Source organism: Planococcus citri, chromosome 4 (genome assembly GCF_950023065.1).
Source record: "Planococcus citri chromosome 4, ihPlaCitr1.1, whole genome shotgun sequence".
NCBI classification, from domain to species: domain Eukaryota; kingdom Metazoa; phylum Arthropoda; class Insecta; order Hemiptera; family Pseudococcidae; genus Planococcus; species Planococcus citri.
Genome location: NC_088680.1, coordinates 11,820,306 through 11,964,484, shown reverse-complemented (window position 1 = coordinate 11,964,484; position 144,179 = coordinate 11,820,306). Strand labels below are relative to the sequence as shown.

Genomic DNA, 144,179 nt, shown 5'->3' with positions numbered 1-144,179 from the left:
CACCTGAAATGATAGGTAATTACTGTTTAATTACCTGAAATGACCAGTAATTACTGGTAAATTACCTGACATTACCGGTAATTACTAGGTAATTGCCTGGAATGACAAGCAAATGCTGGTAAATCATCTGGAATGATCTGCAATTTTCGGGGAAAAAACCTGTAATGACCGGTAATTACTGGTTAATCAGCTGAAATGGCCAGTAATTACTGGTAAATTGCTTGGAACGCAAAGGTAATTACCAGTAACTTGAATGGAATGACTGATAATTTTTGGTAAATCACCTGAACTGATCAGTAATTACTGGTTAATTACCTGTAATTACCAGTAATTACCTGAAATTACCAGTAATTACCTGAAATTACCTGAAATTACCAGTAATTACCTGAAATTACCAGTAATCACTGGTAAATTACCTGGAATGAGAGGTAATTTCTGATAAATTACCATAAATGACCAGGAATTATACTGGTAAACTAACAAAAATTGCTGGTAATTACTGAAAAATTACCTACAATGGCCGGTAAATAATGGTAAATTACTAGGAAAGACAGGTAATTACGGGTAAATTACTGAAAATTACCTGTAATCGCTGGTAAATTATTCAAAATGATGGATAACTACCAGAAAATTAGTTAAAACGCATCGGTAATTACCGGTAAATGTGACCGGTAATTACAAGAAAATCACTCAAATTTAAAAAAAACTTGATTACAATTTTCAAGTAATTTGCTCAAATCAACTGTTAATTAAGCGGAACATTAATTAAAATCAATAATTATGGTGGGGAGGGGGGTATCCAAAAGACCACTTTCTCCTCATCATTTCTAAACTATACATATATATGAGGCTTTTTGAGTGGGTGAGGGGAAGGGGGTTCGACTGAAAATTTGCGGACTGATATAAAGAAAAAATATATACCAATTTTTCGATGACTTATAAAAATATTCATTTTTCTGTTTCGGATTTTTGAAGGTCCAGCAAGGGCGGACGTTCTTGAAAATTTGATTTCGAGAGGCATAAAAACGATGTTTTTCCTTGAGAACTTGGCTTCTAAAAAAAAAAAAAGAAGACAGGTCGAGAGAAGCGAGGACGAAAAATTTTGAAAATTTGTATAGTAAGTACCTATGTATTTTTTGCCTTCTGAAATTTTAGAATTTGAAAGATTTTTCAAATTTTGAAAAAGAAAAGACAATAGGCCCAAGTGAGGGTGTAAGCACTTGAAAATTTGTACTTTGAGAGGCATAAAATCGATACGTTTTAAGCAAGAAAATATTTATTTTTTCACTTTAAACCTTTGAAAGTTGAATGATATTTTTTTTCAGAAATTTCAATTTTGAAAAAGGAAGCAAAACAAGTTCGAGGGAAGCGAGGGTAAAATCTTTTGAAAATTTGAGTTTAGGGGGGGGGTGGGTAAAAAACAGGACTTTCTTTGATCACGGGCTCTTCTTTTGAGCGAACTGTCTTCTATGCCCCTCCCCTTCCTGACAGCCTATCTCATGATTTTAAAACCGAATTGAATTTCAACAGTCGGAGATAGAGAATTAAAAATTCTTCAAATCAAAATTGCCTATTGCCAATACTGATTATGAATTATGCAGAAATCAACATTTCACTCTGGACGTCAATTCAAAAATTGTCTAAAGGAGGGGGGGCTCTCAATCAACCCATCATACCAGTACATCTTCGATACATTCGAGCTTCATGTCGTTCAAGTCGCATATCAACTAATACCCGAATAGGAATCGGAATCAAATCATGTACCTACTCGATTATAGGCAACTTTTCGCACACAAATGTCAATAAAGCTGGCTACCTGCTGCCTGCGATTTCGATTCGAACCCAAACAACGAATCCGAAATAGGCAACGTATCCAACATATTGTTTACAAACAATAGGTACCTTGGCAGTACTTTGACTGCGCAATTATCTCTTCATTCTCTGGCCACACTCCTTAGTTGCGGTAATTTTGAAAACTCTCGGCCTTTAACATCGTATACCTACCTACACATCGTCGTAATATAACCGAACACGAATACTATATCCATACCCTTTCCCTGCTTCTTTCCCCCTTTTCCTCGTTCCACTTCGATAAAATTACACCAAAACACCAGTACACCTATAGCACATGTCCCATCATATACCTACCACGTGAAAAAGCGAACTGGCTGGAAAATAAGCAACGTCGCGTTTTCACCTTACAAGGAAGTCGATGTCGAAGTGTGTAGCGTGCATATCAAGTCTGACCACTGACGTTCCTAAGTTTCTCATACCTACAATGCTACAATGCTATAGTGATGCCACGCCACACTGACTATATACGTAGGTAGGTATAACGCGGCAATTACCTTATTTAAGGGTGGCTTCCAGCCTTCCACATTATAAAAGGGTGCTTTATGGGAACCCGATGATAGGGGGTGCGTTGCTTGGTTTTTGTTTCGATACCGCCACCTACTCCCCCTACGATCACGCACCTAGACTTCGCTCTTCATTAAGGCTTGTTTTTTAGGTCGAGCCAAGACATACGAGCTTCTAACCCCCTATAGCACATACTGTATTGTCTGTACGTATCTTTGGGGGAAAGTGTGTGTGAGGGGGACAGGTGCGAATGGCCGGGGGGAGGGGGTGTACAGTACACGACAACGAAGGCGTAGGTAATAGGTATATGCGGCCTAAGTACGAGTATATTGCCTACTACTACATGTTTCATATTATCGTAATAGGTAATATCGTATGTACCCATGTGTACACCTTGTCTACCTCTATGTACATCTACGAGTGCTTTACCTTCTACGACGATGACTATGACGACCACTATCGCCATAACGCATAGTCTAGCTATACCTATCCCTACATATAATATTCTGTATTGTACGATATACATACACACACACGTTGCTACCAATATTGGTGTTTTATTTGCGGCGGCCGCGGTCTCTATAATCAACCGACGAAGTCGACAACGACGACGACTCCCAAACCGAATATTATATTTATACTTTTTTTATTGTTTTGCCAGTACGAACGTTGTTCGGGTATATCTACTTCTCCATCACTTTGATCCAGCACACACGTCGAATTTTTGTACTCTTACCTACTCTTATATCAATGTACTGCCATAATCATACTGTTCGTTCAATTTTTCGCTATTGTTTTTTTTGCCATTTAATTTACTCGTACTGTACGAGACTTAGTGGTCGTTACGTTGTTGTTGTTGCTGCTGCTGCCACCGCTGCTATTTAATTTGCAAAGAAAATCTATTTCGATCACGCCGATTCAAGCCGACAGGTGGTATGTATTGAGTTTTTTTTTCAATTAGATGGGTATTATTAGTGTTCTTTTTTTCACCTTTTGTGATAGGTTTACGTTTGATATTGTACGTACCGGTGGTTTTTTTTGAGTGATTCGAGGGTGTTGTATGATAGTGTGAGATTATCAAAGGAGTGATTATTTTTTACGATTATATTCAGATTGAAAAGTTCATTTGAATGGGTAGAATTTTGGCTACGAATGAGTCAATGTATGTGGTTTGAAAGATGGTTTTCGTAGTCATCCATCACTGGAAACATTCTCATAATATTTCCAGAAGCTTGTAAAATGGCACCTTTGATCACGTAACATTGACCAAATTTGATGGAAGTATTATTTTATTGTCTGAAATGTATATGAAAGCATCTCACAAGGGGATTCATCAATTACTTTATCTTGAATTTGATCTAAAAAATCATCACACATGGAAAAAGATTGCTTATCAGAAATGCTCATCAGCCAAAGTTTCAGAAATTAAAATTCATATTTTCATTTTTTGTACGAAATTAGGCATTTGAAAATTCATACAATAATAATTTTTACAAGGGAACCTTCGATTTAAAATGGAACCTCGATTCGTGGAAAGATTATGTTCGGAAACTCCCATAACCCAAATTTCAGCAGCTGAAATTTATTTCTCGATACCTGAAAATTTTTTGAAAATTCAAAATAGCCCATTATTTTAGTGATTTATGCTCTTTCAAAACATATTACGATGCATTACCAGCAGTGGTATAGCCAAGGAGGAGGGCGAAGGGAGCCATCGACCACCCTCTCCCCCTCACCCTTCAAAGTGAAAATTTAAAACATGCAAAAATTACCTTTTTTTTTTGTTTTTTGGAACCATTTCTCGAAAAATTCTCGACATTACGAAAGGTTTACAGAAAATTACCTCTAAATTTCGATTTTTTGTGCTTAAAAATCAGATTTTGCCCCCTCATTAAAACATTACAGTAATCCTGAAAATCCGAATTCCACCTTTTTTCAGACATTCTGGCGCCTCCAGCAGCGTGATTTTGGACTTCTCCAGCTGATTTTAAAATTTCCCCAGAAATCAATTTAGGCAGCTAAAAATTTTTTGACATGTTTGAGGAGTTGTCCAAATTTGAGTCGATTTTCCGACAGATGCCTTGATTGTGTTTTTTGAACAGAATTTTGCAGGGCAGAGGGGGGGGGGGGAGTCAAAAAATCTAAAGTTTTCTGTTCACAGAGAAAATTTTTGAAATTTAAGCAAGAATAACCGTATGTTGCCTGAAATGAAGTCCTCGAATTTGAATGTCACCATTTCGAGCCATTCTAAAACCTCCAGCGTGATTTTTGATTTTTCCAGAATTTTAAAATATTTCCAGACAGCGTGAAAATTAATTTTGGAGACTGGAAAGTCGAGTTGTGATTTCGTTTCGACGAATTTAACAAAATTATATATATATTTGCATTTGGCTCAATTTCCAGACAGATACCTCGAATGTGTTATTCCAGGAGTGGGCAGAATCGCGTAAAAATTGATTTGAACTAGGAATCACGACGTTTTGAATCACGAATCGTCATTTTTTCATTTTTAAATCACTGGTATTGTCCTCTTGGTTCTGTTTTGTATTATTGTTTTGAAGATAGACAAAATTCATTGTAAATTTTCTCGATCAAAGATGAAATCAAACGACTCTATTCTTATCGGGTAGAAAAAGTTCGAAAACTGAATTGAAAGTGGAAAAACTGAATCGAATTACGAACACCAATCGTTGAAATGTTCGAATTGTGAATCACGAAATCATCACTTTCTTTTGGCGATTCGAATCAGTTCGAATCATTAAATCCTGGCTAAGAGTCTCTGATTCGAATTATGAATCGTTCACTTCTGATTTTAACCAACTATTTTTGCCTAATGACAACTGGAAAATGCTGATCAAAAAAACACCCTTGAGGTGTTCGCCTGGAAATGAGAATAAATGTGGATATATTCACTAAAAATAGGTTGAAATTAAGCCATAAGTAAATTTTCAGCTGCTTATTTCTACAGAAATTCAAAGTTCCTGGGGAAATTAAAAATATCGTGCTGGGTGCTCCAGAGTGACCAGAAATAGTGAGATTCGGTTTTGGGAAAATTAATGTTAGTTTTGAGAACTAATTTCAGTTATTTTTTTTCAACATAAATTGCCAAAAATCACCAGAAATCGAAAAATCGATTTGGGCAGCTTAAATTCTGGTCATGGGGATTTCAAACTATTTTCTTTCCAAAAATCACGGACTCGTTATTCAAACCGAAAGAGGACTTTTCGCTAATTTTTTTTATTTTTATTTTTTTAGAATCCCACTGTTTTAAAAATTTAAGGGATAGGAAAATGTATCTTCATATCGATTTCTTCCCGATCTCCCTCGTTCTGAGAATAAATTTTTCACCCTTTCAAGCAGTTCCGAAATAACTGCAGCTTATTTCAACTTTCAAGTAATTCACGCAAAATTAATCACAAACGTCAATACCGGTAATTTCAGATATTTTACCCCTAGATTTACCGGTAATCTCAAGTCATTTGCTCATAATTACCAGCCATGAAAAATAATTTTCCCATAATCACACGTTTTTTCAAGTAAGTACCTAATCTACCCTACTCTAATTTTTTGGTTAAGAGGGGGGGGGGGAGCAATTTCAAAAATATTGAAAAATTGCCATAAAAATGATAGAATTTGAAAAAAAAAAATTAAAAAACCAACGTTCGAGAATCCGCGTGACCTTTTAAAAGAAGTGATAAATAAAACAATTTCTCGTAATTACTAGTAATTTCAAGCCATTTACATACCTTTTTTACCTGTAATGACCACTAATTTTACATAATCAACTCGTAATTCCATCAATTTCAATAATTTACCTATAATTACTGATAATTTTGAGTAATTTACCTCAAATACCGGTAATTACCAAGCAATAGTGATCCTTACTGGTAATACCGCGTAAATCATGGTGAGCACAGGTAATTTACAAGTAATTACATATTTTTCAAGGTGTCTGTCCAACAAAATTTCAAAATGAAGAAGCAGGACTTTGGCAAAGATTTTCGACAGGACATTTTTCAAACACTTCACGCCATTTTTGGAGGGGGAGGGGGGCGTGGGGTGGGAAGGACCGAAATTTCACATGCGAATTTTTTAATGATGTAGAACTGAAATCACTTCAGTTCCAGATCTAGCCCCAGTTTCATTATTCCACTTCCAGTTTTATTCTATTTTCAATTTCAGTTCTACATATTATTTTTTTCAAGTTCCAGACTCCGTTTTCAGTGGCACACAATTTTTGGGCAATTTTTGGGTCAATTTTCAAATTTTTAGAAGACTATTTCCATCAGAAATGGGGAACAAATCGCGATTTATCCGTTCAACTATTCCTGCATCGAATAAGATCATCAAAAGAGTATGTTGAAAGCCATCAGAATCAAACTCAACAATAAATCAATTTAGAGATTTTCAAAACCAAAAAAATTCATCCTGGCAAAACCCGAAATGGTTTTAGTTCTAGTTTCAGTTTCATTCATTTTTTGTTTTGGTTCAAACTCCAACTTTCCTCTTTTAGTTCCACCCTCCAGTTTTGAGCCAATTCCAGTTCCAGTTCCAGGTTCAGTTTCTACACCGTTGGAATTTTTTGCCTTTACAAGTCTTCCGGACATTTCACGAGGCAATTTTCAAACAATTCTTGGCTCTTTTATGCGGGGGAGGGGAAGGGGAAGCGCCATAAGAATTTCACTCGTCAAATTTTCAACTTGAACCCGATAACCCGAAAATACAACATTCCTCTTTTAGTTTCAGGCTCCAGTTTTCAGCCAATTCCAGTTCTAGTTCCAGTTTGAGTTTCTACATCCCTGGAATTTTTTGCCAGTGCAAGTGAGGGGTTCCATGGAAAAGGGGCCTTGGTCAATTTTCTTGTTTTTTTGATTATACAATTCTGAATATATTTATTTTTTATTTTTTTTATTAATCCCACCATATTCGGTAATATTGACGTGTTCTTTCATGAAAAAAAAAACGAAGTCCCTCCAGTCTTTGGTCATTTTCATGAGGCATTTTGCAAACACTTCGCGGTCTTTTCAGGGGGTGGGAGGGTGGATTACATCAGAATTTAATTCGTCAATTTTTCGATTGAACCCTAAAATACATCTTTTGTACCTCACTCCGATCAAATGAGGATTTCTGAAAAGACACAAAAATCAGTGAAACTACACTTGTGAAAACCCATTAGTAAGTAAAACAAAGAAACTACCCAAACACGTTTTTTCATAAAAATAAACATCCCCTTTCTCACGAATACAAAGGCTTCGAAAAGAACAAACTAGGCCACTAGACCATCGCATCGCATCAATCGCCAAAACACACAAACACGGTTCTGCAATGCGAGTAATGTTCGTTTCATTGCAGAATACCTCGGCTTAATCAAACATCCCATTAAATCCAGCCTTTCCGCAAGTCCATTCAGACGAATTAGCAACGAAAATAAAACAACGATGAAAAAAAAACTCTATTAGCATCACGCAAGTTTTGAAAAAAAATAATAATAAGCAGCGACTAACTATAACCCCCTTTTATTTTCAATTCGCATCAGACACCGCGTACCTGTATTCGTACATATATAAATATTTGCTCTACTTAATTCACCCAATTCCATCGTCGATGGCGATGGTGGTGTGGCCATCGAAGTACCTACATCACAGACACCTTCGTACTCGTAAATTTCCAGGTCATCGCATACGTAATGAAAAAGAAAAAAATGGCTCAACGAAGAAAAATTTCGCACCATCGTGGCAGGGCAGGCCAGGCTAGCCAAGGTAAAAAGGACCAGATTACGAGGATTGCGAGGCGCAGTACGAGCTATTAAATTGTCACATTACTCACTCGTACATTTCCTTAGCGTGATTCGGTATTTAAATTAAAATTACGCCATATACTCGCACCAACGGTTCTTATACCCCATCCCTGAGCCCTGCCCCCTTCACGCCTCATACAGGTTGAAGCGCCGAATGAGGTCATCTCGTCGAACTGACCACTGACCCTGCAAAATGACGTTAATATCGTATCGCCTTGTAATATCGAGCACGCAAACCTAGCACCGCGTCGACGACGACTCGACGGTAATAAAATTCAAGAGGGCTGATTTCCCAGTCCTCTGCACCCCCTCCCTTGTATGGGTTACCTTCGAATCTGAAAAACCAACCTCGCCGTTCCTTCGCACCCAGGCTGGATCCAGCACTGGCGGTTCTCTTATCAGTCGACTACATCTAAAGTACCTTAACTCTACCCGTCTCCTCAGTATCCCCTTTTTGACTCTGCAACGACGTCTCAGGAAATGATACCTTCGTTCGAGCGCCGCAGCAGTCTTTAAAGACCCTTGGCTAAAAAAAGCAAAGCAAAGCGAAGAAAAAACCCAACACGAGTGACCACCGCGAGTACTCGTATTCGATTCGCTCGCGTTTAATTGGCCGGTCAAGTCGGTCGCTGGTGGTGCGTTCTAAGTACGAGTAGATATTACAAAATATATTTAAAAGAGGAGGTTTATCTCGTTAGCGTTATCCGCGTCGCAGCTCGTTCGTTCGCGTTGTCGTCGTCTTGTTAAATGTGCACCACTTACGGATTGTGTTTGTTGTGTTATTATAGTGATGAATGAGCTAGTGGGATGCGTTTTCTCTTACTCACAATGTGGGCATTGTTCTCTGTCGCCGACGCCAATTACCCCGTATTTGAGGCAGCGGGTCAGCTGAAACAGTTGCTGGTGCCGGCCGAGGTGCATATCGGTTCCGTTATCTACAGACTAAGGGCTTCCGATTCCGATCACGATTATCCGCTGCAGTTCGATGCGACAGGTAAGGATTTGCAAGAGAAATTGCATGGCTGGTTTTATGCATTTTGCTGCACTGATGGTACCGAATAAACGATTATTAATCTATGTTGTTTCATTATCACCAAGCACAATGTTCCATTGATGGCTTTGAAACCACGCTCTGCTACCATGCTGTGGAATTCATGCAACAATGCACCTTGCACAATCACCGTACATAATTTTGGAGCCACGCTCTGCTACCATGTTGAGGAATTCATGCAATAATGCACATTGCACAATCTTCGTTCATAATTTTGGAGCCACGCTCTGCTACCATGTTGAGAAATTTTGAATCAGAGCAACTTAGTGGAATCCTAATTCACAATTTCGAAACCACGCTCTGCTACCATATTCGGAATTTGTTGAACAGCAACCATGTTTAAGCTCATTGAGCTGCTATCAACTTTGTACACACATAAAGTGGCGTTTAAGATTTCATCATAAAAGTTAGGGTAGGTATGAGGTGGCAGAAGCTGTATTCATTCGAAAGAATTGAGCAGATGACTTGAATTTTCCATTGTTTTGAGCTCAAAAATACTCACTACTCGACTTTCAAAACATAGATCAAAAAAACTTCAGAGCAAATCAATTAATAATCAGCAGGTAAAAACAACCAGAAAACCAGAAAAATTCACTTCAACATCACTTTTATGGATTCTCATTTTTTTGAGAGGGGGGGGGGTTGCAATGTGAACGCGCCAAAAGGATACGAATCTTTGAAAATGGATTAACGGACACTTGGATAGACTATTTTTGAAAACATTCATTTTCTAAAATTTCATTTGTAACGTTAACGTGCCAAAAAGTGAAAAATCATGAAAAATTTAAACCTTGAATGGATCATTTTTGGAAACCGAATTGTTTAGAATTTTGTTATGCAACGTTTAATAAAAATGGCCTACTATTCTTGAAAATGAAAATATTCAATAATTTTATTTGTAACGTCAACGAGCCAAAACGAGAAAAATTGTGGAAATTTGATCATTGGTAATGCACTTTTTATGAAAACAAAAATTTTCTACCTGTTTTTTTGCAATGTTGACGTGCCAAAAAAATACTCACCGTTTCTAATTTGAAAAAAAAATTATTTTTGTAACGTTAATGAACTGAGAAAAGAAAACCCACAAAAATCTGGCCATTGATACCCTTTTCGAGAATAGAAACTTTAAATTATTATTTTTTTCTGTAACGTTAACGTGCCAATGAAATACATACTAATCATTTAAAAAAACGGGAATTTGACTGGACCATTTTTGAAAATTGAAATTTTCTATAATTTTATTTGTAACGTTAACGAGCCAATGAACAGAGAAAATCACAGAAATTTGATTATTAAAATATGCACTTTTTTTGAAAACAAAGATTTTACCATTTTTTTTTGTAATGTCAACATGCCAAAAAGACGCAAATAATTGAAAATTGATAATTTTTGTAAATAAAAGTTTTCTCAAATGTCATGGCCCTCATGGTTTGTTAAATTGACATTTTTAACGAGCCAAACAGAAAATCATTTTTTGTAATGTCAGCATACAAATTATGAATAAATCATTGAGAATGAGCACTTGAATTAACCATTTTTGAAAATTACCAATTTCTCCAATTTTATTTGTAACGTTAACGTGCCAAAAAGGGAAAAAATTCATGAAAAATTTGGCACTTGGATCAGTTGGATGAACTATTCTTGAAAACGAAAATCTTCATCGTTTTGTTTGCAACGTTGACGTGCCTAAAAGATACTATACCAAACTTTGAAGAAAACGATCCTTTGAAGGGACCGTTTCAAAAACACCTCAAATTTCATTTGTAACGTTAATGAGCCGAGAAGAGATAAACCACAAAAATTTGACCATGGAATAGACCATTTTTGAGAATAGAAACTTTTCATTATTTTTTCCATAACGTTAACGTGCCAAAGCGATACTAATCATTGAAGAAAGCGGGAATTTGAATGGACCATTTTTGAAAATTGAAATTTTTTACAATTTTATTTGTAACGTCAACGAGCTGTGATGAGAAAAATCATGGAAATTTAATCCTTGGATAATAATGCACTTTTTGTTTTTATGAAACCAAAAAATTTTTACTTCTTTTTGCAACGTTAACGTGCCAAAAATACCAAACTTTGAAGAAAATCATAATTTGAAGTTTGAATGGACCGTTTCTAATGAAAAAAAATCATTTCAAATTTTATTTGTAACGTTAATGAGCTGAGAAGAGAAAAACCACAAAAATTTGGCCATTGAATAGACCACTTTTGAGAATGGAGACTTTTCGTTATTTTTTTTCTGTAACGTTAACGTGCCAAAGAGATACCTACTAATCATCAAAGAAAAAAAGAATTTGAATGGACCATTTTTGAAAACTGAAATTTTCAACAATTTCATTTGTAACGTCAACGAGTCCAGAACAAAGAAAATTGTGAGATCTTAACCACTGAATGAGCCATTTTTGGGAACGAAAAATTTCCGTTATTTTCTTTTGTAACTTTAACGTGCCAAAAGTATACAAATTTTAATAGTAGTCACTTCAATAGACAATTCTCAAAAATGAAAATTTTTTGCCATTGTATTCGTAACGTTAACGAGTCATAAAAAGAATGAAAATCATGGAAAATTTACAATTATTGAATGGACCATTTTTGAAAACAGAAATGTTTACAATTTGTTTGTAACGTTAAAGCGTCAAAACAAGTAAAAGTATTAAAAATAAGCACTTACACTGCCCAATTTTCGAAATTCAAATTATCCCACTTTTTTTCGTAACATCAATGTGCCAAAATGACCCAACTCGTACAAACAAAAGGAACTTTTTCGATCCAAACAGAGAAATTATTCTTATTTTCAGGCTGTGTAACTATTTTGATTCAACTACAATTTTTTTAGCCACCAATCAGATTAAAAAAAATGTTTTCAAGAAAATATCTGCCATTTTGATTGCCACGTGAAATAATTTAAAAAAATAATTATAAATTCACACGTTGATTGTTTAAATCAATATTTTGCTAAAATGTCAAATTCACCCCTCTGAAATTATCAAACAAACAAATTGCGTTCATTCAAATGGACCAATTTTTTGAAATTGCAATTTAAAACGGAGAGCTGGAGAAAGAGGATAAGGGAGTGCAAGAATCCCCAACTTTAGACTTCAAAATCAAAACTCTCAAGAGTTAGAAACAAACATACGAACAAACAAATGGAGTCGTGATTTTGGCAACAATTTTTTTTTCGTAAGTCAATTATTGAAATTTGATTAAGTTTTGTACAATTTGGTAGAATTTAATTCCTTCAGGAATCAAGCAAATAGAGACAGAACTGAGAAATTTTGTTATAAACGTCGACTGAGTTTTGAAAAATCTTATCCGTGGCAGGTTTTTTTTTTTTGGGGGGGGGGGGGGGGTGAATAAAATGCCTACGAACAAGAAAACGATTCAAACGAGAAGTAAAATTTCATTAAAAAACGTAAGTATACAAAATTAAACTCAGGGACGCCAACCCAGTCCAAATTAATTTCACTCAATGCAATTTCTCCCAGACATAATTTTCGCTACTTCCTCGTTCAGTCGTTCGATGTCTTTAAATTTTCAGACAGTTGTATCCACTCCCTACTGCACCATCCCTATAATAACAATACTGAAAAAAATTCAGACTACGAGCGCATTAATAAATGAAAATTTCTCACTTCTTCATCCACGACGAATGTATAATTTTATTGCACACTCGCACACTTCCTATTTCCGCCTCACCCCTCATTATACCTGCCCATACAACTCGTGAAATATTAAAGAGCTCGGCTTGTCAAATACGTATGTACTTAAGTACCTACGTATTTCATACTCATAGTGTTGTTCGTATATAAGAATAATAAAAAATGAAATAAAAATGAAAAAAAAAACAGCAGCAATAACAACAACAACATTCAGCCTTATTATCTTAATCGATATTCTCTCAACTCGATGAAAAATTTACCGCCAATTTCTAGCCTTGCTTGACTGCTTTCTGATTCACAACCCCTTTGGCAGGCTAATTATTACACGACCACGTGCTCAGCGAGCGTCGCTCTCTACGTTTCGCGTGTGTCTCGTCATCCATAAACGTACATAACGTTTTTCTTTCCTTTTTCCTGCCTATCTCCCCCCCTCCCATCCCTTTTAAGATGCTCTTGTTCGCGAAATATGTATCGCCAATTTGCTCATTAACCTCTTATTACCGGTCACCAACCAAATAATAAGGAATGGAAAATATAAACGAGCAATTAACTCAACAGAGAAATTACACAAGGGACGACCTTGATTTTTCAAAAAAAAATTTTCAACCTCACAATAATTTACATCATACTCGACGCTAATAACCTTTTAGCAGCTTTTCTTTCCATATATGCATGAACCACACACACACATCCTACGTAAAACGAGCATTCACCTTTCAAACAAACTGAATATTTAATATTTTAAAAAGCGAAATTCATCGTCGTACTGGTCATTGTAACGTACATCGACCATTGCGGCGTTTACGTCTTAACGGACGAAAATTTTCATTTCTCACGCTGCTTTTATTATTTATGAAGAAACTTCGGGGTTTTCTTCTATGTCTTATCGGTTCAGATCGTCGGTCGTGGAAAATCCATTCCATTTTATATACTTCCATGATTAAACGACCAGTGTACCTTGACCCCTAAGAAAATACCTTTAAATGTCGCAATTAATTTAGAAAATATTACAGCTCGTTTAAAAAAGCACACATAGGTAGAGGTACACGATACCAAGGAGTGATCCTTTGAACACGCGAATACCGTAATTAACCTATCAACCTTTTTTCGCAAGAATAAAAAATACGTAAAAATAAAATCTACCGCGATACTTAAAAAGCAGCAAAATACTTGGAAAATACGTTCGAGTGACTTATTGTAGGTAATTGCACGTATAGATAACTTGTTTAGCATTCAAGTACGATGGTTTGCATAAGTCGGAAATTGTAGGCTACACGTGACCCTAGTTCTCGAAAAAAATGAGTCAGCAGCTTATTTCACACTCCTGTAGGACGATTTGCCTGCTTTATTCACGATGAAGGGGTAAGTCGACGCACAGTGGGACTTGAATAAAATTTAGAAGGAAGAATGTCCATTTCAATGCAGTAACTTTGTAATAAATGTCTTACGTCAAGTATTTTTTAGTGCTGAATCCGATCTTAGAGAGGGGGGTGAGGTAAAATCATAAAATGGGTTTAAAACCCGAAATGGGTATCCTCATGTGGATTTTTTGAGGCGTTGAATCCGAATCCGACATTAGTTTTCGATTGTAGTCATCAGGGACTGGTGAGAGGGGAGGGGAGGGGGAGGGGTAAAATCGTAAAAAGGGTTCAAAAAACAATGCAACGTATTCTCATACATTTTTCAAGGGTTTGAATCTGAATTAGACTCTGATAACAGTTTTTGGCTATGGTCTTTGTTGGCGGAAAGAGGGAGGAGAGAGGGGATAAAATCATAAAATGGATTCAAAAACCAGTACCTACCTATGGGTATTCTCATATACTTTTTTTGAGATGCTGAATTCGAATCCGACTTTACATACTTTTTGACTATGGTCATCAGGGATGGAGAAAGCTCCTCCCCATCCTCCCAAAGTGCCCCTGCTCCAAAACAAATATCAAATATAGACTTAGGATCTTTCAGAATGTATACACGAATGTCCAAATAGACTTCTTTGAAAATTCCTGAATTATTTCTGATCCTCTCTCCCCCTTCCTTCCCACTCTCAAGGAGACTATGCCAACGCTGAAAGGGTTGAGAGGCTCAGGTCAAAAAACTAAGTCGATATTCGGACTCAGCACCCCTAAAAACCTAACAAACGATATGTCACAAGGTATTATAATTTTTTCCAATTTTCACACCAAACAGAGGGGGGAGGGCTTTTAACTACCATAGGGGAGGAATGGTTCAGACAGGATATGAAATTTGCACTCAGCACAAAAAAATATTCAGCCCCTCAAAAGCTCAATTACAATAGAAAAATTTTCATATCCCCTCCATTTGATTTTGATTCCACTATGGCGGGGGGAAGTGGCAGACTTATCTCATTTGTTGCTACAAATTTTGAAAAATTATAAAATTCTGCTTCTTTCTGCATCAAAATCATCACGTCCCAACTAGAATCCCCCCCCCCCCAAAAAAAATTTGAAATCATAAAATTCAGGTACTCAAAATACTTATCATTATCAAGTTCGAAGTTATTTTTTTTAGATAAAAATGTCTTTTGGGCACTCATTATGGGAAAAATCAAGTATACAAGAATTGTTTTGGAAAAAAGAAAAAATTCAGGGTCTTCAGAGCTTAAAACTATTTCCTCAAAAACATTTTTAGATAGAACAAAAAAATGCCAAAAATAACAATTTTTTTTGTTGAAATATTTCAACATTTTCATGAGATAAAACCCAAAATTGCGAACCAACTGAAGCTCAGGTGCAAAAACTTTTCATTTATTTCAAAAGCTTACATCTATACTTGGTGCCATATTTTCGTTTATTAAAATTTTTTCAAACTTGCACCTCAATTTTCGAGAGGTAACTTCATCATTTTTTTTGGAAATTTCAAAATTACAATTTTTTACTCAACTTTTCACTTTTTCCCCTACTTTTTGGGATTTCTGTAGTTACTACTAAGATAAATTTAACACAATAAGTCGATCAGAATTTCCAAATGTTTAGAACTATTTAAAAATGTCAACTAACAACCTGAGAGAAATTTTTGAAAAATTTTTGAAAAATTGAAAAATTGTCAACAAGAACAACAAAAAACAGCAAGTTCTATCATTTTTACAACTTGGGTAAAATTTTTCAAAAAAAATTGAAAAATTGAAAATTTTTATAATTTTAACGCCTTACTTAGGTACGAAAAATTATTCATAAAAAAATTGAAAAATTGACTAAAAGTTGTCAAAATTTATGATGTTGAGGCGTTCAAAAATGCACCAACCATCAAAATTTTACATGTCGAGGTTCATTTTTCGATGTTTGACGAATTTTTGAAAATTCAAATAATAAGTAGGTAGACTACCTATTTTTTGTGAAAATTATCAAAATTTAATGATATTGAGGTTTTGATGTCTTAAGTATTGTTGATCTCTTGAATCAATTTTTGGAGCCTCTTTCAGCACATTTTTAGATAGTCCAGTTTTGTGAAATTTGCGAAAAAAAAAACGAAATAAAATTTAGCATATTTTTTTTATCATAGGAAAATACAAAAATTATCTGGAGGCTCTAAAAGGGTTCAAATCCACCTTCAGGCTTCAATAATTGATTCAAAAAGTAAAATAAGATTTGAATAACACCTTTCATCTAAATTTGACCAAATTTCAAGTTTTCAAAGAAAAACCAGACAATTTTGAATTTTTCCAAATTCATCCAAAATTAAGAAATGGAATTCAGTAAGTAATGGAAATTTGTCCGGGTGATCAGGTACTTTTGTGTGCTTTTTCGACTCTGTTTTGTTTGATCCGAAAATTATCGGCTGTTTGTGGCTCTTTTGTGGGGGGGAGGGGATTCTTTAAATCCATTGAGCAAAAAAAAAACACCTCTAAAATTTTAGTGGCTGAAGTTGGAAATTTTGGTAACAAAAACCGACGGTTTTAGCGATTTTTCCCCCTCCCCTTTCTGAAAAACTATTTACATATATGAAATGTGAAAAAAAATACATCAGACATAACGTGTAAAATCGACAAAAATAAGATTCGTTCCGAATATCATGGATTTCTCAAGATCGACCCCCCCTACCCTTAGCCCATTTCTTTCAATTCAATTTTTCAAAAAAAAAAAAAAAAAAACAACTTGGAACATGAGAACAAAAAGGTTTAATTGTAATAAATCAACGTTCTTCAGAACACTTCACTCCAAAATTTTGAATAAAACATAATCAAATCAGTTCGATATTAATGCTCCCTCCACCTCCCAACTATTCTGATTCTGACTTCCGAAGAAGACATCCACACAGCCCCAAATTTTCTAAATCCAATTGCATGATGCTGATTATTCATCACCATGTCAAAGTTTTAAGTGCTAAAGTGCCTTTTTCGATTTTTGGTGAATTTTCAAAAATCAAATTTTGGTTAAAAATGTGAGAAAAAATCAATATTTTACCAAATTGACCTAGACAGCTGAAATTTGGGCTTTACCCTATTTTCGACCTGCCAAATCGATTGGAAACTGTTTCAAACCGATTTGAGCAGTTCTGGTGGCTCCAGCAGATTTTTGAAACTCGAAATTCTGACAAAATTTCATCAATGGTGTTGGAAAGCCAAAATCAATTCTGCAAACTAATTTCAATACGCTATGAAGTCGACTGCAGGTAAATTTCAAGTCGTTTTGGAGCCTCCAGCAATTTTTTGAAAATTACTGGAGCCTCCAGTAGATTTTTGAAACTCGAAATTCCCACAAAATTTCATCAAATGGCGTTGGAAAGCCGAAATTAGGTAATTCTGCAAACTAATTTCTACATTTTAGCCAAAATTTGATTTTTGAAGATTCACCAAAAATCGAAAAAGTCACTTTAGCACTTGAAATTTTGACATGGTAATGAATTTTTGCCTGCTCTTTCGATCTATCTTCGAACGGTTTAAAAAATTGTATGCTAGTCCTATGTTGGAACGCAAAATCTGCGATTTCGGCTGACCTTTCAATCAAAATGGCGGCCATTTTTTAAGTAGGGCCACTTTTTTTTTAGGACAAGGGCTAGAAATGTTCCTTAGGACTCCCCCTTTAAGAAAAAAGTTGTCCCGGAAGATCGGCAAGGGGTGCAATACTAAAAAATATAGGCTAAACTCCTTAGATAAAAAACATAATCCACGTTTTTGCCTTCGTTTCGCTCGAGCCTATTCGTTTGTCTTTTCTAAAATTAAAAATATTTTATATCTTGTCTTCGATTTGCCTCCCCCTTCTTCCTGAGAAACCACTTCGGTTAGTCCCTGTACTTCGAAGTTTTTAAAAATTAATCAGTGGTTTTGACCCCCCCCCCCTAATCCTAAATTTTGCTCAGTTGGTCTCACTGTGCATCGTAAAGGCTTCAATTCTTCAGTATCTCGTTCAATTTCTCTTCAATTAGACAGATAATCTTACGTATTTCTGACCCGAAAATTTGCCTATTCTTTGTACATAGATTTATGATTCCATAATCGAGCATTTCTGCAAGCTCGTATCTTCATTACTTATTCAGAACTTGCCAATCCCATCACAGGTATACTAAATTATGCAAAAATTTCAATTCATTCCAAACACCAGTCACTTCCCTTTGCAATCTTAATGCTCTAACCTGTCAAACACTTCATCTGTAGCTTATTTTCTCACTTCATCCAAGACAAGCACCACAGTACGAGTACCTACACATCTCACCTAGAACTTCACCTTATGTCTAGTCTGACATTGCCAAGTCAAGTCTGAAGTCGCTAATTAACGCCACATCTTTTACAGATTATGGCAGTTACGTCGTAAAGGTGGAAAATTTACCATGCAACGTGAACTCGACCTACTGCGAGGCGAACGTTTACCTGGAAAGAGTACTGATGGTAGGACAAGTATTCAAATTTAGATTTACCGTACGTGATACCAAAGGTGACACTACTACCGCTTCTGTATCCATCGAGGCGACCGACGCACCTGTTGATATCACCAACATATTTCCACATTTACCAGGAATTATTATATTACCCGAGGTAAAATAAATCACACCTTAACACCTCGTTGTCATCTACCTGTAAAATACCTGCACAGCTTCATCTCGACTATCGAACGAATTCGTTCTTTTTTTCTCGTCTTCATCGTCCTGTTTCTATCTGTCACGGTTTTTTAAGAAAATATATATTTTAATATTTATTTATGTACCTAATGTCATTATCTATATCGCAGAATACTAAACCTGGAACCGAACTCGAATACGTTATCGTTCGAAGAAACCCAGAGTACAAGAAACCGGCTATTCTGGAGATTCGAGTAAGTCGATTCGTTCTTTATGTGTACTGTGTAGTAAATCTACTAATCCTATTCGCATAAATATTAATAATAATCTTTTTCCAACCACTCCTTGATTTTTTTTCTCCATCTTATAGGGATCCAATGTATTGGATTTTGGTCGAATGAGATCATCTCAGGAAACGACAACCGGAGTAATAACGTTGAGAAGAGGTTTAGATTTTGAAACGCAAAATATGTACAAGCTGCAAATATTCGCTTTGGTAAATATTTCTCGTATTCCTCGTCCATGTCACTCATTCTTATCTATGAAATTCTCATTTTAAAATGGAAATGTCGATTCATGCAGGATATGTACACGGATAAATTAGTCGATTCCAGGAATATAGCCGGATTTGAGATCATCCTGATCGTAGAAGATGTCCAAGACACTCCTCCGATCTTCATCAACACAGAACCAACCACTAAACTAAGGAGTAACTTGACTCAGGGAGATTTCATCACCAAAGTAACCGCCATCGATGGAGATCGAGGCAATCCCAGACCTATCAACTACGGAATCGTCTCAGAAAACAATCCTTTCACCATTTTTTTCAACATCGATCGATTAACAGGTAGGAGGCCGAGAGAAGCCACTATTTGGCCTTAAATTAATGAACAAATAATTCACAGTGCTGAATTCTGATTTTTTTTAATGTCCAGGACAAATAACTTTGGCGAAACCTCTGAAGCAGCTTACTGCCATAGCCAGATCTCATCAACCAATTCTGCTGACCATTTTGGCCGAAGAGCAACGATCCAATATAAAAGAACCGCCGGCTATGTCCACCACTGCGACTATAGCTTTACTGTTGGCTGAAGCTGGGAATACTCCACCGTACTTTGATAACGATCAGTAAGTGTTGTATTCAAATTTTCGTCTTCTATGATTTTGAAAACCCTTAAAACATCCCAGATTCATTCAAATCCCTCATAAGAATCTAAACTTGTAAATTCCATATGTTATTTTTCCATCGCTCAAAATTTCTGAGAATTTGACCACTCAGGGAAAAAAACTGGGCCACATCAAATTTGGATAGATCTAATCCAATCAAAATTCTGAGGTGATTACATCTGTTCAGATCAGGGATGTCAAATCAAAAGATAAAGTTCAGCCTTTGCATCAATTAAAAACAAAAAAAAAACAACAACAAAAAAACAAAAAAACAAGAACCAATTAGAGCTTTAGCTTTCGGCTTAGGGTCATTCCACGTCAACTGGACCAAGAAGTGGTAGGGGGGTTCGAGGATTTTCTTGAAATTTTTCCTGTGGAAAGACCTTCCGAAGTAATAACCAATGGTGCAAATTGCAGCCCTCTAGCCCATTTTTAAAGGCAGCCAGGGGGTGTCAAAGTTTTCAGTGAACCTAAAATAATATCCATTTCAGCAGTGGATTACTCGATAACCGCGATTCCTATAAAAATGGATCATTTCCCCATAGTTAGAGAGGTATTGGAAGGCTTTTTGATGATATCATAAAAATCAGTGTTGCCACTTTTTTCGAACAAAAAATTAGCTCAAAAAGTTTCGAAACGTAGTTTTCATATCGTTTCAACATTCAAAAATTCTGAAAAAAATATATTATGGACAACTCTTCATGCTGAACAACATATTAAAAAATTGGGATGGTGCCATGTTGCAAAATTGATTTTAAAAAAATTAAAGTTTGCAAGAAAATTCGATTTTTTGATTTGAAACATGAAAAAAAGTTTTGATAGGTGAAGTTGACCCATTTGACCCCTATTTTTACGTATCTGTTGAAAAAGTTGAAAAAACCCTTTCACTCGATGAAATGAACTCCTCACAAAAAAATCAAAATTCGAAAAGATTCAAAAAATGAACGAATTTTTATTTTTTTGTTGTGAGTGTAATTTTTATCAACTTATTCATGAAATACGTCAGAAAGAGGTCAAAATAAGACGACTGAATACATTTAAACTTTTATTGACGTTTAAATTTGAAAATTGAATTTTTTCCAATTTAGATTTTTTTGTGAGGAGTTCATTTCATTGAGTGAAAGGGTTTTTTCAACTTTTTCAACGGATACGTAAAAATAGGGGTCAAATGGGTCAACTTCACCTATCAAAACTTTTTTTCATGTTTTAAATAGAAAAATCACACTTTTTTGTAAACTTTCAATTTTTTAAAATCGACTTTGCAACATGTTACCATCCCAATTTTTTAATATGTTGTTCAGCATAAAAAGTTGTCCATAATGTATTTTTTTCAGTATTTTTGAGAGTCGGAACGATATGAAAACTACGTTTCGAAACTTTTTGAGCTAATTTTTTGTACGAAAAAAAGTGGCAACACTGATTTTTATGATATCACCAAAAAGCTTTTCAAAATCCCTAACTATGGCGAAAAGTTCTATTTTGGTAGGTATCGCGGTTATCGAGTAATCCACTGCTGAAATGGATATTATTTTAGGTTCACTGAAAACTTTGACACCCCCTGGCTGCCTTTAAAAATGGGCTAGAGGGCTGCAATTTGCACCATTGGTTATTACTTCGGAAGGTCTTTCCACAGGAAAAATTTCAAGAAAATCCTCGAACCCCCCTACCACTTCTTGGTCCAGTTGACGTGGAATGACCCCTTTATTATATTTTACAAGGTTAAAAATTGTACCCCCTCCCTTCTAAAGTGGTTACCCCTCAGCTAAAAAATTGAATCCAATTGATCTCTAAAAATATACCATTTTTGCGCCGTAATAACTTTTCTGAATAATCCCCATTTCAAGAATAATCCTCCAAGCTGTGTTGCCTTTCTAAATAAAGCCCCTCAAAGTTGCAAAAAATTGAAAAAGCAAATTCCAGGTCAAAATCTTTATTAAAATTTCTCACTTCTGAGTCAGGAGTCTAAGCCCCTTTTCAAGGAAATTCCTTCTTTCTTTCTTAAAAAAATATTAGCTTTCTTGTATAAAGCCTTTCGCCCCCCCCCCACCAGTTGGAAGAAAATCATAAAATGTGACAAATTTCAAGGGAGCAAAAAGCTAAAAACATTTCAATTTCTGATCTCAACTAAGTATTCTGAATACCAAACCCATTTGTTAAGAAAAGACATCCCTGAGCTTCCCAAACAGTTTGGCTTCGTACAGGGCTTGTGCTAATTCCCATCTCCCCCCCCCCCTAGCCAAAAAAAAGTAACTTTAGTGACCAAAAACAGTCGAAAAAAGTAGCCGGAAAGTAGCTAAAAAGTAACCAAATCGGATTCAATTAAACTAAAATGAACAAAAAAAGTGGAACAACAAACGTTTGAATAAAAATCTAATAGGTATGTAATGAAAATATTTGATTAAGATTTTTGACAATTTCAGTAAAAAAAGCAGGAATTATTCATCAGAAAAATGATTCTATTTGGCAACTTTTTTTTGGTAATAATAAAGCAAGACTTTTTGATAATTTTCAAAATGAAAGTGAGAATTTATGGTGATTTCAGGCAAAGAAACAAGATATTGACAACTTTTATAAGAGGAGGAACTTTTTTGACAATCTGTGTCAAAAAAGCGAGACTTTTGAGCAATTTAAAAAAAAAATTGATTTTCTGAAATCTTTGTCAAAAAAGCAACAATTTTCAGCAATTTTTAACGATTTTTTAGCAAAAATGGGCAATTTTGGAATTTTTTGCAATTATAGCAAGAAACAACACTTTGTGGCAATTTTGACTGAATCTGGAGATTTTTTGAGAAATATTGGCACAAAGTTGGAATTTGACAATTTTAGCCAAATGCAGGGTTTTGTAACCATGAAACGGGATAAGCTTTTGATGGCACTGGATGACTCTGGAGATGACCTTTTTTTAAAAATCACACCAGCTTAAAAGTGACAGAATTTTTCGCGCTCATCGTCGAGAAAGAAATACGAAAAAATTCCATCACGTCAGGATTTTTCATAAATTTAGGAGTGAATCAGTCTATTATCACTGAAATCCATCTACATGTACTTCTGGTAGATTCCAAGAGATTTTTGTGATAATTTCACTGCTGCTTATGATACTTTAGATGATTTTTTCACGATCTCATTTTTACTTTTCTACAAAAGTGTATGATCATTTTTTCTTCGAATATTTTTTATCTTTTTCATAGTCTGAAATTTTGGGACATTTTGTTCAATTTTTACAGCGTTTCATCAATTTTCAGTAAATTTAAACTATTTTGATGACATTTCAACATTTTTTTTTATCAATTCAAACAATTCAATTCGATGAAAATATTAAAAAAGAAATAAAGAACTAGACACATCCATAGCTCAAAATTTTCAGTATTTTCAAAAGTAGGGGCTCGTAATTCAGTTTTTTCCCAAAAAAAAAAAAAAAAAAAAAAAACTTTACCAACCTTAGACACCAAAAAAAGTTTGAAAAAGTAGCCAAAAAAAATACAAGATGGGTACAAAATATTTTCATGCAAGTAAGTATAGAAAAAAATAATTAAAAAAGCCAAAATTTTTAAATTATAAAAACGTAAAAAAAAATCGAAACAATCATTGCTCCAATTAAAATGTCATAATGACGAAACTTTATTAGGACTTTGACAATTTCAGCAAAAATGCAGGATTTTTTTGAAATTGTTATGAAAAAATTATATTTTTTCCAAATTTTTGTCAGTGAAGTGAAACCATTTTGCAAAAGATAATAAGACAAAACTTTTCAATAGTTTCTGACAGAGATAGAAGTGAACATTTTTGGCATGAATTCTGACCAAAAAAAAAGATTTTGACGATTTTTACAAATGACAGGGCTTTTCTTGGAAATATTCACCAATAACGAGACTTTTAAGCAATTATTTTTTGAAAAAAGAAAATCTCATTTGTAGCTTAATTTTTAGCAAAAAAATGAGACTATTTTTCAGCAATTTTTGGCACCTTTTAGGTAAAAATAATTTTTTTTCAGCAGTTTGAGTAAAAAGCAAAAATTGTTGTCAATTTTTGAGAAAAAGTGAGAATTTGGAATTTTTTTTGTGAACACTCGACAATTTTTAGCAATTTTTGGCAAGACATTTTCAAAAGTAATGCCAAGATGGCAAGATTTGAAAAAATTAAATTTTTGATTTTATTTTCCAAATACCTACCTAAGAAACTTTAGTAACAAAGATTTTGAAAAAAACATCGAATAACTTGGTTAAGTACTTGAAAAGTAACCGAGTACGAGCACTTTCAAAGAGGGGGAGGGCGGAATGGAAACAATGGGTTCAATTTTTGGCCAAAAAAATTACATTTTGAGGTTTTCAGATCTGATCAGATCAGATTAGAACCAGGAACTGCTCCGATCAGATCCTGTAAAAACTTTGATCTGTTGAAATTTAATTCTCGTTATGTCCAAATCCACTCTCATATAATCCGGTCCAATCATTTTCTTGGGAGTATCTTTTGGGTCATCGGTAAATCGTGCCCAAGAGCTTGAAAATACTATTTCCACCTGATCCATATAATTATTCTGTACATTTTGTCTACAGCTACGTCTGTCATTTGGATGAAAACAGTCCCCAAGGAGCTGCCTTAGTATTCAGTGACGCTTACAGTACTCAAGTTCACGACGATGACATGGTAAATATCGCCCAAAATCTCACACTCATACCTGGGAACCTTTTCCTTCTTTATCTCTACTCTCTTTCATCTTTTTTTTTTCGCAGGGCAAACAAGGCGTATTCTCCCTAATCCTAGAAAACAACAACGGCACATTCGAAATCTCGCCCAATATCGTCGAACGCAAAGCCTCGTTCACCATCCGAGTCCGAAGCAACCTGTTACTCGACTACGATATCAGAAAAAGCGTCGAATTTGTGGTAAGCCACCCATATCCCCTTCAACCATCCCTCTTTCCTCTCCCAACCCAAAAACCATCACACGAGTACCTATCAAAATCAAACGTTAATTTTTCTTGTAAGATAGTGGCTCGAGAACTCGATCCAGGATCGTTGTCCAGTTCAGTGACCGTGCTGGTGTATTTAAACGACGTCAACGACAATCCACCCCAATTCGAACGTACCATTTATATGGCTCAGATCCCCGAAAATGCCACAGCCAACGCTTACGTCACCGAAGTCAAAGCGAACGATACAGATACGGGGCTTTTTGGCCGGGTACATTATACTCGTGTGCTCGGATTCAGGAATAGCTCTTTGCTACTGAACTCTGTGACCGGTGTTATTACTTTGGCTTCCGATAATCACGGTTTCGATCGGGAAGAAGCTTCGGGTGAGTTACCACCATCGTCGAACTGTGGGTGGATGTTTTTTATTTATTTTTTTTAACCAGTCTACAGGTACCTAATAATTTGTTCCCTTTTTTCATCTTGATATGATCATGTGTAGAGTACCACTTGACGGTAGAAGCTCGAGATATGGAAGGGGTTGGATTACTAGCCACTGTACCGATCATCATACGAGTGCTGGATGTGAACGACGAGACACCCACTTTCGAAGATGCTCCTTTTCATTTCACTCTGACTGCCGATCTGAAGAATTTCTCGACCAGAGCTTTCATCAAAGTAAGTTCGAGCCTTCGAGCTGTCAGATTTGTACCATTTTATTGACCAATTCTCGTATGACTAATTTGTATGTTCAACCAGGCCATAGACAAAGACGCCGAACCACCCAATAATATCGTCCGATACGAAATAATCAGCGGAAATTATAATAATAAATTCATCCTGAATTCGGAAACTGGTACGTGTGTCGTTGTATTGCTATTGCTGGCTTCTTATATGCGAGCTCGACCGAGCTGAGAATTAATCGCATTTTATCATTCTCGAAACGTTCGGAGTCGACATTCTGTTTTTTTTTTACTGTATAATTCATTATACGGCGCGATGTCGATAATTATTGCCGAACATCTTTATGACATCTTCGTGATTGAAATTACATACTTAATTGATTAATTCTGCGCGCAGGCGAACTAACCGTGAGATATTCCTCGGACTCGCTGGCACAATTAAGAAAACGCAGACAGGCAGTCAGCAGCTCATCCGGTCCGTCGAACGTGTATACGCTGACAGTACGAGCTTACGATTTAGGTAGGTAGCAGCACCAACAATAATTAATAATCTGGCATAGAACAATAGTAATAATTACTCCCCCCCGGATCCTCTCAGACAACTTTCACCTTAAAGGGGACACCCTAAGGAACATTTCAAAGCCAACTTACTGAAAAAAAAGTTGGCCCTGCTAACAAAATGGCGGCCATTTTGATTGACAGGTCACCAAAATCGCAGATTTTGCCTTCCAACATAAGACTCGCCCAACATTTTTCAAACTAGACAAATCTAGATCGAAATAGCGTGAAAAAATTCATCACTAGCTAAAATTTCAAGAGCTAAAGTGCATTTTTCGATTTTTGGTGAATTTTTGAAGATCAGATTTGGGCCAAAAATGTGGGAAAAAATCAAAATTTCATCAAATTGACCTAGAAAGCTTAAATTTGAGATATACCCTATTTTCGACCTGCCAAATCGATTGGAAATGGTTTCATCTCGTTTTGAGCAGTTCTGGAGCCTCCAGAAGATTTTTGAAACTTGAAATTCCCACAAAATCTCATCAAATGACGTTCGTCGTCGTCTTCATCATCGTCGTTTCCTTGTGAACAGTAGGCTTGTTGGCCTGTCTGCTACGGTGTGGAACCTTTTAGGATGAGCCTGAGGTATCAGTGAGTTTCCTCCTAGGTCTTCCTCTGCTTCTCTTTCCCGTTGGTGTTTATTGGAGGACCTGTTGACCTGTTTTGGTGATCTTGTTTCCTCCATCCTCTTGACATGATTTCTCCAATCTTTCCTACTCTTTTGTTAAAATTTGTGTCAATTCTCCTTATGATCTTATACACCTTTGGCCATAACTTGTATGTCGTTACCTTAATGCAAAATCCGAGTATGTCCATCCAAAAAAACATCGTCATTTTGCGTCACTGATAAGACTCTGGGAAGCCCTGAATTTAAACATTTGCATCTGAGTACAGTTAAAATGCACCACCGAAGATGCAGGAAGCTGACCGATGTTCAATCAGAACTCAACGAACCCTTCCGAGCATTTCCGAACCTTATCAGTGATGTGTAAAATTGTACTTTTTTTGTATGGACATACTCGGATTTGGCATTAAGGTAACAATGTGTCATGCTCCAGGAATGTGATGAAATGTTCCCAGCTCTCTCTCTCTGTAATTTCCTAGACTTTCTCTTAACTTTTGTCAACTGTTTTCGATATTCTTCACCATCAACCTCACTTTTTGTGCTCATGAATTTTCTAAATGCCTGTCTTTTATTTTGTATGAGTTCTTGGATTTTATTGTCCCAATTCTTTATGGGGAAATATTGTTTGCACGACGAAAAAGGGCGTCATCACGACAAGCATTTTTTTGTTCATAAAAGATGAATGAACGACGAAAAATTATGAAGTTCCGCGCCAGATGACGCCTGACAATAAAGTATTTATGAACAACTACGATTTAATAACGAGATAAGCAGTATTCATGACCAAAATAATTTCATACACAACAGAACATTATCAGTTCAATTACGTTTATATTTTGTACAAATTTTAACAAATAATCAACTGAGGGTTTCTTTCAAAAACATTTGAGTGAAATTGTGACTCAGTAGAAGAGAACCAAATTGACCTAAGCGAAGCGAGGGCAAAATCTTAGGGGAAAAACGAGAATTTTGAGGATAGATCGGCGATTTTGTCGGCAAATAAACGATAATTAAATTCATGATTGTAAAAAATTTGAATTTTTGAAAACTGAAACTAAAATATTGTTGGAATTTTTGTATTTTCCTAACTTTTTTGAATTTCTCACAATTTCTCAAGTTTTTCCTACTTTCGCGGAACCAGAGGGGGGCAAACTAGCCCCCTTTCACTTCGTACCTGAGGTCAAAAAACGAAGGGGGGGGGTCACCCATCAAAGTCCACAAAACATTACTTCTATAAAGAGCAATTTTTTACATACCTACTTAGTTTTTTTGGTATCATTTTAATATTTTGAAACGTTTATTTCTGTTGGTGAAATGCCTGTTTTTGATAGAAAAATTTTGTCGTGCATTGCCTTATATAGCAGTGGAAAGTAATTAAATGTTGTGAATTTTTTAATTTGTTGTTTGATACATTATTTTGTCGTTGGAGTACCTTTTATGTCGGGGTAAGCTCTTTATTGTCGGGAATTTCCAATTTAGTCGTGGAAATGATTTTTCTGGCGTGAAAGTGCCTATGCTTGTCGTGCTGACGCCCTTTTTTGTCGTGGTATTAAATCACACCCATTCTTTATTCACTTTGTCCCGATTCTGCAAGGAACCATTATGCCTAAGCTTTCTTTTGCTGCTTTTATCACAATGGATTTGATATTTGTCCATTCTTCTTTCATCTCCTGGCTTTTTGGCATCTCTTCACTTATGATGTTTAATTGTTTATCCATCTTTGGTACAGCCATTGGTTGGTTGGGTCATCCAGGGCTCTTGTGTTGATTTTCTTTTCATTTTTTCTGGCTGGTATTCTTGTTGTTCCCATTCTCATTACTCCCTGAACAAAATGATGGTCAGTGCCTATTTCTAGACCTCTGTATGTTCTTACATCCAAGAATTTCTTTGCGGCATTTTCATTGGCTATAAAATGGTTGGTCATTGGGCTTTGTCCTCTTGTATTGCTCCATGTCATCTTGTGATCTTTTTTGTGTTGGTAGAATGTATTCATGATTCTTAGTCCATTGAAAGTGCAAAAATCTATCAGTCTCTTCCCATTTGTATTCATTCCTTCTGTCCCATACATACCAGTTACCAGGGCCGGACCCATTGAACACGTGGTCTACTGAGATATCCCATTTTAGCCTCCTGATTTTGGGCTCCTCCATTAATCAGCCAAATTTTTTTCTCCCCTTTTTTAAAGTGCAGGACACTGAGCATAAAAATTCATTCAGGAATTTTTTAAGCATCCCAGTTTTTACCTAATTGGCCCAAATACGTCGCGGCCCACCAAGATTTTCTCGGTAACTTGGTGAGTGGGTCTGGGCCTGCCAGTTACTGTCTTTACACTCTTATCTCCTACCTGAGCATTCAAGTCTCCTGCTATTATCAATTTATCTTCTGGATTTACTGCTTGTACTGCCCTCTGTAGTTGCTCGTAGAACTCTTTGCATTGTTCCTCTCTTCCCTCTTCTGGTGCATATACTCCGATTATTATAAGAAAGTCTTTTTTCAATCTCATCCTTGCTGATACAATTCTTTCATGCCATATGTTGTATGAGTCGATGTTTTCACGGTGTTTATTATGTAAGTATGTGTAACATCATTCCACCTGCAGCTCTAGTTTTCTTGTCAACTCCGCTGTAGATAACGATGTCGTTGGAAACCCGAAATTCACGCTGCACTCTAACTTAAGCATGTTAGTAAGTCGACTGCAGGTGACTTCAAGTCATTTTGGAGCCTCCAGCGACTTCTTGAAAATTCCTAGACCCTCCACTAGAATTTTAAAACTTGAAATTTCCACAAAATGGGGAGGGGGAGAGAGTGAGTGACCTGGATGAAAATTAATTAACCACGTATTCGTGCTTTTTTCAGGAGTACCTCATCGATGGTCTACAGCCCAAGTGAGAATATTTCCACCCGAAACAGGCACCAGACTTCTGACATTCGTTATGCCAGCCAAAGGCTTAGACTACGAGCAAATGGAAGAGTTACTCATGGGAATGACCGGAGGCCACGTTACCATAGTTGAAATCAAACCTTATCACACTCATAGATATGCGAGAGCAGTGGCTGAACCTAAAAAAGCCAGCAATAAGGAGAAAAGCGTAGTGGTGGCTCGAGTCACTTATGGAGATAATTCGATGGTCGATATGGAGCATGTGTACTACATGTTGCAGTCTATGTATCGGAACAGCGAGAAGGAATCTGATCAGGTTGGTAGAAATTTCTGTGGTGGAATAAATCATATTATTTTTTATGGTTTTATGCCTTAATTCAAGAGCCCCAAATGGGTACATTATATCGATAAATCGTACCTAGTATTAAAGTGGATGAAAATAAACTTACATTTCTGTAGCAACTTTGCTCAATTCTGGAAACAACTGATAGGATGATTTTGAAACAGTCTGGGTCCAAACCAGTACGAAATCTCCAAGTTTCTCGGGTTATCGAAGCACTGAATATGAAAAATGATGCGATAATTATTAAAAATTTAGTAAACGTATTCTTAAATAGGTAAATAATAATATTGAAAAAAAAAGGGGTACTCGGCTGAACTCGTGAAAGTCAATAATACCACACACAAATAACTTATTTCTACCTAAACTAAATCGAGTTTTGAGTCAATTTTCGAATTTTAAATCAATTTTGGAAAGAGGTTATCAGATTGTTATTCGATTTTCAAATTAATGTTTAAAAAGTTTGAAATACATAGGTACAGGTAGGTAATAAATTGATAATCTTTTTTGAGAATTGAGTTTTAGAAACTTTGGAATAATAATTATATGATTCTTAAACTAGTAATTTCAAACCTTTTAAAGGATTTTTTGGTAATTTTTTGCGATCAGTCGACACATTATTGGGATGAGATTATTTGATTTTTCAGACAATTTTTGGTTATTTGATCAATTTCTCAAAACTTTGGGATCAATATTTTGTTTTAAAATTGATTTACAAGAACTTCTGAAGAGATATTTTGATACTCAATGATCATTTGGTCATTCCCCCCTCCCCCTCATCAACCGACAAATTTTTGAATGAACTTGAAATTTTCAATTTTTGATGAATTTCTAAAACCGTTGGGATTAATAAAATTCAAAACTGATTAGAAACTAGGTCGAAATGGTCTGTTGATCGAAAAAAAAAGGATCATACAATATACCTATGTACAAAAATTGACATTTGCATTCAAATTTTCTCTTTAAAAAAATCTTTGAAGTTGAAAACCCATCTTAAGAGTTACCGGAAATGAATTTTTTGTAAAATTGTATAATGCATTCATAGTCAACAAGAAATGAGTTTAAATGTTTAAAAATTCACTGAAAAATCGATTAAATTTATTGCCAAATCATTTTGTTGGTCACATAAATGACCAAAAAATCTGTTTAAGATAAAAAAAACATCCCAAAAACTAAAAATTGATTAAAAATTTAAAAGTTGAGCAAGAAGTTGATCAAGTATTCCAATTATCTACATATTTTTCAAAAAAAAAAAAAAAAAAAAAAAAAAACAGATTGAGAAATCATATGTCAAGAAATTGACTAAAAAGGAACGTGACTAAATTCATTCCAAAATCGTTTGTTGATCCAAAAAATGGTGAAACCCTCATTTGTGATTAAAACCCCATCCTAAAAGTTGTTAAAAATCAATAAAAATTCGAAAAATTGAGTGAAAACTCGATAAAGTTCATCTCAAAGTATTGTCTGTTGCTCAACAAAATGGACAAAAAATAGTTTAAGATCAAAAAACTATCTTAAAATTATTTAAATCAATTAAAAATTGAAATAAAGGGTCCAAATTCTTTGAAAAATTAATGCAAAATCCAAAAATCTACTGACACATCTGGAGCTTATCCCACAATTATCCATTTCTCGAAAAAATTACCAAAAAAAAATTTATGATCAAGAAAACATCCCGAAAATTGCCCAGAAATCAATTTGAATATGAGATGCGAGTCTCAAAGCTTCTAAAAATCACTTAAATGTTTAAAAAATTGATTGAAAACTCGATTTAATTTATCCCAAAATCGTATGTTTATAGAAAAAATGACGGAAAATTTATTAATGATCGAAAAACTATCGAGGAAATTTCTGGAAATAATAGATTTGAAAATCCAAAAATTGCTTGCTAATTTTAAAATTGCCTAATCTTAGCGAAAAATGACGAAAAAATACATTGATGCTCGAAAAGGCGTCCTAAAAGTTTCTGAAAATCAATTTGAATATGAAACAAGACAACTAATGTTTTTAAAATTTCTAAAAATCAACTATAAAAATTCAAAAATTGTCTGAATAAAACTCGATTTAGTCATCTCAAATTTATCTGTGGATCGAAAAAAAAATGACTAGAAAGTCGTCCAAAATGAAATGACAATCATAAAATTTTTGAAAATTTATTCAAAAATTAAATAGCTACCTAGTTATTTGTCAAATTTGATTAAAAATCCAACAATTGACTGAAGAATCAATCAAGTTTATTTCAAAATCATTTATTGTTCGAAAAAATGACCTAAAAATCATTAAAGATCAAAATTTCACCCCAAAAGTTTCTGAAAATTATTTTAAAATGTAAGTACCTAATGATCAAATTTTTTTTAAAAATTAAAATTTCTAAAATTGACTGAAAACTTAATTACCTATGTAAAATTCCAAAATCACCTGCTGTTTTAAAAAAAAGATCACAAGTTTCATGATTGAAAATCCATCCTAATAGTTTCTGGAAATCAACGTTTCAAAATAAAATAAGTAATAATGCAAAAGTATCTGGAACTCAATTTTTACAAAAATTAAATGAAAACTCGATTTTTATCCTAAATTTGCCTAGTGTTTGAAAAAATGATCAAAAGTCCATTCAAGATTAAAATTAAAAAACCACCCTTGAAAGCTCCTAAAAATCTGTTTAAAAATAAGTAATTCAAGATATTGGTTCCAAAGTTTCTGGAACTGAATTAAACTCAGAAAATTGATTGAAGAAAAAAAGACTCAGAATCCATTTAAGATTGAAAATCGATCCTACAACTTTTTAGAAATCACTTCAAAAATTAACAATTCTGGAATTCAATTTAGTGTCTCAAAAATTGACTAAAAACTCGATTTTAATTCAACGTCTTGAAATCGTAAATTGATCATAAAATGCATCAAAAATCCACTCAATATTGAAAAACCATCGTATAAATGTTTAAAAAATTAAGATGATGATTCAAAAGTTTATGAGATGTAAAAAATTCAAAAATTGTTCAAAACTGGACTAAAGTTTATCCCAAAATTGTCAACTGGTTGAAAAATGCCCAAAAAATCATTCAAGAACGAAAAATCATTCTGAAACTTTTTGAAAATCAATTCGAAAATGAGAAACTAGACCAAAGTTTATCCCAGAATTTCCACTGGTCGAAAAATGACCAGAAAATCATTCAAAATCGAAAAATCATCCTGAAATTTTCTGAAAATCAATTCAAAAATAATAGTGCCACAATAATCATTCTAAAGTTTCTAAAAATCGATTAAAAAGATCGAAAATATGTAGTCTAAAAACTAGATCAAGTTCATCCCAAAATTGTCTCTAGCTTGGTCATTTACGATTTTAGGATCTATTTGAACAATTTTCCAATTCCAAATTAATTCCTAATTACGTTTTTTTTTTGGCATATTTTTTTCAGTGAATTTGAACAGATTTAATTCGCTTTTGGCAGTTTTTTTGAAACTTTTTTCATTACGAAACTTTTTTTTTGATAATTTTGCAAGGACTCTATAACTTTGATTTGAATTAAGTACCTACAAATAATTTTAGGCCGATTCTCCAAAATTCAAATCAGACCACTATTGATTAATAAATAAATTTAAAAGATATTTCAGCAGCTTCGGGGTATTGAAAAAATTTCTCTGTCAATTAAAAAGGGAGTTTTCAGGCGTTTCAATTGTTTCATTTCACATATTTTTCAAACCAGACAAAAATTCAATCCAAACTAAAAACAAACTCACCTTAGCTAATTGCAAAAACAGAAGGCAGACCATCGAACCGATTCCACTCTTAATTACCGGACACAATTAACAATTAATCCTACATATTTCTTCATCTCATCTATGTTTCAGCTCCAATACCAACCCGCTGAATCGGGCATGAGCGTATATTGGATCTTGCTGCTCTTGATGCTGCTTATACTCGCCTTATTTATCGCGCTGTTGTTGTGCTACCTATCAAAATGCCATCCGTGTTACACTTTGTTCGGGTAATTAAAATATATTCTATCATTAGATAAGTTAAGCTTAATGAATGAAAAATAAAATAAAATACTTCCTAAACCGATTTCCTTTTGCAAGTTCGCTTATTAAGTAAACGTTCCTCTCGAGTAAACTTATTTAATAGGCGAACTTGGTACTTGGAATAAAATTATTTATTTACTGCTCGAGTAGGTAGCTATATTCATTAAAATAATAGTAAATTAAATCGATTTTTCCAGCGAGAAAAAAAAGAATCAGGTATCCGATGCGGCTCAAACCATTAACCTGAGCAGTAAAGGGGTTCAAGGTAAATATTTTTATACGTCTTACTCGTACTTATTTTGCGTACTTGAGTATATTTTTTAAACACACCATTATTTTTTCCACAGCCAATAACCATCACAGTCGCAGACTGGAGACTCGCAGCAGTAGCGATTCGGGGTACCGAAATCGATGGAAATTCTATCGTCGTCGAGAGCACGATTCTCAACCTGTGTTCTTAATACCAAAATCGATGTCACCAGCTCACTACAGAAAGTCGACAATGAACGATGAAATGCCAGCTTTTATATACCGAACCGATGTTTCCAGTATGGAGAGGCATGCTCCGGGTGATTTACTCGTTCAAGATATCGCTGACAGCGAATACCATATTTTGGATCCGGCCAAATTGAATTTTCAAAGGGTCAATGAACCGGTAAGTTTTAGCCTACTTTGGATACAATATAATCTTTCTCAACTTGCCTCACAAGGGTACCTCTTGAGGTGTCACAATCCGATTTGAATGGGACAACGATTTTTGGAAAGAGCATAGTCTAAAACTCCCAAAACCAAATTTTCAGCAGCCCAAGTTCGTTTTTCGATTTTTGGCGAATTTTTGAAAATTCAAAATTGACTGTTTTTGGCGATTTATGCTTTTTTTTCAAAAAGTACGTACTCGATCAATAAAAATGGTCAAAATAAGTCCCAAAACTAATATTAATTATCCAAATCCAAATTTCACTGTTTCCAGCCGTTCTGGAGCCTCCAGCGCGATTTTTTAATTTCTCCAGAATTTTGAATTTGCTCCAGAAGGCGTGAATATGCAGTTAAGGAAGCTAGAAATCGAGTTGTATATTACACTCGACCTGTTCAACGAATTTATCCACATTTGAGCCGATTTTGAGAGTGACACCTCAAAAGTGGTTTTTTGACCAGCTTTTTTCAAAATTAAAAAATCCAAAAAATCAAAAGTTTCCCGTTTGTGTGGAAATTTTTGAAATTCATGCAAATCGCTGTATCTTGTCCAAAACTAACCCCCCAAATCCAAATCTCACAATTTCCAGCTATTCTGGAGCCTCCAGCGCGATTTTTCAATTTCTCCAGAATTTTGAATTTTCTCCAGAAGGCGTGAATATGCAGTTGGGCAGCTCAAAATCGAGTTGTGTATTATACTTGACCTGTTCAACGAGTTTATTTACATTTGAGCCGACTTTGCGAGTGACACATCAAGAGTGGTTTTTTGACCAGCTTTTTTCAAAATTAAAAAATCCAAAAAATCAAAAGTTTCCCGTTTGTGTGGAAATTTTCGAAATTCACGGGAATCGCTGTATTTTGTCCGTAACTAACCCCCCAAATCACAATTTCACTATTTCCAGCCATTCTGGAGCCCCCAGCGCGATTTTTCAATTTCTCCAGAATTTTGAATTTGCTCCAGAAGGCGTCAATATGCAGTTGGGCAGCTCAAAATCGAGTTGTGTATTATTCTCGACCTGTTTAACGAGTTTAGTCACATTTGAGCCGATTTTGAGAATGACACCTCAAAAGTGGGTTTTTGACCAGATTTTTTCAAAATTAAAAAATCCAAAAATCAAAAGTTTCTCGTTTGTGTGGAAATTTTCAAAATTCACGCGAATCGCTGTATTTTGTCCAAAACTAACACCCCAAATCCAAACTTTACAATTTCCAGCCATTTTGGAGCCTCCAGCGCGATTTTTCAATTTATCCAGAATTTTGAATTTGCTCCAAAAGTTTCCCGTTTGTGTGGAAATTTTCGAAATTCACGCAAATCGCTGTATTTTGTCCAAAACTAACCCCCCAAATCCAAATCTCACAATTTCCAGCTATTCTGGAGCCTCCAGCGCGATTTTTCAATTTTTCCAGAATTTTGAATTTGCTCCAGAAGGCGTGAATATGCAGTTGGGCAGCTCAAAATCGAGTTGTGTATTATTCTCGACCTGTTTAACGAGTTTAGTCACATTTGAGCCGATTTTGAGAATGACACCTCAAAAGTGGGTTTTTGACCAGATTTTTTCAAAATTAAAAAATCCAAAAAATCAAAAGTTTCCCGTTTGTGTGGAAATTTTTGAAATTCACGCGAATCGCTGTATTTTGTCCGTAACTAACCCCCCAAATCACAATTTCACTATTTCCAGCCATTCTGGAGCCCCCAGTGCGATTTTTCAATTTCTCCAGAATTTTGAATTTGCTCCAGAAGTTTCCCGTTTGTGTGTAAATTTTCGAAATTGACGCGAATCGCTGTATTTTGTCCAAAACTAACCCCCCAATTCCAAACTTCACAATTTCCACCCATTTTGGAGCCTCCGGCGCGATTTTTCAATTTCCAGAATTTTGAATTTGCTCCAGAAGGCGTGAATATGCAGTTGGGCAGCTCAAAATCGAGTTGTGTATTATACTCGACCTGTTTAACGAGTTCATCTACATTTGAGACGATTTTGGGAATGATGACACCTCAAGAGTGGTTTTTTGAGGTGTCACTCTCGCTCCGAAACGGCTGGAAACGGTAGAATTTGCGCTCCGAGGGTCAGTTTTTGAAGAAATTCAGCGATTCGCGCAAATTTAAAAAATTTCCTCGCGAACGGTTATCTTTTGATTTTTTGGATTTTTTAATTTTGAAAAAAGCTGGTCAAAAAGCCACTTTTGAGGCGTCACTCTCAAAATCGGCTCAAATGTGGATAAACTCGTTGAACAGGTCGAGTGTAATATACAACTCGATTTTTAGCTGTCCAACTTCATATTCACGCCTTCTGGAGCAAATTCAAAATTCTGGAGAAATTAAAAAATCGCGCTGGAGGCTCCAGAACGGCTGGAAACAGTGAAATTTGGATTTGGATAATTAATATTAGTTTTGGGACTTATTTTGACCATTTTTATCGATCTAGTACGTACTTTTTGAAAAAAAAGCATAAATCGCCAAAAACAGTCAATTTTGAATTTTCAAAAATTTGCCAAAAATCGAGAAATGAACTTGGGCAGCTGAAAATTTGGTTTTGAGGGTTTTAGACTATGCTCTTTCCAAAAATTGCGGTCCCATTCAAATCATAGTGTGACACCTCAAGAGGTTCCCTTATTGTCAGCCTCTAATCCAGTCCTCGATTTTTTTCCCAACAGGAAACTGCTCCCAGAACCAAGAAATACATCGCTAAGAACTCTCACGATCGTCACCGTCGTCAAACATCTCCAGGTCCTCGAGAAGAAACCTTTGTTCGGGAAGGTCAAGCTGAAATTTTACGTTTGCAAACCAATGACGAATCCATCGTTGCTGAAGAAACACTCCTGCATCAGCCTGATAAAACATACTATAATCATTACGACACGAATAACACCTCGAAAACCAGTTCATCTCATACCGAACACCCTGCCAAGCAGTACGATACTCAGAACGGGGCCATAACACAAATCGAATACATCGTTCCTCCGAAGCAATCCTCAATTGAAGACGAAAGTCGAACAGAGAAACCCAAGCTGAACAGATCCAAGCATATCGAAGTCGAAATCGAAGAACCCTCAGTGTCAGCAGAACCAGCTCCAGTATCACAGGAAATCCAAATGATCCGTATCGAGCCCTCTCAGAATGCCCCCTCATCCTTCGAACCTTCTCCAGGACCTTCTGAAATTATAGATACGTCGATAGTTCGAGATGCAGACCTCGTTACCAAATCAGTTTCCGAGAAGATCTCCAACGGAATGACCAAAATAGGTATCGCCAACTATATCCAGCATTCTAAGACCTTAGCAAGCACTCAAGACACCCCCCAACCTCCGGCCAGCGAACCTGATACGTTTCGTAATACAATCCTAGACGTAGCTCATCTCGAAGAAGAACGCAACAGGTTGACTTCTTTCCAACGAGACATCCTGCTGACTCGGTTCTTGGTCGAAGAGCAGCGTCGTTTCTTGACTCAAACAGTGGATACTCAAAGTCTTCCAGGTAGCTTATCCATGGGTACCCAAACCGATCGCCATCGATCAACACAAACCGACGTCCTATGTCTGATGCGACCCGAACCTCGAAAGGTTAAAAGCGAAAATGACGACTCGAGCGACAGCGATGCAGACGTACTTCATAAGAAAGGCTACAGAAGATGTTACAGCGTCATAGGGAAAGATAAAGCTCGATACAAGATCCGTACACCGATCATGGAAGAGGCCGAGAACGTCGAAGGAGTCAAGTCACGCAACAGTTCATCTCAGCATCGTCAAAACAAAAGCAGCATCTTGAGAATGGCCAATAACCGGACCAAAATCCATTCCAGGGAGGCTACAGCCGAAGCTAACTCGAAACTCGACCTGAAACACGCCAAAGGCAAGTATAAAAGCTCCAACGATTTGCGAAACCATCACGTTTCGTTGTGCGATGTCAAGAAATCAGTCTCTTATACCGATATCAACGATACTCGAACAGTGCTCTCTGATAAGGAAATGTACACGCCGAGATCTCTGAAATCTAGACTCATAGCCAGACGTCTGAGCGCCTCCGAACCTCCCAAGGTGGGAGCTCATAGTCGTCGACAAGAGTTCAAGCAGAACAGATCCAATACTTACGAGAAAGAGTCACACTTCGAGCCATGCAAGAAATGCGAAGAACGTCGAAAAGAAGGCACCTATAAGCCTAAATGTAAACATACCTCTGCCAATAATAAAACCACAACAGCGAATGTGGAGAAAACCAACGTCAGTTCGGGATCGAATACGAGCGGTGAGATTAAATCAAATGGGGGTGGAGGTGAAAATAACGACCCTAATCAGACTACTCCTCCGATCAGTGCTACTTCCACTTTGAAGCTCAAAAGCAAGAACCAGCAGCTGATGGAGAAAAAGAGCGTCTTCACTATCGCTTACGATGACGCAGCTACCGAACATTTGGGCAACAGTAGCAACGGATCTGTACAGGAGCAAGAGCAATAATGAAAGAGCTTATCAACTCTTGAACATTTTTTAACGCACTTTTTTTTATTTTATTAAAATTTTTATTTTGCTACAATTATAACATAATGAAAATGCTTCCAGTATGTTCCTCAAAATGAAAATCAAAAGAGTTTGTTTTTTAATTATTTTTTTTAAAAATCATTATAAATTGCTTATACTAAATAGGTAATTACCTATAGTTATTTTTATTTTTTTTTCGAGTAGAAAAATTTTGCCACCGATTATTTAAATACCTAATCTAATATGCTTCACTTTGGAAGAAAAATTATTTTGCAACGTAAAAATTTCAATAATTATTTTTATATGTTTATGTAATTTAATACTCTTGTACTCGTATGTTCCAATATTACTAGTCATGTATGTAGTTACCTCTCATGTAATGTGTAAATAGGCTATAATAGTTATCGCAGATTGTATTTTTCAAATATACATTTTTTTCAAAAATTTATATATTTTGTTGACCTTCTCAGACAGAAAAACTCGTAAATCAAAACAGAATTTTAAAATGAAATGAAAAACTGAAAATGGGATCAAAAACTGAATATAAATCAAAAACTTGGAAAATAGATAAGAACCGAAACTTAAGATGAAATAAAAAATTAGAAAATATGAAGTCAAAAACTCAGAAAATAGAACCAAAAACTGAAAATGAATTCAAAAGCTGATGATTGAAAATTGAAAACTGAAAACGAAATTGAAAGTTCTGAACATTTAAGTAGTATCTAAGAACACAACGTAAGAACTAAAACTAAAAAAAAAACTGAAAAAAATTGAAAACTGCAGAAAATAAAGTTGAAAATTTTTAAAAATAAAATTAATTAAAAACTGAGAACGGAATAAGGAACTTTGAAAGACAAAAAAAAAAAAAAAATGAAATGAAAATCTCTGAAATCAAAATCAAAAATTTAGAAAGGCAGATTAAAAACTGAAAATGAAATTTGAAAAAATGAAAATGAACCCAAAAAAACTAAAAGTGAAATATTATAAATCCAAGAAATAAAGCTGACAACTAAAAATGTAATTAAAAACTGACAGTGAAATAGAAAACATGAAAAGTAAAGAATAAAACTCAGAAAGTGTCTCAAGAACGCAGAAAATGAAACTCAAAATTTAAAAATTAGTAATTAGGTAAAATAAATTTTAAAATGAAAATAAAACCCAAATCTTGCAAAATGGTAAAAAACAAAAACTGAAAATGAAAAAATATGGATTTAAAAATTTGGAAAATAAAACAGCTGAAAACTAAAAATAAATTTAAAAAAAAGATGATTAAAAAATGAAGACTGAAAATTCTGAACTTTAAAACAATAACACAACATAAGAACGAAAACTCTGGAAAAAACTGAATACCATCTGATTACAAAATTGAAAATTTCAAAAAATAAAATAAAAGGCCCAGAATGAAATGGAAAAGTTGGAAAATGAAAATGAAACCAAGAACTGAATAAAGGTCACTGACCGTTCGATCAGGCATCTCAAGGTCGTCTGTCTGCCTGCCTGATTAGCATCTTAAGGTCATTGACCCGTCTGCCTGGCTTCTTAACAATGTCTGTCTGCATGTCTGGCCTCTTGAGGTCATTGACCCGTCGGTATGGCTTCTCAAGGCCATCTGTCTGTCTGCCTGTCTGATCTCTTGAGGTCATTCACCCATCTGTCTGGCTCTTCAAGGCCATCTGTCTGCCTACCTGTCTAGTCTCTTGAGGTCATTGACCCATCTGTCTGGCTTTTTAAGACCGTCTACCGGCATGGCTAGCCTCGTGAGGTCGTTGCCCGATCTGTCTGGCTCTTCAAGACCATCTGTCTGTCTACCTGTCTAGTCTCTTGAGGTCATTGACCCATCTGTCTGGCTTTCCAAGACTGTCTGTTTGCATGTTTGGTTTCTTGAGGTCATTGTCCTGTCTGTATGGCTTCTCAAAGTCGCCTGTCTGCACATCTGGCATCATCAGGTCATTGACCCATCTGTCTGGCTTTCCATGCCCGTCTGTTTGCCTGTTTGGTTTCTTGAGGTCATTGACCTGTCTGTATGGCTTCTCAAGGTCACCTGTCTGTACATCTGGCATCATCAGGTCATTGACCCATCTGTCTGGCTTTTCAAGACCGTCCACTGGCATGGTTAGTCTCGTGAGGTCGTTTGCATCTGTCTGGCTCTTCAAGGCCATCTGTATGTTCACCTGTCTACTCTCTTGAGGTCATTGACCCGTTTGTCTGACTTTCCATGACCGTCTGTTTGCCTGTTCGGTTTCTTGAGATCATTGACCCGTCTGTATAGCTTCTCAAGGTCACGTGTCTGCACATCTGACATCATCAGGCCATTGACCCATCTGTCTGGCTTTTCAAGACCGTCTACTGGCATGGTTAGCCTCGTGAGGTCGTTGACCCATCTGTCTGGCTCTTCAAGGCCATCTGTCTGCCATCTGTCTAGTCTCTTGGGGTCATTGACCCATCTGTCTGGCTTTTCAAGACCGTATATCGACATGGCTAGCCTCCTGAGGTCATTGACCCATCGGTCAGGCTTTCCAAGACCGTCTGTTTGCCTGTTTGGTCTCTCAAGGTCATTAGCCCGTCTGTCTGGCTTTTAAAGACTGTCTGCCTGCCAGTTTGATCTCTTGAGGTCATTGATCCGTCTGTCTGGCTTCTCAAGGCCATCTGTTTTCTGTCTGGCTTCTTGAGGTCATTGACTTGTCTGTCTGGCTTTTCAAAACCGTCTGTGTGCCTTCTTGAGGTCGTTGGCCCGTCAATGTAGCTATCTAAGGTCGTCAGTGTACCTTACTTCAATTAGAGTAAAAATTTCATACATAAATTCTCCCAAGTTTTTCAAGTCTAGCACAATTGCTTGGAATTTATTGAGACTTTTTTCCAAGTTCCTACAAGTCTGAACAAATGTTGTAAAATCTGATGACTGCTCTAAAAATAATTGTGAATATTGATCAATTTTCAAGTTATCTTTTTGAAATTCCAACGTATAATAATATCGATTTTTTCCAGGTTCTTCAAAAATCAGACATGATAATAATCAAGAATCGAACAATTTTATCTGCGTGACGCGGGACAGCTTGATGAATGTTTTGGACAGACCCCCGCCCAAAAAACATATCCATGTCAAAAATCAAAAGAAATCAAAAACTGAAAATTATATTATCAGAAACATTGAAATGTTATGATGAAAAATAAAACCGAGCACACTGAAAATGAAATCGGAAACTAAAAATAAATCTAGGAATTATTGAAACAAAAATTTGAAAATGAAAAACTTGTTGATAATTTTTTTTTGAGTTTCTTCCTTCGAGATCAGTAAGGTATTATTTCATAATTTTTTGCTCAGTATTTTCCATTTTACCTCAATAGGTATTCAAAAGAAAAATGATGACATTTTTCAAGACTTTTCAGCGAAACATCAAAATCTTTCCAAAATGAAACCTATTCTTAATTTTTTTGTTTTTTCCACTTTCAGGCTTCTTTACTCTTTTAAAAATATTTCATTTGTTTGAAAATGTTTAAGTATACCTAGTTTACTTAATTATTTTGAAAATACCTAAATTATAATTCAAAAATGTTTGATTTATAAATATTAAGTTGGTAAATACTCTGATTTGGGACAGGTGATAGTTATGGGGAGGTAGATGAGGGGGGGGGGGGTTAAGAGGAAGGAATTTTACTCCCCAGATATTTTTAGACGATTTTTTTCGATCGACGAATAATCGTTTCAAAAATGTTGACTAAAATATTGAAAAGTTCTCATTCTGGCATTTGAAAAAAAATCCATCTCATCTTGAATCTTCACCATTCTTTCATTTATTCGCTACCGCACATCAGCACATCTCCGACAATCTCCACTGCTCCAAGGGACAAATGAGCCAAATCACTTCTTGGAAAATTACACAATTTCTACATGGCCCGGAGTTCACAACACACCTCCAATACCGTTACCCACATCATCGTCATCGTCAAATTTCAATTAACTTTCAAATTCAATACTTATCCATCTAACAAGTACTCGTATTTTCATATCTACCTATGCATCATCATCTATTGAAAATGAGCAGGTAGGTACTGTGGAACAATACCTACGATCTTATAGACGTTGAAACATTGTCGATAGTAAGCCGGAAGCTAAATACGACACCAAGTCAAATAATACAGCTGGGTTTTTTGTTTCCAAGCGTTGCCCTTTATTGTAAGTACACTTCATCTTATTCTTCTTGATTTTTTTTTTTTTTTTTTGAACATCGTACACTATTGTGAATACTTATCCAGCTATATATACAGCTGGTACATCGAATACATACACACTTTTTAGCATGGTTTGCTCAAGATATAATATTATCTCTGGTATCATGGACCATGGTAATTAGAAAATGGTCCATTGCTTGGTGTTGCTTTCAAAGTCGAATCCAATATTAATCACTGTGTATTCCACGAAGACTTATTAGCCAAATAAGTAGATACCAGAATCAGGTACCTTCATCAGCTTATACGTACTTTGTACCTAAGTACATAATGCACTTATTCACAACAAGTACCTACGAGCACCTATACACCTATCCATATGTACAGGTAGGTATGTGTAACTCAACTATTTTATTTTCCAAGAATAAGTATTTAAACTACTTCATAATGCACCGGCGCGTGCAACAATCCACATAGTGTAAATTGCTTTCTTCGCACAAAGCTTTACACAAGCTGTATAGGTCTAGGTACCATCCATCCATCCATCCATCGTAATTTACCTTTAGGTCTAAGTACTTACGCACGTCCATCGCCATAATGAAGTTGTAAAAATGCTATTCACGTCCAATCCGCGTACAATAAGTACGTACACTACACAAAGTGTGTACTATGCGAATGTCTCTTTCTCTCCAAGAATTCTCTCATCTCTGAAGAGTTGCCGCCGCGCTGCCTGCTGGCAATTTTGCACTTTGCGAGCCAATTTCTGGACGAAAATTTTATGTATGTATTACTATTCTATTCTTTTTTTTTTTCATTTCTTCTCGTCTCGGAGTCTTAATGTATTCAACGAACGTATCGGAAATTAAGAATTTCGCAAGGATTCCAGTCCATTACATTCGCGCAGTCTGGCATTATTGGTATTAACTATACGTAGTACGGATGTAATAGTACCCTCAGAGACCTATACGTTTACGTATGTACCTATTATTACGTCAATGCAAGTACCAAGAATCCTTGTTGCGTTACAAGTCGCATGACCCCTCCCAAAAAAACGTGGACAAAAATTGGCAAAGAAGAACTTATAATAGATACCTACTTATGCGTGTATGGTTACTACTTACCGAGAACTGAGCAGCCATTGCGATGACTCAATAGGTGATCCATGAGAAAAAAGGTGTAACATTATCCTGGAACAAACAAAAATACAGAAATTAATTTTTTGAAAAAAAAAATTGAGAACAAATGGTGAATTTTTACTCAAAGTTGAGGGAGCAGATGTCTGAAAACATGGGATCAAAACTTGAGTTTATTTTTTGGACCAATTAATCTCCCCTTTTCCCCTCTTCTAACCTTATAGATCTCTTGAAGAATCGAGAAAAATCAAATTTCGTCAAAAACATTCAAAATAATACAAAAGAACTCATAATTAAAAGTTTGAAAAGCTCAACTTTTGAGAAAATCGCCTTCAAAGTTAGTTTTCTGAAAAAAGCTGAAATTTCATGTAATCCCAAAACCTTCATACCTAAAATTGAAGATTATTGTTTCTGATGTCAAATATTACTACCCACCTGCAATAGCGATTTTTTTTACTCAATCGTTTCATGTTTATGAGAATTTTAAACCTGAAAAACAATGATTAATAAATTGAAATTTTGCATAAAAATTCATTAGGTATCTACTCTGTTCAAAAGCAAAAAAAAAATTATTAAATTACATTTTCTGTCAAAAAATTTAACTTCCGCTAGCGCTGCAGCTACAGGTAATTTGATTAGATTTGAAGGACTGTTTTCCAAAAAGGAATAGGTAAGTCAATTTTTTTGAAAATTGAGTTTTCCACGCCATTGTGTTCTATAGGTTGTATCTCACCTATTTAATTTCTAACCTACCCAAAATAGCTATTTATTTACGCACAATCCAGCTCTTCTGTAAGTTGCGGATTGCAATCGTTTTTCCAAAACGGAACAAGTGTCATGATTACTTTGTTTTCGTTGATTTTATAGCCAAAGTAGAGCTGTGAGCATTGTGTTTTTAATAGATAGTACCGTACTGTAATAGTACTTAATTTTCGTTTTTATTTTATTGCCAAAATGCAGATAAAATTTTTTAAAATCATGCTGTATATAAAAAAATATTTGATTTTTGTCAATTTTATTGTAAAAATGGAGGTAAAAAAATTTTTTCCACCAAATTTTTGTTGTAATTTTGTAGCCAAAACAGTGATAAGTTTAATTTTTTTAAATCAAAAATCTTTTTTTTTCAATTATTGATAGTATTGTAATACTTGATTTTTGTTAAGAATACAGGTAAAGTTTTTTGCGCTGTCAATGTGTTTAATGGATGCTGTCATTACAGTTTGTTGGAACGATTGGCGAAGATTAGACATGGGCCTGCTCTCATTCACAGTGATTGTCTACCTGCTATTGCTATCACCAAAACAACTGGAGCTCCTAAGCTCAGACATATTGCTAAACTTAATTATCATATAGTTCAAGATTTTGTTAAAAATAATAAAGTCGTTCTTAGATTTGTTAGGTTGGAAGATCACCCAGCTGACGCCCTCATGAAAGCTCTTGCCTCAGGTCAATTTCAAGAACATTGCAGTAGTCTGCTTAATATGTGAACTTGGCAGCGGTCTGCCAGATTTGAGAACTTGGCAGTGGTCTGCCAAATTTGAGAACTGGGCAGAAGTCTACTTGATTTGAACTTGGCAGCAGTCTGCTTAATACAGTATTTGTGATTCGATTTATTCCAGGTCATTATTAATTTGAAGAATATTGTACCTTGCGTTATGAACGTGTTATTTCATCACTTTCAAAGTTATGATCTACGCTAAGATTAAAGGGGTGTGTTGGCTGAACTGCGAGTAATCTTCGCTTCAATCAGTTGTTGCCTCTATGTAGATGCTAGATGTTCCTACCAGGTAGCAAACAGTCACCTTGGTGCTCTCTTTAGTGTATTTATACCTCGTTGTTATTCTTACGTACTTCGGATGTACATGTTGAACTGTTGATGTGTCTTTTATACTTTTATACTGAAATATAACTTCTTTGATATAAATATCGTTTGTTATCTGCATGTTTAAAGTACACTTAGTCTTTCACAAGTCTTATGCGCCAAGTTTTTGCTTGTGAACAGGGCTATGAAATCAACACATATGTGTTGAGGTAGATCCAATACCACATGCAGGATAGGTGGCATACGGCATACTCCAAATGCATCACACCTTAGAATGGGCACTAAAAACGTCATTTATCTTGAAATCATAATTTTTGACTTATTGCTTTTTGGAAAACCGCCCTTCATTTGAATTAAAATTAAGAAATAAAATTAGATTTTTAGTTTCAAAGACTGAATAGAATTTAATTTTATTGCTAGGATTTAAAAATTACATTTCAAAATTTAATATTTCAAGTTTGAGTAAGTATTGGAATTTAAATTGCTATTTAGGCAAAGGAATGTAAATATTGTAAATCTAAATTAAAATACTTAAATGAGCTCCATAGAGACTTACCAATAATAACTACAGGAATTGGAAATGAACTGGAAATTCCTTGTGAGCGCGAAGCCATTCAATTAAAATTGCAAAAATCAAATTTATTGCCAAATCAACGAAATAATTAAGTAACAAAAATAAGAATTGAAATTGGGATTTAAAACCAAAGTGGCTGACATCTGTTGGCTGAACGCGGAATTAATGGAAAAGTGATGATGGTTACGCTGTATACATACTCTCTAAATTTGAAACAGTCCATTTCACTGCTTAGCAGTCACAACATTTTGCCTTTTTAAAGCAGTAGTTTTTTTTTACTGCAAAACAGTGAAAAATTACTGAATTGGTCAGTAAAAAATCATTTTGACTGACCAATTCAGTAATTTTTCACTGTTTTGCAGTAAAAAAAACTACTGCTTTAAAAAGGCAAAATGTCGTGACTGCTAAGCAGTGAAATTTGACTGCTTTAAATTTAGAGAGTAATTATGTTCTTATGAGAAATTTCACAACTTCAAACAATGATTATAAATTCACCAAATCATCTGGTAAGTAATGTTTTTTTTTTTTTTTTGTTGTTTTAAATTAAAAAGTGTTTCTTCTACTTTAGGAATGAACTTTTACTTCTTGGATTAAGTAGGTAACTCATTTTTAACAGGGATGCTGCTGATATTATTGATTGCTAATCGATTAATTTTCCCCAATTGTCACGATTATCTTGATGCATGACACCAGCAAGTTCGCAATACCAACAACATCGCTAGTGTGCAACAAGAAATTTACTCTAAAAACTGGAGGAAGGTTGTTGACTTTTGGAAGTAAGCTCCGCCCACAGTTTTAATATGCGCAGTGTCCAATTTTTTGCGTTCACTTTAGCGATTCTTGCAGAAAAGATGGCAAGTTGTTAGTATCATGATATCGCAATAATTGCGATAGCTCATTTATTCAATCAATAAAATTGATTATTGTGATATTTAATATGTATCATTGGCATCCCTGATTTTTCAACACCTAAAAATTGTATCATTCAAGTCCCTTTCTTCAATGTAAATACATCCCATAAGCAGGAAGCAGAATAATATCATTTGAATAAAGTACATTTTGCACATGGTTCAAATCACTTGAGCTGAAAATAAGAAAGTATTGGCAGAGTAGAAGGTTTCTTCTTTCATTTAAAACAAAAATCACCTTGCTAGCTTGGTTACAGAATTAATTAGAAGAGAAGGTACAATTATGGACCCCTCTTTGCTTAGAGAAAACTACTAGCACTATGTTCATGCTGGGTACTAAAAATTATACTAGTATTGTAATATCAATGATCCAAGTACTTATTTCGGATCCATGCAAACTTTGGTGTCTCTCATCAGCAATTGTTTTTTTTGTGCATTATTTTCTTACCATCGGAAAATTTTACAAGGTTTTCATTCGGTAATTCATCAACTTCAAATAACGTTTGGAACAAAAAAAATTATCAGCGAAGTAAGTAGCTTATAATGTGTACTTTCAGAATATACTTTCATACTTGTCTTTTAAATCGTAGTCGTTCAAAAATACTTTATTGTCGGGCGTCATTTGGCGTGGAACTTCATCATTTTTCGTCGTTCATTCGTCTTTTATGAACGAAAAAATGCTTGTCGTGATGACGCCCTTTTTTGTCGTGCAAAAAATATTAAAATTTTCCCCTAAACAAAAATATAAAGCATCGGCGCTTCATTCCACAAATCGTTCACGAACGAATGAATCATTTTTCAAAAAGTCGTTCGCGAACGATTCACTTGTTGAGAGAACGATTCGAAACCCAAACGAATAAATCATGACCATTTTTTGCACTATTTATTTCATCATAATTATCATCTGATCTGATTTTTTCGGTGATTCGTTCGCGAATGATTCACTTGTTGAGTAAATAACCCATGAATGAATGAATCACAAATGTGATCATTTCATCAGTATCAAAATTGACAATTTTTCAGCAAATCGTTCACGAATGAATGAATAATTTTTCAGAATGTCGTTCGCGAATGATTCACTTGTTGAGAGAACGATTCACAACACAAATGAAGGGATCATGACCATTTTTTTTCACTGTTCATTTCATCATATTCATCATCCGATTCACATAATTATCATTTCATCAGGGGTACTTACCAAAATTGATCATTTTCAGCAAATCGTTCGCGAACGAATGAATCATTTTTCAGCAAGTCGTTTTCAAACGATCCGCCAGCTGGTTAAGTGATTCACGAATAAATGAATCACTTGAATCACTTTCTGAGCACTAAACTTATAAACAAATGAATCCGAAACAATTTTTTTCACCATGTTCATGCTGGTACTCATTCCATCAATACTGGAAATTGGAATGAACCATTTTACAACTAATCGTTCGCGAACGAATGAATCACAAATGATTTAGTTCATGCGTCATTTCATCAGAACGTGAACTAATCATTTTTCAGCAAACTGTTTGTGAACGAATCAATCTCAAATGAGTGAAATAAGACGGTTCACCTCACCAAGATGCGAACGAATCTTATTTGAAGAAATCATTTGCTAATGAATGACTTTCTTCTATATGAATCACTCACGATACATATCACGTTTTACAAACGAATCATTTCTCTCGTGAGCCTAGCATGTGACTATTCTCATTTCTCAGCCAGAAAATATTTCACACATCAGACGTTCGCGAACGATTCATTTTCTGAGAAAAACGTTCGCGAATGATCACTTCGGTGAAAAAACGAGTATTTTAGTAAACGAGTCGATCAATGAGCATTCAGCATTTTCACTTCAAAATAAAAAATTCGGTTTTAAGAAAATTCTGCAAGGACAAATTCGTTTCTTATTCCATTTCCAAAAAATAACTCGATGTTTCGTAGTTACCTAGCTCGAAACTTTGTCCAATAGTTCAATTATTTTTCACAATCCAACTGACGGTGAAATCGTTCGCAAGTGATCTTCATATAAAAACGATCCTTTTACATAGCCTAAGACCTTATTATTGCTCGAGAACAGATTCGTCATTTCAAGGGCAAATTCGTTCACAATCTATTTTCCGGCATTTCAGCTCTTTCATTCCCTTTGAAAATCACCTTTCTCGGTGCAAATTCACCCTAGAGCTCATTTTCGACCATCTTCGAGCCATAAACTCGATTCTTTTTCAATTTTTCCATTCGTCACATGACCAAATACTTCACCTTCGCCCAAACCCCAAGAATCTCATAACCTTAGCTCAATTTCGAACCGACCTCTTGCACCCTGCATCACTCCACCAGCAAATCCCAATTCGCCGATCACGATTTTTGACTCTTCTCATTCCATCCTATCCATTCAGCGCACGGAAAATACTCGCGAGACCCCCATATACCATCATCATCATCATCACCATCGGTAAATCGGTAATTCGAACGTGACCATGCGCTTAAAACGGTAGTCTGTGTTTAGATAAGATTCATCATCCGCCCAAATATACCTTAAAAGCCAACAGCAACATCTCCAAAAAAAAATCCTCCTCCTCGTCTCGTGCACTACCAACGCTCTCTCTCTCTCTTCTGCCTTCCTCTCACACAAACATCCTCTCTCTTTACCATATTCACTGTTCAGTTCAACAAATACTATACGCATTGAGAGAGAAAGATACATACGAGTAAGTAGAAGAAAAAAAAAGACCAAACCAAAACAAAACAAAAAAAAATACACTCGTGGGTAGTTAAACTGGTCACTGTACGTTGAGCATTGCACAGCAGTTGTACTTACTAAGGTGCAGCTCTCTCGCATACCTTTTAGGCCGCCAAGGTATTGCTGGTCGCTTGTGGTATTTTCGAATATGCTCGCGCCTATGCGTGCGTCCAGCTTACATATACCTCTTTCTTTATACCTATCTATACCTACAACATTCATTCTTCCAGCTCCAGCTCCAGCGACTCTAAGTCCAAGTTCCTTCCACAAACAGAAACACACAGCAGTGCACACAGCAACTGACTTGTGAGCTGCAATAACAACAACAACAACAACAACATAGAAGATACATAGATACCGGTATCCAATATGTATACGAATACGTAGCCCAAGCCTTGCGATCGGCGAGCTCTTCCATGTACTCCGGAGTCTCGAGAACGAGAAGAGGAGGCGATGAATCCGCGGCGGCGGCGAACGGGTTAAGACATTCTGAGTCAGTCGGTAGACCGGTCGGTAAACGTTTTAATGCTGGTTAGGTAGCCTCGAACAGGAGTGGTGGTACTGGTCACAGGTGGGGCCGAGGCAGGGTCAGGTAAGGTAGCATCGAGCGTGATAAGAGACCGCGCGTTTAGCCTCGACTATGTGTGTAGCATATACCTCTACCTGGCTGTACCTGGCCAAGGCATCCTCCTCAGTATTGGTGAAAGATACACGTCTTTACACGAGTTCCATCGCTTATGTGGTCGTATACATACTTCTTGTGTAGAGGTTCTACCTCCACCACCTTCGCCACCTTACCTACTCTGCGCTCTCTGTTTGCCCTCCATCACGCACGTAGAACCGGAGCCACCGCCAGGTAGCACTCATGTCGAACTAATCGATCTTTTCGCTCGATCACACAGAGTCCAAGTCCCTCTCTATAAGCAACGCGGATATACGTATAGTTCGACCTATGTTTTCAAAGTCGCGTTTTCCATATTTTTTTATCGTACAAAAATTTGGTATTTTTTGACTAAATTTCGAGTGATTTTCGTCCCCCTTTTTTTCATTTTTAATTCAATTTTTACGTAATTTTTTTCGCTCCGTTTTTTGGTGATTGTGACTAGTGATTTTGTTCGTGTTTTTGTTCATGTTGTTGATGTTATTATTGTGCGTGTTTCTATTTTCGTGAATCGTATATTTGCGCGAGATTTTTTTTTTTTTTTTTGGTGTACTGATTCGTCTGTTTTGTTGGAAATTATTGTGATTTTTACGCGTTTTTTGATTCGATTCGAGACGATTCGAATGTGTCGCGATTGTTTTATGATCGTTGTTTGTTTTAGTGCAGTGTGACGACTACTTTGATCGTGCGAATGATCGCGATGTGTTTGGTGTGTGTTGACGACAATTGTGATCGTCAAACTTGAGCTGGAGGTTCATGCCAAAAATCACCCACAAGAGGTTGTTTATTTAGCCAGGGAGTAAAAAGGTGAGTGTCACAGAACGATCTACACATTTTGAGGGAAATTGATAGAAAAATGATCGGTAAACCTTACATATTGCTCCCCCCTTCCATTTGAGACATTTAGTGAGTTGGAATGAACTTCACACTGGATCATTGAATTATCCCATAAATATCTGCAGAACTTACCCCTTTCCCCTCTGGTAGGCCAAGTTTGGAGAATTCTTCATTGGACAAGTTCAAGTGAACTTTCAAACCAGATCATTTGATTAGAATGCTCTCAAGTTGCCTATCCTGTGAAATTTTTTATTTAATTCAATCCTCCAAGAAATTGAACATTTAGATTTAGACGTATTCTTTAAAAAAACGATTCTCACTTCTTTTTGACAAACGAAGATGGTTTCTTGAACAGTGAGGAAACTATAAGTAAACACTTTGAAAAATTGAAACAGCATTCTGAAATACCTATACTGCTCTGGAAAAATTTTCAAATTTCCGAATTTTGGAACATTGCCTACCACATGAAATTCTTCGAAATCCAGTACCCTAAAAAACTGGCCAAAGAAAGTGCCCAGCACTTTCAAAAAATGCCTGATGTGTTCTGACTTAAATCAATTTCGAGTAAATGTAAACAAAAATTAAAAGAGTATCGATCTAAAAATCAACGCTTTTCGGAATTTCAAAATTTCCGAATTTTGGAACCATTTTCGAAACGAAATTCAAATTTAGTCCTAGAGTATCAAATTAGGTGGAATCAAGATACCTATATAGGTATCTAATTGAAATTTCTTCCATTCTTTTTTCTCATCAAAGTTGCTTCAAAATAATGAAAATTTTACAAAAGTTGATTCAAAATAATGCACAAGTTTGAATTTTCTGAAAGTAATCCTCGTTTTCTTCAAAAGTTTACTCGAGTAAGTACAATTCGACCAAAATTGAATGAAAATTACCCCCCCTCCTTCCACTTACTTTTTTAGGAAACAATACCTGCTCTTTTTCCTCATCTCCTCCTTCTCTCCCACCCCTTCCCTCACTTCCTCACTTCCTCACAGATTGTCCTCAAATGCAATTCAGACTAAAATTGGTGGCAAAAAGCCAAAGTTTGAAAATTTCGTAAATAATCCTGGATTCTCCTCTTCTTTATGTATTTCTTCAAAGTTGCCTCAAATATAACTTGCATAAATAAAAATTAATTTCGAAAAAAATATCCAAAATTTGAACTTTTTGATAAACGTTTCGAGTATTTTTCCTTTTTCTACGTTTTTTCAAACTTGATACAATTTTTTTCTAAATTCAAATAATTACTCGATCGAAGTAGGTATTTGTGTTGTGGAACAATATCTACTCTTTTCTCCTCCCTCCCTCCCTAAGGTATCCTTTCAAATTTTATAAAATGCAATTTTTAGTAACCAAAAGTTGATGAGAGATGTCCAAAATTTCAATATGAGAAAAATTTCAATTTTTTGCTTTTTCAATTTCTCCAAAGTTGCCTCAAAATTTGAGATTACAAAAAAAAAAAATGGTTTCAAAAAATTGTCTGATTTTGAATGTTTTGACATGAATTTTCTCTTTAGTAACTTTTCTCTTCCTCCTACTTTTCCTCAGCTGCTGCTTCTTTAAAATCATCATAAATATAAGTACTTAAGAATAATTTCTACAAAAATTGATTTCAAAAAATGTCAAAGATTTTAAGTATGTGACAACTTTTTTGCCATTTTCTTTCCTGCTCCTTTCCCTCCTTTCCCTCATTCTCCTCCTCCTTCTTCGTAAAAATACCTCAAATATACAATCAATTTTTACTAAAATTAATTTAAAAAGTTTTGCTTTTTTTAGATCATTTTCTTGTTTGATTCTTTTTTTCTTTCCTTCTTCCTCCTTCCCTTCTTTCTCCTCCTTCTCCAAGACTGCCTCAAATACGAACAATTTCGGGAGAAATTAATTTCAAAAAAAGCCTGAAATCTGAATTTTTTGAGATCACTTTCCTTTTTGATTCATTTTTCCTTCTACTCCTCCTTCTACTCCTCCTACTCCAAAATTGTCTCCAATTCATCAAAAAATTTCTTGAATTTGATTTTTTTGAGAAACTTTACAAGTTTTTTTCTTTTTTTCCTGCTCCACAATGTTGCCTCAAACACATTCACTACAAAAACTGATTTTAAAATGGCCAAAATTTGAAATTTTCGAGAAAAATTCCCCTTTATATTCTTTTCTCTTCGCCTCCAAAGCTTTTTCAAAAATCTACAATTTAGATTAAAATTGAGCCAACATTTTTTTTGAAAATTTAAATTTTCTTTGAAATTTTCTGACTTTTTGCATTCTTTTTCCTTTTTTTCAAAACTTGTCTAAAATACGAGTAATCTTACAATTTGTATAAAATTTTATCAAGAAATCCAAAAACAATTTTTCAAAGTTTGATCCAAAATATTGTCAAATTTAGACTTCTCTGAGGAAGATTTTCGATCTTTTCCCCATTTTTTGAAATCTGTAACCAAGTTTCAATTTTTGATGAACGATATTTGTTCTTCTCCCCCCCCCCATTTCTTCTCCCAAAAATCAGATTCAGAAATCATTAAAATGTAACAGAACTTTCGAGAGCATTTCTGGTCGAAGGTACCTCGTTTTACCTCCTTCTCTCCACCATGGTATAGCTTTTTATTCTTCATATATTTATCAAGACCTTTAAAAACAGGGCGACCAAAAAGTTTTTCACGTCGTGATAGGTACATTTTTATAAATCAAATTTCAGCGATAAGATTGAGGAGACAAAAAAAAATGAAAAATGAAAATAAAATTATCTGCCAATGTACAATGCCATTTTTTCAAAAAAAAAAAAAAAAAAACTTTTTTACATCTCAAGATCTAAGATTAATTACAATTTTTCTATAGGTACCAAATTTTTATTATTTGGAGAATTGATTTTGCCAATACGAAAAAAATTATCTATTCCCTCTACTTGAACAGCCTTTTTCTATATTTTTGTATTACTGAAATTTAAATAGGGCACTTGGAAATCAAATTTAAATTTTAGTACATTATCATTTTTTAAAAATTGCTCTCTAATACCTATTTGAAGATTAAGAATTTAAAAGGGAATACAGTGATTTAGATTTGATCAAGCCAAAGCAGTCCGTTGAATTCTGATTGCAATTTCATCATTTTTCCAACTTTCCTTCATGTGAGATTTTTTTTTAAATTTTTTAAAAATTGAATACCTACCTACTTTGCCAGCATAAAAAAAATCAAGTTGGCTTCCCTCTTCATTTTCTTCCTCTCTCCAAGTTCAGATCACTCTGAACAGTGAAACGAGCTAATCAAAATTAAATAGAACAGTTGATTTCTGAAATTAATCTTTTCAACCAAAATTTCTTCTATACTTCTCTTAAGCAATATTCAAGGTTTTAATCTCGTTGAATTTTTCAAATTCTGGGATTCGAAAAAAAATTCTCCGAATGGTAATTTTTACCTACCACTAACCCAACTCAATCCTTTCTCCCTCCCCCCTCCCCTTTTCATGAGTTCAATTCACAAACACTTAATTCTACTCAAACTTGAATAAACTTTTCAGAAAGACACGATAAAGAAGCCAAGTTTTCATCGTATTTACTCTAAAGATCTACTCGTACTAATATAATCCGAATCGAAAAATTTGACCTAAAAACCGACCCAAAGAGCAAAGACCTAGCATTCGAACTGCGAACTGCGAACCTTGGTAATCCACACACAAAAGGGCTCGTACTGAATATACATACGTGCTTAAGTCGTTGAAAATATACTTATGCGTTTCAGATAAGAAAATATACCAATGACTTACCTACCGACAGGGTTTGAGTTAGCTTGCTTCTTATCTTTTGCCCTATAAAACATATTATGTGTAGTGCACTTATACGATATCCGCAAGTGTAGGTAAAATACTCGTATAGCATCGTATAGAATTCCTGGAACAGAAAAACCATAATACACAGAATTAATACCTCTATATAGCGAAGTTGCCGTTGGCAAATAAAAATAAGAGGCATGAGAAACTAGAATCTTTTAGGATCAAAATACCCGCAAGTATCGTAGTTCGTCAACTCCCAATCTATGTTTGGTTGGTTAGCGCATATTTTGGGAAGATGCGAAAGGAAATCTTTTTTTTTGAAGTTCTTACATTTTTAAGCTTAGCCACAAAATCAGGTATTTTCAGTTTTGACAATTTTTAACTCATCAAAACTCTCAACAAATGATGCCTCGATTTCATAATATTTTCATCGTGCACTGTTATAAATTTTTTCTGCACAAAGACAGAGATTGGGAGGACTGAGGGGGGAGGTCCATGGCCAAACTTTCGAAAAACACCCACGTATCAGACACAGATATTCAATTAACCACTGCATGAAGAATCTTTCACCTCGATAAAATAGTCCAGATACTCTCGTAAGTAAAGGTACCTATACCTACATATGTATCTAGAGCTGCATACGCATAGAAAAGTATGCAGCTGGGTGAAAAGAGGGCGGGACACGTAGAAACGAATTCTTCGGTTAATTAGAATACCGCTCAGCTTCGCTCGACTATGTTATAATTTCTTTTCGAAACGACCGTCAGTCTCTCGCTCTCTTCTTCTTGTTCGGTTTTAAAAGTCGTTGCCTTCGTCATCACCATCATCAGCATCGTCGTCCTCATGTATTTGTATGTAGAAAACACAACACAATTGATTCTCACGCTCCTTCACAGCTGTGGTACGTAATTTGTAGGTATGTAGTAGCAGATTCTTGGAATATAGGAAATGATATTAGCCAGATAAAATCCCATCATTTATGGTATAAAGGTGAAAAAGATATCCTCTTTCGTTTACGAAGAAATTAGATTGACATTAATTTCTCTCGTTACGTAAGATATGGAGAAGCTCATCAGGAGGAGATGGGGAGGGGGGAGGGAGAGTAGAAATTTTCATATGCATATAGTAGAAATTTAATTGGAATTATATACCTACTTATCTAATATACTTGTAGGTGCCCATATCAAAATCTGTGCACAGCATTCCTGAAATTTGGGAAATGAAATTTTAATTTACATGTCAAGAATTCCAAACTCGTCAATACTGGCCACGCCAGTATAACACTTCTCTTTTCGTTTTTTGAAGTCGTAAAATTCCATCCCATTATCGTTCGAGCTCACCCCTCCCCCTCTCCAACCAAGATCTTCAAAATACCAAAAATCCACCTTCTCATCATAGTACAAGTATGTAGAAAAATTAGGCAATTTTTTAAAATAAAATGTAATTTTTTGTGAAAAAATGTGACAACTTTCTGAAAAAAAATGTAACAATTTTCTCTGAAAAAATGTGGCAATTTTTGTTCGAAAAAAAGGCAAATTTTAGTGAAAAAATGATACAATGCTTGTTTGAAAAAAATGTGACAATTTTCAGTGAAAAAATGTGACAGTTTTAAGTGAAAAAATGTAACAGTTTTCAGTGAAAAAAATGTGACAATTTCAAGTGAAAAAATGTGGCAGTTTTCAGTGAAAAAGTGTGATAGTTTTCAGTGAAAAAAATGTGACAATTCTGCGTTGAAAATATATAACAATTTTCAATTCACAAAATGTGACAAGTTTTTGTGAAAAAATGCCACAATTTTCAGTGAAAAACAATGTGACAATTTTCAGAGAAAGATGAAATGTGAAAATTTTCAGTGAAAAAATGTGACAATTTTTAATTTAAAAAAGGTGACAATTTTTAATTCAAAAAAGTGTCATTTTCGTTAAAAAAAAATGACAATTTTCAATTTAAAGATGAGATGAGATGATGATTTATTACTTGGATCAGTCCTTTTAGACTAAGTATGTGACAATTTTGGGTGAAAAAATGTGATAATTTTTGGTGAAAAAAATGTGACAATTTTTGGGGGAAAAAATGTGACAATTTTTGGTGGAAAAAAATGTGACAATCTTCGTTGCAAAAAATGACAAATTTTGAAGAAAAAATGTTACCATTTTTGTTGAAATAAACATGACAATTTTCAGTAAAAAGAATATAGATATTTTCGTTGAAAAAATATGACAGTTTCTAATTTAAAAGTGTGTGACAAGTTTTAGAGAAAAAAATGCGACAACTTCAAGTAAAAAAATGTGAAAATTTTCATTGAAAAAAAACTGGCAAATTTTGGTAAAAAAATGTTACAAATCTTGTGGTAAAAAATATGACAATTTTTGATTTAAAAAATGAGGTAATTTTCGTTGAAAATAGCGACACATATTTGTGAAAAAATGTGACAATTTCGGTTGAAAAAAATGTGATAATTTTCAATTTGAAAAATGTGACAAGTTTTAGTGAAAATATGCAGCAATTTTTGTGAAAATAATAAGACGATTCTCAGTTCAAAAATGTAGCAATTTTTAGTAAAAAAAATTGTTAATTCTCAGTGAAAAAATGTAACAATTTTTACTGTAAAAAAGGTGGAAATTCTCGTTGAAAAAAAGTAAAAAATAGGCTATTAGTGACCGAATTCTGTTTGAAAAAAAAATGTGACAAATTTTCAGTGAAAAAGAGGCAGTTTTTGTTAAAAAGTACATATAAGTAGGTATGACAATTTTCAACTTGAAAATGTGAAAAGTTCTTGTAAAAAAATGAGACAATTTTCAAAGAAAAAAATGCTACAGTTCTTGTTGAAAAACATGTGACATTTTTCAGCAAAAAAATGTGGACATTTTAAATGAAAAAAAATTGGCAGCTTCCTTTGAAATAAATATGACAATTTTCAATTTGAAAAATGTTACAAGATTTAGTGAAAATATGCTGCAATTTTTATTAAAAACAAAGTGACAATTTTCAGTGAAAATATGTGGCAATTTTGCGTTGAATAAAATGTGACAATTATTAATTTACAAAATAAGACAAGTTTTTGTGAAAAAATGCAAAAATTTTTAGTGAAAAATAATGTGACAATTTTCAGTGAAAAAAAAATGTGCCAATTTTCAGTGAAAATGAGTGGTAATTATCAGTGAAAATATGTGCCAATATTCAGTGAAAATGAGTGCCAATTTTCAGTGAAAATGAGTGCCAATTTTCAGTGAAAATGAGTGCCAATTATCAGTGAAAATATGTGGCAATTTTGCGTTGAATAAAATATGACAATTTTCAATTTATAAAATGAGACAAGTTTTTGTGAAAAAAATGCGAAAATTTTTAGTGAAAAATAATGTGACAATTTTCAGTGAAAATAATACAGTGACAATTTTCAGTGAAAATAATGTGACAATTCTCAGTGAAAATAATGTGACAATTTTCAGTGAAAATATGTGCCAATTTTCAGTGAAAATATGTGACAATTCTGCGTTGAAAAAATATGACAATTTTCAATTTACAAAATGTGACAAGTTTTTGTGAAAAAATTCCACAATTTTCAGAGAAAGATGAAATGTGAAAATTTTCAGTGAAAAAAATGTTTCAATTTTGGTTTAAAAAAAATAATGTAAATGTGATGTGACAGTTTTCAGTGAAAAAAATGATGCAATTTTCAATGAAAGAAAACAAAATCTACCTTCACATCATCTTCATTCATCTGTACCAAAAATTTCCACTAAAAATTCTAAATCCGTTTGTTTTTTGTACTCACCAACACTACATACACCCAAGTTATCTCTAGCACCGTTATTTTTATCCGCACTCCCCCGCTTCCTCATCTACGCCGTTCTTTTAGCCAAATTAACCGCACATATCACAGCATCAAAGAACACACACTCTACCTCAGTACCTAATACCTACATATAGGTAGTTCGTAAAAAAAAAAAAAACGCACACACAGCCATAAACGTGCGACCAAACATCGACCTTGCTTCTCTCCACGGTCCACCATCTAAAACCTCATCCGCGAATAGGCGAATTAGCCCCACAGCATTCATAAAACCGCCCGTATATGTTTTTATAGTATCTCCCTCTCTCTTTCTCTCAAGACTTGATCGTCTTCTTCATGGTCCGGGTCGTTTATACGATGAGTATGAGTACCTATTCGTACAACTGGCAACACATCTTTATACTTAGTGATCGGATGGCGCAAATTAGATCTCAATATCGCCCATACAATCTGACTGAATCTTTGACCACTCGGATGATACCCGAAGAGTGAGAGAGATGTGAGGCTGTGAGCTGGTCGTCTAAAGTATAATCGTTTTAATTTTATCGCGTAAATGTGTTTTTACAGTGTAGCTAGGTATAGGTATCGTGAGAGCGAGAGAGAAAGAGATGACAAATCGTGTATTTAGAAACCAGTTTCATTTTATGCCGAGAAATAGATAATACCTTATGTATTAGATAGAAAGAGAGGTAACATACACAGGCAGCATACCACAAGATCCGACCAGACCTGGAGAATGTATTTAGATACCAGGTTATAAGCCTTATATACTTATTTATTAATAATAAAAAAATTTAAATTTCAAATTGTTCCTGTGTACTTGGCCTATACGTATGCTATAGAAGTACGAGTAGGTACATCCCTTCAGGGTAAAACTAATACTCGAGATGTAATAACCAGTTGCATAATTACATATCCACCGTCGTCAGGGGTAGATAACTAAATGATTTATTCGATCAAATGCCTCACAGATCGAACTTCTCTTCATCCTCCTCTCTAAAACTTCCAGATAATAATTCGCAAAAGGATCATTCATTACACATCAAATCGTCGAGCTCTTTGAACTTGGAGCCAAAAATTTTTTTAAAGCATTTCTTTCATGGTAGATCTCGATGAGAGATGAAAAATGATGCGAACTGCAGCTCTCAAAGTGAATTTGCAGGAGAAATAGGGGAGCTCAAAATTTCCATTATGGGGAAAGTATGGATATTTTGAAGTTGGATTGAAAGCAATCAATCATTTTCTGTCACCAATAATTTGACTTTGGGGTACCAAACATGGATTTTTTCAAAATGTGACAAGGTTCAGTGAAAAAATGCGACAATTTTCAGTGAAAAAGTGTGAAATATTTTTAGTGAAAAAAGGTGACAATTTCCAGTGAAAAAGTGTGAATATTTTTAGAAAAAAAAATGTGAAAATTTTCACTAAACTGTAAGTAAAGATTTTCGATTAGAAAATTCGGCAATGCTTGTTGAAAAAAGTGGTAATTTTCACTGTAAAAAATGTGTTGAAATCCGGTGAAAAAATGCGACAATTTTTAGTAAAAAAATGTGACAATTTCCAGTGAAAAAGTGCGAATATTTTTAATGAAAAAAATGTGATAATTTTCAATAAAAAAATGTAACAATTTTTTACCAAAAAATTTGGCAATTCTTGTTGAAAAAAGTGGAAATTTTCAATGTAAAAAACGTGTCAAGTTTTAGTGACAAACGCGACCGTTTTTAGAAAAAAAATATGATTATTTTTGATGAAAAAATGTGATGATATTCATTTAAAAAAATAATATGACGATGTTTGGTAAAAAAAATGAGACAAATTTTGCTGAAAAAATTGTGATTATCCTTGATGAAAAAATGTAACGAGTTTCAGTGAAAAAATGCAACCGTTTTTAGTGAAAAAAATATGATTTCTTTTGATGAAAAAATGCGACAATTTTTTAGTGACAAAATGTGACAATTTTTAGTATCTAAAAAAATGCAACATAAAAAAATGTGAATATTTCTTGTGAAAAAATGAATTTTCACTGAAAAAATTCAAAGATTTTTTGATTAGAACATTTTTCTATTCAAAAATGTGCCGAGTTTCAGCGAAAATTGTGACAATTTTCAGTGAAAAATGTGGCAATTTTCAGTGAAAAATGTGGCAATTTTCAGTGAAAAAATGTGAATATTTTTTGATCAGAAAATTGGGCAATTCTTGTTTAAAAAAAGTGTCCATTTTCAATGTAAAAAATGCATTGAGTTTCACCAAAAAGTGCAAAAATTTTCAGTGAAAAAATGTGATAAATTTCAGTGCAAAAGGTTCACAATTTTCAGTGAAAAAAATGTCACAATTTTCAGTGAAAAAATGTTACAATTCTCAATGAGAAATGTAACAATTTTCAGTGAAAAAGTGTAACAATTTTCAGTGAAAAAGTGTCACAATTTTCAGTGAAAAAGTGTCACAATTTTCAGTGAAAAAGTGTCACAATTTTCAGTGAAAAAAGTCACAATTTTTCAGTGAAAAAATGTCACAATTCTCAAAGAAAAATGTCACAATTTTCAGTGGAAAAAATGTCACAATTTTCAGTGGAAAAAATGTCAATTTTCAGTGAAAAAAATGTCAATTTTCAGTGAAAAAATGTCAATTTTCAGTGAAATAATGTGAATATTTTTAGTGAAAAAAATGATTTTTCACTGAAAATATGTAAAGATTTCTGTTCAGAAAACTTGGCAATTCTTATTGAAAAAAAAGTGTTGATTTTCAATGTAAAAAATGTGTTGAGTTTCACCAAATAGTGCGACAATTTTCAGTGAAAAAATGTGATAACTTTCAGTGAAAAGATGTGCTAATTTTCAGTGAAAAAATGTCACAATTTTCAGTGAAAAAAATGTGACAATTTTCACTTAAAAAATGCAACGATTTTTAATGAGAAAATTTGTCAATTTTTGTTCAAAATAAGTGGAAATTTTCGATTCAAAGAATTTGACGAGTCTTAGTGAAAAAAATGTGACTGTTTTCATTGAAAAAATGCAAAAAATTTTCATGATAAAATGTGACAATTTCAAGTGAAAAGAAAAATGTGACAGTTTCACTATTTCAATGTGAGAAATGACAATTTTTTGTGAACACAGTGACTATTTATTATTATGTACTACAAACTTCTACATATAATGAAAATAATGTAGTCATTTTTAGTTGAAATACCAAAAATAAAAATTGATTTATTTACTTGAATTAGGTTTCATTCTTTTTTCGGGAGAGGGTGGATCTTTTGTCTCTTAATTTATTTGACATAATTATGCATGAATGACTTTTTCATGACTTGCATGACCACTCTTGACCAAATGCAAACCTTTTGCTTGCATTTGTAAAACTTTCATGATCTGCTGCCCTGTTAAATGAAGAATACAATGACGTTTTTTTCTTTTAAAAAATCATCAAATCGAGGTGATACATTCTCAAACCCAATAATTCTGAAAAAGCTCCACACCATACACAAAATCAAGCAAATACAGAAACATATTCTCAAAAAACAGGTAGCTCTAGCTTCGAAGGAAGTAAAAAAGAATCACTATTTTGGCTCACATTTCACCCGTTCGTTACTCGTCCCAGTTCAAGATTCAATCGAACGATTACTTCTCATTTATACAGCATCAACTTCAACTTATCAATCTCTAGAAGTCCTTGCTCGTGTCCTATTCCATCATCACATCTTCGAGTATCAATATTCGATATCCGCGTTCTGTGTGTGGTTGCATCTGCGATGACATTTCTACGGCGCCAAAACTATTAAACCGGACTATCTGTTAGGTCGTTTTTATGAGATTCGTGTCGCGTCATCGACGACGACGACGACGACGATGGCTCACACGTCAACCGAGAGGAGGAAAAAAACACCTCTTTCGAGTCTCGAAATCTAATCAGATTTAAATAGCACTCTGCGAGAGATGTCTTATTAAAAAAAATAAAATAAAAAAAATAAACGCGAAAATAACCTAACGATTTCCGTTACTTATATGCACGAATCAAACACACGCGTGTGCTGGTGCTTGCGCCTTCATCGCCCTAAAGAAGTAATCGAATCGCCCAAAACCAATGCATATGTTGTATAGGAATAAAAACCTGTCACCTACGAGAAGCCAGGTCGCGCTTTGCGCCTTGGCCTCGCGGTCAACAAAGTAATCGAAATCTTCTACTCGTATACTACTCTCCTCTCGAGCACATCTCGTTAACGTATAGTTAATCTCATTTCTGTGTAAAACAAAATCCCGAGCAAAGCCAAGGGGGCTTCGAGAGTCGAGAGGCCGAATCGATCATGACATCGAGTTCGACCGACCATACTGTTGAGCGGAATCCGGTAACGCACGGTACGCGCGTGGTGTGCACTGGTATTCGTCAAAAATCGTGATCTACGCCACCTTCTTCTCATTCCATTCGGTCTCGAGTTCAATTAACCGAGCTAATCGTTTTCTCCATTTATTACATATAAATAAGCCAAAGCTTATATATACGAACTTATTAAGTATGCATATCGCACATACCTACGCATAAAAAATTAATCTTTCTTTGAAATTTGCTCAGGTTCTGCTCGAGATGCCTACCACACCAGCATCAAGCACGCCAAGCAGCGTCGCAGACGATTCACCGATGGGCTCCAGTTCCTACCTGATGATGCATCGAACCGAATCCACATCGGCTTTCGTACCGGTCGTACCATCCCGAGCAATGCATCTGTACCGTCCATCCAACGACAATCTGGTCTCGATGATGGCCGATAAACGTAAAGAGCTCGCGTTACGCGAAGAAGCAGCCAACGTAGCGGCGGCTGCGGCTGCTGCGATGCTGATGCATAGGCCATCAGGACCACCTCCACCTCCTTCGATTCTGGACGCGACCGCATACAGTTCCTCGAATATGTTTCCTACCGGAGCTAATCCGGCCTTGTTTCCGTTTCCTGGTACCAGTTCTGCGATTTTCCCACCGGCCGGGGCTACTCACGCTAGACTGCTCAGGGCACCCGGACGAGCGTCTAGGCCTAAGAAACAGTTCATTTGTAAATTCTGTAATCGCCAGTTCAGCAAGTCGTACAATTTGCTCATACACGAACGTACGCATACCGATGAACGACCTTACTCCTGTGATATTTGTCAGAAGGCTTTTCGAAGGCAGGATCATCTGAGAGATCATAGGTGAGTCCGGTCGACAGATCGTGTTTTTGAGTATTTTTTAAATTGGTGATTGGGTTATATTGGCACTGCGACGCAAAGTGGCTGACATCTAGCGGGGAACGCTCGAAATGCTGAAAACGGGTCCAGTTGTACAGAGAGCATAGGGAGAAATCGCGTTTTTTAATTTTTACGCAAAAACAGTAGGGTTTTTTACCAATTGTATAGGGCATTATTTAAAGGGAATTCAATTTCCGATTTTTTGGTATAAAAAAAAATGAACTTCGACGATTTACAACGCGACAAATTCAGATTTCGTGTAACAATTTTCACCCGTTTTCAGAATTTCACAAAAAAATATATCGGTAAATCCCAATTTTTTTAATGTTCTCAGTAATCAGCATTTTCTCCTCTCTACATTAATATAATCACCAGATTTTTAGCTTCAATACTCGCGGAGAAATTCAATTAAAAAGTTGTGAAATGCTGAAAGCGGGTGAAAGAAATTATCGAAATTCAATTTTTTTTACACCAAAAAATCGGAAATTAAATTCTCTGAAAATAATGTTTTATACATAATAGCAAAAAACCCTACCGTTTTTGCGTAAAAATTAAAAAACGTGATTTTTCTCTATGCTCTCTGTACAACTGGACCCGTTTTCAACTTTACGTTTCGGCGCGTAGCAGCGCGCTCTATGTATCCGTCGCACAGCCAATAGGTTTAGATTTGGTACGTATGAGAAAATTGGTGTATAAATCTTCGGATCACCCTATGGGCCCTTCATAACTTCGAAGAAAAGACAATGGTGTCTCAAACTAATTCATTTGGGTTATCAGCTAATTAATCTACATAATGAGAATTACTCTAAAAAAAATTGAATTGTTGGAAATGATTAGATCTGCTCAGACTGGGTGAGGTTCAATAAGGGAAACTTGATCAGATCAGATCAGACTTGATCGGATCCGGACATCCCTGAGATACCATTTGATCCGAGCAGATCTCTAATCAAACCGATCTTTTCGTTCTGACCTGATATCAATCAGATCAGATCAGACCAGATCAGATCAAATCAAATCAAATGAGATCATATTAGATCAGATCAGATCAAATCAAATCAAATGAGATCATATTAGATCAGATCAGATCAAATCATATTAGATCAGATCAGATCAGATCATATTAGATCAGATCAGGTCAGATCAGATCAGATCCGGACATTCCTTGATTAGATCTGAACAGGGCTTTTCATTCAGATCAGATCTGATCAGACTTGTTCAGATGCAGAAATTCCTGGAATCCAATTTAATCAGACCAGATCTAATGAAATAATCAAGACGGATCAGACCAGATCAAATCAAATCAAATGAGATCATATTAGATCAGATCAGATCAGATCAGATCAGATCAGATCCGGACATTTCTTGATCAGATCTGAACAGGGCTTTTCATTCAGATCAGATCTGATCAGACTTGATCAGATGCAGAAATTCCTGGAATCCGATTTAATCAGACCAGATCTAATGAAATAATCAAGACCGATCAGATCAGATCAAATCAGATCATATCAGATCCGGAACGTTCCTTGATTAGATCTGATCAGATTTTAACAGATCTGAACAGGGCTTTTCATTCAGATCAGATCTGATCAGACTGGATCAGATGCAGGAATTCCTGGAATCCAATTTTATCAGACTAGATCTAATGAAATAATCAGGACGGATCAGATCAGATCAAATCAGATCAGATCCGATCCGGACATTCCTTGATTAGGTAGATCTGATGAGATTTTAACAGATCTGAACAGGGCTTTTCATTCAGAGCAGATCTGATCAGACTTGATGAGATGCAGAAATTCCTGGAATCCAATTTAATCAGACCAGATCTAATGAAATGATCAGCAGATCATTCTGAATTATCACTCTGTTCATATTTTGAGACATGTGCGGGTAATTGATAGAGTTTGAATGCAAATCTTCCAAAAGTTACAAGTATTTCTGTTTCAAATAGGCTACTTAGTTCTTCTATTAACACATCATAAGCACATGAATGATTAGGAGATTCCATAGGCCCTCAGGCTCTCAAAAAGAAAACTCTTGATGATTTCAGCCATCTCTTGAGATATCTCAGGATACCAAGCTTGAATTACATTATTCCAATGAAACTTCTTCGAATGACTTTGAATATTTTTGTTCAAACTTTTAAATGTAAAAATATTCAGGAGATTCCAAAAACCTTCAGACTCTTTGATAGACAACTTCTGATGATTTCATGACCTCCCTCAGCCAATTTACCATAAAATAAATTCATTCAACTATTAAGTAGTGACACTTCCTCTAAAATGTACGTATTTTTTCACTTCTCAACACATCACACTCTGGTTCAATCCAATTGTACACAAAACCAGTATGCTATAGCAGGAGATATTTCATTCTGAGAATATTCCTCATGAAATTCTCCACAAATTCCTTTTTTAATATTTTGCCCTCCAGGAGTAATAGTTACCTCAGAAAATGGGTTCAAAGTTCTGGATGCAAAATTCCAATAATTCTGAGAATATCTCAAAATTATTCTTCCTGCCAATTTCGAATCAAATTAACTCATCAGGCTGTTCATCAAATTGGTTCCAGATCTGTGATCTGGTCATTCTTGAGATCCAAATCTACGAGTCATTAGATTTTGTTTTTAAAAACTCAATCCAGCTGATAGATTTTTCCTACAAATGGTCACGCATCAACAGATGGGTTGACCATCAAATTCCTTCCCATGGACCATACTAAACAAAATATTCAACAAAATGCATGTCTTTTCTGTCCTGTTGGTCGTTATTCGTGTTCTTAAGTTCATTAATCTCAACGTCATCGTGAACGTCGACATCTTGGCTTTTAATGTTTGTAAGTTGCCCTTTGCTTCTGCTCACCACACGCAGGCCAGCTCCTCGAGGCTCGAGCTATAACCCGAGTCGTGATATATGCAACTAAGCAACTTCTTCCGGGTACTCGTGAGTATTTTTTCCTTCCGTTAATATGATATTCGCGTTGTGGCGTCGCTCTTGTGACTTGTGAGTGAGGTGCCAATCACGATATTTTTCAAAGGCCATTACAAAGAGGCTCTGTTTCGGTCATCGTAGCTCGCGGTGTACGACATGAGCGCATCGTCACGATTTTTTTGATGACACGTAGTGCACATGCCATAAAGTAAGGCTATCATTGTTCATTTCTTTGGCTTATACTTACTCAGTGTATGAGTGTTATATATAGGTATTTTGCATTATAAATAATTATGCCACGCCACGAGTCGTTTTCGTGTAAAAAATAATATCATCGTTTTAATTTTAATTTTTATTGTTATCATTATCGTTATTATTAAACTCGGTGTACAATGTAGTAGTAGGCTGGTGTTACTCACGTTTATATCGTAACCCTCTGTCCCCTCTGCTCAACCCTCCTATTCCCAAATCGCTGAAAAATACGACGTTTAGATCGTAAAAACTGGTACAACACAATTTTTTTTTATCTTTTGAGGAGAAAAAAAAACGAAACATTGTCGTTGGTTTATTTAATACCATAATTAACGCGTCTTATTTTCCTGCTTCCGCTAATAAAAAGTGTCCTTAGCTTGATGGTTTATTATTCATATACTTTATACATTGTTACTGTATTTAAAAATGACAGAGAGAAAAGAGGTGAAAAAAAACGTTTAATTAACCTGGCTATATTAAGTATGTAGTACGGTTGCGAGCAGGTACCTGTGTTTTTTCGTTTTATTTTTATTTTTTTCGATTTTTATGGCCAACCGATCAATAAAAACGTTCGGATGTGTTGAGTGTGGTAAGAGTAGGTATACTTTTAATAGGCGTACCTAAGGGTATCATACTCGTATTTTCTCAAGAGACGACTTTATGGTAGGTAGGGAGGTACTTGTAGTTAGACACCTTGAGTCTTTAGGTAATTTTGTGTTTAATTTATATTTATTTGCGACGTAATAGGGGTCGATCTTTTTTAAAGGAGTGGGTTTTAATGGTCCAGTTGTAGGTACATACGTACTAGAAGATGAATGGAGGGAGTCGAAGATGGTGAATAGTTTGAACTATAGACTGGTGAATTTCTATAGTGTCAAGACGAATAGAGGAGGGAAGCGAGGAGAGTTGGTTTTAAAAAAAAATTATTTTTTTTAAAAATATTGGCCAGGGAATTTGAAAAAAAGTTTTGAAGAATGTTATTTTGCTTCAGGTAGCCATTTTTATTTGATCAAAAATTGAGATCAATTCGAGTTGATCGAATATTGTGACGAATTCGAGTTGATCAACTCGAGACCAGTGTGAATTAATCAGCACGATTGGCCAATTTGAATTGATTTGAATTTTGTGATGAACCCGAAATTTGTTATGAGAAATTTGTGTCCATCAGCATTTGTGTCAAATTTGTGTTCATCAGAATTTAACTCAAATTTGTGTTCATCAGAATTTAACTCAAATTTGTGTTCATCAGAATTTAACTCAAATTTGTGTTCATCAGAATTTAGGTCAAATTTGTGCCACCCGAATTTGTGTCAAATTTGGGTCCATTAGAATTATCAAAATTTGTTATGACAAATTTGTGCCCATCAAAATTTGTTATGAGAAATTTGTGTCCATCAGAATTTGTGTCAAATTTGTGTCCATCAGCATTTGTGTCAAATTTGTGTTCATCAGAATTTAAGTCAAATTTGTGTCCACCAGAATTTGTGTCAAATTTGTGCCATCAGAATTTGTGTCACATTTGTGTCCATCAGAATTCGTGTCAGAATTTGTGTCAAATTTGCATTCACAAAAATTTGTGCAAATTTGCGTTCACCAAAATTTGTGCAAATTTGCGTTCACCAAAATTTGTGCAAATTTGCGTTCACCAAAATTTGTGCAAATTTGCGTTCACCAAAATTTGTGCAAATTTGCGTTCACCAAAATTTGTGCAAATTTGCGTTTATCAAAATTTGTGCAAATTTGCGTTTATCAAAATTTGTGCAAATTTGCGTTTATCAAAATTTGTGCAAATTTGTTTTTGCTATGACAAATTTGTGCCCATCAAAATTTGTGCAAAGTTGTGTTCATCAAAATTTGTGCAAAGTTGTGTTTATCAAAATTTGTGCAAATTTGTGTCTGTAAAAATTTGTGACAAATTTGTATCCGTCAAAATTTGTGACAAATTTGTATCCGTCAAAATTTGTGACTAATTTGTGTCCGTCAAAATTTGTGACAAATTTGTGTCTGTCAAAATTTGTCGTAAATCTGTGCCTGTTATCATTAGTGACAAATTTGTTTTCATCATAATACGTGGCTGTGACAAGTTTAATCCAAGGATAATTCCACCTCAATTCAACCAACATTTTTGAATCATGTCCTTTGATTTTGCTCAATTTTTTTTTACAATCTCTACCCACCCAATAAGTAAGAAACCAGCAATCAGTTTGGTACCAGCACCTTCAGGAGACCTCCAAAGCTATGATACTTTGATTAAAACTGATTTCACAGTTCAAAAAGGGCATTGTATTTTGGTTTTTTCAGGTAGGTATTTTGAGATTTCCAAAAGTTGAAAGTTGAACTTCCGAATTGAAAGTTCAAATTTCAAAATGGCATTGTAAGTGGGAGCTACCATTAAAAATTCTGAAAAAATTTCCATAGATGTACCTTTTGATACTTTTTTGAAATATTTAATTTTCGAGATGGGATCTTTTAATGGAGGGTAGCACCTTCTCCACCAAATTTGGGCAAAACATTCAAAAAAAAAATCTGGGGCATGTGATATATCGAATTGTATGTTTTTGATGACGCTGAGCACGAATATGATGTCAGATTTTTGATTGAACCCCATCGACGGCCCCCAGCTCCTCTCCAAATGGGGTTAAAAGTTCAAAAAAGTATTTCGACGAATCTATGTTGATCGAAATGTGTGAAAAATTTGAGCTCTAACCAAGTAGACGAGCATTCAAGATGAAATCACGATCGATGAGTTCAGTTTTCAGTTGAAACTGTATCGCGATCTATCAGACCAAAGGTCAATATCCCCACACAAACAGATCACATTTCGAATATACTACAAAACAAATCTCTCCTATCAGTATAAATTAACCTGGTCGTAGGCATGCCTACTATCAAGAATACCACAACTACACATAGGTATCTTCTTCGTATAGCACATATTTCAAAAGACACCTCACAATGTAACTAATTCCCACAGTGGCATATACCCTGCGCTGCTCTCTCTCATCTCTCATTCCAGCGTGTATAATTCGATCGTAATAATGTAAACAAGGTCGATTCGGATCTTTTGAAGGGTATACCGACGTGGACGGTCGTTATCCATCACTGTCTAATTTCGTATTTAAAATTAAATCGTCGTCGGCTGCTGATTTGAATTCTAAACAGACGATGCAGAGGCCAGCGGAGGCAGGACAGAATAAGTTACTCGTATAGGTACAGTTGGACTGAACCACCACGTAAGAATCAAATAAATGATCCGTAATTTCTCACTGCCAATTAAAATAGAGAGATGAAAAAAGGCGTACAATTTATATATCTACATAAGTACGAGTATACGAGCCTAGTATACGAGTATTACCAAGTCCACGACGACCACCACCACATACCGAGTTGATTAACTTCCATCGCATATTAATCACACCGTTCGAAAGAAAAAAAAAACCGGCATCGACGCAGATGTTTTCCTAAATCCGAGTCTCTCATAGCTCAGAGTCGCTATAACGACGATCGAAGCGAAAAAATTTTGATTGAAACCTGTCCAAATATCAAATCAGAAACCAGTTTGGTATTTTGGTAGAATGATGGTTGAGAGATGTTGCGAAGATGATAGCTAAGTAATCGAACTGAACTGAACGTTTCGAATTCCGATTTTCATTTTGGTATCGCGTCAAGTTGCAGATACACACTGGATCTAGGCTATATAGAGAAGTTCTGAGATCCTACACAATCTAGCTAGAGTATTTTTTTCTCACCAAGTTTTCGAGCTATTGCATAACATTATTCTACCTGTGTCAAATGTCATCCTAATTCCTTCAGCAGCTTTCTAACACACGTACTGCAACCAGATTGAAATTTATGCTCGTACACGTCGCATTGTCTGGTCAACAAGCCAGTCATAGAGCGAAAAAAAAGGACAAAGTACAGACGATGAACATGGAAGAACAGTACGTCGTCGCCATCACATTATGCAAATTTCGAGCAATTTTTTCCGCTAATCGCCACCGTGTAAAAATTACTTTTAATATCCAATTAGTACCAACAAATACTCGCTAATGAGCTCCGATCTTCCTCCTTTCCACACATTACTCGCATACTCGTACATAATGATCGTTTTTCTACGTGCTCAACAATCTCTAGCACACTCGCCAACGTTTATTCGCAACAATAAGTGGCGATTAATTAAACCCTCGTTGCTCATCGGTGAATTTTTACGCTATTTACACCCCGTAATTGGAGGCCATTTCTTTGGCTAATTACTCTTCTTATGCGCTCGAACGAGAACGCGATGCGAAATATCGTAAGGTTAGGTGATTTTTTGCAACAATTTTTAATGCATACGAGTGATTTTTTTCTATACTTTAGGATTTTTTTTTAAATAGCTAATTGAACTGACGTCGTCGTGTGGTCAGTTTTTTTTTTCATTTTTACGGTAATTGTGCATTTTGTTAAACGCTTACGACGTCCGGTTATTTTAATAAAGTTGCTGGGATGTGTTCAAGGTTTATGGAAAAGGATGTGTGTGGTTGGTTTTATGGTAATTAACATTGGGGCTTAGTATAGGGATGAGAGAAGGTAGGGGTCTGGAGGAATTTATTACAAACTTCGAGTCACCAAGTATTTTCAAGAGAATCTTATTGGTAATCTATAATCTTTAGAATCCTCTCCCCAAGATTTTGAGTAGCTCCAATATTATATAGATTCCATCGACCCAAAAAAAATTCTGACTTTGTCAAGGAGATAGCTTTTTGAGATTATCAAGATGTTATTGGATATTTTGCTTGTTACAAGGCTCACAAGTCTTGACAAATGTACAACGAATCAAAAAAGAAGGATCCATTTTGGAATTTGCTGATTCAAGTCCATCCGTCTATCTGAGGATATGTTGAATGATATGAAGGCATCAAAAGTCACCAGCAGGAGACTGAGTCTGAAGACCTATGGAATCTCCTAATTATTCCTATCCCTTCACATCCACAGAAGAAGATTAACAGTCAGTTGGAGAGTATTTATTTGCAGATGGTCTTCCAAAGAATCTGAAGACTTGTGGAATCTCCCAAGTATTTCTGTCATTGAAGATCCCAACAAAAAGACCATTAATGGTACATACAAAATTGAAAAAGTGAAAAGGGACGAGTCGTAAAGACTTACAAATTTGGATCTTAAGAATGATCAGATCACTGATCTAGAACTAATTTTGGCTAATTTGCTCGACTGCCCCATGAATTAATTTTATGCGAAATTGGCAAGAGGAATTTTGTAATGTTCTCAGAATTTCAATTTCACGTCCTGAACAGTCTTTGAATCCACTTTCTGAGGTATTTATAGGTCCTAGAGGGTAAAATATTAAAAAGAGAATTTGTAGAGAATTTCAGGAGGAATATTCTCAGAATGAAATATTTCCCGCTATAACATACTGGTTTTGTGCAAAATTGATAATAGCAAAGATTCCTGGTTCTCAAAATTTCAATTTCACAACCCAAACTTTGAATCCATTTTCTGAGGTATTTATGGGTCCTGGAGGGTAAAATATTAAAAAGGGAATTTGTGGAGAATTTCACGAGGAATATTCTCAGAATGAAATATTTCCTGCTACAACGTACTGGTTCTGTGCAAAATTGATAATAGCAAAGATTTCTGGTAACTTTACAAGGGAAACTGTGTATTTCTCAACTATACATAATATAGAGACTGTCACACTCAGAATGAAATATCTTCTGCTATAGTCCACTGGTTTTGAATAAAACTCAATTGAAACAGTATCCAATGCATCGAGAAGTGAAAAAATCACACATTTGGGAAAGTATAAATAAATCCGTCAATGTGACCATCAACAATGATGCTCCACTTTACAGCCTCCGCAGTTCTCTGGCCAGCATCGACATCGGCATACCCAGCCACACACAAATTTATGATAATGTTTGATTCGCCGCTTCTTAACCGTTGTTATTGGAGATTTGATGGATCATTAAAAATTTCTTTCTTTCATCTCACATACGATATGCTCCTTTTGGCCAAAGTCTGACCCTAATGCGTTCTTGTTTAACGGACTTGTCCGCATACTCTGGTGTCTCTGTGTCGCCTTTTTCTTCTCTATATACCGACACGCAGGCATCTCTTTTTCAAAAGCTATTAAATAAGGTAGTAAAAATTGTTTCCTAATTGAATCTCCACACACATTATGTATTATTATGACGAGTGTATTGAATTCATACCATTATTATGATGATGACGATTAATGGTGGCGGCGGCGGCGGGTTCCAAAGTATAAGTTTACGAGCACGCGTTCGCTCAACTCATGTGAAACGGATTGGCCATCGCATTTTATACGTACCTACCTATATATGTATATGAGGTGTAGGTAGGTAGGTTTAACGAGAATATCCGACCAAGACCAGACGAGATGTAAGAGCCTGCAGATCGATTGTAAGACGACGATTAAATGGAGCGGAAAATTGGTATCGGGTTGCTACTGTTTTGGGTGTGGTTGGTCTAAGTATTTTGTGGTTTGAGCATTCTTGTGGTGACTGGTGAATTTATTGCGAAGTCAAAGACGATGGCTTGGATGAACTTGAACTATTCGAATGCACAAAATTAGAAATTTCGAATCCAGCAGGAAATACGAGTACTTCCTTTGTTCAAGTGATGATATTCAGAGAATTAAACCAATTTCTTCTCATGATGGGAGTAGGTGGTGGGGGAGGGGAGATTCTAGTAACTGGTTAATTAGAATCTAGTTAATTTGAAGAGAGGTCTTACCTTTTGCAGCATGTCCAAGTTGAATTTGAGAAAAATATCTTAAAAATTGATGCTTATAGGTCCAAAACTGAAAGCTGAAACAGAAAATAAATCATTTATGGTTAGATATGATAATTTGATTTTTTTTTTAAATCCGGAAAAGGGATAGATAGAACACCTCTATCTTAAAAAATTCCTTGTCACTGCATCTTCAATTTTGGGAGAGCTTTTGAAATTGTTCTTTGGTTTTCAATACTCCTCTAGTTCTTTTCATTGAAGGCTTCTATTTTAATAATAAACAATCAATTGCAGAATCCAGAGGCACTTCATTTTTTCATCATTGCAAATTCTGTCAAGTCGATGAATGATTACCTCTACTCCAACAAGGGAGGCATTTTTTGGTAAAACGAATGGAAACCAAAAGAGCATCCGAAAACACACCACTAGACCAAATTTCAGGAGTTGAATTTCAATTTTTGGATTTTCTACGAGTTTTTAAGATTTCAATGCCTCATTTTTCACGAAAAAAAAAAAAATGAAATTGAGGTAGACAGCTTAGATTTGGTTTGTGGGATGTTTTCAATCTCTCCAGACGATTGGTTGAGATTTCAAGTCATTCAGAAGCCTCCAGAGAATTTTTAGATTTTGCAATTTAAAAAGAAAAAAAAATAGTATAATAACGAAATGAAAAAAATTACAAGTAAATTAATGGAAACGTATTTGTATTGAATAAAATAGAAAACATAATAATTTTTCCTTCGTATTGTTTATCTATTGCATTGAAAACATGATTTTGAATTCGTATACTTAATCTATTGCATTGAAAGCGTGATTTTTAATTCGTATTGTGAATATATCGCATAGCTGGCCTTTCAGAAAAATCCATATAGTATATCAGTAAATTAACCCTGCTCATTCATATCATCCACGGTAGAAGCTTCTTGTTTAACATCATCGGCCAGTCCTTGAATTTCAGTACTTCCTCCGGCAGCGACAAAGGATCCCATAGCAATGATGAAAACAATCGCAAAGAACACCCGCTTCAATACGTTCAAAAGCAACATTTTTTTCACCTCCTGATATCTTCAGCTTTCAAAAAAAATCGTTTATCACAAATTTGACGAAACAGTGACGAACAAAATATAGATAGGTGGGTAACAATGTACCAAATGCACCTCTCAAGAATCTCGATTCACTTCTGATTTTCTGCTATTCGAATTTTCATCTTTTATAAAACGAAAATTCGCTCGAATATCTGCGTGATTTGAAACTTCGAAACACTATTTACCGAATATGAGTGCAATAAATCCTGAAATTTTGACGTTGCGCCACCAGCAACACGAAGCTGAGAAGCTCGAATTATTCGCATAAGAAACGTGTATGTAATGTACCTTTAAACTTCTGGTTCGTCTTATTGTCGTAAAAAAACATCGTGCACTTGAATTCTTCGACGTTGAATTGCGTCGAAAAAAAATTCCCTTGTCATCGAAAAAATGTTCAAGTTGGGATAAAATCAGAAATTTTGCCAAATTCATCACCTCTTCTTTCCAATGGCTTCATTGGTTGGTACGAAAAAATTATTCGATAATGAAGGGAGAAAAATTACAAGTAAATTAATAGAAACGTAGGTCTAGGTATATATTGAACAAAATGGAAGACATAATAATTTTTCATTCGTATTGTTAATCTATTGCATTCAAAACATGATTTTTAATTCGTATCGTTAATCTATTGCATTGAAAACATAATTTTGAACTCGTATCGTTGATAAGGTACATTTATTGCATAGCTGGCCTTTCAGAAAAAGCCCCAGTATATCGGTACATTAACCCTGCTCATCCATATCACCCCCAGAAGCTCCTTGTTTAACAGTATGGCTCAGTCCTTGAACTTCATCAACTCCTTCGACAGCGACAAATGATCCCATAGCAATGACGAAAACCATCACGAAGAATACCTGCTTCAATACGTTCAAAAACAACATTTTTGCACCACCTGATATTACCCTCAGCTTTCGAAAAATCGTTTATCACAAATCTGACGAAACTGCGGTGAACAAAATAGGAAACAAATGTAAAAATTGCAACTTGGAAGAATCTCGATTCACTTCTGAGTTTCTACGGTTCGAATTTCCATGTTTTATAAAACGTAAATTCGCTCGAATACCTGCGTGAATTTTTTGTATTGTAGGTACTCGTACTGTACGGTTTAGACAGTGTTACACGTAGTACTGAAATTTTGGAACATTATTTAATATGAGTGCAATAAATCCAGAAAATGTGACGTTGGGCCATCACACGAAGCTGAGAACTTTTGAAAAAACAATTCAATGAATCACTCGCACAAAAAACGTGTATAAACCTAACTTCAAACTTCTGATTCATCTTGTTGATGTAAAACATCGTACGCTTGAATTTTTTGACGTTGAATTGCGTCAAAAAATTCCCAGTTGAAATATTTTGACATTTAAAAAATTTTCAAGTTGGAATAAAATCAGAAATTTAGCAAAATCCGTCATTTTAAGTGAAAAATCCTGTTCTGAGGTTGGCTTATAATTACACAAAAATATTTCAGCTGTTTCACTACTAGCCATTTCTATTTTTTCAAAATCCATCCTTTTTTTGGAACACAAGGTGACCACAAAGTATTACTCTGGGTAACTTTTTTTGACTTCTTTTTTTGTGTTTGGGTTGAAAATGGGCTTAATCGGTAGTTTAGACCCTAAAAAAAAAGAGAGTGAGTTTTTGAAATTTGAGTTGTTTTTGTAATCAGGAGAGACTGCCGAAGTTGCGAAAATGACCGACCAGGCGACCAAACTTCAGGTGTTGAATTTCAATTGTTGGATTTCCGATGCGTTTTCAAGACTTTGATGGCTCATTTTTCACGAAAAAAATGACCAAATTGAGGTGGGTCATTCCATATCAACTCAACCAACGTTTTTGAGTCATGTCTTTCGATTTCGCTCAAAATTTTTTTTACAATATATACCCATCAAGTAATTAAGAACCCCGCAATTAGTTTGGTCCCAGCCCCCTCGGGGGGGGGGGCGGGTGGGGGGCTTCCATTATTATCAGATTGTCTCGAGGTACTCAACTTCAGCAGCCCATTCCTCCAAAACTATGATACTTCGATCAAAACTGATTTCACAGTTCGAAAGGGCATTGCATTTAGAACTTTTTAAGGATTTTGAAATTTTCAAAAGTTGAGAGTTGAACTTTCAAATTGCAAGTTCAAATTTCAAAATGGCGCTGTAAGTGGGATCCACCATTTAAAATTTTGAAAAAATTTCCATAGATGTACCTTTTGATGCTTTTTTGAAATATTTAAGTTTCGAGATGAGATCCTTTAATGGAGGGGGAGCACCCCCACCCCCAATTTTGAGTCAAACTTTTGAAAAAAAATCTGGGACGTGTGATATATCGAATTGTGTGTATTTGGTGACGCTGAACACGAATATGACGTCGGATTTTTGATAGGACCCCATCCACAGCCCCCAGCACCTCCCCAAAGGGGGTAATAAAAGTTCAAAAAAGTGTTTTGTTCGTGTGACGCATGGAATAGTATGTTTTTGGTGACGCTGAACACGAATATGACGTCAGATTTTTGATAGGACCCCACCCACAGCCCCCAGCATCTCCCCAAAGGGGTGACCCCCCAAAAAAATGGTTACAATCGTGTGACACATGAAATAGTATGTTTTCGATATCGCTGAACACGAATATTGCCTTAGTTTTTCGAATCGACTTCACCCATGGCCCCCACAACCTCCCCCAATAGGTAAAAGTCCAAAAAAATTGTTGGGGGCCGTGGATGGGGTCCAATCAAAAATCTGACGTCATATTCGTGTTCAGCGTCACTAAAAACATACTATTCTATGTGTCACACGAACAAAACACTTTTTTGAACTTTTACCCCCTTTGGGAAGGTGCTGGGGGCCGTGGATGGGGTCCTCTCAAAAATCTGATGTCATATTCGTATTCAGCGTCATCTAAAACATAGAATTCGATATATCACATGCCCCAGATTTTCTTTCGAAAGTTTCACCCAAAATTGGGGGTGGGGATGATCCCCCTCCATTGAAAGACCCCATCTCGAAACTTAAATATTTCAAAAAAGCATCAAAAGGTACATCTATGGAAATTTTTTCAAAATTTTAAATGGTAGCTCCCACTTACGGCGCCATTTTGAAATTTGAACTCAATTTGAAAGTTCAACTTTCAATTTTTGAAAATTTCAAAACACTTGAAAAGTTCTAAATGCAATGCTCTTTTGAACTGTGAAATCAGTTTTGATCAATGTATCATACTTTTGGAGGAATGGGCTGCTGAAGTTGAGTAGCTCGAGACAATGTGAAAACAATGGAAGCCCCCCCACAGTCCCCTGAGGGGGCTGGGACCGAACTAATTGCGGGGTTCTTACTTACTGAGTGGGTATATACTGTAAAAAAAATTGAGCGAAATCGAAAGACATGACTTTCAAAATCGCCTTTTTTTGGTTGAGTTGACATGGAATGACCCAGTTGCGAAAATGACCGACCAGGCCACCAAACTTCAGGCGCTGAATTTCAATTGTTGGATTTTCGATGAGTTTTCAAGACTTCAGTGACTCATTTTTCACGGAAAAAATGACCAAATTAGTGAAGAAGACTTAGATTTGGTTTCTGGTATGTTTTTAATCTCTCCAGTCAATTGGGGTGGTAGTTCCAAGTCGTTTAGAAGCATCCAGAGAATTTTCAGATTTTGCAATAATTTTAAAAAAAGTACCATAATACCTGAGAGCTAAACTGTCATTCTCTGTAGGTTCCTATGAACCCAAATAATACCGTGTTTAAAATCCTTTCAATTGATTTGGGCACTAATTTATAGATTTTGAATTAATAAGAATCCATCAGGTTCTGAATTTCATCTTATCCATTAATATCACAATTGTTTCGAAACTGAAAAATTAAAAAACTTACTTGAAAAATAAGGTGTAAATCAAATGCCAGCTCTCTACCTCAATTTGATCAAATTTTTAATTTTTTTGTAAAAAATGGGCCAAAGAATTTTCAAAAAAAAAAAAAAAATTAAAAAATCAGCAAAAGTCAAAAAATAAAATTCAGCCTGAAATTAATTCTTCAAACAAGGCATATCGATGGTTTTTCATTTTTTTTTTTCAACTTTTAGTAACAGTTTCTCCGTCTTTGCCTCCTTTCAACCTAATTCGACTCAGATTTTCCTCGTTTTGGATCTTCTGAAGAATTGATGACACCGATCGGACGAAATAAGGAATAAACCTAGAAACGTTTGGGATAAATTTCTACTCACTGGAACAATACAATACTTTTATAAATCGTTATTACAGCTTGAATTTTCAGTCTTCGTAGCGAAAAGTACCTCTATACCTATCATTGCCAATAACTGCAGGCTCCATTAGTAGGCACAAAAAAATTACTTGATAACGATCGAGGAAAATAAATTACACTAAATTAATGGAAACGTATAATATTGAACAAAATATAAAACATAATTTCGCATTCGTATTGTTAATCTATTGCAAAGGAAAACATGATTTTAAATTCGTATCTTATTGTTAATCTATTGCATTGAAAACATGATTTTGAAATTTGAATTCGTACCTATGGTTAATCCATTGCACAGTTGGTATTACACAAAAAGCCCTGGTATACTAATCAGTAAATTATGTCTGCTCCATATGATCATCTGCAGGCGAAATTTCTGGTTTACCATCAGGGCCCAATCCTAGAACTTCAGTACTTCCTCCGGCAGCGACAAAGGATACCATAGCGAAGATGAAAACAATCACAACGAATATTTGCTTCAATACGTCCAAAAACGACATTTTTGCACCACCTGATATCTTGAACTTTCCAAAAAATTGCTTATCACAAATCTGACGAAAGAACGTTGAACAAAAAATACATACGTATAGAAAACCAATGTAAAAAGCGATGTAACTTGCAAGAATCTCGATTCACTTCTGATTTTCTTCTATTCGAATTTCCACGTTTTATAAAACGAAAATTCGCTCGAATATCCGCGTGATTTTTCGTATTGTGCTCGTACTACGATTTGGGCATGTGTTACACGTATTGGAATTTCTAAACATTATTTGATATGAGTGCAATAAATCCTGAAAATTTGACGTTGCACCACCACACGAAGCTGCGAAGTTTTGAAAAACTTTACAATATGAATCACTCGCATAAGAACGTGTACGTAAAACTTTAAACTTCTGATTCATCTTATTGACGTAAAAAACATCGTACGCTTGAATTTTTCGACGTTGAATTGCGTCGAAAAAAATCCCCAGGTGGAAAATTACGTCTACATGCCTTGATTTTGACATTGAAAAAATTTTCGAGTCGGAGAAAATTCAGAGATGTTGCAAAATTCTTCAGTTGGGAGTAAGAAATCCCAATCACAAAAAAATATTCACAACTCACAATTTCTATTTTTTTTTTATTCCGTCATTTTTTGGAAAACAGGGTGACCACAAAGTATTATCGATGCAATTGAAAGTGTACAGGACTTTTTGACAACTTTTGGCACCAGAACTTTCTTCAAAATGGTATCAAAAAGGGCTTTTTAAATAGCAATTTCGACCAAAAACAAAGGATTGTTTTTTTATAATTTCGTAAAAATTAAGAGCACTTTTTCATTCGAATTTCATTTTTTTTTTTTAAATGGAATGAAAGGAAAAAAGAAAACAGAATCAATTTCGATAAAGCATTTTTTTCAACTCAAAGTTTACATATTGAATAGATACAGAATAATGGAAAAAATGGAAAATATAGTTACTTAAATTAACTACACTTATACATTTTAATTCACGATTGAATCTCTTTGGCCACAATAGAAAAATATTGGAATTTTTGAAAATTAAATTATCGGAGAAAAATTAAATTTATCATCACACCAGATGAAAATCACGTTACCGGATCAAAATTAACCCTGTTCTGTTTGCGATGTACTCGTCGACGAAGTTCCTTGTTTCGTTTCCGGTCCTAAACCGAGAATCTCAGTACCTCCATTGGCGTCGACAGCAACAAACGATATTGCAGCAAAAATCAATACAATTGCGAAAAGAAACTGCTTTAAATTCCTCAAAAACGACATTTTTCCAACTGCCTTATTTGAAAATTTAAACCGATTGTAGGTATTGAAAATTGAATATCAGTCAATGGACGATGAAATAGAAAACTATATACAATCCGGACAACTTTCGACTAAGTTATGATTTTCTGCAGTTTACATTCGTTTTTTTTATATGCTAAAAAATTGTTGGGAGACGACACTGGTAATGGCGATATATTTTCTTAATGTGACATTTTGTCAGTACCTACATAATGTTGAAGGTATTTTGAGACGCTGATTCACTTTTATTGTGCGTTTTATTGACGTGAAATACCATAAGATTTGATTTTTCCAACAAATAACAGTGTAAAGCAGTATTTTACATTGGAAATATGAAAAATACATATTACGTGCCCATGCCCACGAAGTTTGCAGTTTGAAATTGTTTAAAATTGTGTGCCTCAAAAATTACAAAATTAATAAACAGAATTTCCATCAAATGAGAAATGCATCTAAAGGTCAAGAACAAATTCCCAAAGGAAAAGGTTTTCCCAAGAATCAAATGAGACTAGCAAAAACTTCACCAAAACTTTTTTTTGGAACTTGAACTTGCGAAACAGAAGAAGTTCATTGAATAAGATACACTTTTGTGATAATTCCTGATTGTGATCCGATCCTTACCCAATTTCAGTGGTTCTCATTGAATCGAGCAAACTATTCGGCAAAAACACAAAACCAAGTGGAAAAAAATGCCCCTCCCCCCCAAATAAAAAAACAAAGAAAAAATGAAAAATTGAAAAAAATATCATCTAAAAAAATGCAAAAATTGAAGCATACTTTTTTTCAAACATTGAGAAAAAGTTTAAAAATTGATAGAGTGAGATAGGTAATTACTGGGATAGAGGGAAATTATTCTAATTCCTATTTATGGTGGTTAAGCCAATAATTATTCCTTAGAGAAGGAATAATTACCTCATCCAGGATAGCTCAGATCGATGGAGAGGTTCAATAAATACCATCTACTCTACTCATAAAGTTATTCGAAAGTACCAAATAAATACACACATTCGACGGATAATAGGTATTGCAGTATGCTCTCGATAACTCAAAACTCTTCAACTTGAAAACCTCTATTAGCCGAACCAACCTCCATTCCCCTTGAAATCTCTGTAACACTCAATGTTAACTTTACTTGGATAAGTCAAAATTTGACTACACCCAGTTGGGTGAAAATCTGCTCTTCTGCCAATAAATACGCGGTAAAGAGCAGTTTAATTGGCGTTTTATACTTCAACGCGAATTTAAACTGCTGCCATGCAGCAGATTTTACAGTTTTCAAAATCGCGCTTCAATTCACAGGCGTAATTTGAAGCGACTTTTTAGGTTGTTACATTTTCTGCACAGCAGAATAAAATTTCTGCTGATAAACACGCCACAAGAATATTTCGTAGCGTATTTTTATCGCGTAAAGCCGCTACGCTTCTAAATTATGTGGCGTATTTTTGCACGTTGAAAAAACCAGCCACAAAATACGCTACGCAAATATTTTGTAGCGTATTTAATCGCGTATTTGCTGAAAAACGCGCGTAAATGTGGTATTTTGCGTGTGTGTTATAGGTTAGTATATAAATATTTGTTCTCCTCTACCAAGTTCCCTGGTGGAGTAGGTAGTAAGGAGTCCGCTGTCAGATCCGGGGACCCGGGTTCGATCCCCATTAGTGCCGAAAATTTTTTCAAGAATATTGATCAATGGCAGATTTTTACGCGTAATTAAAATACGCACCGATTTATGGGCAGAAAAGGCATTGGCGTAAAGTGTTAAATCTCCTGCCCAAGTTTTAATGTCGCATAAGAGCAGATTTTCACCCAACTGGGCACAAACCAGTTGTAACTTGAAGCTAAACTTTGCTGAAAATAGCGAGAAAGCCTCTATAGGTAAGTCGTATGTTGTCGGGTGTTTACCTCTATAACTCAAATATTTCAACTCATACTTCTATCTTTTATACACTTACATAATATCTCTCAATTCATTCAATTCGTAAGACCTCTACATACCTATACCAAAATCTAACCTGCATAACTCGAAACTGATAACCTCAAAAACCTCTATAAGCCGAATGAGTGACCATTCCCCTCGAATTTGGAGTTATGTAATTATGTGATTTATTAGTATTAAAGAACACTAGAAAAAAATACACTTTTAAGGTTAGTCAACATAAAATAGTTGTGAGATTATTTTATAATGGATACAAGCTCTGGCTTACATCTTACGACTCGCGTTACTGACTAGAGAAATCTTAATAATAATGATAAGTATAAGCTTATTAATTATTAATTAGCGATGAAGTAATGTTACATTAATAGAAATCAAAAGTCATTACTTACTAAAGCCACTGTCCGCATTTTCTGCCTCTTTTGGGGTTGTCTCTGATAATAGACACATCGACACAAATGTCTTATACAAAGTTCCTTTTTGACGAGAGATATTCCCAATGGCTAGCAGGATCAGAGAAATATCCAATGTATTGTAATTAATAGACATAATTTAAATAAGAATCACGTTGTAAACACAAATTATCCACTTAGGAAAGTGGGCTAAGACAGGAAAGAGAGGTGGAGGGGAAAAGCTCTGCTGCCTATGCGGCTATAAGTTGACGAAGAACCAGCTATCGCGAGTAGCCGAAATCAAGTGAAGTTGGTGGTTAGAGATCCGATGCACGAGCCTTCGAGCTCCATACTTTCAGTACAAAGGGATATATTGATTTAATAACCTGTAATGTAAGGTGATTAAGGCACATTTCCTCATATCAAAATGATTGAAAAAAAAGTTCGGTTTTTGGTGAATTTTTCAAAAATCATTTGGGTCAAAAATTTGAAAAAAATCAAAATTTAACCAAATTGACCTAGGAATTTGAAATTTGACATCTTGCTTATTTTTGACCATTAAAATTAATTGGAAACGGTTTCGAACTGTTTTGAGCAGTTCGGAGCCTCCAGCAGATTTTTGGAAGTTGAAATTTCCACAAAATTTTACTAAATGAAGTTAAAAGGCTACAATTTACTCTGATGCACTCTTATTTCCACACTATGAATAAACTGGACTGGAGACAGTTTTTAAGCCGTTCTTGAGCCTCCGGTGACACTTTGGAAATTCCAGTTTTCCAAAAAAAAAACGCCAAAAATTACCAAAATATGACTGAAGGCTAGCTCCAGATAGGCTTAAAACTATCTCTAGTCGACTTAGCATGTTGAAATATAGAGTACAGAATGAATTTTAGCTTACCAACTTTATTTCTCAAAAGATTTTCCGCCTCTTTTTATCGCGATTTAAATTACTCCACAATGAAGGGGAAAAAATCATAAGTTAGTTAGTAGAAACGTATATTGAAAAAACATCTTGCGCAGTTCGCAAGATCAACCGACTTTGCTCTAAATAACCCCCAGCAATTTACCAACATTTACCTCAGTAATTTACCAGACATTACCTCAAAATTTACCAATTTACCGAAATTTACCAATTTACCAAAATTTACAGAACTACCAAAATTTACCAATTTACCCAAATACCAAAATTTACCAATTTGCCCAAATTTACCAAAATTTACCAATTTACCCAAATTTACCAAAATTTACCAATTTACCAAAAATAACCCTCAGCAATTTACCAACATTTACCTCAGTAATTTACCATACATTACCTCAAAATTTACCAATTTACCGAAATTTACCAATTCACCAAAATTTACGGAACTACCGAAATTTACCTATTTACCAAAATTTACCAATTTACCAAAATTTACCAAAATTTACCAATTTACCAAAATTTATCAATTTACCCAAATTTACCAAAATTTATTAATTTACCAAAAATAACCCCAGCAATTTACCAACATTTACCTCAGTAATTTACCAGACATTACCCATTAATTTACCAATTTTTCAATTTTCCAAAAATTACCCCAGCAATTTACCAACATTTACCTCATTAATTTACGAGACATTACCCCACTAATTTACCAATTTTTTATTACCCAAGTAATTTACTTCCAAAGGTTGACACAAATTCAACAAAATAAATTACCCCACTAATTTAACAATACTAAAAATTACCACTGCAATTTACTAAAATTTACCAATTTACCAAAAATTACCCCAGTAATTTACCAAAATTTTCAACCAGCTTTATTGAAAAACTGAAAATTACCCCAGCAATTTACGAAAATTTACCAATTGGAATACAAACTTATCAAAAATTACGCCATTAATTTACCAAAACAAAAATTACCCAAGCAATTTACCAAAATTTTCGACCAACTTTAATTACGAGTAATTCACCAAAAATAACTAATCATTTTATTTACTAAAAATTAATAGGTATTAATTCACCAAAAAAAAAATTATCAAAAGTTACTGGCTATTTACCAAAAACTTAATGTTTTTTGTTGAAACAAAAATTACACTAGAAATTTTTGAAAAATTTTGATTTTTTGTGGCAAAAAAATTTTGGGCAAATAAAATTAACAAAAAAAACGACAAAAAAATTTCATCTCTTGACTCGCGCGGGATTCGAACTCCCGACCTCCGGCGCACCAATCCACAACCTACACACCCTAACCACCCCGTCTGTTTGTTGGGGGTGAGCCGTTTTCGAGATATAAGGGTTTACACAAATTTCAGCTTATCCATAACGTTGAAACACACTTAAACGTTCATATCTCGTAAACGGCTGAATCGATTTTGACCAAATTAAAAATTTCTCTAGTTCAGTATCAAAGCAATATTTTGCCATCATCAGTTTCGACTTAAAGTTCGGAGCTTTTGAGTTCAGCGTGACACAAATTTATACATAAATTGATATACCTATAAATAAATAAATAAATAAATAAATATATCTATATATATATAAACTTATCTCGTTTGGCGCCATAGGTCTTATCGTGATCAGCACACTTCAATTCGTCAAGAAAACCCACCCCCATCCAAATCCTCAACCATCATGACAAATACAATACCTCACTTTTCCGTTTCACGGCAAAGTCGGTAAAAAATAGAAAACATGATTTTGAATTCGTATGGTTAATCTATTGCATTGAAACACGATTTTAAATTCATATTGTTATTATATTGCATTGAAAACATAATTTTGAATCCGCATTTTTAATCTATTGCGTAGCTGACCTTTCAGAAAAAGCCCTAGTATACGAGCAAGTATCAGTAAATTAACCCTGCTCATTTATATCATCCGCAGGCACTCCTTGTTTAGTTTCAGGGCCCACTCCTTGAATTTCACGACTTCCTTCGGCAGCGACAAAGTATCCCATAGCAAAGATGAAAGCAATCACAAAGAATGCCTGCTTCAATACGTTCAAAAACAACATTTTTGCACCACTTGATATCCTCAGCTTTTAAAAAATCGTTTATCACGAAACTGACAAAAAAACGGTGAACAAAATAGGAAACCAATGTAAAAAATGCAACTTGCACAAATCTCAATTCACTTCTGATTTTCTGCTATTCGAATTTCCACGTTTTATAAAACGTAAATTCGCTCGAATACCTGCGTGATTTTGTGTATTGTACTCGTACTCGTACTATGGTTTGGACAGCGTCGCACGTATTGAATCTTCGATACACTATTTAATATGAGTGCAATAAATCCTGAAAATTTGATGTTGGGCTATCACACGGAGCTGAGAAGCTTTGAAAAATAATTCAATGAATCACTCGCCCATAAGAAACGTGTATAAACCTAACTTCAAACTTCTGATTCATTTTGTTGATGTAAAACATCGTACGCTTGAATTTTCCGACGTCGGACTTCGTCGAAAAAACATATCTAGCGATTTTGAAAAAATGGTGTCTGATTGGTCGATGCTTTTTCGTACTCCCAAAATGAAGTATCGTACCGCGTCAGTGTGGTCAAATTTATCCATACTTGAACCCCCCCCCCTTCCCCACAAAAAATCAAGTCTTCAAAGTGTCCCCAGATTTTTAAAAATATTCCAATACGAGTTTTTTTTTAAATTATTTTTTTTCCATGAAGATAAATAAGATTTCAATATTCACTCCCTTCTCCCCACCACTCCTCTCCGCCAATTTCGCCATTTCATTCAAAAGAACGAAAGAATTTTTCAAAAAAATTCACCAGACCTCTAAACAAGGTTCGTACAATTTATTGAAATCCAGAATCAAGACATTCGTATGATTTTTGGACTAATTTTTTGAATTGAAAAGAAATCAGATACAATGACCCGCAAATTTTTCATTTCTTTCCTTTTATTTCATTGATTTTGAACAATCATTTTTCAACAAATTTGAAACAGGTGATCAAATTTTGAATTTTTTTATAAAAAATGGGCCACAAAATTTTCCAAAAAAAAAATCAGCACATATCAAAAAATGAAATTCAATCTAAACTTTACTCTTCGAATTTAAAATTGACTTTTAGTGACAATGTTTCTCTGCCGTTGCCTCATCTCACACGAATTCAACTAGGATTTCCCTAGTTTTGGATCTTCTGAAGAATTGAGGGGACCAATCGGACGAAATAAAGAATAAACCCAGTAAAAAGTAGGTACCTGTGTCCTCGCCAATAACTGGCTTTATTAGTTGGTAAAAAAAAACTCGATAATGAAGGGGAAAAATTACAAGTAAATTAATGGAAACGTATATTGAACAAAAAAGAAAACATAATTTTGAATTCGTAGGTACCTACTGTTGATCTATTGCATTGAAAACTTATTTTGAATTTCGTATTGATAATCTATTGCATAGCTGGTCTTACAGAAAAAAATCCTAGTAGTATATCAGTAAATTAACCCTGCTCCGTCACACTATCTGCTAACGTTGAAGTTCCTTGTTTAACGTCAGGGCCCAATCCTTGAATTTCAGTACCTCCTCCGGCGGCGACAAAAGATATCATAGCGAAGATGAAAACAATTACAAAGAATACCTGCTTCAATATGTTCAAAAACCACATATTTGCACCACCTGATAATGTACCTTCAGCTTTCGAGAAATTGTTTATCACAAATCTGACGACGAAAGAACGTTGAACAAAATTGAAAACCAATGTAAAAAATAAGCAACTGGCAAGAATCTAGATTCACTTCTGATTTTCTGCTATTCGAATTTCCATCTTTTATAAAAGAAAAATTCGCTCGAATGTGTGCGTGACTTTTTGTGTTGTACTCGTACTAGGATTTAGACAGTGTTACACGTAGATATTGAAACTTCGAATCAATATTTAATATCATTGCAATAAATCCTGAAAATTTGACGTTGCGCCACCGCACGAAGCTGAAAAGCTTCGAAAAACAAATTCTAAGTATGAATCACTCGCATAAGAAACGCTTACAGGTATCTATATACCATATTCTTTACACTTCTGATTCATTTTATTGACGTAAAACATCGTACGATTGAATTTTCCGACGTTGAACTGCGTCGGAAAATCATACTTCACCATTTGTTCAGAATAAATTTTAGCTTTCAAACTTCATTTTACAAAAAATGTTGTAGAAATTTCAACTTTCAAAAAACCTGCTGGAGGCTCCAGAACAGCTCAAAATGATTAGAAACCGTTTTCAATTGGTTTGGCGAATCGAAAACACGGTATTATGTACACTTTTTAGCTATCTGGGTCAATTTTGTAAAATTTTGATTTTTTTTCACATTTTTGATCCAAATTTGATATTTTTCAAGAAATTACCAAAAATCGAAAAATGCACTCTAGCGTCTGAAGTTTTGGCTAATCAATCTTTCAATTTACCAATGTTGGATTCACAAATTTTTACACCAGTTGTGATACCTCCCTTTGCGGGTAGTTCCGCATATGACATTAAGAAAAATTGACACCCCCCTCCCCGTTTCACTAGGAAAACTTTTTTCTTCAAGGGGTAACCACAAGGAACATTATAAAGCAAACTCGCCAAAGAAAAAGTTAGCCTTACTAACAAAATGGTGGCCATTTTGATTGACAGGTCAGTCGAAATCGCATATTCTGGTTTACAAAATAAGACCCGTACGAAATTTTTTCAACTGGACAAAGCTAGATCGAAAGATCATGCAAAAATTCATCACCAGCCAAAATTTCACTTGCTAAAGAGCATTTTTCGATTTTTGGTGAATTTTTGAAAATCAGATTTAGATTAAAAATGAGGGGAAAAAATCGAAATTTCACCAAATTGACCAAGAAAGCCGAAATTTGAGATATATCCTATTTTCGACCTGCCAAATCGATTGGAAACTGTTTCAAACCGTCTTGAGAAGTGCTGGAGCCTCCAGCAGATTTTTGAAACTGGAAATTTCCATCAAAATGTCATCAAATGAAGTTGGAAATCCGTAATGAACGCTGCACTCCAACTAAACACAATATTAAGTCAACTGCTGGAGAGTTGAAGTCATTTTGGAGCCTCGAGCGACATTTTGAAAATTCTTGGAGCCTCCAGCAGATTTTTGAAACTTAAATTTCATTAAATCAAGTTGGATAACCGATCGATATTCCATGAAGTCAACTTTAGGTAGATTTCAAGTTGTTTTGGAGCATCCAGCGACTTTTTAAAAATTCTTGGAGCCTCCAGCAGATTTTTAAAACATGAAATTCCCACAAAGTTTTCTTAAATGCAGTTGGATAGTCTACATAGATTAAAATTCTATGAAGTCAACTTTAGGTAGATTTCAAGTCGTTTTGGAGCTTCCAGCGTCTTTTTGAAAAAAAACTGGAGCCTCCAGCAGATTTTTCAATGCTCGAAATTTCCATAAAATTTTACCAAACAGAGTGTTATATTCCTCAACTTTAATTTAATAAAATACGACAATTCAAGTTTTCAAAATTTAATTTGATAAATTCAAGATAGAAATTTACAAAATTTTGGATAAGAATAATAAAAAAATCTAAAACATCAAAATTCTCAAATGGTCTAACTGGAGACTTTTCAAAACGAAATTCTACATATAATCACAAAAAGTCCTTGGTTCCTACGGAATTCACAAATTCGTCGTGAACTTGAAATAGACACGATCCAAGAATATGTTACACAAGCTACATTCAAATGCCTTCGAAGAATGTTTAAACAAGATTCCTTGAAAGAACTCACCGAACAAACCATAAATCGGCATCTCCATCCAAAACTAGCACAAGACTTTCTAAATTTTCCATAATTTTACTGATCGTGTGAAATAGCGTTACCGCTGAACCGCGTATTACTAGCAAATAAGAATGACGAGAGAAAAATTTCTAGAGTACAGAAAATGTCGAGAGAAAAAAACAAAAACATTGACCGCCGAATATTATTGGAATTTTATCATAAAATGATCGCCAGAAATGAACAAAAAATTAAACAAATTCTTAACCACGGATTAATGGATTTTTAGCCACAAATTTGACCGTTACACCTTGAACTTGACAATGGCAAAATTCAGTAACGAACTTTTAAAAAAATAAACAAAGGAGGATGTTGAGAAACGAACTGTAAAACAGATCTCAGAAGTATCTATTTTGGTAGTCCGAAAACAACTGAGGATTTGTAAACTCACCCTAATTGTACTTATAATAAAATTTGGTTCATTTTTGAGAGGGAGGGCTTCAAATTGGGCAAATTGGTAAGACAGTTTGATTTAAATTTATTTGGGAAAGGATCAAAAAGGATGCGCGATTTCAAAATGCGGGGAAAAAACAATACTTGAAAATTAGTGAACAAAATTAATAAAACTGTGAACTCAACAATGACAAAATTCAGTAACAAACTTAAAAAAAATAAACAAACTTAGGTAGTTGAGAAACGAACCATAAAACAGAATCCGAGGTATCCATTTTGGTAGTCTGAAAACAACTGAGGATTTGTAAACTCACCCTAATTGTATTTATAATAAAATTTGGTTCATTTTTGTGAGGGAGGGCTTCAAATTGGGCAAATTGGTAAGACAGTTTGATTTAAATTTATTTTGGGAAAGGATCAAAAAGGATGCGCGATTTCAAAATGAGGGTGACATTTTTATAACATCGTAAAATTGCAATTTGGAGGGTGCATGCGCGCAACAAATGAAAAAGGGTTACAATTCTGAATAATTAGTCAGTGATAAAAAAGTCGTAATAATGTCATGTCGTTTTGAATGTACTTGTGGTTAATTTTAAAGGGGTTTAAAAAGTACTTAGAGCTCATTAACTCTTGTACAGATTGTTATAAGTGTCAACTTTTGGTATGAGAAAAATATTAATGTAATGACGTAATGTATTCAAATTTTTGGTTTTATCATATTGAAAATGATTGCGAGTGTGAGGGCGAAAATGTGAGCCTGGAGCCATAAAAGTTTCAAAATTTGACATTTATGAGAATCAAATTATTGTGTGAATCGGGGGTGGCTGTGGGAATCAAAGAGCCCACAGCTATAAAATTTTACTGTTTATTAATTGACTCGAAAACCATGGATAAGTGTTTGATTTTAAATTTACAACGCTTAATGAATTTTGAAAGCGTGAGTAAGTATTTTGATTTAGAGTTTTAATTGAGTTAGGGGATGAATTCGAGTTGAACCTAGCAGTGACGTGATAAAAATTAGCGAATGAATTACAGAAGTTGAAATACTGAAATCTAGCCAGAATATTACAAGAGTTGGAACTTCAAAATTCATTTCGCACTACAATTTCAACTCGCTATGAACTAGACTGCAGGCAAGCTCAAGTCATTTTGGAGCCTCCAGCGACTTCAAAACCACCTGCAGTCGACTTCACAGCGTATTGAAATTAGTTTGCAGAGTGAATTTCGGCTTTCCAACTTCATTTCGATGAAACTTTCTAGAAAATTTAAGTTTAAAAAATTCACAGAGTGCTCCAGTAATTTCCAAAAAGTGACTTGGAGGCTCCAAAACGACTTGAAATCTACTCTCAGTCGACTTCATAGCGTACTGAAATTAGTTTCCAGAATGAATTTCCGATTTCCAACTTCATTTGATGAAATTTTGTGGAAATTCTCAGTTTTGAAAAAATCACCTGGAGGCTCCAGTACTGCTCCAAATGGTTTGAAACAGTTTCCAATCGATTTGGCAGGTCGAAAATGGGGTATGTCCCAAATTTCAGCTTTCTTGGTCCATTTGATAAAATTTCGATTTTTTTTAGTGTGCGTAGCACACTATTGGTTTCGCTTTGAGAAATTGAAATTTCAATTGCAATGAATGTTCTCTTAAGCTATCCAACCGTTTTTTGTACCTATTGGACACCATTTGAGAATCATTAAGGCGGAGGGTATAGATTTATTTTCATTCAATTCGGATGGGTAATTGCTGAGTAATTGCAATTTTAGTTCATTATTTTAATGCATTAAATCCTAAAAAAGGGAAAAGGGGACTTGTAGAACACCTGCCGCTCATTGTACCCTGCTATACCCCCAGTCTATTCCATCACCAGCTGTGTTTCATTGTACCCTGTTACACCCCCGGTCTGTTAGCTGTAAATTCCAAGTGGGAGTGGTTTGGTGGGGCGTTTACCAAACAAAAATATATTATTTTAATGCCCTATCCCTCGTAGTGTAGTGGTGGCTGAGTGGATAGGGCATGTAGGTAGGAATAGGAAATTTTGGGACCCAGGTTCGAATCCCCGTGAGGTAAGTAGGTAGGTGACAGATTTTTCGTAGGAAAATTGGATAGGTAAATGCTTTGGAGTTACTACCTAAAAATAATGCTGAAATTGAGTTATGAATTATATCATTTGCTAAATAATGCTGAAATTGAGTTATGAATTATGATATCATTTGCTAACTAAAAATTCATTTCATTAATTTTTTGTCTACCTATAGCCATAAGTATAGTAAGAATTACCTTGACATGAATAATTTTTAACTTTTTACTTATAATTTAAAAATTACTTCAAAATGAGTAATTAAACTACACGGAAAAAAAAATTATGGATAATTTTTACTATTTCATACAGTAACCGGATCCCATTCAAAAATATTGCGATTTTTACTATGAGATTAGTAAATTTTACAATGAGATTAGTAAATTTTACTATGAGAGTAATAAATTTTACCTAATTCTATAGTAAAATGTATTTTTTGGCTGAGTAAAAATCACTATTATTTTTGGATTGGATCCAGTTACTGTACTGAAATAGTAATTTTTATTGTTTTTTTTTTCAGTGTAATTTTTGTATAATTGAAACATGTACTTAATTTTTATTATCGTGATTTAGTAAAAATTATTAAAACAAAATGATTTTTACTATTGGTACCTATAGCAAAATTTATTAAAATGATAATTTTTACCATACGATTACAGTAAAAATTATTGAATGGGATCTGGTACTTAATGGTGCTAAATACTAGTATTTAGTTAAATTTTTTTGTAAAAATTACCCATATTTTTTTTCGTGTAATTTAGAGGCAATTCAAATTCTTAACATATTTTATAAGATTTAATTCTTAATTTAGAATAAAAAGCAAGTTCTGAAAGTTGGTTTGAAAATTTATAAATTTGAAGACGATGGAAGTTCTAAAAAAAATAATATGAAAATTTGTATTTAGAGACGCTGAGAATTCCAAAAATTGATTAAAAGTTCTGTAAGTTGCAGATAATGTGAACTTGAAAATTATATGAAATAAGTATTGTAATATTTATGAACAAGATGAGAATTCTGAAAAATTGGAGGCAATGTAAATTCCAAAAATTGAGTAAACGTTTTACAATTTGTGGACAATATGAACTTGAAAATTGAATTTGAAATTTTTTAATTTAAAGACAATAAGAATTCTGAAAAATTATTCAAAATTTGACTATTTAGAGGCAATGTGAATTCTGAAAATTGATTGCAAATTTCCTAACTCAGCAGCAATGCAAAATTCTGAAAATTTATTGAAAACTTTATGAAATTGTAGCGATGGGGAATTCGGGAAATTGATTTGAAATTTTGTAAATTTTAAAACAATGCAAACTATGAAAAACAACTAGAAATTTATTAATTTAGAAGCAATACAAGCTTATAAATTATTCTGAAATACCTATTGTAATTTGAAAAATATGAAAACACTGAAAAACAATTATTATTTTGAAGCAGTGAGAGTTTCAAAAATTCTCATTACTGTGACATGGTTGATTCACTTATGCACTACCTAGATGTAATAACGGTTATAGCTGTAGAAAAGGCAGCTAGCTACGCACACTTTGCAGCTAAGCTTTGCTTAGCTGTCTAGTTCTCTTTTTTGGCCTGAATCTGATTTTCAAAAATTCACCAAAAATCGAAAAATGCACTTTACTTTTTGAAATTTTATCTGGCGGTAAATTTTATAGGCTCTTTCGATCTAGCTTTGTACATTTTAAAAAATTTCGTGCTTCGGTTTACCTGTCAATCAAAATGGCGGCCATTTTGTTAGTAAACCCAACCTTTTTTTGGGGGGGGGGAGATTGCTTTAAAATGTTTCTTTAAATGTCCCCTTTAAAGCCTGAATAGTTGATTTTTTTCTGTGGGTAATCATCAACCACGAACGCAACACTATTTTTCTTATCCATCTAACCTGAGTCAAATTCTATATTAATTATTTAATTCACCATTTAATAGTTCATCGATCGTTCCACCCATAAGAGTAATTATTCCTCACACATGCAGATCGTACGTACTACGTACACATTCTTCGTGAGAAACTTCTTCCACCAAATAGGTACTCGTTCCAAGTTCGAAAACTGTATAATGACTCATACTAAATTGTATAGGTAGGTATTCTTTTCATAGACTGGATTCGTGTTCTTCGTATACCATAGTTCTCGTACATTGTATGGTATTATACGAGTACACAAGTAGGTACGTCATCATCATCCTTCATTTATCTCGTCTCTCTATCTTGACGAAGAAGACAAGTCGGCACCACGATGAGTAGCAGCTCGAACCAGCTCCGAATAGTCTTCTATCTGCAGGATATTTTAACCATTATCGAGAGAGATATGCGGGTACTTGAAACTTGCCAGTCAACTTTTATAGGCCAACTTTTCACAGCAATCCAACCACCCGAACGGTTTCCAGCAACTAGAGCAATCATCTCGGAAAACTTGGTCTTCCATTTCGAGCCCTTTCGAGTGATTATTTTCCATTTTTACAACCTCAACTTAGGTTAGCATAGATGAAAAAAAAAACCAATCACACACACATATACCTATACATAACCAGATCGAGTACTTATTCACGGTTGAATACAAAAGCCTTAAGATGAACCGCTGTTCGGCTTAGACGACGGCCAGAACAGAAGAAGAGAAAAAAAATCAAAGAAACAAAACAGCTAGGTACAGAATAAGAAGAAGAGGAGGAAAAAAACACCAAGACAAGAGAGAAGTTATTTCAAGGCTAACCAGCAGTGCTTTGCACTCTAGAAATCACAAACACAAGCCGGCTCTCGACTCTATAATACATAAATAGTACCTCTACCTATACCACACATAGTACGAGATCTTGCATCTTGCCTATAAGCCTTCCTTGTACAACGACTGACGTTCGTTCGCATCCGATACAGGGCTTCCACGATTTTACCACCTTCTTCCGCCACTCTGTGCGGACCGTTTTACGACCACTAAAAAAGAAAATTCACCTGAGAGCTCGTAAACTGGTCCCCAGTACCGGCAAAGGTATCCGGTGGCCGGCTACCTTACATTTCGGCTACTCCAACAGTCACCGGCGATCACGATTTCGGTTTCTGGAAACCCCTGACGTCGTCCTATACTCTTGTGAACTTCTCTATACTCTCTGTTCTACTCGTATTCTGTCTATATACTTACCGCAGCATCTCGCCATCGTATTAATTATAATACAACCGAGCTACAGTCAACTCGACTTGTACGTAGAGATAACATCACGGACGTAATCTCTTATCTGTGAGTTTAGCTCTTCAACTGAGCGGTTGTTTCCAAAAAACAGGCCCAAAATACTCGTACCAGCAGAAGTAGATTATTCTGTTGTTTTCTTTTCGCAACTGTATAACTTTGGCGGTGTTGTTTCGTGATGTCAAAAAAAAAAAAAAGAGTAAGTCCGAATAGAATTATGGCCTATTCCTGCACAACAACGAATACAATAGAATCGGTCTGCATATACGTATAATATGTTTTACGTAGAAATGTTTAAATATCTAGTTTACACGCGGTTAAAACAAAACACACCGCGATATGTGCAGCATTTTGACAGACCAACGGAGTAAAACCGCTTTTTCCAACATCCTAATCTCGATTCCACATCTAAAATAGTGATTTTTGTTTCACTCTAAGAGTAAACCGAGTACAATAGGAATTCATCCAGAAGTAATTTATTGCTCGAACGTCGACTATAGAAAAGGAAAAATTCGCTTCTTTTACTACCGTATTTTTTTCCTCCTCAGCTCTTGGCTCGGTTCGGTTATCATTTGCATTACCATTCGGACAAAGTAACCGCGTATTTGGTATTTTTAACCTATTTCTCAAAACGGAATGTGTATTTCCGCGTAAGTATTTTGTGTAGGTACTTGGTCATGGAGATGCGATTCTGATTTTCTGGTCAAATGAATGGCTTAATCTTTTCTTCATATACGAGTACCTACCTAGGAATCCTTCACCCTAAAGGTCATCGTCATCGTCGTCGGTGAATTGATACCCGATGGGCGTACCTGATCCTATCCTCCGAATGGTATTAGCTGATCTTGAACTTCTTCTCAATCTGGTGTACGTGTGTCTGCGCGAGTATTGCTCACCAATGGTCATAATGAATCTCTGAGAGAGAAAATTTCACTTCCGAGCCTCTTCGGGTCTTCGCAATGTAATGTAGATGGATAAAATATACGAGTATACAGGGTGTCCTTGCACATAACTGGATTTTTCAGTCTCGTATGAGGAGTCGAAAGAATTTTGTTGGAACATAGCGACCATTTTGACATCCTTAAAAAATTTTCTAGAGGCTCCAGAATTGCTCAAAACGGTTCGAAACCGTTTCCATTCGATTTGCAGAGTCCAAAATATAGGATACAAAACAAATCTCAACTTTCCAGGTCAATCAGGTAAAATTTTGATGTTTTTCAATTTTTGGACTCATTTTTAAAAATTTGCCAAAAATCAAAAAATGAATTTTGGCACCTAAAATTTTGGCTAATGTTGTAAGTACATAAATTGTGAGGTCCTTTTATTTTGTAAAAATACCAACATTTTTTCTGGAGGCTCCAGAATTGCCCAAAACGGTTTGAAATTTTAGCAGAATTACCTTATTAGCTCGACATGTGACAATAGGAATACTTGAACCAGCTCCCCCCTCCCTTCCGATCATTTGGGACAGTAAAGAATACGCGATTTTTACGCTCAATTTTTTTTTCAAAAAAGTGCCTCAAAATCCTCAAAAATGAGCAATCGAGCAGCTACAGTTTTCAACTAGGTACATACCTAACTACCTATACGTTTTGAGAGGTTTTTTTTTCGACGTGGATGAGAAAATAGGTATTTTTTGGGCTCAATTTTTTTCAGACAAGATGTCCCAAAATTTTAAATTGAACAATATGGGCAGCTGCAACTTAGCATTTTTTTCTGTAGAAATCACGTCTTCTGACTTTTGGCAAGATAAAGATTAAGTAAAGGAATTCTTACATTTGAATTTCATCAAAAAAAAAAAAAAAACTGAAATCGCGAATTGTGCCATTGGGCAGCTAAAATTTTGGGAATTCATTTTTCTAGGCCACGTTGCAACTATATCAACACGTTCTGAGGGCCTCTTTCGGCGTCAGTGAGAGAACATAGTATTTTTTTGATCTGATCTTTTCATAAAAAATATGGCTTAAAATCTCGTGAATTATGTAATTGGTCGATTAAAATTTTGTAAATTACCTTTCTTAGGCCACGTTGCAACTAACAACACGTTTTTGAAGACCACTTTCGGCTTGAGTCAGAGGACAAGTGCGCATTTTTTCAAGTCCAATGTGTTGTTTTTTTTTTTTTTTTTTTGTTTTTTTTTTGAGAAAATATTCTAAAATCTCAAAATGTGCAAGGCAGTTAACATCTTTGAAAATGTTCTTTCAAAATCATATTCGAAATTTACCAGTGCGTTTGGGAAGGAGGATGCCTTTTCCGTGAGATTGAGAGAAATGTTATTTTTAAGTCTGGTTTTTTTATATCTACCAAAAAAAAAAAAATGGTCTAAAATCTAGAAATTTGCAATTGAGTTTTTTGCATTCTCTGGACGTTTTCTTTCTGGATCAAAATTATTTCAACTGTCAGCATGTACATACTTCTCAAGACCCATATAACTTTGGTCCGTGCTCATTGGGTTACCGAAAACCCGCTATGTAGTTATTTAGATAAGTAAGTACCTACCTTTTCTAAAAAGTTGATTTTTAAAATGTATTAAAAATGTGTCAAAAATTCACTTTTGAACTAAGCACCCAACCTTATAGGGCCCGAAGTTCATTTTTAAACCTTCCAGAGCAAATTAAAATTGCTGCAGAAATTTAAAAATGTGCTGGAGGCTTCAAAAAAGGTCAACTTGCGATTGTTTTCGAGTCAGGTAAAGTTTTTTCAAAAAAAGTAACTTTATATGTATAAAACAAAAAATTTCAAATAAACAAATTTAAAAGTTACAAGACGTGAGCAAAGCATTTTAATGTAGAAAAAAATGCCCAATTTCTTTAAAAAATATACAAAAAGACTGTTGACAATTTTAGGCAAAAGATCGAGACTTCAAAGCAACTCTTGGAAAAAAAAATTACGGTACGGAAAATTTTTAGTAATTTGTAAAAAAGTAAAACTTTTTGGCATTTTTAGAAAAAAATAAATTTTTGTGCAATTTTTGTTGCAAAATTGAGACACTGTCTTTGGGAAATGTTGACGAAAAGCGAGACTTGGTTGGACATGCAAATGAGAATAAATTTTGGGTTTTTATGGCAAAAAAGCAAGGTTTTAATAATAATTTTACTCGTAGCTAAAGACAGAGCTTCTTTGTCAATTGTCAACTTGGAGAAAAAGTTGCACTTTTTGGATTTTTTTTTCAAAAAAAGGATCGTTTTTAGTAGTTTTTGATAAAATGTGCAAATATGGAAATTTTAGGAAATTTTTGACATTTTTAGGAAAAAAGAGAATTTTTTTTAGCAATTATTTTTTTTTAAATTTTTGTTGAAAGATGAGACTTTTTTGCAACTTTTTTTACTCGTAAAATAAAAAGATTATTTTTTTGGGAAAATGTTGGTAAACGTGTCGATACTCAAGTATAAATAGGTACATATTAGGTACGTCTCATATGCTTGATGAAGTTTGTATGCATATGAATAAATTCTTGTTCTATGCATTCACGATTTGTGTTTTCGAAGTACATGTTTCTTCTTGAATATTTAATACGTGTAAGTTGAGGTCTCATTTCTGAGACTGTGGGAATACATACTTTGAAGTCAGCTGAGATAGATTTTTCAGGCATTATTGTGAATCCCGAAAATTTTACCTAGATGAAAATTCAGCTTTGAGAAGCCAAGTCAATCAACTCGAGCGATATCGAAAGAAATCTAATATTATTATTAATGGGAAAAGAACGAAAATTTAAAAATGCTAATTGCTGGAGAGACCTAGAGAGTGATAAATCTATGAAAATTTTCTTCCATTATTGTTCGCATCGTCGTCGCGTTGTCTCCCAATACACACTCGACCCAATATAAAATATTAATAATAATGAACCTTCAAATATAAACGACCCATTGCGTATAAAAGCTAGATTTACTTGTACTTCTCTATATGCATGTATAAAGAGTCTCTATGCCAATCTATGTCTGAAGCTCAGCTGTAGGTATTGTATCTATAGGTTTGCGTGTTCTTTATATAAAATGCGAATGAGGGCTGACGATGCGGGGGGAGAGGGGCTTGTTCTGTTCTCTATGTGGTAAAGTTATTATACAGGTACGTCGAGGAGGCAATTAATACCGCTATGGTATGGCATGGAAGTCTTATATGTAGGTAGAGGTATACTAGGTACTATTTTACCATTTATCGACAACGTATAGGTACGCTTGGGTTTTTGCTTCTCTTATACTCCTTGCCTCTTCTGCCCTTCAGAGCACGCAGAATACCTGGAACTGTGTAATAGGTCGTAAATACATACTCGTAAGTATATGCGGTTCATTACATGCTACCTAGGTAAAGTACCTAAGTACAATATTAAGTACATACGTAGACGCAGGTACCATGCGAGAAGACTGTTGTATCATTTTACAGTTTTAAATGATGTTCGTCTCCATTCCAGTGATAAGTTTACGTAGTTTTTGATCATACGTTCAGAGATTGTTTTGATTTGATTCATCAAATCAATTTTGCTCATATTATGTTCGTTAGAATCGGTGCTCGCGGTGCATTTCATGTCCCAAGCAAAAGAGCTTCCCTCGAATATTTTCACGTACCAGTATAATATGTATTATGTACTATTTATGTATGTACATAGAAATTTATTTGCATAGAGATAAGATAGTCTGTCAGGCTGGCAATCGTACATTTTTCATCGGGTACCTATTCGTTTAGTATTACCTATGACAATACGTAATGTGCTACTCGAATAGTTCTGCAGTGTTGTCAAATATATTTTGTTTCGACTTACCTAATATAAATTACATGAAAGTACAAAATGATTACATATCAACGTACCATCGTCATATTTTGGAAACACCTCCCCTCACCCTTCCCAGACAACCCCTCTAGTTGCATCACCGAGGATGCTTCACGATAAATTTCAGACCCCTAGGTGAAAGATGGCGAAGCCAGTGGCGTGTGAAGGAAATTTTTTTCAAATATTCGTCTACACATTGGTAAAATATATTTCAAAAGTGCAAAAATTTTCATTTTTTAGGTTTCTGATGGTATTTTTGCACTAAATGCCAAACTTGTAATTTTTTTTTCTCGAAAATGAAAAAAAAACGCCAGTCCAATTTTTTGATATGTTATTCTACACAGAAAGGACTAAAACTGAGAATTTTTTCGGAATTTTTACTCGCCGAGATCGTGGTTATATTTAAATTATAAGTTATTAAATCGATTTTTCTAGGTTTTTGAAAGTGGCAACACTGATTTCGGCATTATTCGTCCATTATCCTCTCTAAGTACTACAATTTGAAAAAAAGTTGAAAATTCTATACGACGTATGTACAACCGGAGCAATTTGCAACTGAAATTTCCCATTTTTGGCCATTTTAGAGAACTTTGAAGCCCCACAGCTCCGCCAAAAAAAATTGAAAAAATATCCGATTTGCGTCATTATTCATCATTAATTGATGACCTCTATACAGATGATCTGATTTTGAGAAAAAAAATCGAAAACCCCTCGTGGAAAAATCCGCCGATTTCGCATGGAATGACTCATACTAATTCTAATAAAACATAAAAAAAATTAAGCACAAAAGCTTACTTGGTCTAAGAAATCATATGACAATTCTGATATGTCTTTTGGTCCAGCTCAGTTCCCTCAAAATCTATCCTACCGTCGGATGCTGAGACAGCAACTGCTGCGTACAAGCTACGAGTACACTCCTATGTTATCTCCGGTTTCATAATCCAACCAGAATGTTGTCGAGGTCCACCAGTCCACCTTCGACCAATTACGAGTACAATGCGAAGCTTTTTTCCAACACCAAAACAATCGTATTTTAATTTCTGTTCGATAATCATTGCCTATATACTTAGTAGGTATAGATCTGCTCTACACCGAGATGACCATCATATCCCTATTCATTGTTCAGTGATACAGAAATTACAACGCGACATCGACAATAGAAATTCGAACGAATTATTACGCAGTATCGAGAGCGAAAAATATGTATAAATTTTAATGGGTGCGAGATGATGGTTCTATAGATACCTTGACCCATGATTTCTGAAATATATCGAGTTTTTTTCACATATCTATTGGACTACCTATATTATATTATCCTTTGTTTAAAAACTCATAGGAAAGTATAAAATTCTATTTCGTACTTGGCGGGAGATTATTATTAACGCGTATTTGCGCAGCTAAAAACGAAAAAATCGAAGCACATTAGGGTATATGGTGGGATAGAATAGCTATATAGCTGGTGTATATCTCAATCAGGTATAAACATAAGGCAACTTTGTATACTCGTGTACCTGTAGAATACCTTAGAGAGAAGGTCAATCTCTCACAACATATTCGTCCAAAAGAAAGAGAAAATTCCTCGCGATGTACCCTTTTATTATATTATGGTGGAATAAACATCAGACGATGTCTGTGTATCCGGACCAGTGTGTAGAGTATTATAAAAGAAGATACTGTGTATTTCGTATATACTACAGGTACAAAGCCACCTGCTGTAAGGCTGACTTAATAACTGGAAGCCACAACAAGTAGCTCTCTGTACCATCCCCTGAGTTACACGATGAACCGAGATACACTCTACGAGTATACCGTGAAGTTTACAAATATACGCCCCTTTTACTACGAGGTTTTTTCCCTTTCTATATATTTTAACGTCATCGTACATAGATATGGTAGTCTTTATTTTGGGTGGTGGTGGTTTTTTTCTTCTTTTCGTATTGATATTATTATTTTGAAATTGAGAACTACATATTTACTGCTTGTGTTAGGTAACCTATATCCTGGCTGAAAAAAGCCAAATGTATTCGAATCTCATCCGTATAAATACAAACACCTGCGACGAGGAACAAATTTGTGGTTTTGAAAGGTGACATTATTATACACGTCAAAAGAATCCTGCGTATGGTGTAGGTGTAGGTATTCTGCTCTTACTGTTGTTATAATGCATTGTACATGCTGTAGCCATAGCCTATACTATAGGTAAAGAAGCGTGTATAATTAAAGGGCGTTCTGGGTAATCACGAAGTGCCACCGGATGAGAAAATCCATCCGAATACAAAGTCCTCGACTTGGTGTAGGAGTTATGAAATGGATGGATCTCAATATAGGCACCCACAGAAAAAAGTTGAGGTAAAAATTCACAAAATATTGGAGATGAGAGAAACGAAGAACGAAGTGAAACCTTGAAAACTGTGATTGTGAGTTTTACATGAAGAACTGGAGACCTAAACGCTGGAACAAGAGTAAATTAGAGTAGCAAAGGTGATCTTTATTTAAGCAGGTTTTTTTTTCGAAAATTGAATAGAGAGTAGCTCAACAGCTTTTCACCTTAGGTAATCTGTAAACAACTTGGAGAAAATTTTCAACCCCTTCCCCCTCTCCGTTTCCACTCGAGTTTAATCGACCCAAAAAAGCATTAATTCACTGAGAACGGTCTCCTCATATAGTTCTTCAATCTGAAATAGCCTCTGCATGGTTTTGATTTTTGGCTTTGGTACTTACTTTCATTAGTGAGAAATAAAGTAGAGGAGAGGGGTGGGGAGAAATGTAATTTTGAAAATATTATTCGAGTATATTATTATTTTGCTCGAAAGAAAAAAATATATTTTTTATAAAACTTTTTCGAATTAATGGGTTACTAGATATTATTCACTTGTGAAATTTCTTCGGAGTTCGTCGCTGCGTTTTAGTGCCCCCTCCTTTTTGCCCTCTCCCCTTGAACACCGAAGGAATGTCACTTTCTCAATATTTCTCAAAATCAGAATCTCTCCTATATGTTTTTGTTGGTTCGAATTTCGACGTCTTTCGCTTGGCTACATTATTTAATTTTCGAAAAGTCGACCACATTAAAAGATGCAATTTTCTAAAAATGCTCAAAAAAAATATGTTTTGATCAAAAGTTTTGGTCTTCCTTTCTTTGGAAATTCGAATCAAATTTCAATAGATTGCATGGCACGTTTTTCTAAGATACTAAAACTCGTAATCCAATTTTGGGCTGAATCATTTTGTCAAAAATACTCGAGTTACATTTTTGTCGAAATATTTGTGTTTTTTTTTCGAGAAATTTTAACCCATTTTGATAGGTCGCATGACACTTTTTAAAATAATACCGAAACTCAAGACACAACTTTGTACTCAAAATTTCTCAAAAGTGCTCGAAAAAAATTTTACGCCAATTTTCGATTTCCTGACAAAATTTTAACCTATTTTGATAGGTCGCATGACACCTTTTTAAATAATACCGAAACTCATGACCTGACTTCGAGCTCAAAATTACACAAAATTGCTCGAAAAAAAATTTACGTCAATTTTTGATCATCTGATAAAATTTCAACCTATTTTGATAGGTCGCATGACACTTTTTTAAACAATACCGAAACTCATGACATTGACTTTGGGCTCAAAATTTCTCAAATAAGCTCAAAAAAATTTTTACGTCAATTTTCGATTTTCTGACAAAATTTCAACCTATTTTGATAGGTCGCATGACACCTTTTTAAATAGTACCAAAACTCATGACCTGACTTTGAGCTCAAAATTCTTCAAAATTGCTCAAAAAGCATTTTCGCTGAAATATTTGACTTTTTGGAAAGATTTTAACTGATTTCGACGCATGAAAAATTTTCCTAAAATACCCACTATAAAAGGCATGGCTGGATCAAGATTTTCAGGAATTTTTGAAAAATGAATCATGCGACCGATCAAAATGGGTTGAAACTTTGCGAGAAAATCAAATATTTCCACAAAGTTATTGTTTTTACGTGTATTTTTGAAGAATTTTCGCAGCTCGGAATTTGGTCGTGATTTTTTAGAGTTTCAGAAAAAGGTTGTCATTTGACCTATCAAATGGTAACGTCAAAATTCAGTTCGGAAAATTTTTTTCGACTTTTTTTAAAAAGCTCAACTTGAAACATTAAAAAACGCTCGATTTTGATATTTCAAAAAAATTCAACTTCGAATTTCCCAAAAAATTCAACTTTGAATTTCCCAAAAAATTCAACTTTGAATTTCCCAAAAAATTCAACTTTGAATTTCCCAAAAAATTCAACTTCGAATTTCCCAAAAAATTCAACTTCGAATTTCCCAAAAAATTCAACTTCGAATTTCCCAAAAAATTCAACTTCGAATTTTCCAAAAACTTCAATTTTGAATTCTCACATACTCGGCTTTAAACCTTTAAAAAAATCACCTGAGAACTTTTAGCAAAGCTCATACTTGGAGCCTTCAAACGTTCAACTTATTTTGAGCCCAAAAATTCTGAACATTAATTTTCCAAGTGTTCGCAAAAATGTGTCTTATTGTGATCGATCAAAATGGATTAAAATGTGCCGAGAAATTAAAAATACTTATTTCGACGAAAATGAGTCGCGAGAATCTTTAAGAAAGGTGTTACGCGACCTGTGAAAGTGATGGGTTACAATTTCAAGAGAAAATGTTTCATTTGCAGGTAGGTACCTACAAAATATACTTATTTCTTTTCAAAGATGGAATGAATTGGTGAGCAGTACCTACTTTATGATACACATTTAGAGGCGAGCTCGTAAAATATAATTACAGGCAGTTCGAGAATATTAAATGCACACTTGCAAGTGATTTTCAAAACGGGAATTTTTTCGGTACTTAAAATGATGATACTCTTCGTAGATCTAAATCAAACAAACATTTTCATACATCTGTAGGATATTGAGGCATAGTGCAAAAATAACCCAACATCTGTTCTACGCACTGTTCTGTAATGTATTTTCGAATATTTTCCAAGCATCGCATACAATTAATAGAACGATTAAAATAAATCGATGATTCATTTTTAATTTCTCGAGCTCTAAGTAAACAAAAACATCGCACATTTGAATCATTCTTCGAATACAACATACGAGCAGCGAGTATAAAAGAAAGCGATTTCAACCCTACAGAATCATGTAATCTGAAAGTCCATTCGAGTTGTATACCTGTTTATTGATTTTTATTGAACGTTTATCGATAAAAAACACTCGTTGTGCATAAAAATGCTGTTTTTGAGCTACTCGTACTTCAAGATGATGATATTCGCGATGATTTTTATTTTCGCCGCGGTAACGTTTATTGCTGCCAACAACGGTGATGGCAAAATTACCAGCACTACAGTCTTACCACCTGATTCAGGACCAAATGGACGACCAGAAGCTCCTTGGAGAAAATGAATCGTCATTGGAGGACATGTCAGTTGATCAGTTTTAGATTTCCGTTTTAAGAGTTTAATAATTCCTCACTAGATTAACGATTAAGTTTAGTTTTTAAAAAGCCCCCCACTTTATTCATAAACCTATTCTAATCTTGTAAGTACCAAATTTTATTAAGACAATAGAATTGATACGTTCTTTAATTTTTCGTAAAAATTGTAAAAGTCTACCAAATTAAAAGCTGAAAATTTACCAAAATGCTCAAAAAAATGTTTTGATAGAAATTTTCGGTCTTTTGTCGAAATTTTAACCCATTTTAATTGTTCGCACGACACCTTTTTTCGAAAATAATAAAACTCGTGGTCCAATTTTGGGCTTAACATTTATCTAAATTACTCGAACAACATTTTTGTACCTATATTTGATGTTTTGCGAAATTTTAACCCATTTTGATAAGCCATACGACACCTTTTTCAGAAACTTCAAAACGAAAAAATCATGACCAAAATTTGGGCTGAGAATTCCTCCAAAAAAATTTCAGGAGGCTTCCTTACGTTTTGAAACTGCCTTCAATCGACTCAATATGTTGAAATTAGGGTATGAAGTAAATTTCAGCTTTCCAAACTTCATTGGATAATATTTTGTGGACATTTCAAGCATCAGCTCAAATCCATTCAGAATTGTTTGCAATCGATTAAGGGGCTCAAATATACGGCACATACCAAATTTTGACATTCGGAGTTGTTCAGATGAAATTTTGATTTTTTAGGTAGGTACCATTTTTATCCCAAACTTGTTTTTTTTCCCAAAAATGTCCAAAACAATCAAAAAATGAACTTGAGCATTTCAGAGACATGATTTTTCATCACGTTGGAAGGTTGGGGAAAGAGGTTTGAAATGCTTCACCATTTGAAAACTCAGTATTGGAAGCTGATCTAGGAGCTCATGCTTGTAATTTGATTGCCAAACCTGATATTATTTGTAATTTTTTGTTCACTTTTACTATATCTGGTGTTAGAAGAACGAATCTTGGACACCCTGTAGTAAACGTTCAATGAGAGATTTTGCATTTTAAAAGTGTTTTCTGAAATTTTTTTCTCGCATGTTGAAAATTTCAACAGCAGAGCTTTAATTTTCATTATAATCTTACGTCAGACTACACCGAGGGCTTAACAATCGATTTTCGTTCAACTACTCGATCAGTAATAATTTCTTCACCAATCAAAATTCAGCACGTAAAATTCCCAATGAAAAAAAAACAACCCAATCCAATAAACATACTCGTGAAAGTACATTGTTCGGGCATATGAAATCCGAATGGAAAACGTTTTCGATACCTACGAAGTACATTACTGTTTTTTGTAGATCTACGAGACAGTAGGTAGGAGTGAGTTACAAATTGAACAAACCGAATAACACACGCGTCTGTAAGAAAGACGTGTAAATAACACCTGTTTTGCGCACTGCTTCGTCAACATGTTTTGCATCATTTTTCAAGCTTTCACATCGCGCAGTAAAATGCCAAAAAATCGACAATCAAAAATTCGTCCAAATTCTAAACCATAAGATAGGCACTTTTAGAATTTTCTATTATTTTCGAATAATTTCAGGTAAGTATAATTTTTCTTTTTCTCAATCCCAAAATTTTTCAGAATTTTTTTGTGGATCAATATTTCCAAAAAAAATGTCAAAATTTCAAATGTAAAATTTTGGCAAATTTTGAAAATTTATCGGCGGGTTGAAAGACATTACAGCTCAAAAAATTCCGGATCCACATGAGAAAAATCGAAACAACGCCTACCCACCCCCCCCCCCCCCACCCAAACACTCAAAATTCCAAGCGCTGAATTTCAGGTTTTCAATTTTCACGAATTTCTGAGGAAATCATGAATTTTTTTTGTAATTCATCCAAAAAATTTTCCCTTCCGTAATTTAATTCACTCATCGACAAAAAAATCAGTCAATGTTATAGTAACATTTACACTGATGAGTTTTAAAAACTTTTGAGATCATTGATATTCAAATTCGAAGCGAAAACTTATAGTAGGTACTTATTTTTTTGGGATTTTTTCAGACTCCCTCAACTTGGAAATTTTAAATTTGCGTGTTTTTTTTTTCAAGTGAGACTTTCTGGTGAACCCTCTCAGAGATTCAAATCCTCATTTCGGGATACTTTGAAAATTCCATTTCATTTTTATACCCAATCAAAGAATTCAATATATTAAATATGGTCCTCCGGGCCGGATATCTCAAAAAGTTACATATCGCCAAGAAAATCAATTTTGTCATCGATATAGTGAAGTGAGAAGCAATTTCTACATCTGGGCCCCTCCTCTCACCATAGATTTCTTCTTTTCTGCGTACAAGTAAAATCCATAACCTGTAATAGTGCAAATTCGACCCCCCCCCCAAAAAAAAAGTAAAATTCTTGAAATCTCTCAAAAATTTAAATTCTCATTTCAGGATACTTTGAAAATTCCATTCAATTTTACGTATAGTCAAAAAATTCAATATATGAAATATGGTCCTCCGGGCCGGATGTCTCAAAAAGTTACGTATCGCAGAGAAAATCCGCTTTTCACATCATTATGGTGAAGTAAGAATCAATTTCTGCATCTGAACCCCTCCCCTCACTCTATAGATTTCTTCTTTTCTGCGTTCAAGTAAAACCGGAAAACCATACCCTCTAATCATGCAAATTCGACCCCAAACAAAGCAATGTTTTTGAAATCTCTCAGAAATTTAAATTCTTATTTTTCTAGATACTTTGGAAATTTCATTCACTTTTACGTGTAATCAAAAAATTCAATTATATCAAATATTGTCCTCCGGGTCGGATATCTCAAAAAGTGACACACTGCCGAGAAAATCATCTCTCTCTACAATATGACGATGAAGTTAGAACCAATTTCGACATCTGCGCTCTTCCTGTCTCTGAAGATTTCATCTTTTCTGCATTCAAGTAAAAACCATACCCTGCTGTAATCGTACAAATTCGACTCCAAAAACAGTTGAATTCGTGAAATCTCTCAAAGATTCACTCAAATTCTCATTTCAGGGAACGTTGAAAATTTCATTCATTTTCATCTAATAAAAAAATTCGATATATCAAGTATGGTCCTCCGGGCCGGATATCTCAAAAAGTTACATATTGTCGAGAAAATCGCCTTTCTCGTCAACATGGCGAAGTGAGAACCAATTTTGACATCTGCCCCCCCCCCTTCTGAAGATTTCTTCTTTTCTGCGTTCAAGTTAAACCCGTACTCTGTAATCGTTAAAACTCAACCCTAAAAAAATTAAAATTTACCATGGCAAGGTGGGTCAGATGGACTGAAACATCGAATGGAGTTGACAATTGGCCACACTGATGAGAACGTGACTTTCTTAACGCGTGCTAATTGCGATATCCGCCTCGGAGGACCAAAATGAAACTCCGAATGGGTGCTCAAAATACTAAAATTTAGTTGGTAAGGTGCTAGTTGCACTCAAAATTCGCATCTTTTCTCGTCATTTCATCTCTATACAGGAAATTCTTGCCACTAGTAGGTAAGGTGTAAGTACCTCTATCTTGCCTTGTAACTTCAGGATCTGAGCAGAAAAGACACTAATCGATGACCTATGCCAGCATCGTCTTCATCAACTCACATGCCGCGTAAAGTATCACGACAACGACGACCATTTCAGTGCCAAATTATTACCAATACATACTATTTTACAACCAGATAATGTCGCCCATACGCAAGGACTGCTTCGTCTTTGTCTTCATTATTATTCGCTCACAACGTCTGATATTTTACTTCGGGCTAATTTAGCACACATGCGAGTACCTAGACTCGCTATCTGCTCAGCACCATCAAAGACCATCGGCCCAATATCGCCATGACCGAGCGTATTTGCTCGCCATAGGAGCCCAGTACGTGTACTCGTTTCACAGTCCGACAATAGTACCAACATCTACACAACAATCATACGTATATACGAATATGTATAAGCAATCCATCGAGTACCTAAAGGATTGACTACATACATATGTATAGCAGCTTAGCATGCCACCAACACTGTATAGTGTATACTCTATTAAATCCATTAAATTCCAGACTACCAATTCCACAGCCTCCTAGTACCCGTAGGGAGTAAACAAACCCTCTCCAATCCGACCCATCCCCTGGAAAAAAATCCGCAATCCTTTATAGTAATCTTTCTCTCTACATTCTCGGCTCATTTTAATGATCATCTCGCAGCATCCCATGAAAAAGAGAGAAAAAAATTGGCTAAAAACAAACCACTTTCACGACATCCGCAGGTGGTCCTTATGTGGTCCGCGAAGCGCGAGACGTAGGCTACATATTCGCGCATTAAGAGGACCACCTCAGCACGCTGCTGTACCAAAATACGAGTACATCGAGAGAGAGAGATAGACAGAGACCATACAACAGCTCGTCATTCACATTCTGCAAATCGTACTTACATATGTATAATTAATATGTAATTTTTTTTTTTTTTCGTTTAATTTCCACGAATACGAGTATACCTATGTATAATATGAAATTAATGCAACAGAAGGCGAAGAAAAACCAGCGATATTCGAGTGGTATATAGAGGTATAAATATGTCGTTGCGGTCGTGATATTCGGATTAATTTTTTACCTACGTGCCATCCGAGACATTAACGAGCTATTAAAATTATTAATTCGACATTCGGCTTTGATGCGAACCGCCCTATAAGATGACTTTTGACATTTATTAGAATTTATAGCTTTTATATACCCATATCTACATAAACGAATGCTGGTCGTCGATGATTTATACGTAGGAAGAGAGCTGCGGATGCATCGAGATGGAGGTAGGCAGGTTTTTATGCTCGTACGAATAATCTGGCATCAACGAATCGAGCAGTTATTAAAATATTTATACACATAATGCAAGGAGTGGGTATACTTTTCAATATCTACATATTAATCGAAATCGAATTCGAGTTTTGGCAACTTTGACAACTGGATTAGGCACTTATCTAATATCAGATTCAGACCCAGGTACCTATCCAGTGAGTAGTTCAACATTTCAAACAATACGACGACACAGTGGCTCTACACAGGGCTGTAATGCGATGACGAATTTATCCAAGGGCAAGTTTATATACTCCATACTACTCGCAAGTCACACTTGAGACGTATTATTTAAGTATTTACGGTAAATAATGACCAATATGATGGCCCACTGTGGCTCGAGCATGCGCTCCATCGCACCACATCTCGATCCTCAATCGGTAGTACTTTCACTTGGACACGTTTTCAACCACCATCGCCATCATCACCCAAGTTAATTACGTTTCACTGCCCCAAAAAAACGTACAATACATTGTAGAACACAGAGCACCATTAATTAGATGAGACATCTATGCGCTGGACAAGATATAAGATATATAGGGACACCCTGAAACATTTTCAAGCTTCTGTTTTGTTCTTATATTCTTATATTTTGGCTCTTGTGTTTACCACGATAAATCATTATTTCAGCTGTAGGTATACAGAGATAAAAAGCGAACCCAAAAAAAAAGGACGAGGATTGTAACACAAAAACATTATCGACATGTTGCACTTCGCCAACTTTCTGCAGATGTCTGCGGTGATAAAATACGACGAGTTCGTATAGCTTAATCGATTTTTAAGAGGTTGAAAAATGATCTCTCCTCAGATGATCTGTTTGCTTCGAGTTTGTTTTTTTGAAAACATTAATTTGTAGAACAATTTGGCGACAGATGAAACCACACGACAAAATGGAGTAAGAGAAAGGTTTTCTTAGATTAAAATTTCTTCGTTTCGCCGGATCAATCCTGGACGGTGAGGGGGGAGGGGGTAGTAATTTTCCTGTATCTATTTGGGAATCCTCACGAAACAGACCAAATTTTGAAGGCTTGTATCTGGAGCTTGATAAAACTTAGGGCGAAACTGTTCACAGGATTTTAAAGGGCACAGATGAGATGAGATTCAAATTCAATTCAGTAATTATTTGAAAAGCTCGAAATCGAATTTCAAAGTATAGATGAAGCTCATACTGATCGCACGAAATGGAAAAGTTGAAATCAGCCACTTTAATATTTGAAAAAAATTCAACGAAGACTAATTTTTTTTGTTCTCTTTTTAACAAACCATATTTCAAAATGAGATCTCAAAAATTATGGGAGAGGAAAGGGGATGGGGGAAGGGAAGTGGAAGGAAAGAGGATTCCAATTTTCAACGAAATTCTTCCCAAAAAAATATCAAAAGTAAAGTGGATTTGAATACCTACTAATTTGATTTTCCTATCCAAATCCACTGAATCAAACCCCCCCCCCCTCAGCACTACCTGTACAAATTTTCGCTCAATTTTGACGACTTCGTCGTCAATTTCTGCAAGGTTTTAAACTACATATATTTTTCTGATCATCTCACGAGTGCATTTTCGAGCACTTGGTTCGAGATTTTTCAATATTCATGCAGGATTTTCAATTTTTGAGCAACTTTTATCAAAGCTTTTCTCAACTTTGAACGCCTTTTTTTTTGTCAATATTAACATCAATTTCGGTAATTTTCATTGCAATATAATGTATTTTTAAGCTTCTGAACTGTTTTTTTTTTTTTCAATATTTCGTAATGTTTTGGCAATTTATACAGCCATTTTCCAAATTTTAGGATTTTTCACTAATTGGGTAAGTACTTCGGTATTACTTAATTTTCCATAAATTTTGCGAAATTTCCTTCGACTATTTCATGCATTTTTACACAATTTTTGACCATTTTTGTGAAAGTTTGAGATGTTTTTACGCATCCTACGTCTTTTTTTTTAATTTTTCAAAACTTTTAAAAAAATCTTCACTTTTTTAAAGCAGTTTTCAATTAAGTATTTATCACAACTTTGCAGTTTAAAAAATATTTCTTCCAATTGCAAAAATTGCTGTATTGTAAGTGAACAAATTTTAATGGAAAATTTTGAAAATATTTAGACGTATGTATTTTTTAACGATTCTCATTTCAGTTTGATAAATAATTTTTTACATGCAAAGAAGTTTCTCAACGTATTTCCAGTGAAAAAATTAATATAAGCGAAGGTTCCCAAATCGAACTCACTCTGCGAAATCTGTATTCCGGAGGAGGCAAGAGTGGGCTTAAACCTAATCTACAGATTTTTCGCCCCCCCCCCTCTTTCTAAAACTCATTTTACAACAAAGTACAGCGATCGTTGCAAAATTTATACTTCATGTCAAAAAAACCAACAGATGAGGAGACGGGGGATTTATCTACTGAGTTTAATTTTTCAACAAATTTTAACGACTCCCCTCCTCTCCCTCTACTTTTTACTTTTCAATCATTTACTTTTCTTGCAAAAAAAAACAAAACAAAAATAATAAAAATCTCCCCCTTCCCGAGATCTTTTGAAAAAAAAAACATATTTGAGAAATAGCAGAGTTGGAATAATTTCTTGGATGTCTGATTTCTCAGTATTCTGAATAACCCTTCCCCCACCCTCCTCCTAAGCCATCATTTTTAAAAAATAAACTGAAAAATTGTAAATGAAACTCAGATCATTCGCATCGAGCTATCAAATTATACGTAGTCAAGATTTTCGAATTTGAACTGAATCTAAGAAATCATAACCGAGCAGGGGAAAGGGGCTAATTCCAACTGATAATTTATTTGACCCTCGTCCTCTCTCTCAAACTTGAATTTCATTAGATAAGGCACCAAAAATCAAAAACTGATCTCACGATATGAAAGCAATAAAAAATTCAACTTACCTACATTCAGAAAATAATTAGGTTGAGAGGAGGTGGAAAATCCAAATTCTTCCTCCCTCTTCTCCCCCTCCTCCGCCATTCTCAACCAGTTTCATTTTCAAAATATATTTTAGGATGCTTATTAGATTACTTTTTTGCAAAAAATCGAACTGTATCAAAATCTCTTCCTTCCTCTTTCTTAACAAACTGCATTTAAAAAATACACCTACTCGTAAAAATTCAATTTTCAAATTGATTTTTTTTGTAAAATTCTCATCAGTGAAAAATTATAAAATGCGCGATAAAAAACGTTTGTTGACTCGAGAGTAAAAAATAATTGACCGATAAATTGATTAGCGAATAAATTCGATAAATCTCCGAAAAAAACAATACCTACTTGAAAATTAGTGAACAAAATTAATAAAACCGTGAACTCAACAATGACAAAATTCAGTAACAAACTATAAAAAAATAAACAAACTTAGGTAGTTGAGAAAAGAACCATAAAACAGAACCCAAAGTATCTATTTGGTAGTCTGAAAACAACTGAGGATTTGTAAACTCACCCTAATTGTATTTATAATAAAATTTGGTTCGTTTTTGAGAGGGAGGGCTTCAAATTGGGCAAATATTGGTAAGATAGTTTGATTTAAATTTATTTGGGAAAGGATCACAAAGGATGTACAATTTCAAAATGCGGGTGACATTTAGGACACTGTAAAATTGCAATTTGGAGGATGTGTGCGCGTGACAAATGAAAAAGGGTTACAATTCTGAATAATTAGTAAGAGATGAAAAAGTTGTAAATGTCATAGCAATGTTTTGAATGTACTTTTGGTTAATTTTAAAGGGGTTTAAAAAGTACTTGGAGCTCATTAGCTCTTGTACAAATTGTCAATTATGTCAACTTTTTATATACTTAAGAAATATCATTTTCAAAGTTTTGACATTTATGAGAACTGAATTATCGTGTGAATCGGGGGTGGCTGTGGGAATCAAAGAGCCCGCAGCTATAAAATTTTACTGTTAATTAATTGACTCGAAAACCGTGGGTAAGTGTTTTGATTTTAAATTTACAACGCTTAATGAACTTTGAAAGCGCGAGTAAGTATTTGATTTAGAGTTTTAATTGAGTTAGGGGATGAATTTGAATTGAACCGATTAGTGACGTGATTAAAGTTGGCGGATGAAAATACTGATGAAATCTAGCCAGAATATTACAACCAATTTCAAATTCATCGATCAACTTTCCCCGGGCCATTTGACCCATAGATATGGATATTAAACTGGATCGGACTCCTACATTTAAAATGTACAGGAAAAAGTGAAGCAAAAAAATCAACCAATCCCGAATCACGTGGACCACGTGTTTCTCCGGCGGTGAATGCTCTGATTGGTCAGTTGCCCGGAGGTGAAAACTCTGATTGGTCGAATTTCTCCGGAGGTAAAGAATTTTTGCTTCACAAATTTCTGATCCCGTTTAATATTTATATCTATGATTTGACCAAAGATGAGATCCATTTCCTGTGGTGTATGTATCTTCTTCTTTGATCACCTCTGGTCAACTTCATCCACTTTATGTCTCCCTCAATATTGAATCCACTTTTGAAACATTTTAGAAGACATCTTCGACATTTGTGAACAAATTTGAACCTGGAAATAGGCACATAAGACATATTAAAATTCCCAAAAGACACATCTCAACTTCAAATTGTCAAAATATTGGACTCTTTTTTTGATTAAATCTGAAAATAATTTCCAACTCCGAGTCACTCGCAGCTAATAAATACTACAGCACCATTCTCGCGCTCTAATGCAATGCCACATACCACGATCCCAGTCCCACCTCACCTCACCTCATCGAATTCTATTCTTTCAATTTCACAACACTCCATCCGCAACTACACCAGTCACCAGTCAGTAAATTCTCACCTATCTCACATATATGACTCTATGACCGGTGAAACCACACCGATCACTCATCAGGTCGCGATAATTCGATAATTATTTCATACGTGGCGTACCTACCTACCTACAAAATAAAAAAAATAAAATAAGATAGACCAGCGAACTCGCATCTTTCACCTCTCTCTCTCTCTCGTTCCATCTACTCCTAACTCTTATACGAGCGCCAATTACTGTATAGGCATAAAAGTTCGCGTCAAAATGACACCTCTACACAGGTTCAGGTTCTCTCACAAGTCAGGTCTGACTATATATTTATAGTACATATATAGGTGCAATACTCAGTCGTTGAGAGAGAGAGAGAGAGATAGTGATAGAGAGCTGTATATACAGGCACCTGAACCTATAACAACACACGTACCTACGTATGACGATGACTATACGACGACGAGAGGTATATAATTAATTAGACGACGGGCGTAAATTACATTTAAAAGCGTAAAGGGCTTAGCTAATTAAGGAAGTTCATTGTTAAACAACTTGTCATTACCTAGCTACGTTGATAATTAGGTCGAATTTACGATCATAAGTCATGTTTTCTTTTCTCCGAACTCCGAAGACGGCAAAGACGAAGAGAACTTTGGGTTTATCTTTTCAAAAACCTGCCCCTGCCCCTGCCCCCTATTCCTCATCTCAGTTGATACAGTTTTCATCCTAATGGGTCACAACACATATCGTCGCAGAACCGATCTATAAATCCACTCGAGCTCTCGGGTCATTCAATAAGGGGCAAGATGGCTGACTCTGAGCATACAGCTCACTGAGTCTCTAAATACCTTTTTAGAAAAATACGCGCTCTTTTACTACAATCTACAAATACATGTTCCTTGTAAGAGCTTATATACTACATATATACGAAGCAACTCTTTTTTTTATATATCTATAATCTAACATATCTGCGTTGAGAAATTCAATTTATCTTCTTTTATATTTATTGCTTTACATTATAAAGAATCCGAGCTCTCAGTGCGCGATGGACCGGTTTCTTTCCACTGGATCTCTTATGTTAGGCCCTATGCGACGTTGCCACAACCATGCATTCATTTTTGTTACCGAACGTCATATTTAATATCGCCTCGGGCTGGACTCTTTTGATTTACCTTCTACCTCACACCTCACCTTATATATTCCTCTGGCTGAGTCTCTCTATCTTTTTTTAATACGGTCTCTCTTACACTCGTATATTTTGTCCCATGATTTTCTAAGTCTTCTCTAGGTTCTCACGCTTGTCCCTAAATGACTCTATATATGGCTGAGCTTCCGAGTACCTTACCATATAGGCGTATTTTGTCGTCATATGCGCAGGTAAACTTATACACCTGTCTGTATAATATACCTACGAGTACAAATCGCTTCCATTTCTTTAATCGCGTTCGCGAGAGTAAACATCGGTGTTGAAATGTACACAATTCCATACGTCACATTACACATCACACATCCAAAACTACCAACATCGCAAATACGCGTCAATTTACCCAAACTGGTCTCCCAATCTTACCAATTTACTGGAATTTCGTCGTAATGGAGAAAAAAAATACGTCTCTTAACCAATTAAAACCTCACTTAAGTACTTTACACCTCGAGTACATAACGCTTGGAAGTTGGATCTTGATAATAATTCATATTACCTACTGCATTCCACCTGTCACATTGCTGCCAGCTTATGTAGCAGGTTACACGTATATGTATATGTAGCTAATAATTAACGTATTATAATCATCGTTTCCACTTACTGGTATTCTTGAACCGATTGTGCGAGTGTGTGAGGTGAGGGCTTTTTTTACATAAACAGAGACATCTTCACGGATTCAATTCATTCTTTCGGGCGATACGTTCGTTTACCCAGTCGAGAAAACGTCTGCAGGCTGAAAGCAACAAATGAAATAAATCTGGATTAGTATTTTTGGTAGATCGAGAGGTGTTGGAGTTGGGTGCTGGAAGACTTAAGATATAAATCATAAAAGGTATATCGAGAGTAGTAGAAAATATGTACTTTGGTAGAGTAGAATGTTGCTCTAGTTGAGAAAACTTCCCCTATGGCAGATTGAAAATTCCAACGAAAAAAAAAAACAGAGGAATTGGGCTTATCAGGTCTTGATCACTTGGAAGATAAAAACCCACTAATTTTATACTCGATATGATGTAATTCAGGTAGGGCTATTGAGATTGAGGTACTTGCACAGCTTATAAAGATCGAAAAACTTCGGCTAGAACACGAAATTTGTCCATTTCAGTGAATGGGAGGGAAAGAGGGAGGAAAATCAATGCTCAAGTACAGGAATGTGGAATGAAATCATCGAATGGGCAAATGAAAATGGAATTTTTAATCGTGAACTGGAATTTTCTGATTTTACGGACAATTTATTTTACTTCTCAACTCGAAATATTTTGTTTATTGGGGGGGGGGGGTGTGTCAGGAAAAAACATCTGTTTGAAGGAAATTGCATCTTCTTCTCATGAGAATGTTTTAAAAATTATTTATTTATACCGTCATCATTTCAATTTTTTAAAAACTCAACGATGTGGGCTATTATGAGAAAAACAACTCGACCCCACTTCGCTTTTTATCAACTCTTTAATCTAAATCTAGAATTGGCAAGTACAAAAATAACACAACCGGTAGCCATTTGAGCGTCGAAGGTTGTGAAAATGACTTAATTTTCGTGTTTGATGAACTGATAAGATATTCGCTTACCAAGAAAATCATACATAATTAACACTCAATTTCAGCATAATATGTCTCTTTCTCACCTCTCCTCTATTTTTTCCATAATTAGGATTCGTTTGCGAAACGTCATTATAATGAAGGTAACTCGATCTTGTTTTTGGTGGTGACCTTAAACAAAAAATGAAAAAAAAAGTGATGAACTTTGATCATATTTGTGTAGGTATTTCAACGATCGGAGGCTCAGCTTGGTTCTTCCTTCCTCCTCCTCCTACCCCCCCCCCTTGCATGGGAAAAATCATCCAAATCATTTTCAACGTTTTGTTATTATTCAAAAAAAAAGTTCGGGCAGCGGGTGTTTTTCTCACGTTAAAATTTTGTTATCATCTTAAAAATTGGAGAAATGAAAAAAATGTCGTTGAATAAAATAATGCCATTATTTTTATACTTCCAAGTACTCTGAAAAATTGGAAAGGTGAAAAAAATGACACCTACACTCCAATTAAATCATCAAATGATCAAGCAATTCGAGAATTTTTCCAATATAGCAATTTACATGTTCAAAAAAGTATACGAAATTTCTATCGCCACATTTAAAATAATCAAAAATGTTCAAATAATATTTAAAAATTTCGTAATTCGAATTTCGTTGCAAAAATTTTAAAAATGGAGCCTTCTAGAGAAAAACTAAAATATGCATCATCGATTGAAAATTTCATTCTCAATAACTTCAGTTCATTATAATTTTTTTTCGAGAAACGAGAAACCCTTCAAATCTTTGTTCTACTTCCAGAGCTCCTCAAGCTTTGGAGTCAAAACATTTCGAATTTTAGAATTCACAGTTGGATTTGAGGTTAAAACAAGATCTTCTCCTCCAAATTTGGAGCATTTAAAATCAAATTTACATCTCTCCTCTCAAAATGGGGATAAATTTCTCAAAATTTTCAAAATTTTTGGCGAGGTGTTCAAAAATGTCAAAATTTTAATACTTGGAAAATATCTGGTACCAAATTGGTTCAAATTTTGGATTTGAGGGCTTAAAATAGCTAGGTGCAATTTAAAAAAAAACACTTCTTTCCTCAAAAAATAAATGTTGGTTTTAGACCCCTAAGTATTCTTCAAATTTGGAGTCTTAAAAATAAAAGTTGAATCCTCGCAATATTTTTAAGGCTGTACTCAAGTTTTTTCAAAAATTTTTTGAAGGGTGCCGAAAATTCTGAAACACTGGTTTTTGAGACATATCTCCTCTTGACTATATGAACCAAATTAGCTCAAATGTTTGATTTCAGATCAAAATACGATTTAAAAAATATTTTTTCCAAAAAATTGTATGTATATTAATTTTAGAAATCTCTTCTTCAAATTTCGATCCTTTAAAATCAAAATTGGACCTTGGTTAAATTTTAATTTTTTACTCAAGTTTTCTCAACAAATTTTGGAGAGAGATGAAAAAATTCCTTGGGGCATATCCCTCTTTTTAGAAAACCCAATTTAAAAAAAAAAATCATTTTTGAACCTTTTCCCAAAATTTTTGTGATTGTAGCCTACTCGAGTTCTTTCAAAATTTTTAGGATTGGGTCTAGGATTTCTAAAACTTTGATTTTTGGGGAATATCTCTCTTTAAATGGGACAAATCCATTCAAATTTCGGATTTGAGATCAAAACACAATTGATAAAATAAAAATTAAAAAAAAAAAACAAAACAAACAACATTTTCCAAAATAAATTTGTGTTGATTTCAAGACCGTCTTTTTTCAAATTTGGAGCCTTTTAAATCAAAGTTGAACCATCGCCAAATTTTTATGGTGTAGCGTATAGAGAATTGTGGTAGTTTTAGGTTGGTAGCACTGCACAACATGGCAGTTATGAATAAACTCTGACAACATGATTATGTGCTTATTTACGTGTGTACGAATATATTACATTTGGCGACGAGGAAAATGGTTATTTAAATAATTTTTTTTACAAAAAAATTGTGTTCGCAAACAAGACACCAGACACCAGACACTACACTAGACACCAGACAATGGCTCCTAGACGCAAAAATTAGCAGCCAAAGACACCAACATACGAAGAGACACCTTTTGCTGGTTTCATTCCATGCTTTCAGACAAACACATATACAATACAACAACGCATTTCAAACTTCCGATTCGCAGAATTCTCTGCGCAATCTGAAGAATGGTGCTATTACATACAACGATTCAAACTAGAAATCAGTCTACAAGGACTAGATGATGAAATCGAAGCAAAGCGCAACTTACTGCTGAAATGCATTGGCCCAGACTATTACCGAATGGTAAGTGATCACTTTGATCCAAAGCTAATAACTCAGCTCACTTACGAATCAATTGTGCAATTTCTGGACACATACTACCACCCTATGACAAACTATCTGTCAGAGTGAGTAAAATTCGGCCAAACCATCAGGAAAAGTACGCAAAACATCTTGCAATTCGTTGAAAATCTACGTTTAAAAGCAGTGTGGTGTAAATTTAGAACACTGAACGAAAGGTTGAGAGATTAATTCCTGGTTGGCATAAACAATTTGTCAATGCTCGAAAAAATCTTCGCCGAACATCCAGACGAACATGCAACATTCAATGATGTTGTGAAAACAGCCAATCTACTGGAATCAGCTCAACTACAAGGTTCATCCATCATCACATCAGCAGCTGAAACAACAGCATCGATAAACGCGTTATCAGTAGCAGATGGCAGTGAGGATGACGACCCAGAGTATGCTATACTTGATTAAGTCAATGCAGCTCGCCGTATTATTAGATTCGTTATGGACTTGAAGATGTCCTCGGCATTTTTTAAAAATTGTTTTTTTTTATATTATTATAGGATATGTAGCGTATAGAGAATTGTGGTAGTTTTAGGTTGGTAGCACTGCACAACATGGCAGTTATGAATAAACTCTGACAACGTGATCATGTGCTTATTTACGTGTGTACGAATATATTACATATGGTTATAGCCTACTCGAGATTTTTTTTCAAGTTTTTGGCAAGTGGTCCAAAAATTCCAAAAATCTGGTTTTTGGGGCGTCTCTCTTTTTATGGGACCAAATCGGTGCAAATTTTGGATTCGTCAAGAACAAAATACAATTTAAAAATAAACATTTTTTTTCAACGAAAATTCATGTTGATTTTAGAACTTTCTCAAAATCAAAATTGAGTCTTCGTAATATTTTCAAAAGCAAAAATTCGTCGAGAGCTTTCGATTTCAAAAACAAAAAAAAAATAAATTCTCATGTTTTACATGAGCGAAATGAAAATCGAGGGAACTGTTCAAATTTGCTCTGGGATTTTTATAACTTGAATTGTATTTCGAAAACAACATCTCCGAGAAAAACAAAAAGAATAACAAATGATTGAAAATTCAATTCTCTACAACTTTAGTTCTCTCGGCATCTTCACGGTTAACTCCTCGATTCAGTCTCCAGAGCACCTCAACGTGAAAATTTATCTAGGAAGGAGTTTTTTGCAAATAATATTTCTAAAATGAAGATCGCTGAAGAAAAAATGAATAAGGGACAGATGGTTGGAAATGTAATATTCCACAACTTTGGTCTCCATAACTTTTTTCGCAAAACCCTCAATTCAGTCTACACTCTACAGGGTGTCCCACAGTTTTGGGATTTCAATTTCAGATTTTAATATCTGTGACTTTCAATATTTTCAAAATGATGGTTTCTATAAAATAAAAATTTATAAAATGATGAAAATAAATATGATTGAGAATTCAATTCCCTACAATTTTGGTTCTCATCATTTTTGTCGCAGAACCTTCGCACTCAGCTTCCGGAGTATCTATCTGAAAATTTCGAGGATTCTGCTCATCCTCAAAAAAATAGCTTTACAATCAAAATTTGCTATTTCTAATTTTTTTAAATTTCAAATAGATGAACAATAAACTCAGTTTTTTTTATAATTGGGAAACTTTGAATTTTTCAAAATCCTTTTGCAACAATCTCAAGTCATTCAAACCAGCTCAAACGAGGCGCCATCTCCATCTACACCTTCTCCCAGCAGGGTAATCCATTTCCTACTCGGCGCACTTTATATCGCAATCAATTATACCACTGTCAGAGATACCCACACACCTCTGCGAAACTGAAAAAATCTCAAATTACACCCCAACAAAACGCAGCTCAAGTTGAAGTTGAAGTTGTGCACTCACATCTACATATACAAGTATGTAGAGTAAAAAAAAGGGTACCAGTAAGAAATAGTCGCAAGCCTTCGTTTATGAACCACACAATCGTCGATTCTAGTCTTCGTTGCTCGTCTAGGAACGTATAAATACGTGTATTACACATACATATGTATACAATAAGTCTCCATAGTACCTCTACAGTCTACATAGCCAGCATTTACTTCGACTTCGACTTCGACTAGTGTAATCTAATCCTACGCAAACCACCATCCAAGAAGCCTTTTTTCCTTTTCTGTTCCGGTTCTGCGTAAATTACATACGGTTTCGTTTCACCTTCACATTACCTACCGCCTGTTCCCCCTTTTCGTTTGATTTTCCCCCTTTTTTTTTTCAAAGTTCTCATATTGCATTTCTAGTCTTCTTTCGATCTCCGACAATCACACAACGACGAAGGGAATGGGCAAAGGGTTATTATACCAGTACCTACAAAAGGTAAATTGAAAACTCGTATGCAGCTTGTATGTATGTAGTTCGTGTGTCTGTGTATGGTACTTCTAAGTCAATTAATCACTGCGGGATCTCATTAATATTCCTCCAATGACCCCGTCTCACCTCTCGACCACTTCCACGGTATAAAAATCTCGTAAATCAACAACATTTTGCATCCAGTGGAACGACTATGCGGCGATATGGCGATGTCGGCGGCGCTTTGGTTCGTTTTGCTAAATTAGTTCGCATCATGCGAATCGAATAATATCGCTTCTATCGATTCGAAAAACAAGTCGAGCTTGAGAAATTAAAAGTAAATAGATCATATTTCAAGAGCCAAGTCGCCGCCATACGAACCTATATAGCCATTCTATAGCATGGCTTTCTTCTTGCTGCACGCGATATCCTCCGGCTACCGCGAGCTATACGATATTAAAATGCAAATAAACTCTGGCCAAAATATCACCCATACCATATAAAATAATCCCGAGCAAAAAAAACTTTCGTTCCTTACCCAGACTATTAATGAGAGATCGAACTTTAGACGATCTGGGCACATATGTCGATATCGATCGTCTATGTCCAATGTCCATGTCCTCCTCTTCACATATAAGGTAACCTAATACACAGGCACGTTTTGTAGTACGATAACATCCCTGCGATATTATGCATACTCGACGACACCACTTAGTACATGCAACCAATCAGCTACATCTGCGAGAGAGTCTGCAGCAGGTAATAATAATGAGATAGAAAAACCAGCATCATGCAGCAGTCTTGGTCTCTGTTGTGGAAGTCACGATTCTCTCGACTTGGGTGCATCTTATAAGTCGCCTTCGCCTTCGTCTTCGTCGCGTGCAAACCAATCCACTTCTTTAGCAGCCGTTATCTTTAGTCTCTGGTCTGCTGCTTTATTCCGTGATGATGTGCTTTGCAAAGTAGTCGTTCTCGTACTAGCATTTCTTTCTACTGCATTAAAGGAAGGAAACGTGAAAAAAAAACAACAATCCGACCGTCTTGGTCGTCGTCGTCGTCGTCGTATAAACAACATTCGATGTCGAACTGGTACCACTGAGTACATAAAATCGTGCTCGAGTACCAGCTTATGGATGTACTACTCGTATACCAATGTTCGTATTGTATAATTCTTTATCTTAATCGTGATGTATATGCAGGATTAAGCCAACCCCCCCTCCTCTCCTCCCTCCCTCTGCACGCTGCTGACGTTCTGCATCTTCAGCAGCATCCAAGCCGAACTGACCGGCTACTTCAGTGGTATCCCGAAAATCGTAAAATGCGTCCCTATAATAATAATTCTCTCCTCATCTCTCGTATATACTCGTAAGATAGGTACAGGTACCTCTTTACCCTACCTATGTTTGTCTGTATACTCGTAAGGTACTCGATCCGATGATTTATGCGGCCCAACGTCGTTTTAATTCTTTTTACGCCTCCTACCGGGCTACAGAGAAAGATTTTGTACGAAGACCACTATGAAGCTCGTACATATATACGATATATCGACTTGGATGCGAAGTCCATGATGTACTATCCCAATCTCGAATCTGGTGTAGGCTATACGGTGTAATTTATCAACAAATTCTGAACCAATGCCACCGTCGCTGCTGCTGCTGCTATTATTAAGCATATTATACTTAATATGAATTATTATAGAGCGAAAAAAAAAGAGAAGAAAACACGTAGAGAGAAGAAAATCCTGATTTATTAAATGGTTTGAAAAAAATACCCGGTGCCAGAGCCTCTTCATCATAATATTATTATGTAAAGTGGGATCATCTTTATTGTGGGAAATAGAACTCGTTATTGGAATTGGAAGGCGTAAAATTCATTCTGTTTTTTTCACGTTTGATTCGCCATAGCTAATGAAACCCCCTTCCGTCTCCCCCACCCAAAAATTGTGAGTTAAATTTTGCGCACTTTGAAAAGTTAATAAGGATCAAATCTTTGTAGAATTAAATCTTAAATCGTCTTCATTTTTTTTTTTTTGTTTTTTCCTTGGGAAGTCTCAATTTTGGAATATTTGCAAAAAAAAAAAACAAGAAAAAACAAAATATTTTGAAATCTTAAATGATACCTTGTACACTTTGAGATGCCTTGGAGGCTGAATGAAGAAGTTTAAGTACAACAAAATTGAATAGAATCAAAATTATAGTCTCTTTTATTTATTTTTTTCTAAGAAGCCAGATTTTTTAAATATTTGCAAAAATAAACTACAAATGAAATCTGAAATGAAACATGCCACATTCTGAGGCACCCTGAAGGCTGAATGTACTCAATTTTTTCCTAAAAAAGTGAACTTGGTAACCAAAAAAGCTCGAAAAACTAGACACCTAATCAAAAAATTGAAAAAACACGTGCAAAACATCTTTTTTTGTTTTAAAATTTTGTAACTTTTTGATAGAAAATAAAGACTTTTGGCAATTTCTTCCAACAAAGTGAGGCTATTTGCACTTTCTAAAAATTATTTTTGGCAAATAGTGAAAAATTCGAAAAATTAGCCAAAAAAGACGTGATAAAATGTGAACAAAACGTTTTAATGGACGAAAAAAACTACTTGTTCTGGTTTAAAAAGTTGGACTACCTTTTTTGCAACTTTTTGATGAAAAAACAAGATTTTTGCCAAGTTTTGGCAATAAAATGAAAATTTTAGCAATTTTTGTCAAAAACAAAAAAAAAATACAAACTTTTGCCCAAAAAGCAAGTCTTTGAAAATTTTATCAAAAATAATGTTTTTTTGGGCAATTTCTACTTGAAAAAAAAAACAACACGTTTGAAAAAAATGTTCATTTTCAAGAGATTTTTCGGACTTTTTTGCCAAAAAAACACAATTTTTCGCCATTTTGATAAAAAACGAGAATTTTTGTAAATTTTTGAAGGAATGAAATTTTTGACACTTTTTGGCGCGAAAAACACGACTTTGACAATTTTAGCAAAAGGAAAGATTTTTTGGGCAATTTCTGCTTGAAAAAAGGACTTTTGAAAAAAAAATTATTTTAAAGAGATTTTTCAGACTTTTTTGCCAAAAAAAACATAATTTTTCGCCATTTTGATAAAAAGCGAAAATTTTTCAAATTTTCGAAGGAATGAAACTTTTGACACTTTTTGGCGCGAAAAACACGAGTTTGACAATTTAAGCAAAAGGAAAGATTTGTTGTGGTAATCTCTGAAAAAAAAACAGACTTTTGATCAAGTTTTGGAAAAAGATAAGACTTTTAAAACTTTTCTACCAAAAAATCACAATTTGTAGCCATTTTGCTGAAAAGCGACAACATTTTTTGACAATTTTTGGCAATAAAAAGTAAGACTTTGACGATTTCATGAAAAAGAACGGATTTTTTGACATTTTTGCCTGGAAAAAAAGAGAGCATTTTAGACAATTATTTTTATTAAAAAAAAGACTTCTTGGAATTTCTGGCAAATAATCGCAATTTTTAACGATTTCGATAAAAAACGAGAATTTATGACAATTTTTGGCAAAAAGCGAGACTTTTACAATTCCAAAAAATAGATTTTTTCCTATTTCCTAAAATATCACAATTTTCTTAGCCATTTTCATAAAACGCAGAAGTTTTTCTCAATTTTAGAAGCACTGAGATTTTATGACAATTTTTGGCAGAAAGCAAAAAACTTTGACAATTTTAGTAAAAGGGAAGGTTTTTTTTAGTAATTTTTGAAAAAAAGAACCTTCTGGTCTTTTATCCTGAAAAAAATCATTTTTAGCCTTTTTAACAAAAAGACAGAATTTTTAAACATTTTTTGCAAAAGGAAAGACTGGACAATTTTTTTTGAAAAAGGAAGACTTTTGGACCATTTTTGAAAAAAAACAAGGCTTTTCAGTTTTTTAGCTTTCTTGCTCAAAAACCACAATTATAATATCATTTTCATTTTGCTATAAAAATCGAGAATTTTTTTTAATTTTTGGAAAAATCGAGACTATTGGTACCTAAGTATGGAAATTTTTGGCAAAAAATTAGACTTGGGTGATTTTGGAAAAATGTAAGACTTTTTAGAAGTGTAAGAAGTGAGCACTTCCATCAAAATGAAAAATTTCTACAATTTTAGCAAAAAAGCAAAACTTTGGCAATCACTTTTTGTTTAAAAAAAAAAAGGATCCATTTGACAATTTTGGAAAAAAGTGAGTTTTCGGACAATTTTTGTAAAAAAAATGAAATGTGGATTTTTTGGTAGAAAAAAATTACTAGGTATTTTCGACCATTTTGTCAAAAGCAAAAATTTTGTCAATTTCTGAAAAATCGAGAATTTTTAACAATTTCTGGCAAAAAGCAAGATTTTGAAAATTTTAGTAAAAGGCAGCATGTTTTGAGAATAACTCTATTGACAATATTGGCACTTTTTTGAAACTTTTTGCATAAAAAACAAAAAAAAAACAAAACAAAAACAAAGCTTTTGCACCATTTTTGGAAAAAAGTGAAATATTTTATCAATTGTCCTAAAAAACCAGAGTTTTAGTAATAATTTATGTTAGAAAGCAGGATTTCGGCAATTTTGGCCAATTTCAAGACTTTTGGCAATTTTTTGGAAAAAATTGTACTTTAAATTTTCCCCAATGGTGAAAAAACAAGATTTTTTTTTTACTAATTTTTGGCAAAAAAATTACTGTCAAAACCCCTAATTTCGGACAGGGTACGTAATTTCGGACACTTGATGTTTTCGCTATTTTAATGATAAGAACTAAGGGTACAAGTAAAAGTGAACACTTCTTCTATTAGTTTAGATCACGGACAATCTCCCTGATGTAAGAATTTTCATTTTACGCTATTTCTTTGGTCATTAAAATGAACTTCACAAAGTGCTTCATATAAAGAGTGAGGAAAAAGTTATTCACGGCGTCTATCCAAATGCTTTCATAACCATGAAAATCGCTCTAAAATATCAAGAAGTCACTGGTAATTAAAAATAAAATTCATTCCTCAAATTTTACGTTTTGTTTCTATTATTTAAATCCTAAAAACTGAAAAAGTCGCGAAACGGATCATTATTTCGGACACTTTGGATCACGCATTACTGAGTTTGGAAGGGTAACACTGATGCACTTGCAAATGTGTATTTTTCGAGTTCAACGGTATTTTTATCAAGTGTTTTTAGTTTTGATGAAGAATTGCACTATTATTTCACTCATTTTCTAAAAACCATACTGAAAAGTAAAAGATCTGAGCCGTAAAATCATCAACAAGGAGTTTGATAAGAAATTGTTCAATGTTACCAACTTATTTTTCTAACAAGAAAATGTATAATGAGAGTGCTGAACATTTCCTTGAAAAATCTTTTTTTTCTACATTTCACATCATGATTCGAGCTGTTTTTGATTGGAGTCGTTTTTCAGGGGTAAATAATTTCTTTTTCAACTAAAATTTTCGAGTTCCCACGTTAAAGAAAAAGTGTCCGAAATTAGGGTACCTTGGATCTAATTTCGGACACTTTTCGAATTCAAATTAAACAAACAAAATCACGTAAAATTAATAAATTGATGCTCAAAAACTGTTCACACGGTGACATTCTATGAGAATGTGAAGACAAACACCAAGTTGAATCGCTCGTTTTAAAGCCTTTTACGAAAAACATGAAAAAGGTGTCCGAAATTAGGGGGTTTGACAGTAAGGTTAAAATTTTTTGCAAAAATTAATAAACAATTTTTAGTGAGAAATTAGACGTCACAAAGGTCTGCTGATTGTGAAGTTTAGAATGAGATGTTCAAAACTTCAAGTCTTTCTAGAACCTGAATGGAAGGTTTTAGAATAAAATTGATGAAACCAATGTTGTAGAATTTGAATTTCTAAACTAACTCTCTTCAATGTGAATATTATTTTCTTATGTGAACGTGATAAACACAATTTCTTATCCCTCTCCTCCCTTCCCCCTCAGTTCCTGACATCAAAAAAATGGAAATTTCGCGAAAACATAAGAGTTGCTATTTAGATTCTTGGGACATATTAATTTACTCTATTCAAGAACCCATAATAACCATAATCGAATCAAATTACCCAGATTTATACACCAATAATTTATCATACGTACCGTATTATAAAATAATTTTAAAAAAATAAATAATACCTACTCTTATCTCTTGCTACAAAACCTCAACTACTCAAACACTTCTAACCACCCTATTCTTTTTCTTTCCAACAGATATATCCACTCGAAAGAGAAACCATTCAAATGCACCGAATGCGGCAAAGGATTCTGCCAATCGCGTACCCTGGCAGTACACAAAATCCTGCACCAAGAAGAATCACCCCACAAATGCCCAGTCTGCAATCGCAGCTTCAACCAGCGCAGCAACCTGAAAACCCACCTGCTCACCCACACCGACCACAAACCTTACGAGTGCAACTCCTGCGGCAAAGTATTCCGCCGCAATTGCGATCTCCGACGTCACGCTCTAACTCACGCCGTCGGAGGCGACGTTCCCTCAGACTCTCTCCAGTCACCTTCGCCCAGCGCCGAAGGAGGCGAAAACTACCGATTGGAGAGCGCCGACGATACATCCTCGATCCGCAGCAGATCTCCCGAGGACGGAATGCGTTCCAGAACACCGTCCAATGAACGTAGACCTACGCTGGCATTGGACGCGAAAACCAGTATCTTCGGGACTAGGGAGAGCCGCCCGAGATCACCCGTATCTCCGGATAAAGATCGTCGTTCACCTTTGGGTATGATGCGGTCTCCCATCCTGTCTCGTCGAAAGATCTCGCCCATGTTCGCTGGCAGCACCAGTGGTCGCGTGTCTCCGGCTGGAAACACCCCATCGTCGTTATTCCAGTCGACCTCAGCAGCCAGTGGATCCGGCCTGAGACCCAGTTCACCATCACCGGTGTCCATCTTCAGGCGTACGTCTCCTTCGCCATTACCACTGTACAGGAAACCATCGGCGTCGCCTAATCGGTCCATATTTAGGCACCATTCTCCCTCCTCTGTGCCTATATTCCGTCGCCAGTCCCCCTCCGTACCGTACAGGCGTCGGTCACCTTCACCAAACTTGACCAAATGCCACCATCAAGATCTATCTTCACCCTCGACCTCGTACACGATGCGACCATCCGGCTCCAGAGCAGCCCAGGTTCAAGTTCGACGCGACCTCTACCCATCAGAGACCACATGCGAATCGGACATATTCCGATCGAAACCCCCCGAGCCCCCAGATATACCCAGTGCTCTGCTCAGGGCACCTTCACCAGTCTCAGGGTCCTCTTTGAGCACCCCTGATCCTATCTCCATCGAAGGATCTGCCAATAAGTCATCGACATCATCAGCTGCTGGCGGATTCCTGTCAACGCCTTCGGTCAACGTACCCCCTCCTGCGGTGGTCCCTGCTGTTGTTGCTGCTCCTACGGTGCCTCCTCCTACCGCACCAGCTCCCCCGGTTAAGAAAGGGTTCAGTATAGAAGACATTATGCGCAGATAGGACCTCCTCCTGGCGCAGAAGCCCCCGTCATCCGAGTAGCTGGATCTCTCTACTAAAACGAGTTTCCACCGACTTTAATCTCGTACATCTGTGATTCCCACAGCATAAAACAAAGTGACGCTAACTTTCAACCAGCCCACACGCTGACATCTGCAGTGTTGCCATTTTGAATGGTGCTATTTATTATATTATATTGTTTTAAAATTAGATATGTATCTCTCTCTATATCTCCTCGTTTGTTGTTTTATCTCGATTCAATGTGCATTTCTTTACTCGACGTAAGTGTTTTTTTTTTCAATATTATTATATTTTGGTCTCTGCTGTGTGTATAAGTTATTGTATTATTTCGTATTATACAAAATGTAGCATTACGTAAGTTGTACTATAAATGCCTATTTTACGTGTAAATATGTAAGTAGGTAAGTTATCTATTTATTCTGATAAGTATTTTTTTTCTTTCGTTAAATTACTGTAGTAAGATTTTTTTTATCCGAGAAGAGTTCGAGCCTAGTCCATCTTCATTGATAAAACTCGACGCCCTTCCCCTCCTCTGCTTCTGCTGCTGGCTCTATCGTGTAGAAAAATATTACGCCTCGTACTCACTACTACCTACCTGAGTACCTACCGTTCAACAAAACAAACTTTCCAGCGTTTTTCTTAATTACACGTACAACCTGTAATCAAAGCCGCGACTCGGCCATATCCTAAACATTTCATTAACCACTCCAGCCTACCAAAAAGTTAAACTGCGCGTACCGAGCAACAAAACCGAACGGAAATGTAATTAAAATGTTGTTTAAAACACGTGAAAATATTTTTCTCTGAAATTATTCAATTTTCCAGTCTCGCAGGCGCGTACTAATTAAACAACAACCCCCCCCCCCATCCACACTCGTGTTCTATACCGAATACTACACCACACATATAGTGCAGTACAATATGCTGCTATACAAAGATGTACTCGAACCATTCGAATGTGGCTTTTTAATTATTGTTTGAATAATGGACTGTGTTTAGTGTAGGTAGGCACGTTTACATATAGGTACATTATCTCTACTCTGGCGGTTAATTTTTAGAACAATCCTCTTCTCCTCCTCTTGTTTCGATTCCGTCCTCACTCAAGATCGAACTTCAAGTTCTCATTGTAAGCTTATAGGTAACTTATAGTACCTTTCTATGTGTACGTTTTGGTATCTCATTTGAAAATACACATATAATATCTGTATCTGGAATTACAGGTGTGACCTAAATTGAAATTTCCAATTTTCAAATTACATATGTATTTGAGTACCTACGATAAAATATTAGATTCAAAATGAACCTAAATTATTTTGAATTGATGACTTATCTATACCTATTGAGAAATACTTGAATATAATGCTTTAAGTGATATGTAAATTATTGTTTTTTGTTTGATGCTTATACCTAGTAGGTATGTACCTACTTACTATTGTAATATTTTCTGTAGTTTATATGTAGAAGTGTATATGATACATAGATATATTATTTATGACGATGGATTATAAATTGTTTTTCTTTTTTTAATGATTATTATTACATTATGTGATTTTTACGTAAATTTTTTTGTATGTATTGTATATTTGTGGAAAGAAAAAAAAAAGATTTCTTAATAAATTTAAATTTTTAAAATACCGTGTTCAATTTTTTTTTTCGATTACGCAATTCTACTCGTATTGTGAGGTTAAATGCCAACATCGGCTCGATATTGTCATCAAATTGACGTTTGCGAAATTCCAGTTAAGTTGGTTTGCACGGTAGTCATTTAAACGATAAAAAGTGGTGTAACAAGAACAATCAACATATGTAAATGGTAAGCACAAGAAGAGCATTTTTAAACGACAGAAAAATGTGTAAGCACGATATTCTTCATTGGTAAAAGAAGGCATTTCCACTAAAAACGTTTCTATGAGATGTGCAGACCTTTCATTGTCACTTCTTTTTCGGGCATACACCAATTCTCGGAAGTTATAAGTCCATAATTTGTAATACGACCTGCCTACCCCAAACATTCAAAAAGACTTCATTTTCTTGTTCTCTTTTTGTTCCAAAATTGCCAATAAGTTTTTTTTTCGTTTTTGTCAAATTCTCTTGAGTCAAGAAGTGCTAATTTTTGGCACAATTGTTACAGTGTCAATTTTTGTCAAAATTGTCAAAAAGTTTCTGTTTTTGGTAAAATTGACAAGAAGTGGCCATTTTTTGTCAAAGTTGTTAAAAAGTATCCATTTCTGGTAAAATTGCCAAAAAGTGTCCATTTTTGTCAACATTATCAAAAAGCGCGCACTTTTGTCAAAATTGTCAAAAAGTAGATATCATTTGTTGTCAAAAAGTGTTCATTTTTGTCAAAATTTTCTAAACGTGTTGCATTTTAGGTAAAATTGTTAAAGTGTCCATTTTTTTCAAAATTGTCAACAGGTGTCAACACTTTTGGTAGAAAAATGTCAAAAAGCTTCAATTTTTGGCAAAATAGTCAAGAATGTGTCAATTATTAACACAATTGTTAAAAAGTGTTCATTTTTGTTGAAATTGTCAAAAAGTGTCGCATTTCAGGTAAAATCATCAAAAAGTGTCTACCTTTGTCAACATTATCAGAAAGTGTCCATTTTTGTCAAAATTGTCAAAAAGTGTTCATTTTTGTCAAAATTTTGTAAAAGTGTCGAATTTAGGTAAAATTGTCAAAAAGTGTCCATTTTTTCAAATTTGTCAACAGGTGTCAATTTTTGGTAGAAAAATGTCAAAAAGCTCCACTTTTAGACAAAATAGTCAAGAATGTGTCCATTTCCGGCACAATTGTTAAAAAGTGTACATTTTTGTCAAAATTGTTGAAAAGTGTCTGTTTTTGGTAAGATTGAAAAAATTTGTTTTTTAGATAAAATTGTCAAAAAGTGTCCATTTTTGTCAAAATTGTTAAAAAGTGTTCATTTTTGTTGAAATTGTCAAAAAGTGTCGCATTTCAGGTAAAATCATCAAAAAGTGTCTACTGATAGAGGGGAGATATGCCGGACCTGTAAGGGTTATATAGGATTAAGTATATGTGTTGGTAACACTGATCACGCGTCGCGACACAGGGCTACAAGCCCACGGAGCGGCGCTGCGGCCGATTGTTATATTGTTGAGGTACGTAGTGATCGGACGTGTCGACGCGATATAATCTCGGTGGTGTATTATAGCCATAATTGGCAAGAAAGCGTATTATATTAGTTTTAATTGTGTTTATTTATAAGTAATTAGTGTTAAGTGTAAAGTATCGTGTTGATACTAAAAACCTTCTTCAAAGGTATTTAATTGTGTTTATTCTTTTACGTTTAATACATAGTGTCTTACACGCGACTACATTTTACTTATTGTGTGATATAATTGGTATAGCCTTTGGCCGGGGTAAGTAATATTCTTTGAGTATTCAGCTTATGCAGTATCACCTAGTGGTACTTAATATCAATATATTTACATTGGCGCCTAACGTCAAGTACTTTTTCATATTTTGCTTATTGTCTACAGACAAATAAAGAGCCGCTAGAGCTCGTACACGCTTGCTATTTTTCTTTTTGGTGGTAAATCCGCAATAAAAGATTTAAAAAGTGGCTTTTAAATTACCTAGCAATAAGTAGGAGCTTTTATTTGCATTTTCGCGTAGGTTAATTTGAGAAAATTAGCCAAGAAGAGGCGAAGCAAAAGCACTCGAATCAACGTGGTACGTGCTGCCACCGCCGCCCCGTCCAGCCGCCGAATTCGGAAAACGGAGCCGTTGTCGCTGCCGCAACCTCGGACGATTTTACTGTCGCAGCTGCCGCGGCACGTAACGTATTTTACAACACGAGGTGTTTTCGCGCGTTTTTAAACAGCGTAATCTACCACGTTGCGTATATATACGCATTTAATTGTACATATTATTATTTGTGACTTGTATTACTTGTAATAAAATTTATAACTACACAGTAGTGAATTTATTTTGGCGCGTATGTCAAACTTGAGACGTAGTGAGAGAAGTATAAGCCGTGTAGATTACAACGAGGTAACTCTACAAGGGGGAACTCATAGGCGCAGTCGAACACAAAGTGTTCCGAAACCGATTTCTGAAAAGCAAAATCAGAAAACTTTGGAAAAATCCGATATCGTATCAAACGAAAACATGAACGACAAATACACATTCACTCCTCGTAGCACGAATATTCCCGCCCACCCTCCCGGTGAGGACGATGATATAAAACACCTACGTAATTTATTACAAGAGTCATGGAAATATGACAATACACAAATGCAAATAATTTTTGATAATCAACGCGAATTAGCATCGCATATCGAAACAACAAAATCGGTAGCAACTGAATCGAGAAACATCGCTCAAACCGCAGCTGAAAGTGCGTCGACATCGGCGTCACACGCACTCGAAGCATGCAATCAAGCGCAAGACGCAGCTACAAACGTACAATACGTACGCCAAAAATTAGATGAACTAAATGATTGGGCAGTTAATTACTCAAACAAATACACGACATTAGATGAAAGCGCTAAAAAGAAATTCATAGAAAGCGACAACAGAATGCAAAGCATCGAACAAAATGTAGCTGAACAAGTACAATTAGTGAACAATTGCACTATCAACCAAATGGCACTGACAAATACAGTATTAAAAATTCACGATTCGCGACAAGCAAATCCACACCAACGTGCGATCACAGGCGCAGACACGCGACCAACGAAGATCGACTACACAGCCATGCGTAACGCTGGCGTGTTCTTTAACGAACAGCGACGTTATTTCCCATACGAGTACATTAATGCGTTTGAAGAATACATTCTTGGATTTAATGTGACTGAATTTATGAAGGCCGCAGCCTTCCGCGCGAACATAGACACGAAAGACCAATGGGCTTTCAAAAGTATTAACTTACAAATTCATGTATATAACGATTTACGCACGAATTTTTTAAATTTCTACTGGAACGCAAAAGCACAGCAAGATGCTGAAAACTTTTGCGATGACGCAAAATACTGCCGTTCATTACCAGAAATCATTGGATTTATGATACGATGGTTGGAAAATTTCAAAAACTCCACTATTAGAGATGAAAAATTCATCGTTGACATGATGAGAGATAAGACACCAAAAATGTACGCATTATATGTCCAAAAACCGGACCTAACGATCGACGAATTTATTGAAATCTTAAGACAAATCTCGAAAAAAGAACATAATCCCAAACACAAGGAACTAAAATATACACCCGAAAAATTTACGACACAAAATACTAACATACCTGATTTACGCACAGCGCAAAATAATCTATTGATGCAGCAACAGCAAATGCTACAACAGTTCCAATCTAGATTTACACCGGAGCAATATGCTCAATTCTACAATCAACAAATGAATCAAAGATTCAACAGACCTCAAAATCAAAATAATTGGAATCAAAATGGTCAAAGATTTCAAAGACAACAAAATAATAACCAATCAAATGGCGGCCAACGCCAACAACACAATAGATTTCAACAAGGTACACAGAGACCACCCCTACCAATACAAGGTAGACAACAACAACCTAATACAGATACGACAGTAGCTATCTACAAACCTCCACAAGGAGGAAATCAACAACAAACATTACCAGTGAAACAAATGGAAATGGATGGCGTAATGCCAGACTACGGTCAAGAATACACCCCCGATTACGGGTATGATAACTACGGCAATTATGTCGATTTCAACAACACAAATTATGACAATAATTTGGATGATAGCTACCCAGACACAGCCTCTAATTCATCGCAGAATTATTTCGATACATCGATGACCCAAACACAAGCACCTATGACATATCCATATCCACCGGTATTTCAAGCACCCACATATTATCCCTACCCGCTAATGCAAATGCAAATGCCGACTTTCATGCCACAGGTAGATCCAAATGCGCTCGCAGCGCAACAAGCAGCCCTAAAAGCGCTAAATGAACAACAAGCTGCGCAGCAGCAATCATCGAATGTAACTCAAGGTACACTCACAGCGCCGGTAAACGCGCTAAACCAAACGAATGCGCAAACACAAGCGCAAATTACGATTTTACCTCCTCCGAAGAAGGAAACTGAAGAGGAGAAGAAGAAACGTTTAGAAAAAGAAAAAGCTGACAAACTTACGGGAAACAAGTAGAGCTAGGCGACGTGGAGGCTTCGTCTAGCAAAATGCTTCCTCCACCGATTATGCAAAAAAATGCATTTACAGAAGACTATATATGGATAGGCGACGGCATCGTACACTTTATAAGACGAGGAACGGTACGCAGAGCCGAACAACTACCAAAATATATAAGGGACCAGATCGACATTAGAACATTACTAAAACTAGTTTGCAAAACCAACTTTCCAAAAAATGCCAAATACATATTGTCCGCAGGACAAATTGAATTTAATCACTTTAATGCGCCTACTGAAATGGTAAAAGACAAATTACGTTTAATCGTAAACGCACTGCTAGAAAAAGGAGCGGAACGAATAATACTATTAATGCCAATAGCAAAACCACCGAAGAAAGGTGAACAAGGCACGAGCCTACATCGATACAAAGAGTATCGTAAGATGTTCCAAGAAATAGCAGACGATCACCCTAGGGTGACATTTCATAAGCAAATAGCTTACGAATTTTTACGCACTGAAACAGTCGAAAGTAACAAAAAAGGATGGTTCATTCAACCCGAAGAATCACCCAACGGAGAGGTTATGCCGATTGAGGCTACTTTTCACTATTGTCAAGCATACGACAGGTATTATCCTGACATGGCGATGTACCCCATAGTAATGGACTTATTATGCAAAATATTGCTAGATGTAGACGATTCAGGCGAAGAAATGCCCAAAACAGGTAGTCTATTGAAAGAACCAATAAGCTACGTACGAGAAAATAAATTCAGCGAATGCTGTACACAAAAAACTCAAGACAAAATACAACTTAATCGCAACATGATGAAAACTTTGGTAGCTGTTTTAGCTCAAAAAGTAGACATAGATCCAGCTACTGGAGAATACATGCGAAGAGAATTTCGATCACAAGAAAACGGAAAAGCCGAATTCGTAAGAATAACTTACGATCCACCGACAAAAAGTTCACAGCTCTCAAAACCCTACAACGCAGAAACGGCAATCAAGCCGAGATCAAAGAAACACATATTAGAAGAACAAAAACAAATCGAAGGTGAAGATAAAACCGACATTGAAAATGAGATAAAAACATTTGAGGTAAAATCCTTGAACATGAATGGTACTATACCACCGGACAAAATTGTACACTATGACTATTACGAATACGATTCGATACTTGGAATGAAAAAAATTAAAATAGACAACCTCGGAAATCGAGAAATTTACGAAGACAAAGCATCACAAATGAGACCAAATGATCGTCTAAACGAGGCAATTTTAATGATGCCTGACATAATGGACTTAAATGATGTACAACTATCATTTGTAGACAATTTAAAAGACGATCCATGGATCAAAATATCCAAATATGAGCCAAACGAGGATGAAGAACATCCAAATCAAATCAAAAAGATTGAATTGACATTAGAGCAAAAAGCTTTAGACATTTTAGAATTTATGAAAACAAATGAGAGTGAAGCTCGTCACGAAACAAACTTACAACGACCAACAATAAACACAGAAGATTACTACTGCGCAATCCCCATATTTATAGACAATGTACCTATACCAGCTCAGCTGGACACGGGGGCATTGCCCAATGCAATGACAAAACCAGTAGTAGATTACCTAACAAGAGAGCATCCTCAATGGATCAAATACATAAAACTGGACCACCCAGTAAACTTAAAATTAGCTGATAATAAAATCATACGAGCAATGACACATATTGTAGAGGTATGTGTACGCATAGGCAACCATATGCTAACAATGCCATTTTTTATACTAGACACTGACGGATACAGCGTCATAATTGGTAGACTATCACTAAGATACTTAGGTATAAAAATTGACTGTGAAAATGGTCAAGAACGAGCTATCTGCAACCCTAAGAATGGTATACCGTTCACAATACCTTTCCTCACAGAAGATGAACGTTTTGAACTAACACCTAGATTTGGTTATGGTAGCTTACCATTGAAAAACATGATGGTATGTCCACAAAATGTACACAGTACAGTACGAATGATAAAAAATCATACACAGTACCTAGATGAAGACTGGGCTCACGAACAAGAAAAAGCTAGAGAGCTTTACAAGAAAAATATGAAAATAGACTTAAACAATCTCGTAGTTAAGGGATGGATTACTCTTGAAGAAGCAAACAATGCTTGGAAGGAACTAGAAGAATATTGTGACATTTTCAGCTTTAATGCTGGTAAATACAAGGGCGAACAAGTCCGATTCAAATTTATAAACGACATTAAAGAACCTGACTTGAAAAAATGGAGAGGAGAAAAATTCCGACCCTCACAAAAGATAATTGAATCTTTACGACGAGCAATATCAAAAATGCTGAAACTAGGCATAATTAGACCTTCAAGGTCAAACTACATAAACACCACAGCTCCAGTAATTAAAAAATCTGGAGACATACGTTTATGCTTAGACGCTGACGAATTAAACGCAGTTTTACAGAAAGTACTCACTGAACCAAGTCCGATAGAATGGATAATTTACGAGAATACAAGTGACAAATATTTTTGTACTCTTGACTTTACGTCAGGATTTTGGCAACTTGTTCTACATGAAGCTTCACGAAAATTCACAGCGTTCCAAGTATGCGGACAAGTATATGAGTTCTGTAGACTCCCTTACGGTTTAAAAATCTCAAGTGGAGAATTCGTCCACATGATGAACCAAGTTATTCCTGACCAGAAAGGAATCACAAAATTCGTCGATGATGTGAAGGTATCTGGAGCTACATTCCAAGAAACACTAAAAAGACTACTACACGTATTCGAACGTATTCGTGAAAACGGACTGAAATTAAATCCTACAAAAACACAATTTTTTCGCGAATATGCGGAGCACTTAGGATTTGTAATATCCAAAGACGAAATTTCCAAACAAAAGGATAAAGTCACTAAATTTATGGAATTCGTGGACAAACACACAAATAAAAAAGGTAAATTTAATATCACAACAGTAAAACAATTACTACAACTAATTGGACTAACAGGTTTATATAGGAATTTTATTCCAAATTACATGCAATTATTGCGACCAATTTATAACTTGACTATAGGTAAAAGTGCTAAAGATGGCAAAATACTGTGGGGCCCAGCCCAAGAAGAAGCTTTTGAAAAGCTGAAGACAGAATTCTGTGCAGATTTTACACTGAAGCCACCACCTCCTGACGTCGAGTTATACCTCGATACATACGTAAGTGAAGATGCTATGAACGCAGTTCTATTTTACATCACAAATAAAGACAAAGAAGACGAACAAAAGCATATATGCTTATTTGTATCGATCGCATTCGAAGCTCACCAAAAGAATTTTACACCTTTTGATAAGGATATGATGGCGTTAGTCCAAGTACTTAAACGCCTACAAATGTGGGTATTCGGACGTGTAATTCACGTAAAGAAAAACCTATTAGCCACAATAAATAAATACAGAGACATGATGCAAACGCATCGCAAAGCAGCATATTGGATTACAATGCTCAACTGCTTTGACCTACAATTTTCAATGACCAAATCAAATAGGATGCTCTATATGATGAAAGCACCTGAACTTGAAATAAAAAATTTCGAAACGATGATTTCTACTTTTGACTTAAAATTTTTGGACGAAAATGTCCCAAGACTTTTTGACAAAATGTCAAACATATCTAAATATCAACAAACTGATGAAAATTGCATCGCAATGATGAAAATAATGAAGGAATATATACCTGTGAAAAACAAAAAAGAATTAGACAAAAAGAAACGGTTACTAAACCGATACAAAATTGTAAATCAATGCAATACGAATATCGGAGAACGTACTGAATCCGACACAGACGAAGAGATTCAAGACACTGTAAAGAAAAAGGAAATTCTTATGAAAAGACTTGATGACGATACATACGTTCCCTACTTGCCAACAGAACTCTTTTATGACACAGTCGATTTCCTACATACTGCCTATGGCCACACTAGTGCAAATAAATTAGACGCAGCATTTCGTCGCATTTATTACCATCCAAAATCACTCGATTACATTCGAGAAATCACTAATGCATGTATAATATGCAAACTCAATAAAAATTACGCTCAGCCAAAAGTGCTTGAATTCGGAAAAATAGAAGCCTACTCAATGGGAGAGGTACTCTCTGTAGACATTTATGGACCAGTTCCAGCTATACAAGGGGCACCTAGATACCTACTAGTAGCCAAAGACATTTTCACGGGTAGAAATTGGCTAAGATCGATGCCAGAAATCAAAAAAGAAAACGTTTGTCGAGAGATGAAAACAATCCTAGAATGGATAGACAAAAAGGGTATTAAACCTAAGAAAGTAATCTCAGACAATGGGAAACAATTTATCAATGACGACTGGTACAACCTGCTGGAAGACAGGAATATAAAAGTGGCACACACGAATGCCTACAATCCACAATCGTCGTCGGTTGAACGAACGATGCGGATTATTGGAGACAAACTCCGGACTAAAATCAATAAATTACACGATCCCTTTACAACGCACATATGGTGGCATACTTACGTTCAAGAAATTGAAGACGAAATTAATAATACACCAGGTCCATTTGGATTTAAACCAAATGAGGCCTGGGGCATCCAAGACTGTATTACTGACAAAATGCCACACAAAGGGGCCAAGTACGATTTTAAACATAAACTGATAAAGTTGTTACATAAGTTAGCAAAGATTAAACTACCTTCGATGACAATCGAACAAAATCACAAAACAACATTAATCCCTGAAAAGGATGTATACTCGGATCCGGACGGCTATGCGAGAGTGACAGCTGATGGAGCCTGCTCCAAGAATGGAGACGAAGACGCCGTAGCAGGCATTGGAATTTGTTTTTCAACTGATAGTACAAAAAATATTTCACAGAAGTTGGAATTTGACGGTGAATTTAGTCTATCTAATAACTATGCCGAACTAAAGGCAATTATAGTCGCACTAGAGACAATGTTAAAGAACAACTTTAAGAAAGTAAAATGCTTTTCGGACTCCAATTATGCGATCAAAGCATTAAACTATACTGTCACAAGATGGCAACAAAACAACTGGCTTAATTCTCGTAAGAAGCCAGTACACCACAAAATTTTATTTGAACGAATTCTGGAATTAGTGAAAAAATTCACAAGTGTACAGTTTATACACGTCTATGCTCGTAAAATCGAGTACACAAACGTAATCGCAGATCAATTGGCGAAAAAAGCAGTCTACACGACTGAACACATGAAGTCCAAAGTGGAATCAATGACTCCTTCTCAAATAATTGAGAATTACATACGCGAAAGGCGTAGACTACAACGTATTGAAGAAGAATACAAATACAATAAGGAGCATCCTGATCCTACTATCTTGAAAAAAGGAGACATGGTTCTACTCACGAACCATAAACAATCCAGTAAGGACAAGTGTACTGGAGAAAAATTTTACCCTAAAAAAGTGGGTCCCTACCTAGTAATAAAACGTACAGGAATAAATTCCTATTTACTAGAGCCCACAGACGACTCAAACATCAATCGTGTAGCCAATATAAGGCAACTCACTCTTTTCCTAACTCAAAAGGAGATCGACAGAATGGAAAAGGATGACAAATTACATTCATACATTGATCAACGAAAAATGATTGACAAAATCAAAGACTTCCTAAACAAACATAAACATGATGATCAAAAATCATCAACAACTGACTCGGAAGAGGACATGCTTGAAAGAATTCAAGGTATACCATTAGCAACTGATGCGGAAAAGAAAATTTTCCACGAAGGATCAAAAATGGTCATAAAAAAACTTATTGACGTTGCTAGAGAGCAAAGACTTCAATTACGTAATAAAAAGAAATTAGAAGCACAGCTTCAGCCAAAACAAACACAAAATGAGGAAAAAGAAAGAACTCAGGACAAAAATTCGACAGACGAATCAACTGGGGCACAAAAAGCTCGAAAGCTACGCAAAAAATTATACAAAAAGCGTAAACAAGAAAAATCAGACAATGAAGCTAAAAAAGCTGAAATTAAAAAGAAAAAGCGAGTAAAACTTGCAGCGAATTTTACGAAGCAGCCACCTAAAACTGACAACGAATTAAAAAACAAAGAGGTAAAAAACCCTACCAAAAAGGAAATAAAATTACCCACAACTACTCAAAATTCAGGGACACAAAACCCCCAACCATCCACAAGTGGAATCAAATTACGTCGATCAGAACGCATGGCCGCTTACAGGCAAAGAATGGGCCCTACAAAGCCTAAAAAACTTAAGAAAACACTAAACGTCATAGACGTAGATGCTATCGACGTAATCGATTACACTGATGGAGAATACATCAACTATTTTGCACCAGATCCTTGTGAGCTAATCAAGGATGAAACTGAAATCTCCTCTAACGAATCTGAGCTTGACAATAGCAGCGACGACGGTCAATCGATCATAATGTCGCTACCCAGTTGACCAAATGCTAGCAAATTTTGTGCTAGCGTAAATGGTGCCGGAATTTGAGACACTTTTTTAAAAAAATTCTAGCAAATCAGTTGCGATTAGGTCGCATTAGAGTAGCAGAATTGCGCACAAATAGCTTGCACGTAGCTGGCACAAAGCTAGCAAAAAGCTAGCATTTTGTTGGCACTTTGCTCTGCATTCTGCTACGTACATGCGACTAAATCGCGACTGATTTGCTAGCAATTTTTGCAAAAAGTGTCTCATATTCCGGCACCATTTACGCTAGCGCAAATTATGCTAGCAAGAAGCTAGCATTTTGCTAGC

General features: G+C 35.1%; 2 protein-coding genes across 3 annotated transcripts; both read left to right on the top strand.

Annotated features, from left to right (window-relative positions):
* Positions 1 to 2,975: 2,975 nt before the first annotated feature.
* Positions 2,976 to 39,680, top strand: Cad86C (Cadherin 86C). Of its 2 annotated transcripts, XM_065360814.1 has the most exons (18): positions 2,976 to 3,291; positions 8,944 to 9,149; positions 18,619 to 18,860; positions 19,054 to 19,137; positions 19,254 to 19,379; positions 19,466 to 19,730; positions 19,819 to 20,011; positions 24,604 to 24,694; positions 24,781 to 24,933; positions 25,036 to 25,345; positions 25,462 to 25,637; positions 25,719 to 25,815; positions 26,040 to 26,162; positions 29,682 to 30,022; positions 33,896 to 34,032; positions 34,264 to 34,331; positions 34,414 to 34,721; positions 37,415 to 39,680. In XM_065360814.1, the coding sequence occupies exons 2-18, from the start codon at positions 8,963 to 8,965 to the stop codon at positions 39,209 to 39,211; spliced, it is 4,698 nt and encodes a 1,565-aa protein (XP_065216886.1). In that variant the 5' UTR covers positions 2,976 to 3,291; positions 8,944 to 8,962; the 3' UTR covers positions 39,212 to 39,680. The 2 variants fall into 2 exon arrangements, with proteins under 2 accessions (XP_065216886.1, XP_065216885.1); XM_065360813.1 differs by lacking the exon at positions 2,976 to 3,291 and having other exon boundaries at positions 8,660 to 9,149.
* An 11,575-nt stretch (positions 39,681 to 51,255) lies between these two features.
* LOC135842483 (protein bowel-like) lies at positions 51,256 to 132,878 on the top strand. Its single transcript, XM_065359963.1, has 3 exons — positions 51,256 to 52,035; positions 64,182 to 64,789; positions 129,959 to 132,878. The coding sequence occupies exons 2-3, from the start codon at positions 64,194 to 64,196 to the stop codon at positions 131,232 to 131,234; spliced, it is 1,872 nt and encodes a 623-aa protein (XP_065216035.1). The 5' UTR covers positions 51,256 to 52,035; positions 64,182 to 64,193; the 3' UTR covers positions 131,235 to 132,878.
* The last annotated feature ends 11,301 nt before the right edge of the window (positions 132,879 to 144,179 follow it).

Bases quoted from the DNA above. Each gene is read 5' to 3' on its own strand.
- Cad86C (XM_065360814.1), top strand. From the start codon at position 8,963: ATGCGTTTTCTCTTACTCACAATGTGGGCATTGTTCTCTGTCGCCGAC. The intron at 24,695-24,780 runs GTAAATATCGCC...TTTTTTTCGCAG, and splicing joins AAGTTCACGACGATGACATG to GGCAAACAAGGCGTATTCTC. The intron at 30,023-33,895 runs GTTGGTAGAAAT...TCTATGTTTCAG, and splicing joins GCGAGAAGGAATCTGATCAG to CTCCAATACCAACCCGCTGA.
- LOC135842483 (XM_065359963.1), top strand. From the start codon at position 64,194: ATGCCTACCACACCAGCATCAAGCACGCCAAGCAGCGTCGCAGACGAT. The intron at 64,790-129,958 runs GTGAGTCCGGTC...TCTTTCCAACAG, and splicing joins GATCATCTGAGAGATCATAG to ATATATCCACTCGAAAGAGA.